A 121896-nucleotide genomic window follows, 5' to 3' on the forward strand; every position below is an offset into this window, starting at 1 on the left:
GAGTAATAGGAACATGCAAAACAAACAGACATAGATTTACCTGATGCAGGTGCTTGCTTTTGGATGTGATGTTAAACAAATGCCATGTCTACTCACTTAAGCGGCTTTAACCGATCCACAGCAATGGTCGAGGATGTCCGTGAAGGAGAATTCTTCTGTGTCTCTTGGTCAATGTTTATTCTTCAGTAAAATGTTATCTGGTTATTGTCACATTAATAGAAGGACCTTAATGTTATCTATTACCTTATTTTTTTATTTTTGACTTATTCTATGTAGGTAATGCTTAACCTTTTAAACTTAGTTACAAAGTAGTGAAAGAATCAAAGTCATTTTGCACTTGGGTACCTTTTTACCTGAGATGGCTTCATGTGTGTCATCATTATACACTCCGGTTCTTCTGTATTTGAGTACACTTGGCAATAAAATCTAAATCTAATATTTATGGGAGCTTGCTAGGCAGCTGCCTATGTTATAAGAAGTGTATGTCAAATGTATCCTAAGGCTTGATATCATGAAGGTTGCTATAGAAATGTAAGACTTCCTTTACTGTCTGTTCAAATGAAAAACAAAACACATGTATCTGTACAGACCTGGTATTGCCTGGACAGAAGTAGACTTCCAGATGCCTGGCTGTCAAAACCCATCAAATCACAGCAGCTAAGTGCGAAAGTTACTTGATGATTTGATATTATGAAAACTGACAGCAGCTCCAAGCAGTGTTCTTGCCACTCCCTGGGGTGTAGATGCTCGGTTGAACTACAGTGAAGGAGCTCGGAGACAGCTCTTGTATGGCCAAACAGCTCCTTGGCATCCGTGGCAAATCCACAGCTCAGGGGTGCTGCAGGAATGTTAACAAACAGGAAAGGAAAATCAGGGTCAAGAGATGGACTGCTTGTGAAGTAGCATGGAGTCTACAGCATGGAATCAGGCCCTTCGGCCCAACTTGTCCAAGCATCCAAGTTTTCTTTATTGAACTAGACCAATTTGTTTGTGTTTTGATCATATCCCTCCATACCTATCCCATCCATATACCTGCCCAAATGTTTCTTAAATGACAAAATTGTACTCCCCTCCGACACTACCTCTGGCAGCCTGTTCCAGACACTCTGTGTGAAAAGAATTGCCCTCTGGACCCTTTTCTATCTCAACCCGTTTACCTTAAACCTATTCCCCCTAGTTTTAGACTCCCCTCCTATGGGGAAAAGTTGGGTATCTACCTGATCTATGCCCCTCATGATTTTAGAGACCTCTATAGGTCACTCCTCAGTCTCCTACGCTCCAGGGAGAAAAGCCCCAGCCCTTCCAGCCACTCTTTATAACTCAAACCTCCCAGCCCAGGTGGCATCCTAGTAAATCTTTTCTGCACTCTTTTTAGTTTAAAAATATCCTTTCTATTGTAGGGCAACCAGAATTGCATACAGTATTCCAAATGTGACCTCACCAACATCTTGTACAGCTGCACCAAGACCTCCCAACTCCTGTATTCAATGCTCTGACCAATGAAGTTAAAAATCACACAACACCAAGTTATAGTCCAACAGATTTATTGGGAAGCAGTAGCTTTTGGAGTGCTGCTCCTTCGTCAGGTAGCTATGGGGCAGGATCATAGGACACAGATTTTATAGTAAAAGATCAAAGTGTCATACAACTGATGCAATTGAACAAACGCAGGTTGCTGTTGAGTCTTATTTGCTTAGAATGGGTTGCAAGTTTCAATTTATTAATGTGTAAACCCTAGGACTTATTTCAAGTTGCATGCCCAAGATAACTTAAGGTTGTATTTAAAAAAAGTATCACCTCAGCTTAGACAATGCCGTAAAGGTGTTAGGTTAGGATCTGTCTGTATTCCAACCTTGAGTCAGATTGGTTTACTCTCTCGGCGGAGCAGATAAGGGCTGTTTGGCAGTGTCTCATTGTAGACGCGGTTACGTTTTTAACGGTTTAAATTTAAAAGTTTTTTTTTAAAAAAAGCATAGAGCGGACCCGGAAGCTGGTGTAGCACAAGCTTACCTGGGTAGGTTTTTCCTATAAAAGCGCGCAGAGAGGAATCCTGAGGGACAGGATGTACATGTATTTGGAAAGGCAAGGACTGATTAGGGATAGTCAACATGGGTTTGTGCGTGGGAATTCATGTCTCACAAACTTGATTGAGTTTTTTGAAGAAGTAACAAAGAGGATTGATGAGAGCAGAGCAGTAAATGTGATCTATATGGACTTCTATAAGGCATTCGACAAGGTTCCTCTTGGGAGACTGGTTAGCAAGGTTAGATCTCATGGAATACAGGGAGAACTAGCCATTTGGCTACAGAACTGGCTCAAAGGTAGAAGACAGAGGGTGGTGGTGGAGGGTTGTTTTTCAGACGGGAGGCCTGTGACCAGTGGAGTGCCACAAGGATCGGTGCTGGGTCCTCTACTTTTTGTCATTTACATAAATGATTTGGATGCGAGCATAAGAGGTACAGTTAGTAAGTTTACAGATGACACCAAAATTGAAGGTGTGGTGGACAATGAAGAGAGTTATCTCCGATTACAACAGGATCTTGACTAGATGGGCCAATGGGCTGAGAAGTGGCAGATGGAGTTTAATTCAGATAAATGCGAGGTGCTGCATTTTGAGAAAGCAAATCTTAGCAGGACTTATACAGTTAATGGTAAGGTCCAAGGGAGTGTTGCTGAACAAAGAGACCTTGGAGTGCAGGTTCATAGCTCATTGAAAGTGGAGTTTCAGGTAGATAGGAAAGTGAAGAAGGCGTTTGGTATGCTTACCTTTATTGGTCAGAGTATTGAGTACAGGAGTTGGGAGGTCATGTTGCGGCTGTCCAGGACATTGGTTAGGCCACTGTTGGAATATTGCGTGCAATTCTGGTCTCCTTCCTATCGGAAAGATGTTGGGAAACTTGAAAGGGTTCAGAAAAGATTTACAAGGATGTTGCCAGTGTTGAAGGATTTGAGCTATAGGGAGAGATTGAACAGGCTGGGGCTATTTTCCCTGGAGCATCGGAGGCTGAGGGGTGACCTTACAGAGGTTTACAAAATTATGAGGGGCATGGATAGGATAAATAGGCAAAGTCTTTTCCCTGGGGTCGGGGAGTCCGGAACTAGAGGAGATAGGTTTAGGGTGAGAGGGGAAAGATATAAAAGAGACCTAAGGGGCAACTTTTTCACACAGAGGATGGTACGTGTATGGAATGAGCTGCCAGAGGAAGTGGTGGAGACTGGTACAATTGCAACATTTAAGAGGCATTTGGATGGGTATATGAATAGGAAGGGTTTGGAGGGTTATAGGCTGGGTGCTGGCAGGTGGGACTAGATTGGGTTGGGATATCTGGTCGGCATGGATGGGTTGAGTCGAAGGTTCAGTGCACTCATCCCAATTGCCAGCACTTGTCTCATAGCTTTCAAGACATTTTTCAGTGAGGCATTTAAACAAGGGTCCAACAAACATAAAAGATCACAAAATGTAATGCATTATCTCATAAAAACTGCTTCTGGAGTAGGACTTCAACTCTAGATATTTGACTTAGTTGAGAATGACTCAGCCACATCTGAGATTAAATGAATATTCCATGGAGAGATACCCAGCATTCAAGTCCATGGTTTAAGGTTAGAAGTGGGAAGGTGCATCAGTAATTTTGATTTGGCAGAGTGAATTTAAGCCATAATATCAAAATTCTCAGAGAAACAGCAGAGACAAGCAAGGATGGGACATCAGGAGGAAGTCACACCAGCTTGAGCACAGGAAGATGGTTCACATGGGAAAAAAGTCAAGGGAACCAGACAGTGGGCAAATATAAAATATTCAGGTGACTCCCTGGTTGAAGCTGTTAACTATATTTACTGGACCTTGAGGGTCATTTTTGTTCTCATAAATATTCCCAAGTTCCTAGTTCACGAGACAACCATCTGGTAGTCTCTTACCCAAGGTTCAGTGCTTGCCTCTAAAATGCAAGATTGTAGGTTCAAGTAAGTCTTGAACACAAATAATTGAGGCTGATGTTCTAATGTAGTACTAGCGAGTAGCGGCTTGTGACTGCTCAAGTGTAATAAAAATCATTAATAGGGGAGGCTAGATATAGAGGCACAGCAACTAAAATAAACAGTGAGTCAAAATTGGCCTAAAAGCAAAGTATGCTGGGAATGCCTGAGTCAAGACAGACAAGAGATAATTATGCCTCGGGACAAGTCCATGCAAAATCTAAGCTCAAATAACTGAAACCAGAGAGGGACCAAAACACGTGAGGAAATGTGAAAGGGCAATTCAACCCTTACTGACAAACAAACAGCACTAGATGCATGGGGAAACATGCCTCAGTAAAACAAATGACCAGGTGTATATCCTGGAATAGAACGAGCAGCTCAGTCCAGTCAGAGAGGAACAGACTCAACAAATCATCAGACCAGGTCCCAAGAGCAGACACCTCAAAGGGGTCACTGTTAAGCAAGTCATTGAGAACCAATAGCAGCAGTTCAAGGTGATAAAGCCAATTATTTCAATACCTCTGTTTAGTCAAGTGCTTGGTAACTTCCCAGGGCTAGCCAGGAAGCTATAAGAACTCAGGAGAAAATGAGGACTGCAGATGCTGGAGAGTCAGGAGTCAAAAAGTGTGGCATTGGAAAAGCACAACAGATATGGCAGCATATCCCGAGGAGCAGGAGAGATAATGTTTCGGACATTAGGCCTTCATCAGGGTTAAGAACCCAGCCTAGCAGAATTCTGGGTACCCCTATTCTCCAGCCTACCTACATTGGGATTAGAGTGACTAGAGCAGCTTACCCAGACAGAGGGGAACAGACTCAACAATTCATCAGGCCAGCAAAAGTTACAAATATCTGGGAAGTATTTTAAGTTTCTAAAAGAGTCAAATAGCTAGAAATAGAGTTGTTAAAAGTGTAACGTTTAACTCTTTATCATTGTTGTTTTCGAATAAGGTCGCAACTTGTTCACGAACTGCAGATTCATGTCATTGCTGCTAAGGTACCTGGGCAAGTTAATATTGTGTGTACTGGCTAAGGAGTCTGCAGAGTGTTAGATAGACTCTTCTCCAGACAGCAGAGGAATGCACAGTTGGAGATCATCTACCTTCTCTGTTGGAGATACCATCTTACACCTGCATTCTCAAATAAGTGGATACGAAAATCCTACAGCACTGCATTGGAGCAGAGTTCATCCATTTTGATCCCTCAATCCAAATCATACAAGCAGTTTACTTGGTCATTATTGCATTGTTGTTTATGGAAACTTGCTGTGTACAAATTAGTTCCTGCATTTTTTATATTATAATTGTGACTACACTTCAAAAAGTAGCTTAACTGGCAATGGGATGTCTCATGGTGGTGAAAAATGCAATATAAATACAAGATATTTTGTTTCCCTCTATGAGCAACCAAATGAGTTTTTACAATTTAACAAGCGAGTAAGCAGACGCGTGAAATCCTTTCAGCTATGCTTGACGTTCCACAAGCATTAGGGTAGATCTTCTGTTCAGGAAACAAGTTAATGAAGATTTGAACACTAGCATTGCCAGATGCAGTACCAAAGAGGGCGATGTGAAGGTGGCAGGCTCAGAAAGCAGAAGGTATACAGTTTCCCTGTCCTTATAAACAGAGGCAATGAATCTAAACTCAAGAAGGTAATGATGAAAATCTTTAAAATTCTGGCTGAGCGTCAACTGGAGTTGTGTCCAATCCTGAAGACTACATTTTAGAATTGATTTGATTTGATTTGATTTGATTTGATCAATTACACACAACAGAAAGCCAGAAAAATAAAACCACACTGATCATGTTGTAGTCTTATTTCAATGGGTTTAAAATCACACAACACTAGGTTATAGTCCAACAGGTTTATTTGGAAGCACTAGCTTTCGGAGCGCTGCTCCTTCATCAGGTGGTCAGGTGGTCTTTGTTACAGCTCCCACCTCTAGCTGGGGTTTGGGTCTGAATTCAGGCTCATGGTGCATTGAGTCCCTGCTGTAAGAACGACCATACTGCTGCACATGTGCATCGCCACACCACGGCCAATGGAACAGAGAGCTGCCACTCTCTCACACTATCTCACCTCCACTAACACCAGCATCACCATGAGTATGCACTGGGCTGATCTCGCCAATGTAGCCGGTACCACAGGGCCTGTATGGGCACCAAACCCGCTGCCATCGCTGCCTTCCCCGTCAGGCACTCAGGCCTAGCCGTAATGTGAAGGGCTTAAGAGAAGCCTTGGGTGTGAGTTGCCTGTTTCATTGAGAGATGGGAGAAGCTGGGGTTGTGTTCAGAGGAGAGGATTGTTCAAAAGGGTTAAGTCGATCAGGAAAAAGTCCTTACATTGGTAAAAGCACTGAGAACCAGAGGACCCTGATTGAAGGCGAGTGGCAACACAACAAAAGAAAATTACATGATGAGGTGAGTGGGCAGCATCTGGAAGATACACCTCAAGAGAATGTTGCAGGTATGAAAACTTTCAAAAAGAAATTGCCTCATTATCTAAATGTAAAGGAGTTGTCAGGAAGGATGAGACAGTTGAGTTTCCGATGCCTGTCCCTGTGGGGTCACGTGTATGTATATAGGAGCTTGTACATATTTACAACTTCACAGAGTATCTTACAGCCAATGAAGTGTTTTTAAAGTGTGATCATTGTGGTAAGTACAGAACAATTCTGTTCTGCTTGGGGCACCCTGATGTGCAAGTCATGTTAGCCAGATAATTTGCTTTATCTGAGAGGTTAATATGTGCCAGAGAAACAAACACCTTCTGTGTTAAAAAAAGAACTCACCCAATGTCTCTTTGAAATATTTCTCCTCTCACCCTAAAAGTATGACCCCAGCATTGAAGTGCCCCACCCGAGGGAAAAGAAACCTGCCATTCACTTTGTCTATACCTTCATGATTTTATATACCTCCTACACTCCAGTGACAAGAGCCTCAGCCTATCCAGCCTTTCCTTATAACTCAAGCCCTCCATTCCTGGCAACATCTTGGTAAATCTCTTCCGAACCCTCTCCAGGTTAATAGTATTGTTCAGATACCAGGGGAGAGCAAAACTGCATTGCAGAAGAGGCCTCACCAGTGTCGTGTACAACCTCAACATGATATCCCAGCTTTTATACTTCAAGGTCTAAGCAATGAAGGCAAGTATGTTAAATACCTTCTTAACCAACTTATCTATATGTGATATAAACCTCAAAGAATTATGTACCTGAATTCCTAGGTCTCTCTGTTCTACAACACTACCCAAGTCCCTTCTTTTAATCCTATAAATCCTTCTTTTGTTTATTTTACTAAAATGCAATCCCTCATATTTATCCAAATTAACTGCAACTGCCACTCTTCTGCCCATTGACCCAATTGTAATCTTAGGTAATCTTCTGTAATCTTAGATAACCTTCTTCACTGTCCACTATATAAAGGAGAAAGTGAGGACCACAGATGCTGGAGAATCAGAATCGAAAAGTGTGGTGCTGGAAATAGCACAGCAGGTCAGGCAGCGTCCGAGGAGCAGGGGAGTCAATGATTTGAGTATAAGTCCTGATGAAAGGCTGTGCTTTTTCCAGCGTCACACATTTCGACACTGTACACTATACCCCCACTCTTGGAAACATAAGGATAAAGAAACAGTTACTTAAGAGTTAAAGAGTCATCATCATAAAGATGCGTAGCACGGAAACACACCCTTCAGTCCAACGTCCATCCGGACCAGATATTCTAAATTAATCTAGTCCCATTTGCCAGCACATGGCCTATATCCCTCTAAACCCTTCCTATTCAAATACCCATCCAGATGCCTTTAAAATGCTGTAGTTATACTGGTCTCCACCACTTCCTCTGACAGCTCATTCCATACACACACCAACCCCTGTGTGAAAAAGTTGCCACTTAGGTCCCTTTTAAATCTTTCCCCTCTAACCCTAAACCTATGCCCTCTAGTTCTGGATTCCCCCACCCCAGGGAAAAGACTTTGTCTATTTACCCCATCCAAGCCCCTCATGACTTTATAAACCTTTATAAGGACACCTTTCAGCCTCTGAATAATAGGGTTGTTATGGCAGGGGATTTTAACTTTCCAAATGTAGACTGGGACTGCCATAGTGTTAAGGGTTTAGATGGGGAGGAATCTGTTAAATGTGTACAAGAATATATTCTGATTCGGTCTGTGGATGTACCTACTGGAGAAGGTGCAAAACTTGGCCTACTCTTGAGAAATAAGGCAGGGCACATGAGTGAGGTATCAGTAGGGGAGCACTTTTGGGGCCAGCAACCATAATTCAATTAGTTTTAAAATATTGATGGAAAAAAGATAGACTGGATCTAAAAGCTAAAGTTCTAAAATTGAGGAAGGCCAATTTTGATGGTATTAGGCAAGAACTTTCAAAAGTTGATTGGGCAGTGGGAAATCATGTCTCACAAAATTTCTTGAAGAAGTAATGAAGAGGACTGATGAAGACAGATCAGTGCACATGATCTTTCTGGATTTCAGTACAGCGTTCAATAAGTTTTCTCATGGTAGACTGGTTAACAATGTTAGATCACATGGGACAGAGGGAAAACTAGCCATTTGGATACAAAACTGGCTCAAAGTTCGAAGAACGCAGGGTGGTGGTGGAGGGTAACTTTTCAGACTGGAGGCCTGTGACCAACAATGTACCACAAGGACCGGTGCTGGGTCCACTGCTTTTCATCATTTATATAAACGATTTGGATGTGAACGTATGAGATATAGTTAGTAAGTTTGCAGATGACACCAAAATTTAATTTAGATAAATGTGAGGTGCTGCATTTTGAAAAGGGAAATCAGGAATGGTAAGGTCCTAGGGAGTGTTGCTGAACAAAGTGACCTTGGAGTGCAGATTCATAGTTCCTTGAAAGTGGAGTCGCACGTAGATAGGATAGTGAAGAAGGCGTTTGGTATGCTTTCCTTTATTGGTCAGAGTATTGAGTACAGGAGTTGGGTGGTCATGTTGTGGCTGTACAGGACATTGGTTAGGTCACTGTTGGAGTTTTGCGTGCAATTCTGCTCTCCCTGCTAGAGGAAGGATGTTGTGAAATTTGAAAGGGTTCAGAAAAGATTTACAAGGGTGTTGCCAGGGTTGGAGGATTTGGAGTATAGGGAGAGTTTTGAGTAGACTGGGGCTGTTTTCCCTACTCAAAGGTAGTAGCTGTGCTGATTCACTGCTGTGTCTGACAGCAATATGGGTTTCTTTCTTGTTTAATTCATGAGGCCACTGCCTTTGTCACTCTCCTTCATTTTAAAATGCCATTGTCTTGATGTTTCTTCCCCAAAGTTCCAAACAAAGCATCAGCTTACAAAAGAGGAATTACTGCTCCTGGAATTCAAAAAAATCAACTCCAACACTTAAAATACCTCAAAAAAGGAGCACCACTTACAGCCACAGTTTTTTCCTGTCCACCATTTTGGATTACTTAATACACATAAAAAGTCACTTTGTTAGTTTAGCTACAAGGAAGTATTGGTTATTCCTCTTTATTAATAGAAAAGAATGCCTCATGTTCGTTCAAACATTATAAATTGCTTCTTCTGTTGAGATCATAAGGAATAGTCCCTTCAGTCCATTGAGCCTGTTCTGTCACAGTCATGGCTGGTCAGATTGTGGCTCCAACTCCATTTTCCCACCCTCCTTCCACTCAGCATCTGATTCAGTGCTATGGCCCTCAACTCCTTGCATATCACAAATTTGTTGACATCTGCTTTGAATAAATTTAATGACAGAACCCTCTGGGACAGAGAACTACAAACATTAATGGGTTGGATGATCATCATTTATCTGGGAACAACACAACCTTCTGAACCAAAAGGTTCCAGGTGGCAGGATGGTTTACAATGGAGGAAACCATTTCAGGAGCCCTAAGACTAATATTTAAATTTGGAGATATTTCCAAATCCCATCCAGTCCTGGGCCAAGTAGACATTTCCAATGATCTAGGCAAAAGTGAGGACTGCAGATGCTGCAAATCAGAGTCTAGATTAGAGTGGCGCTGGAAAAGCATCTGAGGAGCAGGAAAATCGATGTTTTGGGCAAAAGCCCATCATCAGGACTGAAGGCAGAGAGCCTCCAGGGTGGAGGGATAAATGTGAGGAGGGTGGGAGTGGGGAGGAGGTAGCAAAGAGTACATTGGGCGGGATGAAGGTGATAGGTCAGAGTGGAGGGTGAAGCGAATAGGTGGGAAGGAAGATTGGCAGGTAGGACAAGTCATGAAGGTGGTGCTGAGCTGGAAGGTTGGAACTGGGGTAAGGTGGGGGGAGGGGAAATGAGGAAACTGGTGAAGTCCACATTGATGCCCTGGGGTTGAAGTGTTCCGAGGCGGAAGATGAGGCGTTCTTCCTCCAGGCATTGGGTGGTGAGGGAGCGATGGTGGAGGAGGCCCAGGACCTGCACGTCCTTGGCAAAGGGGGAAGGGGAGTTGAAACGTTGGGCAACGGGGCGGTGGGGTTGATTGGTGCGGGTGTCCCGGAGATGTTCCCTAAAGCGCTCTGCGAAAAGGCGTCCAGTCTCCCCAATGTAGAGGAGACCACATCAGGAGCAACGGATACAATAAATGATATTAGTGGATGTGCAGGTAAAACTTTGATGGATGTGGAAGGCTCCTTTAGGGCCTTGGATGGAGGTGAGAGAGGAGGTATGGGCACAGATTTTGTAATTCCTGCTGTAGCAGGGGAAGGTGCCAGGTGGGGATGGTGGGTTGTTGGGGGGCGTGGACCTGACCAGGTAGTCACGGAGGGAACGGTCTTTGTGGAAGGTGCAAGAGATGGGGAGGGAAATATATCCCTGGTGGTGGGGTCCGTTTGGAGGTGGCGGAAATGTCGGCAGATGACGCGGTTTATGCAAAGGTTGGTAGGGTGGAAGGTGAGCACGGGGGGTTCTGTCCTTGTTATAGTTGGGGGAGTGGAGTCTGAGGGCGGAGGTGCGGGACTTGGATGAGATGCGTTAGAGGGCATCTTTATCCATCTGGGAAGGAAAATTGCGGTCTCTAAAGAAGGAGGCCATCTGGTGTGTTCTGTAGTGGAACTAGTCCTCCTAGGAGCAGATACAATGGAGACTAAGGAATTGGGAATACAGGATAGTATTTTTGCAGGAGGTAGGGTGGGAAAAGGTATAATCCAGATAGCTGTGGGAGTCGGTGGGTTTGTAAAACATATCAGTGTCAAGTCGGTTGTCTTTGATGGAGATGGAGAGGTCCAGGAAGGGGAGAGAGGTGTCAGAGATGGTCCATGTAAATTTAAGATCGGGATGGAATGTGGTGGTGAAGTTGATGAACTGCTCAACCTCTTCGCAGGAGGTCCTATCCGCCCTAATCCAGGAACTCCCCACATACATTCGAGACACCATCCACACCCTCCACCTCCTCCAACACTTCCGTTTCCCTGGCCTCCAACGCCTCATCTTCACCACAGACATCCAATCCCTCTACACCTCCATCTGCCATGACCAGGGCCTCCAAGCCCTCCATTTCTTCCTCTCCCGACGTCCCCGACAGTACCCTTCCACCGACACTCTCATTCATTTGGCTGAACTGGTCCTCACCCTTAACAATTTCTCCTTTGAATCCTCCCACTTCCTCCAGACCAAAGGGGTAGCCATGGGCACCCATATGGGCCCCAGCTATGCCTGTCTTTTTGTCGGCTACATAGATCAGCACATCTTCCGTAGTTACACTGGCACCACTTCCCACCTCTTCCTCCGCTACATTGATGACTGCATTGGCGCCACCTCGTGCTCCTGCGAAGAGGTTGAACAGTTCATCAGTTGTAAATTTTTTACTCACTCATGTAAAGTAATAAAGCTAATTCTAATTGTAATTCTGATATTTATCTGCAAAGCAATAAACTTCACGTATATCAAAATGTCCAGCAATGGTAAGGGATTACATAAGCAGAACTTTTGAGTTGTGCATTTAATTGAGATTATGAACTTTTATGAAGAAGAGGGGGAAAGAATGACAATTGGTAAGGCTTTTTTGGATCAGAGGTTCGGCCCGAGTTGGGGTTTTGCAGCTAATTCTGTGTACCCCCACCCCCCCACCCCCCCGGAGAATTCTTCAAGAATAAGATGTGAGAAGCCCAAGGTCCTCCAAGCCTGATTCATTTCCCCATGCGAGAGCTGCTCAGTTTGAACAGTAACAATGACTCACGCTGCACAAAACAACCCCACCTTTCAGCTTGTGGGAAGTTGTGAGAAACACAAACTTCTCAATTTGAAAACAGTTTACACATCTATTAGGTGAAGCCACAAGGAAACTGTAACAAATAACAACTGTAAGAGACATCATCCAGAGTGGCCCCATACTCACTCATTCATTAATCGCAAAAACAAGCAACATTCCAAGTAATTGCAAATATGATTCTTTGGAACCACCCAAACTACTGAATCTGGCAGCATGCTTTGCAGAGAATGACCTGATCAGCACTTTGCTGCTGAAGTATGAGGAGATTTTCACTGGTGTACTGATTCTATTCCCTGCTGTAATGGTCATCTCTGTGAGTGGGTGAATGAGAGCTAATGCAATTCTTTACCCTTCACAACAATATAATTTAAATGATTGAGACAATTGCTCCAATTCCTATCTTACAAACACACTGCACGGTGACTCAGCGTGATAAACAGATCAGCCACAGTTAAAAGGCAGGTTTAGGTGAAATCTTCCATTCATAACAGCCTCCTGGCTGCTAAGACATGGATAGATTGCTAACTTGGCCTAGCGCAAGGGAGCTGAAAATGTGTTGCTGGTTAAAGCACAGCAGGTTAGGCAGCATCCAAGGAACAGGAAATTTGACGTTTTGGGCCAGAGCCCTTCATCAGGAATGCCCGAAACGTCGAATTTCCTGTTCCTTGGATGCTGCCTAACCTGCTGTGCTTTAACCAGCAACACATTTTCAGCTCTGATCTTCAGCATCTGCAGACCTCACTTTTTACTAGTGCAAGGGATGCTGGATACATTGGCCAAGTAAAACTCTGAAGTTACAAAACCCACACGCCAGACACGGTGCAAACACAGTAGCCAGGTGCTAATGACATGAGGATAATTAAAAGGGAACAGTTATCCTGGACAGACAACACCCCCAACAACTTTTCCAACAAACAATGGCGAGCACAGACAGGAAGGCACTGGGTCCTGCAACACAAAGAAACTGGCAGTAACAAGCCAACCAAATGATTGACACTGTTTCAAAGTATTAAGCGAGTCTCCCTGATTGGCCAGAACTGCAGAAAATTCCAGAAAACCACCCACCAAAGGAATAAAAACAGGGTCGACCTGCATACCTCTCTCTTGAATCTTCTGGAAGCTTTCTGAGGAGACTGGCATGGAAAGAGGTAGCGACGACAGAGAGAGAGAGAGAGAGAGAGAGAGAGAGAGAACAGACCACAGACCACAGACCTAGAGACAGAGAGTGAATGCATAAATCTACAAGAGATTCAGGAATTATTGTAAGCTTAAAGGATCAAATAAGATTAAAAATAATATATTTAGTATAAGAAATTATTGTAACTTATTTCCTAATAAATTTGGGACAGGTTTGTATTGGTACCAGCTTGTGTTTATAATGACTTGACTGTTTCCATACCGTGGGACATCTGGACAAATTCATTCATAACATTCTGGCTGGAGTGTCTAAATTGTTTTAAGGAGGAACTAGACCACACATGAACCATAAATGTTAGAGTAGGGGCTACAATGAAGGTTGAAGACTGCTGCCGCCAATTGGTAATGGAAGGGACAGAGACCATGATGAATGGCATTGTTCAGAGCTTTGTACAGTCATACAGGACACACAGCCTGTGTCAGCTGTTTAACAAATCCATTACATAAGACCAATCCTCTGCCTCTACACCCACTTCACATTTACCCCACAGTTCTGCAATGTTCCTTTCCTCTTCTCAAAAGGGAATGATATACAGTACAACCTCGATTATCCAAATGAGACAGGCGGGGAGTATTTTGTTCAGATAACTGATTATTCAGTTAACTGATCTGATTGTAAACAAGCGGTAATTTACCAGGGGGAAAGTGAAGTCTGCAGATGCTGGAGATCAGAGCTGAAAATGTGTTGCTGGAAAAGCGCAGCAGGTCAGGCAGCATCCAAGGAACAGGAAATTCGACATTTCGGGCATAAGCCCTTCATCAGGTAATTTACCAGTGCCAGTTATTGAACATGCTTCAGTTATCTGGCAATGCATGCCATACTGCTATTTAACTGATCACTGAATTTGTACGGGATTAGGCAACTCCAATCTTGTTTGGATAATCCAAAATTCGGATAATTGATGTTCGGATAACTGAGGTTGCACTGTATATGAAATTATGTATATGAACTTATCTTTGAGGTTACTTGCACTATCCTTTTAGGTAGAGATTTTCAGATTGTGATGAGTAATCTATATAAACAGCAGCTTCACTGCAGATTCTCTAAGATCAACATTGTCTAGTGTCAATCCAGAAGTATTTACTCCGCACTTCTCCACATCTGTCAGAAATGTCTTAACTCATTTTCAACAGACTACACTGCTGATAAAAGTTTTCTCCATTACCTCCCAGGCTCACATTCACAGTGGAAACTGCCTATATAAAAAAAGTCACACAAATTAAAACTCTCCGCACATTGGTAGTTCAGCACTTTCACTTTCAGTGGGAACAATCTAACATTTTATATTGTGCAACAGTTTCCCATGTGAAGGGTGAACAAAGACGTTTATAATGGTAACAATTAAAAGGAAGTGTGCACAGATAGGTGGGGCAGAATTTCCAAAGGGACTCATCTTCTCACAATCTTCTGCTTGATTTCATTTGTGCTCGTGTCATTACGATTCCAATCACTACAGGTTTATAACTCGATAGACTCCAGAACGTTTCACTCTCTACACAATACTCAAGAAGCTTGACACCACCCAGGAGAAAGCACCCTGTTTGATTCACACTTCATTCACCATCATCTTCAATGGGAACACAAAGTGGCATGTGTGTAACGTTACAGGATTACTGCATTTACTCACTGAGGCTCTTCCAACAACACCTTCCAAACTTGTGACCCCTAGGACAGGGTTGGCAGATGCATAGGAACACCACCACCTGCAAAACCCTTTCAAGCCATATACATCCAGACTTGAAATTGTATTTTCTAGGAGAAAGTGAGGACTGCAGATGCTGAAGATCAGAGCTGAAAATGTGTTGCTGGAAAAGTGCAGCAGGTCAGGCAGCATCCAAGGAGCATTTCCTAAGAAGGGCTTATGCCCGGAACGTCAATTCTCCTGCTCCTTGGATGCTGCCTGACCTGCTGCGCTTTTCCAGCAACACATTTTCAGATTTGAAATTGTATTTCCACTGTTGGGTCAAAACACAGAACTTCCTTCAGCCTACACCCCCAAAGACTGCAACAGTTCAAAGAAGCAGGTTACCAGCACCTTCTCAAGAGCAACTAGGAATGGTCAATAAATTCTGGCCTAGCCATGGGCGGACACATCCCATGAATAAATAACAAATATTATACTCAACAGGATGCTTGACATAGAGTCATGGGGTTATACACCATGGAAACAGACCGTTCAGTCTAACCCAACCATGATGATCAGATATCCTTTTCTGATCTAGTCCCACTTGCCAGCACTTGGCCCATATCCCTCTAAACCCTTCATATTCATATATCCATCCAGATGCCTTTTCAATGTTGTCATTGTACCAGCCTCCACCACTTCCTCTGACAGTTCGTTCCATACACGCGTGTGAGAAAGTTACCTCTCATGTCCCTTTTTAAATCTTTCTCCCTTAACATGGTTCTATTGCTGCTCCACAAGGAGAGCTTGTTCATAAAACATTCCTTGCCCACAAAACAAACAGCCTCAGACTGTAGTGAATTTCCTGGTTGTATATCACACAGTGGGGCAGCCTGTGGTCTGACTCTTGCTTTGGGCACGTGGCAATCTGGAACCCTCCACAATTGAAACCCACCAACATGATAAGAAATGATACAGGGTGTAATACTTCTCTCGGGGTTGAGATTTTCTTTTCCTTTTTTTTTCTTTTTGTGTTTTCATTTCCTTCTTTTTTCTTACTTTCCATCCTTAAGCCTCGAGGGAAGTTATCACATGCTCCCAGCCTCATCCCAGGCTCCCAGCCTCATCACGGTCTCCCAGCATCATCACAGACTCCCACCCTCATCACGGACTCTTGTTCTAGCACGGTCTCCCAGCCTCAGCATGGACACCCGGTTTTGAGGTGAATCCAGTGCAGTTTGCAGTCAAGTTGCCAGTGTTGATTGAGTTGGTAGGGCTGTTATTCTGAACTTTGTATTTCTAATATATTCCGATGATTTTGTACTTTTTCACGTAAGATGGTGTGAAGATCTGTAATGCAGGACATTTTATTCCTTTATTTTTCTAATCTTTACTAAGGAATCTATACCAAGGTATCTTTGTACCTAAGATGGCACCATAAGTAGTGACTTGTAAACTCTTCCCTGTACTCCTGTGAGCACATATGACAATAAAGCTAATTCTAGTTCGAAATTGGCATGCCCTTCCCAATGATGGAATTTCAGATCATAAATAGACAACAGGCTGCAGTCCTCCTGAGGAATGGCCACCCCTTCTGAGAAGGTTTCTCAGCTGTGATTGGAAACATTCCTTCAGATTTCATCATACGGTCTTATGCCAGTCACCTGACTTGGAAAACATCCATCATTGGCCAGTAAATACAGTCACCCTCGCCATGTTTCTGACTCTGACATAAACACACAACTTTCCACTCTCTAATACTTTTAGAATTAATAAATACAAGTATACAAAGTATATAAAAGCAGCATGCAGATCACTTCTTGGCCTTTGGCCCAAGATCAGGCGTACGTTCTGAGTTGTGAGTCATCAGAGGATTTCGGGATTGTCGCCAGATTGTGATTGGACATCACAGGTTGAGCTGCTTTTTTATTGCAAAATCATACTTTATTCATAAAAAATCTTTATGTACATACACAGTCACTGAAGCAGTTCAGTTCTGTACAGAACAAATAAACATTGGAGTCTGACTCTCTCTGTAGTTGTAACAAACCCAAGGCATTGTTTACATAGAACATTACAGCGCAGTACAGGCCCTTCAGCCCTCGATGTTGCATCGACCTGTGAAACCAATCTGAAGCCCATCTAACCAACACTATTCCATTTTCATCTATATGTCTATCCAATGACCATTTAAATGCTCTTAAAGTTGGCGAGTCTACTCCTGTTTCAGGCAGACTGTTCCACACCCCCACTACACTCTGAATCAAGAAACCACCTCTGACATCTGTCCTATATCTATCACCCCTCTAATTAAAGATATGTCTCCCCATGCTAGCCAACACCATCCAAGGAATAAAGGCTCTCACTGTCCACCCTATCTAACCCTCTGATTATCTTATATGTCTCAATTAAGTTACCTCTCAACTTTCTTCTCTCTAAGAAAACAGCCTCAAGTCCCTCAGCCTTTCCTCGTAAGACCTTCCCTTCATACCAGGCAACATCCTAGTAAATCTTCTCTGAACCCTTTCCAAATCTTCCACATCCTTCCTACAATGCGGTGACCAGAACTGTACACAATACTCCAAGTGCGGCCACACCAGAGTTTTGTGGCAACTTTCAGGGATATGGGAGTTATATATATTTGAGGCATTGGTAGGGTCAAATAACTGAATGGACCCCCATTGTACGTTGACAAAAAGACCTTAGATGATGGTCTTTCCCCACTGTGCCTTGGCAGTAACTGCCCCAAGCTTTAGTGATTCTCTCAACACATAGTCCTGGAGCTTGGAATGCGCCACTCTGTGACACTCAGTCAGGTCAACTCTTTGCTCTGGAAGACCAACAAGTTACAGGGACGCCAAAGAACATCTTTCACAGAGTTGATAGTCCCCTAGTGCCATCAATGTTTGTTGACATGCGCCTCAGGGAACAGACCATAGAGAAGAGCCCCCGTGAATGGAGCTGCTTGGTTCATACCGCGACACAAACCATTGCATCTGCTCCAGATGTACACTGCAAAGGCATAGTCCAAAAGGAGATGTGTGACAGTCTCAGCTCCCCCCACTGCAGCCACTTTGAGGGCAGCATGTGCCAGCACTGACTGACCGGGCGTACATGAAGGATCTCACAGGAAATGCCTTTCTCACCACCAGCCAAGCAATGTCTTGGTGCTTGTTGGAAAGTTCCAGCGATGAGGCATTTCTGCCAAATGACTTTGACGGTCTGCTCAGGGAACCATGTGACAGGATCCACCCTGTCCTTTTCCCTCAGGGTCTCGGGGATGCTGAGTGCTGACTACTTCCTGAAGGACTGATGGTCAAAGGTGTTTCTCTTTGCAAATTTCTCAATGAAGGATAGGTGATACTGAACAGTCCAACTACCCGGAGTGTTCTGCAGCAGTGAGACCAGACTCATCCTCCGTAATTCCAGAGACAGATAGACCCTCAGTACATAGTGGCACTTGGAGTTTGCATACCGAGGGTCTAAGCACAGCTTGATGCAGCCACACACAAAGGTGTGACGTTGGGTATGTTCCCCCACCCCACTTTTCCGGAGTTTTGTACATGGAGATCCTGCAGACTCCGGCTATCTTAGGCTTCCAGATGAAATAGAAGATGCCTTGGGGAGTGGGCCAGACCTGCACCATGTACAACAACAGAGACAGTGTCTTATGCCTGGTGACCAAGTTTTTACCTGCAATGGAGAAGGAGCTCTGCTTCAGTTTGGTGATGTGTGCCACCCAAGATTTTGCCCATGCCCTGGCCCCTCCGATCCACATTCCCAGCACCTTCAGGTAAGCTGTCCTGATGGTGAAGGGAATGAAGGATTGGTTGGACCAGCTCCCAAAGAACACGGCCTCACTCTTACCTCGATTTCCCTTGGCTCCCGAGGCCAGTTTGAACTAGTCGGAGATGCTCATGAGTCTGGGCACTGACAGGATCTGAGCAGAAAACTGCGATGTCAACCATGCACAGGGAGGCTTTGACCCACAGGCCCCCGCTGCCTGGAATAGTCACCCCTCTCAGGCTCACATCCTTCCTGATAGATTCCGGCAAAGGGCTCTACACAACACATACAGACAATGCAGGAGAGAGTGGGCAGCCCTGCCTGACTCCAGATCTGATCAGGAAGTTTTCTGATTCCCACCCGTTGACTGAGACTGTACTAACATGTTGGTGTAGAGCAGTCAGATCCAGTTGAGAAAAAAATGAAAGAACTGTGGGTGCTGGAATTCAGGAACAAAACAGAAATTGCTGGAAAATCTCAGCAGATCTGGCAGAATCTGTGAAGAGAAATCGGAGTCAGTTTTTCAGGTCCAGTGACCCTTCCTCAGAAAGTTCGAAGGAAAGAGATTGGTCAGTGAGGATATTGCAAGCACTGAGAAGTGAGACATCAATCGGGGGTACGTGAGAGACTGGGCAAATATTGATGAGGGGGCGGTTCAGAAAGATTGATGGAACATCCCTGGGTAGAGGGAGAATGAAGGAGGAGTAGACCATTGATTGAGGGAGGGGCCAATGATTCTGATGGGTCCTGTCAAAGAGGTTGGGGATAGAATCCCACAGAGGACTCAGTGCAGGAGGCACAGAGGGAGAAACTACTGCAGGAGGTTGCTAGATTGCATGGCAGTGGAAGTGAGCTCGGAATGTGTACACTCCTGTTCCTCTTGACTCACAAGCCGGGTGGTAGAGGCAGTCACCACTTTCAGGGAGCAGTTCTCACCTGTCTCTCACTGTGAGCCTGCAAGAATTTACCAGGGTTAATACTGGAACAGAGAAAAGAAATCCAATTCAGCCTTAAAACAAAATTAAGTGAGGATCCTGGGATTGGGTGATCACTCAGTTGCTGCCTCATCTCCCTTAAAGGCACAGATGGCTGGGTTCAAGACATACTGCAATTAGGTCTGAGATTTTTTGCATTTTCATGTTGTGACCGATTCTGATGCATCTGTTAAATCTTCCCCCAAACCTTTGCTTATGTTGCTATCTGATATTCAATGGATGTTTTACTCAAGAGTCTCTTTCTGTCAGAAGCACTTCATTAGCAGACAGTACCTTAATCCAGATTTAATAAAATGTTTTGTCTGCCAATCTCCAGATTGCATTAGGGAGTAACCAGATTATGACTGATCCAATCTCAGGCTCCAGGAGGTTGCAACACGACTGGTTGCTTTGTCAGAGCTTGATCAGTATTCAGAGCGAGTGCTCCACACACCAGCCTCCCAGAAATAATTTAGAGACCATGTCAGTTCTCAGAAACAAGGACATCCGCAGGCAGCAGAGGTCAGAGTCATTCAATAACAGATTAAATAAGAGAAAGAAGTACACAAGAAGCTGAATTGGCTCCACAGGGACAGCATAAACAACAGGCATATCTTTCTTATTAATCATAATTTGTAGTCACGATACTTTTTTAAAAAATTCATTCACAAAATAAAGGTGTCGCTGGCTCGGCCGGAGTTTATAGGGCAATTAGGAGTCAACCACATTAGATTAGATTACTTACAATGTGGAAACAGGCCCTTCGGCCCAACAAGTCCACACCGACCCGCCACCCACCCATTCCCCTCTTTACCTAACACTATGGGCAATTTAGCATGGCCAACTCACCTGACCTGCACATCTTTGGACTGTGGGAGGAAACCGGAGCACACCCACGCAGACACAGGGAGAATGTGCAAACTCCACACAGTCAGTCACCTGAGTCAGGAACTGAACCCAGGTCTCTGGCGCTGTGAGGCAGCAGTGCTAACCACTGTGCCACCGTGTCACCCCATTACTATGGGTCTGGAGTCACATGTACGCCAGACCAGGTAAAGATAGCAGCTTCCCTCCTTAAAAGACTTTAGTGAACCAGATGGGTTTTTCCTGACAATTGACAATGGATTCATGGACATCATGAGACACATAACTCCAGTCTTCTTATTGGCAGAATTTGAGCTAATGTCCCCAGGACATTAATAAACCAGTGATAATACCACTAGACCATTATCTCCTCTTAATCACTGCTTAAACAAGTGTAAGAAAAGCCTGTGATCACTATCACAATGTCCTTGAGCCATCAACATAAAGGGGAAGGTTACCATCAACCACATGTGCATTTTGGAATGGTATGGTAGCTAGCACTGTTGGCTCACAGCGCCAGGGACCAGGGTTTGATTCCACCCCTGAGTGACTGACTGTGTGGCGTTTGCATGTTTTCCCCTTGTCTGCATGGGTTTCCATCCAAAGATTTGATTGGCCATGCTAAACTGCCCCATAGAGTCCAGGGATGTACATGGGAAATGCAGGGTTATAATGACAGGGTTGGGGGGCAGGATCTGGGTGGAATGCTGTTTGATGGGTCAGTGTGGACTCGGTGGGAGAATGGCCTGCTCCCACATTGTAGGGATTCTGGGATTCTTGGTACATTGGAGGTCATCAGTAAGGTACAGCTCCCACACGGTGCTTGGTAATAATGAACATCCTCCACCAGCGTCAGTCTGATTGTTGACCTGCAGATCTTTGGACACACTCTCCAGCTGGCCTCAGGCCTCACTCAGCACATCAGGAAACCTTGGACACATCATCGGTGTCAGCTCAGGGAACAAACTGCCTTTCTAAAAATACTGGGGGGAATGAAAAGCCTCCAATGTGTTGGCAGCACAAAAGAACAGAAAAACTCAGCACATCATCCTGACATGAAATAAAATTGCTCTCAATGTTAATTTCATAGGACAAACATCATGTTATTGTTAAATGGTTGTGCATTATTAGGCTCTGCCGCCACCTGCAGTTCATTAGCTGGGACTGCACGTTTGTGCTCACTGCATCACCACTAACAAATGTAGAGATGGAAAATCTGTAAACAAAACAGTTGAAGACGTAACTGGTCCGAGCTGATGTTCAGTGGTCACCTTTGGCTTCAACTGCAAATGACCAATTTGATTGGTAATGCTGCTGGACTCGAGATCCAGTCAGATTCCCAAGTGTACCTATAATGTTCAGCGCAGATTCAACTGGGGCCATTTAACTCATTGCCAATTTGAAAATCATTTTTTTTTTAACTCTCTCCCCACCCCACACTGTTGCTCCTCTCTTCCTCAGTCTCTACACCCCCATCCTCAGTCTCTACACCCCCACCCTCAGTTTCTACACTCCCACCCTCAGTCTAACCTCCCACCACTAACACTATAACCAAATCAGGACACAACACCCCACTGTTTCACAAGGTTTCATCTTTACTTTCTTGTTTTGGTGTTTCTATTACTCTATTTATATAGTCCCAGCTCCCTTATGTCTTAATGTCTTCAATCTGCTCTGCCACCTTCAACAATGTGTACGTATTTCTGTCCAGCTCTGCCTCTAGTCCATACCCTTTATTTCATATTTTCTCTACATGCGATTCCAGTGTCCCCTTGATGAAAATCCGTTTGAGAACATTGTTCATTGTCTCTGTTTTTTTTTCAGAAACAGAACCACAAAAATGGCATTACAACAGTAGAGATGCGTACATGGTGAAATGTAAACCTGGTCTTGCCTCCTGAGAATTAAGCTCCGTATTTGTGTGAAGTAATACATTAGCAAAATTCAAGATGATAAAGACTATAAAAAGATTTCACAATCTCAATCATAGACTTCGCTATTCATTTTCATTCCACTATGACTATTCAAGTTTAAATCTGTCCTTGCACCTTTTAGACAATTTGTAAGCTCTATGAGGTTGGAGTCTAAACTCTTGGTGGTGGCCATACCCAGAGCAGTGACTCCAGTAGGCCCAGAGTGGTGACTCCTGATTGCAGTAGGCCCGGAACAGGGACTCCTGACTGCAGTAGGCCCGGAACAGGGACTCTTGACTGCAGTAGGCCCGGAACAGGGACTCCTGACTGCAGTAGGCCCGGAACAGGGACTCTTGACTGCAGTAGGCCCGGAACAGGCACTCCTGATCACAGTAGGCCCAGAACAGGGACTCCTGACTGCAGTAGGCCCGGAACAGGGACTCCTGACTGCAGTAGGCCCGGAACAGGGACTCCTGACTGCAGTAGGCCCGGAACAGGGACTCCTGACTGCAGTAGGCCCGGAACAGGGACTCCTGACTGCAATAGGCCTGGAACAGGGACTCCTGATTGCAGTAGGCCCAGAACAGGGACTCCTGGCTGTGATTGGCCTGGAGCAGGACTCCTGGCAGCGGTAGGCTCGGAGTGGGGAGTCCTGGCTGTGATAGGCACTGATCAGGACTTCTGGCTGTGGTTGGCCTGGAGCAAGACTCCTGGCAGTGATAGGCCTGGAATGGAGATTCCTGGCTGCAGTAGGTCTGGAGTGGAGTCTCCTGGCTGTGGTAGGCCCAGAGTGGAAATTCTTGGCAGTGTTGACAAGACAGCAGCAGCAATGATGCCAGGATCTCCTGGGGCAATAGTGTCAACATTACTGTACCCAGAACAGAGACTCCTTGAGGCCTGGAACACCTTGCAGAAACCCTGGAGCTGTGCTTGAGGATGAACTCTATTTAAGTAATTTATTTTTATTCTTTTTGTAACACAAAATTGCTCCAGACTGTCGCAAAAAAACACTTTTCTGTGTTTCTTCCTAAATATATGTAACAATAAGATCTTTCATTCACTCAATCATGGGTTGTGCACCTGAATAACCCAGTTCACATATTTCTTGTCTACGAGTGAACACCACAAGGAAGAGCAACGAATTTGTGAGCAAGTTAAAACCCAGTTTCTAACAGTTCCAGTGAACACAGGTCTGAATCAGAGCTACAACACTGGGAAAGTCATTTTGTCACTAACCTCCATTTTCACACAATCGGCCAATGATCCTCCAGCGTTGAATAAATGTTTGCAGAAACCGGTACTTCTGGGTCCTAGTGTGAGAAAGAGTCTTCTATCAACAACTCTAAGAGGACAGTGAACATGTACTATTAAGGTATATTGTTTTTAATAAATGTGCTGATCGGCAAAATGAAACAAGATAATTATTACTTTGCCGAGCTGCAGTGCGGCATACAAAAATGCATCCCAGTCAGGTGGGGTTGGTGGATTATATACCATTGATGAAGAGATCTAACACCAGACCAAGGCCCAGCCAGCTCAGCTGGCACCAAACTACTACAGTGCGCACTCAATGCCTAAAAACACAGGCGACTTTTTCACACAGGGGATCGTGTGTGTATGGAATGAGCTGCCAGAGGAAGTAGTAGAGGCTGGTACAATTACAGTATTTGAAAAACATTGTTGTGATTGGAACCTGGTGGACCCCATTGACTACGAGATGCTTGACTGGGGTTGTTAACCCGCGCCAGTCAGGAGGAACTGATTGACCAATATTAACAGGGGATGTAAGGGTGGACTGAGAGCTAGAAAGGGCATGGAGCGAACCAAGAGCCGGAAGTGGGGGGTGCCACCTTAGAGTGGGAGCCAGAAGGTGGGAGGGGCGGGTGGTTTTCTGGGTTGCCAGGAGTGTCTCTGACATATGCACCGTTTTAATGTTTGGTTTATTGGACTGTCTGTATGTGATTGCGTTTACTGTTTCCTTCTTGATTGATGTAAGGTGGGATTTGGGGTTTGCCTTCTTTTCCCTGTGAACTAGTTGTACGGTGGAGTTTGAGGGTCTGGCTTTGCTGCCCCTTTCCCCTGTTAATTGCTGTTTCTTGTTTCATGGTTAACTGTTTGTCGATAATTTGTACTGGTTAATAAAATATTTACAGCGGATTTAGAATTTTCTCCATTCAAGCACTTTTGGTAGAATTCAGCATTGGGCCCTTATTCTCAGCGTACACAAGTTAGACCACCGTCCAAGAAGCCAAGTGGCTAATGCAGATGCCCTGAGCTGCCTCCCACTTACAGATACTCCACCGATGGTGCCCTCCCTTGGAAGAGTCCGTTCTGGTTTTAAACTTCCTGGACTCCCATCAGTTCCCCACTGACAATATCCGACTATGGACACAATAAGATCCCATCCTAGTGAAACTAAAACAGTGGGTGGTGATGGGGGAAACAGGAGCAATATCGCAACTAGGATTGAAACTTTTCTACGAGAAAGTGAGGACTGCAGATGCTGGAGTCCTGAAGAAGGGCTCATGCCTGAAACGTCGATTCTCCTGCTCCTTGGATGCTGCCTGACCTGCTGCGCTTTTCCAGCAACACATTTTCAGTGCTTGAAACTTTTCTACACCCAGCAAGACCAGATCACCCAATAGGATGGCATATTACTGTGAGGAGCAAGAGGGATTGTCCTGAGTAAAGCTCGCTGACAGATACTGGACAAACACAACCATGATCATCCAGGGGTTTCCAAAGTGAAGATGCTGGCAACAAGTTATGGTGACAGGGTTGGATGCTGAAAGATTTGAAAGGGACCAAAGGGGCAACTTTTTAACACAGAAGGTGGTACATGTATAGAATGAGTTGCGAGAGGAAATAGTGGAGGCTGGTACAATTACAACATTTAAAAGGCATCTGGATGGGTATGTGAATAGAAAGGGTTGAGACAGATGTGGGCCACGAGCTGGCAAATGGGAATGATTAGGTTGGAAGATCTGGTCAGCATGGACAGGTTGGACTGAAGAGTCTGTTTCAGTGCTGTACAGTTCTAATACTGTTAATAGAGGATGACACTGAGGATTTACCTTCTGGAACTTCACCTTACTATCCTGCAATTGAGTGTCCAACAAAGACGTATCGTGGTGGTATGCAAGCTGAGCTTGGCAATCATTTTTGTTCTTGACTGTGTGTACTTTCTACTTCTAGAGAGTTAATTTCGGGAATGAAAGCTTCGCTATGTAATTCCAGATGAGTTTGAGACTTGGTCATTCCTGATGAAGGGTTTATGCCCGAGATGTCAATTCGCCTGCCCCTTGTATACTGCCTATGCTTTTCCCCATCTCAATGAAGTTTGAGACTTGGCCTGTTTTCTTCTCCGATGCAGAATCATGCAATTAGTCAACTTCAGCCATAATGGATTTATCTGTCAACGAGCAAAATTAATACAAACCTCTCCTTGGAACATCGCACTGTTGACATTAATGACCAGGAGGAGCTTGCTACCAAATGTTCAAAACAATAAAAACCCGTCCATCAAACTGCATCACAATTTGAGTGCAAACACCTTAAAGATGAGTCGAACGGGGACAGAAAAATAAAGAAATGGAAATAAATTACACACTCTAGATCCCATTGCCTCATGGGATATCCTGTCCTATGTATCCAGAGATCAGCACATCAAGAATTAGATTACTCAGTATCGCATCTGCACCATTCAGTATGAGATAGGCTCTTTTCAAATTGATGAGCTGATAAAAAGACTCTGGGGTCGAAGTCTCCTTGATAAAGTTCAGATGTTTGAGAACACCTTCCCTGTCTTTTGGCCAGATGCTGTTTCATGGGGAATGCTAATTAAATTTCTTTCAATTCTGAGGAGTTTATTCTTATCAAAGTGAAATCTAGTTCAGAAAATGGGAAAGGCAAGTTCAAGAAGCAGTTTAATTGCATCTAAGACCATTGTGATGGATGCCAGCAGCCTATCCTTATGACTGAATTTAAGCTTCCATTGAAATTAATTCAACAGCAAACTTGTAAATTTATTTCCTTTCCTTATTACAAGGACTTCTTTTAGCAGATCATTCTTATACCAGATAGTTGCAGTGCAGGTGAAAACCTCTATGTAGTATGCAACTATCTGGGCAACATAAATCCGCCAAAAAGCATCCCACCCAAACCCACCCAAACCCACCCCCCATGTAATCCATAGCTAACCCACATAGCCTGCCCATCCCTGCATGCTGCGGAGCAATTTCACATGGCCAATCCACCTATCCTGCACATCCCTGGACGCTACAGACAATTTAGCATGGCCAGTCCACCTATCCTGCACATCCCTGGACGCTACAGACAATTTAGCATGGCCAGTCCACCTATCCTGCACATCCCTGGATGCTACAGACAATTTAGCATGGCCAGTCCACCTATCCTGCACATCCCTGGACGCTACAGACAATTTAGCATGGCCAGTCCACCTATCCTGCACATCCCTGGATGCTACAGACAATTTAGCATGGCCAGTCCACCTATCCTGCACATCCCTGGACGCTACAGACAATTTAGCATGGCCAGTCCACCTATCCTGCACATCCCTGGACGCTACAGACAATTTAGCATGGCCAGTCCACCTATCCTGCACATCCCTGGACGCTACAGACAATTTAGCATGGCCAGTCCACCTATCCTGCACATCCCTGGACGCTACAAACAATTTAGCACAGCCAATCCACCTGTCCTGCACACCTTTGGACTGTGGAAGGAAACCCCCGCAGACACAGGGAGAATGTGCAAACTCCACGCAGTCACCTAAGGGTGGAATCGAACCCAGGTCCCTGGTGCTATGAGGCAGCATTGCTAACCACTGGGCCACTATGCACTGTCCTTGTTCCAAATCTGAAGCTTTTTTGTTAAAGGCACATTTGAAAAAAAACATCAAAACCATGAGGCAGAGCTGGATCAAGACACCCAGGTCCAGTGGTTTCATCACCAATGATTATAAAAGAATATCCATGTAGACCACAGGTATCTTGGATTCAACCAGTAAAACCCAAAGAATATCTATGACCCCTTCTTTCCATTTATTTCACACCACTCTCAACTCCACAAAACCAATGGAGTAACTGGAAATTGATCAGGAAATTTTACTTCAGAGAAAGTCATGTGTTTTATTTACAAAATAAGCAATTGGAAGTCAGAGTATCAGAACTCAAAAGCAAGAAGTTACAAAAACATCTGTTTGTAAGATCGGCCTGTTCAAATCAACAAAGTTATAAAAGCAATGTCTCCCTCTGTATAGCTTTTGTTCAAATGAATGAACGTACATACTAAAAGTTAGACATACAAGGGATATTTTCTTAGATATTTTCTAATCAACCTGTTCAGCGATATTATTACACACCTCTGGAGCAGGTGGGATTTGCGTGACACTGAACAGAATCAGCCAAGTTTGAACAACATATCTCAATGGGCAAGATCAGGTTTTTACATGGGCATGCCAAAGGCAACACCACCCAAGTGAAGTGAAACATGGGACTATTTGCATGCCAAACATTGCAAGCAGCATGTGGCAGACAGGGCTAAGCAATCCCATCACTAACAGATCACATCTAAGCTCTGCAGACCTGGCACATCCAGGTACAAAGGGCAATGGTCAGTTCAACAACTAACAGGAGGAAGATGCTCCACAAATCTCTTCATCCTCAATGATCAGGGAGCCCAGTGCATCAGTAGAAATGCCCATAAGACCATAAGACACATAGGAGTGGAAGGAAGGCCATTCGGCCCATTGGATACACTCTGTGATTTAATCATGGCTGATGGGCGTTTCAATTGCACTTACCTGCACTCTCCCCGTAGCCCAGTCAATACTGAAGCATTTGTATCCATCTTCAGCCAAAAGTGTCAATTGGATAAGTCATTTCACCTTCCTCCTGAGGTCCCCAGGCTCTCAGAGTTCAGTCTTTGGCCAGTTCCATACACTCCAGGTAATAGCATTGAATGGCTGAAGACTCCACTAATGTTAAGTGCCTAGACAATGTTCCAGTGAGTTTTGAATTAGTTGCTCCCGCTAGCCTGTTTCATTACTGCTGCAATACTGGCAGCTACCTGGCATTGTGGAAAATTGAGTATAAGGCCAAATCCAATCTGGTCAGCTAGTGCCATCCAGCCTCAGCTCAGCAATAAGCTGCTCACTGACATTTAATTTGTGTTCTCTCAGGGTCCCTCAGCTCCTGACTTAATTTTAGCCATGGTCCGATGTTGCGACCAGCTAAGATAGGTGAATTGGCTCCCTTTTTAAATTTGAAAAGTGTGGCACTGGAAAAGTACAGAAGGTCTGGCAGCATTCAAGAGCATAAGCCCTTCATCAGGAATATTTGGCTCTGACTCTCCAACATCTGCATTCCTCACTTTTTCCCTTTTTAAATCGGACGTTTCAAGATAAGATTGGCTGCTATAAATTAAGGTTTGTATTTTCTTTAACACTCAATGAAGACTGTACCTGTCAAAACTACAAGCTGATTACAAAGAACGACAAAGCTGAATTTTATTGCACTATAACACTGAGAAAAATGATAAAAATTGACATCAAACATATGCACAAACGTAAGTAAAGATTTTAAAAGGTTCAGAGTCCTAGTACAAAAGGAAGATCGAGTGTAAGTAATTTACAAAGCTCTTAGAATTCTTGGTGTTGGGTTTTAACCTGAGACCATGGCTGTTTAATTCATTTCTGATATCCTCAGGTAAAATTTGTAGACATCCCTCTCCATAAATAGATGTTCCTGCAATTTGCTTTGTCAACAGGTATTGTATTTTTGAGAGATTGGGTGGAGAGAGAAAAACCTTTATTTCTGCTAATATGAATCTATCAGTCATCTCTCTCCTCTCCATGTCTCTAAAGCTGTTACCTGAACAACAGATCTCATCTACATTCCTATGACTGGCTTAAGCTCTACTCAAGCTGTATGAGCTGCAGGTGACATTTACCTCAATACGTGAAGCTTCCAAAAGTAAATCACAGAGAAGTTACACAATTGAATTATTCATAGAACCATGAGCTTGACTCAGCTTGGTCACAGTTGAAAAAATGTGGTGCTGGAAAAACACAACAGGCCAGGCAGCATCCGAGGAGCAGGAGAATCGCGTTTCGGGCATAAGGCCTTCTTCAGGAATGAGGCTGGTATGCCAAGAGGGCTGAGATAAAAGGTAGGGGGGAGGGAATTTGGGGGAGGGGCGCTGGGAATATGATAGGTGGAAGGAGGTGAGGAGGTGACCTGGGGTGTGCAGTGAGAGAAGGAATCACTGAGATCCTTGTAGAGGGAGGAGGAGAGCTTCTTCAAGGTAGGCATCCTTGAAAGAGGATTCGCAGTAGGTTAAGATCGACTAGGAGAAAGTGAGGACTGCAGATGCTGGAGACCAGAGTTGAAAAGTGTGGTGCTGGGAAAACACAGCAGGCCAGGCAGCATCCGAGGAGCAGGAGAATCGACGTTTCAGGCATAAGCCCTTCTTCAGGAATGAGGCTGGTGTGCCAAGTGGGCTGAGATAAAGGGTAGGAGGGAGGGAGTTTGGGGGAGGGGCGCTGGGAAGACAATAGGTGGAAGGAGGTGAGGAGGTGACCTGTGGGGTGCAATGAGACAGGGACTCACTGAGATCCTTATAGAGGGAGGAGGAGAGCTTCTTCAAGGTAGGCATCCTTGAAAGAGACAATAGACAATAGGTGCAGGAGTAGGCCATTCTGCCCTTCGAGCCTGCACCACCATTCAATATGATCATGGCTGATCATCCTTAATCAGTATCCTGTTCCTGCCTTATCCCCATAACCTTTGATTCCACTATTCTTGAGAGCTCTATCCAACTCTTTCTTAAATGAATCTAGAGACTGGGCCTCCACTGCCCTCTGGGGCAGAGCATTCCACACAGCCACCACTCTCTGGGTGAAGAAGTTTCTCCTCATCTCTGTACTAAATGGTCTACCCTGTATTTTTAAGCTGTGTCCTCTGGTTCGGCACTCACCCATCAGCGGAAACATGTTCCCTGCCTCCAGAGTGTCCAATCCTTTAATAATCTTATATGTCTCAATCAGATCCCCTCTCAGTCTTCTAAACTCAAGGGTATACAAGCCCAGTCGCTTCAGTCTTACAGTGTAAGGTAATACCGCCATTCCAGGAATTGACCTCGTGAACCTACGCTGCACTCCCTCAATAGCCAGAATGTCTTTCCTCAAATTTGGAGACCAGAACTGCACACAATACTCCAGGTGTGGTCTCACCAGGGTTCTGTACAGCTGCAGAAGAACCTCTTTGCTTCTATACTCAATCCCTCTTGTTATGAAGGCCAGCATGCTATTAGCCTTCTTCACTAGCTGCTGTACCTGCATGCTTACCTTCATTGACTGGTGTACAAGATCTCTTTGTACTGCCCCTTTACCTAAATTGATTCCGTTTAGGTAGTAATCTGCCTTCCTGTTCTTGCCACCAAAGTGGATAACCATACATTTATCCACATTACACTGCATCTGCCATGCATCTGACCACTCACCTAACCTGTCCAGGTCACCCTGTAGTCTCCTAACATCCTCCTCACATTTCACCCTGCCACCCAGCTTAGTATCATCAGCAAATTTGCTAATGTTATTACTAATACCATCTTCTATATCATTAATATATATTGTAAAAAGCTGCGGTCCCAGCACTGATCCCTGCGGTACCCCACTGGTCACTGCCTGCCATTCTGAAATGGAGCCATTTATTTATTTCCTATCAGCCAACCAACTTTCAGTCCAAGTTAGTACTTTGCCCACAATACCATGCGCCCTAAGTTTACTCACTAACCTCCTATGTGGAACTTTATCAAAACTTTCTGAAAGTCCAGGTACACTACATCTACTGGATCTCCCTCGTCCATCTTCAGAGTTACATCCTCAAAAAATTCCAGAAGATTAGTCAAGCACGATTTCCCCCTTCATAAATCCATGCTGACTCTGACCTATCCTGTTACTACTATCCAGATGTGTCGTAATTTCATCCTTTATAATAGACTCCAGCATCTTTCCCATCACTGAGGTCAGACTAACTGGTCTATAATTTCCTGCTTTCTCTCTCCCACCTTTCTTAAAAAGTGGTACAACATTAGCCACCCTCCAATCCACAAGAACTGATCCTGAATCTATCGAACTCTGGAAAATAATCACCAACGCATCCACGATTTCTCGAGCCACCTCCTTCAGTACATTGGGATGTAGACCATCAGGCCCCGGGGACTTATCAACTTTCAGACGAAGGATCTCAGTGAGTCCCTCTCTCACTGCACCCACCAGGTCATCTCCTCACCTCCTTCCACCTATCGTATTCCCAGCACCCCTCCCCCAAATTCCCTCCCCTCTACCCTTTATCTCAGCCCGGTTGGCATACCAGCTTCATTCCTGAAGAAGGGCTTATGCCCGAAACATCGATTCTCCTGCTCTTCGGATGCTGCCTGGCCTGCTGTATTTTTCCAGCACCACATTTTTCAACTCAGCTTGGTCACAGCCATTTTGAGTCAGAGTTTATCCTTTCAAAATGAAATTTAGTCCATATAATATTCTAGATGTTAAAATCTGATGGTGGAAAATGATAGTCTACTTTTAGCAGCATCATAACAGCATCAGGCTAGATGTGGAAAGAACGTTCCTGTTGTTGGGGAAGTCCAGAGCTAGGATCACCGTCTAAAAATAAGGGCTAAGCCATTCAGGACTGAGATGAGTAAGAATTTCTTCACTCAGAGAGTCATGAATTCTCTCCACAGGAAGTTGTTGGGGCCAGTTCATTAGGTAGATTCAAGAGGGAGCTGGATGTGGTCCTTGCAGCTAAAGGGATCAAGGGGGCATGGAGAGAAAGTGGGAACGGGTACTGAGAGTGCATGATCAGCCATGATCACCATGGTGGTACCTATTTTCCATTTTCCACCCACTGCTAAACTCAAAAGGTAATAAGAATGGCTCCCTTTACATCAAAGCATCATTTCACACAACAAAGCATCAAGGAGCCCTTGGAAAATGAAAATTAATGTTAATCATGAGGAAGAATTCTACTTTGGTTGTTGTCATGTGTAGCACATTGAAAGATGGTTGGGAATGTGATCCCTGGATACCACAGTGGGAGTTCCTTACAATACTGTCTTAGGCTAACCCTGCTTCAGCTACATTCTCAATTACTTTCCTTCTATTATAATATCAGACATTATAACATCAGATATTAGTGAATCTGCAAGGGTTAGCACAATTTATGACTCCTCAGAACTGGAAAATTCTTTATGAACAGCTATAAGATTTGGACCAAGAACAAAAATTGTTGGTGACACTCAGCAGGTCTGGCAGCATCTGTGGAGAGATAACAGAGTTAACATTTCGGGTTATGGTGATCCTTTTACAGACTTGATCATTGGTCTGAAAAACATTAACTCTGCATTCTTCCCACAGATGCTGAGAGGCCTACTGAATTTCTCCAGCAATTTCTATTTTGGTTTTCCAGCATCTGCAGTTCTTCTTAGCAAGACCTGGACAACAGGCTTGTGGATGACAAACAGTAAATAATATTCATGTAACACAAGATGAAAGCAAATTACTGCGGATGCTGGAATCTGAAACCAAAAGAGAAAATGCTGGAAAATCTCAGCAGGTCTGGCAGCATCTGTAATGAGAGAAAAGAGTTGACGTTACGAGTCTAACCGACCTTTTGTCAAAGCTAAAAGAAGGGAGAATTAGGGAGGTATTTATACGAGGCTGGGAGAAGGGGAGTCATGGCTCCAGAAGCAAAGGTAGCAATAAAGAGGTGATAATGAGAGTGCATAGAGAGTTATAGGGAGATTAGACGCTGTGAATGACCAAGGCTGAAGCCAGTGTTATGTGACAAAATATGTGGGGGATGGGTGGAGCAGAGGCAAATGGAAAACAGGGGAGAAGGGTAGCAAAGGGGGAAGAGGAGAGGAAAAAGGTGATGAGAGAGTAGGGAGCGAGAGAACGAGAGACAATCAAGAAATAAGATATACAGAACAGTGAAAAAACATTTTAAAAAGTAAATTAAATAAATGAAATAAAATTATGGAACAGAATGAAAACAGAGGGGTTGAGATGGGATAATCATCTGAAGTTGTTGATAATCATCTATCATGGCCTGCTCCAAACATCATCAACTTTGTAGATGACAGTCTTCAGCTAATTTGATTTGATTTGATTTGATTGACTTCTTGTCATGGGAACCTGAGTGCAGTGAAGAGCTTTGTTTGTGAGCAGTACAAGTGACCTTCATAAGCAAAGACGTACAGATCGTAAGGTAAACAAACACTAGACACTATCGTACAAGTTACACGACTCGGCAAAATCAACATTACCAAGATCCACATTATTTGAAGTTAGAGTCCATTCATCAGTCTAATAACGGAAGAAAGTGTTCCTGAACCTGCTGGTACATGTGTTCAAGCTTCTGTATGTTCTGCCTGACAGAAGAGGTTATAGAAGAGCATTGTTGGGGTATGATGGTAATGATGTTGGCAGCCTTTCCACTGCAATGAGCCGTGTAAGTGAAGTCCATAGATGGAAGGCTGTCTTCCAAGATAGTCTGGGTTGTGCACACAGCCTTCTGTAATTTCTTATGGTCCTGGGCAGAGCAGTTGCCATACCAGATCTTTATGCACCCAGGCAGTGTGCTTTCAATGGTGCATCTGTAAAGGTCGGCGAGGGAATTTGTGGACATGTCAAATTTCCTGAGCCGCTTGAGGAAGAAGAGGCATTGTTGTGCCGTCTTGTCCGTCGCATCTACATGGGAAGTCCAGGACAAGTTGTTGGCTATCGTTCCACACTCTCCTGTTATATCAATAAATGGTTTGACTGGATATTGTAACGGCTATGGACCCCTTCAACATTCTGGCAATAGTACTGAAATATTGTTGTTCAAAACCTGCCATGCTCCTAGCCCAGCTGCTCCAGTCCTAATACATCACTGGCACCTACCTGACGATGGCAAGTTGCCCGTATATGACTGTACATCGAAAGTGTGATAAAAGTACTTCAACTAATTACCATCCAATCAACTTTCTTTTAATCATCAGTAAAGTGATGGAAGGTACCATTAACAGTGCTCTGAAGCAACTCTTCCTTTCCAATAACTTGCTCATTGGTCATTGTGGGTACCAGGTGGATGTGAGTACTGCAGATGCTGGAGATTAGAGTGGTGTTGGAAAAGCACAGCAGGTCAGGCAGCATCCGAGGAGCAGGAAAATTGATGTTTCGGACAAAAGCCCTTCATCAGGCTTTTCAACGAAATGTTGATTTTCCTGCTCCTCGGAAGCTGCCTGACCTGCTGTGCTTTTCCAGCACCGCTCTAATCTTGACTCATTGTGAGTACTGCCAATCTCATTCAGATTCTGACCTTGTTACAGCCTTGGTCCACATTCCTGATGAAGAGCTGAAACATTGACTCTGCTGCTCCTCGGATGCTGCCTGACCTGCTGTGCTTTCCCAGCACCAAACTTTTTGACTCTGGCTTTCCAGCATCTATAGACCTCATTTTCTCCCCCTTGGTCCAAATATGGATGAACGAGCTGATCTATTCACTTGTACTTCCCTTCTAGGTCATCTCTGACCAACTGTTGCAACAAGGAGCCCTAGCAAAGCTGGAGTCAAAGAGAATCAGGGGGATACTCTCCACTGGTTGGAGGCAAACCTGGCAGAAAGGGAGTTGTGGTTGTTGAAGGTCAGTCATCTGAACCACAGGATTAGTGCAGGAGTTCCTCAAGGTAGTGTACAAGACTTAACCATCTTCAACTGATTCATCAATCATCTGCCCACCATCATAAGTACAGAAATGAGGATGTTGACTGATGTTTGTACAAAATTCAGCAAGATTCAACAGACTCCTGAAATACTGATGTTGCCCCTGTCCAAATGCATAAAACCTGGATAGTTTCTAGGCTTGAGCAGGCAAATGGCAAGTTACATTTATGTCACATAAGCCCCAGGCAATGGTCATCTTCAACAAGAGAGAATCTAATCATCACCCATGGCATTCAATGGCATTACCATCACTGAATCCCTCGATATCAGCATTCTGGGGTGTATATGATCAGAAACTAAACTGAACTAGCCATGTAAGTGTCATGGCTACAATAGCAGGTCAGAGGCTAGGAATCCTGCATTGAGTAACAAATTTCCTAATTCCCAAAAGTCTATCCATCATCTACAAGGCACAAGTCAGGAGTGTGATTGAATATTCCCCACTAGCCTGGATGAGTACAACTCCAACAACACGCAAGAAGCTCAACACCATCCAGGACAAAGTATCTCCCAAGTCCCTTTGTTTTGCAGCTTTCTGCAGCTTTTTCCATTCCAATAGTTCTGTTATCTCTTCCTAAATGAACAACTTCCCATTTTTCCACATTATAGTCCATTTACCAACATTTTGCCCATTTACTGCACATGTCAAGATCTCTCTGTAAACTGTTGGTATCCCTCTTGAATCTTGCCTTTCCACCTGTTTTCATGTCATCTGCAAATTTAACTACAGTATGGCCCACTTGATTGGCGTCACATCCACAAGCAGCCACCTCCTCCACCACAGATGCTCAGTGGCAAGAGTGTGTACAGTCTACAAGATGCACTGCTGAAGTTCTCCAAACCCCTTAGTTAACACCTTTGAAATGCAGAAACACTACTGTCTGGAAGGACATGGGCAGCACACACATGGGAACATCACTATTTCAGGTTAGTGACCTGTAACCAATGGGGTTCCAGAGGGACCAGTGCTGGGACTGGAACTGTTTATAATATATACTAGTGAGATGGTGGAAGGAAGGGAACATACTGTAGGCAAATTTGCAAATGACATGAAAACAGGTGGAAAGGCAAGATTCAAGAGGGATACAAACAGTTTACAGAGAGATCTGGACATGTGCAGTAAATGGGCAAAATGTTGGTAAATGGACTATAATGTGGAAAAATGGGAAGTTGTTCATTTAGGAAGAGATAACAGAACTATTGGAATGGAAAAAGCTGCAGAAAGCTGCAAAACAAAGGGACTTGGGAGATACTTGTACAGGACACACAGAAAGCTAGCACACAGGGGCAGCAGGGAATCAGGAAGGCCAATGGAATATAGAGCCTTACTTTCAAGGGGATTGGACTATAAGAGTAGGGAAGTCTCACTGTAACTGTACTAGTTGTTGATGAGACCATATCTGCAGCATTGTGAGCAGCTTTGGTTCCCTTAGCTTCGGAAAGATATCACTTCAATGGAGACAGTTCAGAGAAGGTTCACTTGGATCATCCCTGGATGGAGGAGGGGTCTTATGAGCAAAGGTTCAATAAGTTGAAACACCACTTATTGGAATTTAGAAGAATGAGATGGTCTCATCGAAACACATAAGAAGTGGTCCTTGCCGGGCACTTGTGTGATGAAAATGTAACTTGCCACTTGTCCTACTCCAGGTCTTGTTGCATTTGGACATTATTGCAAATGGTGCTGAACATTGTTCAACAATCAGTGAACATCCCCACTTCTGACCTTCTGATGTCAGGAAGGTTGGTGTTGAACCAGGACACTACTCTGAGGAACTCCTCCAGAAATCACCTGGAGCTGAAATAACTGATCTCCAACAACCAAAACCATCATCCTTTGTGCTATTAATTACTCCAACCAGGTTGCGTCCAGATTCTGATTGGCTCCAGTTTTGCTTGGACTTACTTGTTGTTTGGCAAACAAATAATTCTGTGTTGTAGCGTCATCAGGTTGATATCTCATTTTTAGGTGTGCCTAGTGCTGCTCCTGCACTCTTCATTGAACCAAGGTTGATCCCTTGGCTTGATGGTAATGGTAGAGAGGGGAATATGCCAAGCCATGAGGTTGCAGATTTTGGGAATACAACTTTGCTGCTGCTAGTGACCCACAATCCCTCATGGATGCCCGGTCTTGAGTTGTTAGATCCTTTTGAAGACAATTCTGTTTAGCACTGTAATACGCATACACAACATAATGGAGGGTGTTCTCAATGTGAAGGTGGGGCTTTGACTCCACAAAGACTGATCATCACACTCACTGATACTGTCATCTGCAGCTGGCAGGCTGGGGAGGATGAGATCAAGTATATTTTTCCATCTTGGTGGTTCGCTCACCATCTGCTGTAGATCCAGTCTAGCGGCTATGTCCTTCAGGTCTTGACTAGTTCAATCAATAGTGTTGGCAAGCCAATCCTGGTGGTGGACAGTGAAGTTCCCACTTAGAGTACATTCTGTGACCTTTCCGCCCTCAATAGTTCCTCCAAGTGTTGTTCACATGGAGAAGTACAGGTCCATCAGTTGATGTTGGGTTGGGGGTCACAGTACGTTGCAATTAGCAAGGGGATTCCTTGCCAGTGTTTGACAAGATGCCATGAGACATAACCTTAACCTATGGTTACCCTCCTAACAGTAAATCACTATGCCACCAACTCTGCTGAGTCTGTCCTGCTGGTGGGATAGGACATACCAGTGATGGGGCTTTCTAGAATGTTGTGTACAAAGTATGATTCCATGTATCATCACTATGTCAGTCTGTTACTTGACTAGCCTATGGAACAGCTCTCCCAATTTTGCCTCTAGCCCTGGAAGATAATAGAATAGATGTAAAGTGAGTCGAACCTGGACCATAAAGCTGAATAAAAGGTATTTGGAGCAATTCAGGCTTCACAATGAATAGATACACTTACAAGTGTCCATTTTAAAATTTCCTTCCATTAAACACACCTGAATTCCAGAAATCCTCGTTTATACCTACCTCTTCCAAAAGAAGACTACATCTTGTTCTTCTACTGACGTAGATTGGAATGGGCAGGTTTCACATATTCATCCTAAAGATGAAGTTTCCCATTGCTGTAACAAACCACCCTAAAGTGACCTCTTATGGCATACTTGTATAGACTTTGCAGTGTTGAGTTTTTTACACCACCTCAGTGTCTATTTTAAATGTGTGCTTCTCTGTGTTACTTTTGATTTCACAATCCAACTTTGTTCAAACATCTCTTCTCAAGAGTTTTATCAGGAAAAATGGACCACATATAACCTTGAATTCAAAATCATATTTAATAATATAAAGCACCTTTATTAACATCCACATCACTTTGCTCCAGAAAGGGATTATGATTTATTTCATTATTCTGCTGATACCGATTCTGTCTATTGGAACTGAATGTGTTAGTGGATTAAATAGCCTTACTTACAAATGAATTAAAAACTGTTGGTTGATTGACAACCAGCTTTTGTGAGCCTTTGTTGAACTTGTAATGTATCCAGCCTGGAAACAGTTAACTGGTCCCAGTAGGTGAACTGAACTGCATTGCCCAGTTGACAACTGGCTCCATTACCAGTTCAACTGGCAGCCATTTAAACATTCCAACGGGTTGGTAAGATTTACAGGGTAACTATTATTGTGACTGATTCCAGTCTCCATGCGATATGAATTTGATTCTTCATCTTGGGAACAGCCGTGCTGAGGAGTAGTGTTGTGTGAGGAAAAGGGCTGAAGCTTTGTGTTGAGAGACTTGGGTGAGAGGGTTCAATGGTGAAGCTCAGGTAAGGCTTTCTTTCCCTCTTTTTTTTAAAGCAGTTGCACGCTCCTCTTGTGGGATGTGGGAGGTCAGGGATCTGGATGAACTCTGGATCATCGGGGAGGCTGAGGTGGAGGGGCAAATAGGAGTTAGAGAAAGGTAGTCACACCTAGGTTACAAGATGAAGGTAGAGAGTGTAGATTAGAGTGGTGCTGGAAAAGCACAGCAGGTCAGGCAGCATCTGAGGAGCAGGAAAATCGACGTTTCAGGCAAAAGCCTTTCACAAGATGAAGGTAGCTAGGTGACTGTCAGGAGAAGGAAAGGAAAGAGGCAGTCAGTGCAGGGATCCCCTGTGGCCGTTCCACTCAATAACAAGTATACCGGTTTGGTAGAGTTGAGGGAGCCACAGGGGAAAGCCACAGCAGCCAGGCCTCTGACACTGAGTCTGGCTCTGTAAATCAGAAGGGAAGGGGGGAGAAGAGGAGACCAACAGGGGATTCATTGGTTAGGGGAACAGACAGGAGATTCTGTGGATGAGAATGAGTGTCCCAGATGGTATGTTACCTCGCAGGTGCCAGGGTCAGGGGTGTCTCAGATCAAGTCTACAGCATTCTTAAAGGGTTGGGCGAACAGCCAGAAGTCATGGTACACATTGGTACCAATGACATGGAAAAGGGATGAGGTCATGAAAAGGGAATTTATGGAGTTAGGAAGGAAGCTAAAAAGAAGGGTCTCAAAGGCAGTAATCTCTGGGTTGCTGCCTGTGCCACACACTAGTGAGGGCAAGGACAAGAAGATATGGTAGACAAAAGCGTGGCTGAAGAGTTGGTGCAGGAGGCAGAATTTTGGATTTGTGAATCATTGAATTCTCTTCTGGGGACAGTATGACCTGTACAAAAGGGATGGGTTACACCGGAACTCGAAGAGTATCAATATCCTTGCGGACAGATCTGGCCCTGTGTCATGGGAAAGGTAAAATGAATGATCTCGTAATTATGGATCCTCTCGGAAACAGTGATCACAGTATGATCAATTTTCAGAAACAAATGGAGGGTGTAATAGTATCATCTAAAACCAGGGTGTTATGCTTAAACAAGGGAAATAATAATGGGATGAGGAAGGAATTGGCTGAATTAGACTGGGAACACAAATTACATGGTGGAACAGTGGAAGACTTTGAAAGAGATTTTTCACAGTGCTCAAGAAAAGTATTTTCCAATCAAAAACAAGGATATAAGGGAAGGAAGAGCCAACCTTGGAAAACCAAGGAAATAAAGGAAGACATCCAATTAAAAGCTCAGGTTTACAAAATAGCCAAGAGTAATAGAAAATAGGAAGATTGCGAAAACTTTAAAAAGCAACAAAGAATCATGAAGCAAGCACTAAAGAAAGGAAAGATAGATTATGAATGCAAACCAGCACAGAATATAAAAGCAGGTAGGACAATTTGGTTTCAGATGTTTCATCACCAGACTAGGTAACATCATCAGTGAGCTTCTGGATGAAGCACAGTGGTATGACCTGTTTTTTATTTAAGTGTTTAGGTTTCCTTGGGTTAATGATGTCATTTCCTGTCATGATGTCATTTCCTGTTCTTTTTCTCAGGAGGTGGTAAATGGGATCCAAGTCAATGTGTTTATTGATCGAGTTCCAGTTGGAATGCCATGCTCCTAGGAATTCTTGTGCATGTCTCTGTTTGGCTTGTCCTAGGATGGATGTGTTGTCCCATCAAAGTGGTGTCCTTCCTCATCTGTATGTAAGGATACTAATGAGAGTGGGTCATGTCTTTCTGTGTCTAGTTGATGTTTATGTATCCTGGAGGCTAGTTTTCTGTCTGTTTGTCCAATGTAGTGTTTGTTATAGCTCTTGCAAGGTATTTTGTAAATGACATTTTTGCTTATTGTCTGTATAGGGTCCTTCAAGTTCACTAGCTGCTGTTTTAGTGTGTTGGTGGGTTTGTGGGCTACCATGATGCCAAGAGGCCTGAGTAGTCTGGCAGTCTTTTCTGGGATGTCTTTGATGTAGGGGAGAGTGGCTAGGGTTTCTGGATGTGTTTGGTCTGCTCCTGCTTCTATTACTATGAAACTATGAAACTATGAATTAAGTTTCACTTCAAAGACAGAGTGAATGCCATTTGTCAAAACAGTTTGATACATTGTTTTATGTCATAGCAATGAAATGCAGACACAAAGTCATGTTTTAAACATAAAGTGTTGGAATAGATTGGAACTGTGAATCAAATTGTCCTTCACTATTATCCAAATCTTGAAATTTTTTGGCTATCTATCCATCTTTTTAAAGATGAAACCAACTAAGAAAAAAACACACACATTTATTGAAGCTTTTCATCTTGTCATTTACGCTGCCAGTCAATTTAAGATTGTCTGTCAGGACTGTGGTGTGGCACGTTTGTACATATTGGACACTACATATCTAGACAGAAAGAATAGTTTCACTGATTGCACCTGTTTCAATCCAGCAAAGCAGGGATCAGCCATTCTCTGGTCCATGAGTAAGTAGCATTAACCTGTCTAGTTTAAATTAAAACAAAGGTTTTCCATTAACCGTCAGTGACCAGCTAACTGATGAGGGCTTATGCCCGAAACGCCGAATTTCCTATTCCTTGGATGCTGCCTAACCTGCTGTACTTTAACCAGCAACACATTTTCAGCTGTGATCTCCAGCATCTGCAGACCTCATTTTTTACCCAGCTAACTGGTAATGCCAGTCCAATTGCCAATCATTCAGCATCCACTTTTCATACAATATAATAATGTGGTTCCGCTTTTGGCATTCTTGCAAATTGTCTTGAATAGTACAAGATGTAAAGTTTCAACAAGATGTCTTTTTCTGACAATCTTCCAGTTTTGTACCACCGAGCAACTATTGCTTGACAGAAGTAGAACAAAGCATGCTTGTATTCCCTCGGATCGGGAATATTAAAGAGTGATCTAACTAAGATGTTTAAAATGATTTCTTTAAAAAGGTTTGGTAGGGTAGATAAACTTTTTTTTCTCTGGCGAGGAAATCAGGGAAAAGGAACTGACCTTAACATTGGAGCTAGATTCAATAATGGTGCGGAAATCAGTAAACACTTAGTCACACAGAAATTCTCAAAAATCTGCAAAACTCTCGCCATGAAGGCTGTGGTGTTTTCAAAACTGTGTCTGGTTGATTGTTATTAGATCATGAATATTAAGGGATGTGAAACTATTAATAAGGTCAGGGTGCAGATTAACCATAATCTAATTAAAGGGGGAAGCAGAATTGAGCAGCTCAGCATCTTTAAATGGTCTTGTATAGAGCAGGGATTTACTGACAGTTAATTATACCGGCTTAGGCCTGGTTTTCCCAAACAAAGCCAACCTGGAGTCAATATTGGGTCAGCATTTGGAGTTATATAAGGTGTAATCATTTGACATGTAATTTCAGAACCACATCACACACAGAGGCTGGATAGGCTGGGACTTTTTCACTGGAGCATCGGAGATTAAGAGGTGACCTGGTCAAAGTTTACAAAATAATGAGGGGTATAGATAGAGTTAATGGACATTGTCTTTTAGTAAAAAATGAGGTCTGCAGATGCTGGAGATCACAGCTGAAAATGTGTTGCTGGTCAAAGCACAGCAGGCCAGGCAGCATCTCAGGAATAGAGAATTCGACGTTTCGAGCATAAGCCCTTCATCCTAGAATAGAAGATTTCAAGACTAGGGAACACATTTTTAAGGTGAGAGGAGAGAGATTTAAAAAAGACTTTGGGGCAAACGTTTTACAGAAAGGGTGGTTTGCATGTGGCATGAACTTCCTGTGGAAGTGGTGGATGTGGGTACTATTGCAACATGTAAAAGACATTTGGATAAGTCCATGAATAGGAAAGGTTTGGAAGGACATGGGCCAGGAACAGGCAGGTGAGACTCATTTAGTTGTGATTATGTTCAGAATGGATTGGTTGGACCAAAGGGCCTGTTTCCATACTGTATGACTCTATAAAAGAGCATATGCATAGGTTTTATTGATCTAAATCTCCTATGCATCTGAGCAGTCATCTTTCAGTCTGTATTGATTTTATCGCAGAGAATGAAAACATTTTTGAGTTTCTCTAACTGCATTATAAGCTAAACATGAGTGCATCATTTAATATAATGTTGTCTTGATGTTTATTTCAGTTAGATGACGGAACCTCTATGACCAATTGACAAACTGTCACTTTGTGCAAGACAAAATTTTTGAATGTGAAGCAGGAATTAACAATGTTTACATATTCATTCCCATTCCAATGTGCTGGCTGTGAGGCAGAGGTGATGTTGATGCAATCAAAACTCTTAACATGGATGGTGAGCCCTGATCTCAATAAGATGTTCACTGAGTAAATGGTCAAGTAATTTTTCAACCTCTGCATTGTCCCTCTCCAGAATCTTGTTGTCCCTGATGTATGAGAAGACAAAAATGGCCTCATTGACCCCTCATCTTCGTTGTAACTGCACCTCCCATCTCTTCTCACTCACAAAATTGATCAATCACCTGAAGAATATATTTTTTATTTCTGAAACAGAGGTTGCTGCATGTAGTTACATGTTTTTTCTGACTCAAATATAATGTGTCACTTTCTTTTCCCAAATCATTTCTGAAACATTCCTGACAAACAACCATAGATACCTTGGAGATTTGTTCAAAGAGGAAATGGGTTCACTGAACGGACAAAATGTTGTCTCCCATCTTTAAATGATCTTGTCTCAAGCAAGAATTTACTGTTAAGTCTTGAGTCTGTTTGTCTGCCTTGGTAGGTGAACATTCCAGAACTTATGAACACAAAACTTATGGGCGGCACAGTGGCACAGTGGTTAGCACTGCTGCCTCACAGCGCCAGGGACCTGGGTTCAATTCCCACCTCAGGCGACTGACTGTGTGGAGTTTGCATGTTCTCCCCGTGTCTGCGTGGGTTTCCTCCAGGTGCTCCGGTTTCCTCCCACAGTCCAAAGATGTGCGGGTCAGGTGAATTGGCCATGCTAAATTGCCCGTAGTGTTAGGTAAGGGGTATATGTAGGGGTATGGGTGGGTTGTCGCTTCGGCGGGTCGGTGTGGACTTGTTGGGCCGAAGGGCCTGTTTCCACACTGTAAGTAATCTAATCTAAAAAAAAACCCACCTGGAGACAATATTCAGGATAGCATTTGGAGTTATGTAAGGTATAATCATTCGGTATATAATTTCAGAAGCACATCACACACAAAGGGTCATATAAGCAGATTTTATTGATCTAAATCTCATTCATTTGTGGAGGAGTGTAACAAAGTTTATTTTATATAAATATCCATTTATAGTACGTTTCCTCTATAATTGGAATGTAGGAAGCGAGGTTTAATTAATGTTTTCAGATCTGTTTAATAAACAATAGAAACTGTTGCAGGCTCAAGTAGTAATTCTTAGAGCTGTAGCAAATGTTAAAATATGTTATATATGTAACAGAATAACTGGAAGAAAATAAAGTACAAAAAAATCAGTATTCAAGGCACTGAGGATGGTAGAAATTACATTTCCAGTAAATGACAGGAGTGGAGAAAATTTGTCAAAGGCTTGGGTCCTGCTTTGAGGCTGTGTCCATCAAGATTGTGAACCTGGAATTGCTGACAGTGTTCCCCTCTGCCCTCCCACACCCCATTGCTCACTTCGATGAATGGGCTATTCTCAGGAAGGGTGCTCATTCTCACCAGTGATTGCAATGACATATAAAATTGGCACAATGATCCCTGTGAGGAATGACTTGAGACTTGCTCTATTTGCATGTAGAAGGCAGAATTAGATGTAGGTGGTAGGGGTCTGGACAGTGAAAGCTTCATATCGCCTCCTATGGGGAAGACAAATTGTATTAAAGGGACAATCTAGCATTTAAGTGGCTATCAATGGATCAAGTAGCTGTGGGGAGACAGGAATCTCATCTGCCCCTCTGAATGCTGCCAGCCAACAGCTCTCCATTGAAAGCAGTGTCACCAGGAGCAATAGTGGAAATAATTAACTCAGCTGAGGCCAAGAATCAATGAGGGGCCCAGCCCTTAGTTGAGTCAGGGTGGGGTCATGAAGAAGAAAGTATTGGTTGAGCTGTAGAGGATCAGTGGGAAGGCCAGGGACATGGCTCTGAAAGGGCACCACCTTCCCGATTGCTGGTCCATGCATATGTGCCAACGATGACCCATCTCCCTTGGAAGCCAGCAAACAAACACACATCATGGTTGAATACCAGTGATACTGGGAATGAGGGCCATAAATGGTCATGCACTGGCCATCTAAGGACCTCAAGTGGCATCGAGGTGCTTCACAGCACCAGGGACCCAGGTTCAAATCCAGCCTTGAGTGACTATCATTTGCACATGCTCCCAGTGGCTGCGTGGGTTTCCTCCCACAGTCGAAAGGTGTGCAGGTTAGGTGGATTGGCTGTGGGAAATTCAAGGTTACACAGCTAGGGTGACATGCTCTTTGGAGGTTGGTGTGGGCTGAATGGGCCAAATGGCTTTTCCTGACCTGAATGTACAGTGGGATCCTAACCCCCACCCTCTTGCCCAATTAAAAATCCTCCACCTCCAAACCTGTCTAAAATCCACCCAATGTGCGTATGGGCTGCCTCACGAGCACTCCTTCGATTAACAGTGCGGGCTCCATAAGTAAAATAGCCAGACAGAACAAAGAGCACTGTCACAAATCAAGGACAGCACTGAGGAATACACAGCGAGTTTCAGACATTATACAGAGGACTCAAAACCATGTCTCTCTCTCTCCACAGATACTGCCAGACCTGTTGAGTTTGCCCAGCATTCTGTGTCTGTTTCAGATTTCCATCATCCCCAGGATTTTGCTTTTGCTCGAAGGAGTACACTGAGTCAGGCCTCAGCAGACTTCGCATCAGTCCTGGATGTGTGTCTCACTGGCAAGGCCAGGATTTACCACCCAGCCCTTATTGCCTGTGTTAGCTTCTGCAACCATGGCAGCTCATCTGGCTTAGGCAGCTCAAATGATTCACATCAAAAACTTCAAGTTACAGTGAGCTTGGCTGCTGGGGCTGGCATGGCGGCTCAGTGGTTAGCACTGCTGCCTCACAGCACCAAGTACCCAGGTTTGATACCACCCTCAGGTGACTGTGTAGAGTTGGCATGTCCTCCCGGTGTCTGCGTGGGTTTCCTTTGGGTGCGTCAGTTTTCTCCCACAGTCTAAAGATGTGCAGGTTAGATGTAATGGCCATGGGAAATTCAGGGTTACACAGGCCTGGGTGGTATGCATTTTGGAGGGTTGGTGTCGGTTCAATGGGCCAAGTGGCCTTCTTTTGCACTGTAGGGATTCTATCACTCTAATGCAAGACTCATAATGGGAAGATCTATTAAGTATTGAAGCACTCTCGACCACAGCTCAAGAATCATTCCTTAATGTGAGGTTGATCAGACTGGGAACCAGCTCCTCCTAGCTGCATAGTAACCTCTTGTTAAGGTGAATGTCTGTTTTTATTGGCTGTTACCAGGTTTGGTGCGATACCATCCATGGTGAAATAGCCAAGCAGCATTTGATAGGAGAAAGTGAGGACTGCAGATGCTGGGGATCAGAGCTTAAAAATGTGTTGCTGGAAAAGCGCAGCAGGTCAAGCAGCATCAAAGGAGAAGGGAATCATTCCTGAAGAAGGACTTATGCCTGAAACGTCGATTCTCCTTCTCCTTTGATGCTGCCTGACCTGCTACGCTTTTCCAGCAATACATTTTTAAGCAGCATTTGATGCCCAGGCACACGTGCATGCACACACACTCAACACACACTACACTACACACACAAAATGACCATTTTTGAGTTGAGCTGATGCCTTCAGAACACATGTACAAGGACACAGCTGAAAAACAATTGCAGCATTAAGAAATTCCAATCTGCCCCTTGCTACCTGAGCTGCCAAGTACTTAGAAATGAGTCTGACCCAGACAGGCAAAATGCACACCACGGTGAGTTTTAAAGACAGCTCCAGATTCATAGTGCACATCACTCTGTAAATTGACACGGTGCCACCTGATTAAACCCCAGTCCCGTTATATACCTAATAAGGTAACTTAGATTCCATCGAAGTCTGCCAGATGGGCAGTAAAGCACACAGCAACTCACTCACCCGGCCACTGGGAGGAAAGTGGGTGGGTGGGATTGATGACCGAACACCAGGACGTGTTTCAACCCCCACCCAAAACTTTCCTCCTCAAGGAATGGATATTCTTGTGGCTTTTCTGGTTTACACAGTTGTAAGTCCCAGGTCAGCACAGGCAACGTGGAGGCTTGTGAAAAGGCAATCCTTGCAGTAAAATGGTGACAGCTGTTTAAACTGGTCAGCAACTCTCCAACTTCAGCAGCTGCTCGGGTCTGTGCCATGGCCCTGGTTAGTTTTATTTTCTGGAACAAGTGGGAGTTTTCAGTTAATCCCTTTGGATCAAAAATCAGCTTCGCGGCATCTAAAAGACAGAAATATTACAGCATTTTAGTTGAGCCTTGTTTTTATTATTATTGTTAGAAATTACTTCAGTATTTCTGAAAAAAAAACTTTATAACAAAATTATGCCACTTTTATGGGAAAAATAACATTAGGTTTTTTTTCTTTTTTTGGCAGAAATAATGCACTCCACTCTCCTGGTTATATTTTTTTTCTTTTTCTATACAGTGAAGGGGGAATCTTCTGTTTATTATTTTTTTTCCCCTTTTTTTTCCTCTTTTCTTCTTTAACCCCCACACTCCCGCCTAACTGCGGTAGTGCTTATTTTTCCCCAGCACCCATGCTGTGTGTGTGCAGGTGTGAGACACAGTGAGAGACACAAAGTGCACAAATCTTTATTAAATTTCCACCACCAGGAAGAAAGGAAACAAAAATAACATTATTACTGTATAAGAGGAGAGTGGTGATTGCCATGGAGTAGGCTGATGATGATTGACAGTTAACTGTCAGGGTTTGTTGACTGTGTTTGGTCAAGGCAATGTCCTGAGAAATTGACCAGTCACCTGTCAGTAGCCATGGGCACCCGTATGGGGCCCAGCTATGACTGTCTCTTTGTTGGCTACGTAGAACAGTTAATCTTCTGTAGTTCCACATCCATTAAAGTTTGTACTTCCACAAATGTCATTTATTGTATCCGTTGCTCCTGATGTGGTCTCCTCTACATTGGGGAGACTGGACGCCTCCTCGCAGAGTGCTTTAGGGAACATCTCCGGGACACCCGCACCAATCAACCCCACCAACCAGCCTAACATTTTAACTCCTCCCTCCCACTCTGCCGAGAACACGCAGGTCCACCGCCGCTCCCTCACCACCCAACGCCTGGAAGAAGAATGCATCTTCTGCCTCTGAACACTAACCCCAGGACATCAATGTGGATTTCACCAGTTTCCTCATTTCCTCTCCCCCCACCTCACCCCAGCTCCAGCCTTCCAGCTCAGCACTGCCATCATGACCTGTCCTATCTTCCTTTCCACCTATCCACTCCACCCTCCTCTCTGACCTTTCACCTCTATCCCATCCCCTTTCACCTATGCTACTTTCTCCCCACCCCCACCCCCCTCTCATTTATCTCTCCACTCTGCAGGCACTCTGCCTCTATTCCTGATGAAGGGCTTTTGCCTGAAACATCGACTTTCCTGCTCCTCGAATACTGCCTGACCTGCTGTGCTTTTCCAGCACCACTCTAATCTAGACACCTGTCAATTTCTGTCAGGTCACCTAATTTGTAACAGGCACATCTTAAAGTGTCCTGAGTTTGCCAAGAATTTAACAGACAACAATTGAGGATGGTCATCCAGACACAATACGGCACACTTGTGTCTGCTGAAAGTTGCATACATAATATTATACACGGCGCTGTTCACACAATAAGAATATGCACACACATGGACTCCCCAAAATGCTGCAAAAAAACTGGGAGAGACAGTTGTCCAAAAATGATGAGGAACAGACTCTGTAAAGAGATGTCATTAAAGTCAGGAGTAATCCTTAGAAAACTTGAGGCAATTGAATTTTCTGTGTGACTTGCACAATAAGTGCAGCTCAGTTGATGATATGGTTCAGTGCAAATTCGATACAAAGGACAGTCAGTGCCTCTCAGTCATCTTTCTGCCTGCCTGCCACCTGTTCTGCTTCAATCGCTCTTTATCATCTTCTTTGCTATTCTTTTTCTTGTTTTCTTCCATTTTCCTTCGAGGGGGGCTTTTGGACTATGTCCCATGATGTTCATAACGGACTGTGTAAGAGTGTGTGTGTTGTAACACAGCATTTGCAAGGAAACTTGCTTAGATTTTCTGCTTCTGATGTGAGAGGCATTCACATCTCGACTGTTCCTCGCTCCTATCAACTACCGCACACTCTTGAATTCCCCCTCCCCTTCTCACCATCCATTGCCTTTGCCATATTGTCCTTTTCATACTATCCCTGACCCCCATATATTCCTCCCTCCTGATCCCCTCTTTTCTCCCCTCTCCTTTATCACTCCCTCCCTACTCTTTTAAGCGAGGGGTAAACAGAGTGGTCAAGTCCCCTGCACATGTGTTGCTGGTCAAAGCACAGCAGGTTAGGCAGCATCTCAGGAATAGAGAATTCGACGTTTCGAGCATAAGCCTTCATCTGCAGACCTCATTTTTTACTCGAAGTCCCCTGCACACTGACCCATCAGATAATCCTGGGACAGAGATGGCACCTGGTTATATCCAGAATAAAGCTCACTCTATTCCTTTTAAGCAGAACAGTAAAGTCTCCATGACTCGTTAGAACTTAAAGGTCCCTCGAATCCTTTGAACTCAAAACAAATTTCCTTCAATTCTTTTGAAATAAAGATGACATACCCTCTACTCTAACCATCAAACATTCCTGAGATAACAACAATTGTTCCCTCCTTATTCTATCCCTATGACTGGTCAAAAGTTTCCTTTTCCATCCCTCAAAACCATAATTCCCCATCTATCTCCATCACACTAGAAAACGATTGAAGATAAAAGGCAACAGGTTGGTCAAGAACAGGTGACAGGGTGTGAGCTCCATTGGTCAAGGCCTTGAGCAGATGGGATCAAGACAACCAGAAACCCATGATACCTTGCACCAGAGAGAACACAGCGGGAGAAATAATAAACCCAAAGCTTCACTGATGACACATTATTGAAAAGAGAATTATTCAATCGCATTTTTAATAAATTGCCTGAAAGCAATGTGTAGAAAGAAATAAACAGAAATGATAGTTACCTGCAGTGCCTCTTGGAGGAACCAACCCGGGAGATGTTCCGTGGAGGACTAACAGCACCATCCAACGATGCTGGAACTGAAAGGTAAATTTAAACAGCAGTGAGATTGTCAGTATAACTGGCTTTAGGGGGCAATCTAAAGCAATATCTAGCTATCACATAATCATACCGCAGCCTGGGAGATCTTTGTGACAACAGCAAGTGTACGCTGGCACACTGGAGAGACTCTACATGGACAGGGGTACCTTTAATGAAACAGGCAGAATTTCCCCAAACATTGCTGGCGTTTCCATGAGATCCTGATCAGTACAAAGTCGAGGGCCTATTCCATAACATAATGACAGAAACATCTCAAAGCGAAGGACAGATTCCAGGTCTGGAGAAGTGCACTCCTTTATTTCCATCAGTGTAAGCTTGTTGTGGCCTTCAGAAGGGTCATCAACAATTATGGGTTTTCATAGAATCCCTACAATATGGAAGTAAGCCATTTGGCCCATCAGGTCTACACTGGCCTTCTGGAGAGCAATCCACCCCTCCTCCCTATCCCTGTAACCCTGCATTTCCCATGGCTAATCCACCTAGTCTGCACATCCCAGAACACTATGGACAATTTAGCATGACCAATCCACCTGACCTGCACATCTTTGGACTATGGGAGGAAACTGGAGCACCCGGAGGAAACCCACGCAGACATGGAGAATGTGCAAACTCCACACAGTCGCCTGAGGGTGGAATCAAACCTGGGTCTCTGGTGCTGTGGGGCAGCAGTGCTAACCACTGAGCCACTGTGCTACCATTTTTCTTTGACTTAAGGATCTCACAAAGATCCCTTAGATCAGAGACTAGGCAATTAGAAATGTGGAGGGTGGGGTAGAGGTAACTTTGTCTTTAGGGTGGAGGTATGGAGGATTAGGATAAAGTGTGGTCTCCAGCATCTGCAGTCCTGAGTTGAAAATCGCAGTGCTGGAAAAACACAGCAGACCAGGCAGCATCCGAGGAGCAGGAGAATCGACGTTTCGGGCATAAGCCTTTCTTCAGGATGGAGGATTGTCAATCAGATTCAATGTAGACAGATGCTGGTAAAAGGTTTGTGCAGTCGTGTATCCCATGAAATTCCTCCCACTGCCTCTAGCGAGCTGAGTATGGCCTAGCAGGAGAGGGAGGGCAATGTATTTCTTACTTTTTAACATATCGCTGCAAGATCTGTTGTGAGTTGGAGCCCACAGTATTTAATATTTGGCTGTAAGGATGACCAGGACATGTTTAACTGATCTGAATCATTTGAAAATCATAGCTAATCATTTGAAAGCTTACCTTTTTCCCACTAATAGTGTGGTTAGTGGACCCCAATGTATAAGAGCTGGTGAACTGGTTCATGTCAAGACAATAGCTTTCAACAGCAATGCAGGATGGGGCATGTGAAGAGAACAAACCTCTCAGAGGTAAGGAGCCACTGTGAAGCAAGCCATTTTTGCAAGAAGTTTTACGAAATGATTGATCGATTGATTGTACTTTGGTACACGTGACAATAAACAGTGAAAAGCTTTGTTCAGCAGCACAGGCAGCTCATAGTAAGCAAAAGACTTAGACAGAAACATACAGCTTACATTGCACAGGCTATGCAACGAGGTGAGATCAATGTTAACAAGATCAGCATTATTGGAGGTGAGAGAATCCAGTCATCAGTCTATTAACAGTTGGGAAGAAGCTATTCCTGAACCTGCTGGTGCATGTGTGCAAGCTTCTGTACCTTCTGCCTGTCGGGAGAGGTTGTAGGAGAGCATTACCAGGTGGGACGGTTCTTTGATGATGTTGGCAGCCTCTCCGCGCCAGTGAGCCATGTAAATGGAGTCCATGGATGGGAGGTTGGCTTCCATGATGGTCTGGGCTGTGCACACCACCTTCTGTAATTTCTTATGGTCCTGGGCAGAGCAGTTGCCATACCACACCATTATGCACCCAGACAGTACGCTTTCAATAGTGCAGCTGTAGAAGTTGGTGAGGGTCCTTATGGACATGCCGAATTTCCTGAGCCTCTTCAGGGAATTATATTATTGTGGCTTCACATCTACGTGGGAAGATCAGCACATGTCGTCGGTTAACATCACCCTGAGGAACTTTTCACCCTCTCCACCTCGGCCCCATCCACATCAACGGAGCTATGTTTTCCGCATTTCTTTCTGAATTCAATGGCCAGATCTTTAGTTTTGCCGACATTGAGAGAGAGAGATATTCACGTTATGGAAAATTCTGATCCTTGATATAATGGACATTGATGAAATCTATCCTTTATAACGGAGAGTTGATCAGCATACAGAAGAATATGTATGCAGGAGATCACATGGGAGAAATCATTTAAAAGGTCTGTGAACCAAGATGCTTCCTAGGTATGGGGGATTTTAGCTCTGACGAAAGGTTGGATACACTGGGTTTGTTTTCACTAGAATCCAGTAGGTTGAGGGATGGCCTGATAGAAGTTGATAAGATTGTGAATGGTGTGGATAGAGTGGAAAGTATGGGACTTTTTCCCAGGATGGAAGGGTCAACTACCAGGGGACACAGGTTCAAGGTGTGAGGCAATGTTTAAATTAGATATGCAAGGCAGGTTTTCCCTGAAAGGGTGGTGAATGCCTGGAACGCACTGCCAGAGGAGATGGCGGAAAAACCTGGACAAATACATGAACAGGAAGCATACGGAGTGATATGGATCCTGTAAGTGAAGACAGATTTAGTTTGGGAGGGCAAAATGTATTGGCGCAGCCTTGGAGGGACAAAGGGCCTATTCCTGTGCTGTATTGTTCTTTGAATAAATCAATTTTTTTATTACATAACCCTTTTTAAAATGTTTCTTGGCAAGCATGTCCTACAAGTCGATCCAATATTTGCAGACGTAAGTCACTTTTACCTGAAGGAAATGCTCACGCTTATGGGTTAGAAGATTGTGGGTGCCTGTTTCCAGAGAGTCTTTCATTCAAAATCTCAGTTGATGTTCCAAGTCCCGCTGAAGGAGTGCCGCACTGTTGGAGGTGCCAATTCTGAATGAAACGTTAACACTCGACTCCCTCAGATAGGGTGTAAAATAAGCCCTTGCTGCTATTCAAAGGAGAGAAGGGAGCCTCTAGCCTGGTGCCCTGGCAAATTACTGTGCCTCAAGTGAACATCACCTGAAACAGATTGGTTATTTACCACACTGTTGGTTATAGGAACTTGCTGTGTACAAAATGGCTACTGCAATCTCTCCATTACAGCTGTCACTCCATTTTAAAGATGGTTGTAAAGCACTTTAGAGTGTTGAGACTTCCTGAAGACATGGCAGAAATTCAAGTCCTTCAATTTTTGAAATTTATTTGTATTTATTGTATTCAAAGTGGGGTGGGTGTCTTGCAGTATTTTACAAGGTGTTCCAAGCAGCCATTTAGGAGTGGAGTCAGACTGAAGGTAAAATGGATACATGGTCGAACCATTCCATCATACTCTGAATAGCACACTGAACATTCTTACATTTATTTACTCTATTATATATAACTTCTTGGTCTACATAAAAATGTTTAAGCCTGAATTTATAAAGCCTAGCGAGATTGTGAATAATATTTTGCTGACAGTAGGAGGTACCTGAGGAATTGAATGTTCACTGTGCTATTCGGAATCAGATGGACTGGATATCCCCCTGGCTGACCTCATTATAATCCCTAGAGCCGCAAAGGCTTTTGGGATGCCCTGAAGTTGTGCAAAATGCCACAGAAATTCAAATTCATGTATCTTCCCCAATCAGGATACCAAAAAAAACTTTCAATTAGCTGATCAGGAACTTAAATATCTGGCCCATTAACAGGAAAAGGTTTCAGAGAGATTGCCATGATCTGGGTCTATCTCCTAAAGGAGGTGCACGAGCTCTCTGATTGGTTCAAGCTGTAAGAGGTACTCACATTGTCGAAGTCCTTTCCGAACCTTGGCCTCTGGAGGGTGCTGAGAGGTTTGTGGAGACACATCTGATAATTCAGCAGTTTTCTCATGGCCTGTACATGACGAAAGGGATAGAAGAGTGGAGTTTATTTGTGTATTGGGGATCCTTAATTCAGGGCCTGGGGCAGCTTTTTGTCTTGTTCAAGCTTCAATCCACAATCGTGAACAGAGCTGGCACTCCCAGTAATGGGGTAGTACTCAACTCTGTAGGACACTGGGTAAACCTGCCCTCTCCAGTGGAAATATAAGATTGCATAGAGATGTGTAAGAACGGGAGTGTTCTCTTGTTATAGAGTCATAGAGTCCTACAGCCCAAACTGGTCCACGCCGACCAAAATGTCCATCCACGCTAACCCCGTTTCCCTGCACTTGGTCCATATCCTTCTAAACCTTTCCTATCCATGTATTTGTCCAAATGACTTTTAAATTTTGCTAATGTACCCGCTTCAACCACATCCACTGGCAGCTCATTCCATACACATACCACTCTCTGCTTAAAAAAATTGCTATTCTTTCCCCTCTAACCTTAAACTGATGCCCTCTCATCCTAGATTCCCCAACCCTGGGAAAAACACTGAGTGCATTCACCCTATCCATGTCTCTCATCATCTTGTAGGGGTGTATAAGATCACCCCTCAGTCTCCCACACAAATTAAAATGTCCTAGCTTGTCCAATCTCTCCCTATAAATCAGACCCTTGAGTCTGGACAACATGCTTTTAATTTTTTTCTGCACTCTTTCCAGTTTAGTAACATCCTTCTTATAGCAAGGTGACAAAAACTGAACACAATATTCCAATAAGGCCTCACCAACATCCTGTACAACTGCAATATAATTTCCCAACTTCTATACTCAATGACCTGACTGTGTACCAAAAGCCTTCATCCCTGCCCTGTCTACCTGTGACTCCACTTTCAGTGAACCGTGCACCTGAACTCCTTGGTCCCTCTGTTCCACTACACTCCTCAAGGCCCTACCATTCACCATGAAACTCTTACCTTGATTTGACTTTCCAAAATGCAAGCCCTCACACTTATCTATATGAAACTCCATTTGCCATTTCTTGGCCCAGCTGATCAAGGTCCTGCTGTAATTCCTGAAGAAGGGCTTATGCCCGAAACATCGATTCTCCTGCTCCTTGGATGCTGCCTGACCTGCTGCGCTTTTCCAGCAACACATTTTTCAGCTATAATTTCTGATAACGTTCCTCACTGTCCACGATATCAGCTATTTTAGTGTCAACTGTTGTCATTCTGGGGCTCACCAGAAAAATCACCAACGATAACCTTCTGCAACGTAGTGCAGTAGATTCTCCTGGAAATAAAATTTGAGGCACTGTTACAGGCAAGGGAAAATGTTGTTGGGGGCAACTAAAAAATTGAGAATTTTTTTTAAATTCTCTTTGAAGACTACCGTATTCTGTGTTAATTTATAAACAAGAGGCATTATAATTTTTTGATTATTCATTCACAGGATAAATGTTGTTAATGTACCTGCTTCAACCACATCCACTTGGTCAGCATTTACTACCCAACCTAATTGCCCAGAGGGTTAAGGGTCAATCACACTGCTGTAGGCCAGACCAGGTTGGATGGCAATTTCCTTCCCTAAAGGACATTAGTGAACTAGATGAACTTTCCTATAAACAATGGATTCATGATCATTATTAGACTCTTAATCCCTTGTTTTTGAGCTGAATTCAAATTCCACCGTTCACCATTTGAACCCAGGTCCCAGAACATTCCTGAGTCTCTGGATTAACAGTCCAGTGATAAATACTACCAGGCCATCACCTCACCTATGACAATCTTGTAACAAAGTTTCTGCTCACCCGTTGCCATGAGACAGAATTTCCCACAAGGCTGATCATGTAAGGTGGGACAGTGGTGGAAGCATTGGGCTAGGGCAGATGGAGACAAGAGGTCATGTGACGACACCCCAGAATGTACCAAAGTTGACAACTTCCTGTTTTGAGGCCAAGACTGCCTGTTGATTCACTTCCTTCTCAGAATATGTGTGCTCCCACTATTTTGTATCTGTAAATCAGTGTCATCGAATTTCAAAATCTACATTTTACCAGCATTTTATTGGTTGTGACATTCCCAGGTCATTAAAGGTAATTGAGCAAGTCTAAGTAGGCTCTGTCTGTACAGCTATTTCTGTTTCTCACTTTCTTTTTCAACTAAAGCTGCAAAGTGAAGGATATTAAGCATTACTTCCTCCATTTAAATGTGTCCCAGGAATCATGATGTGACAAGGAGGAGGAGAACAGTCAAGAGGGGTGTTCCCTCCAACTCTTAATGGATTGATTTGAGGAAAGGCTGAAGTAGCTGGAACACTTCATCCTTGAAAGGGGGTAAGACGGGGCAGAGTTCATAGAAGTGGACAAGGCTGTAAGCAGGATGGTAAGGTTAATTAATTAATACACAGCAGAATTGGAGCAAGGAGAAATTGCCAGAAACTGCTTACTTGTAATTACTGCCTGGAAAAACCCAAGATCTGGATGGTTTTAAAACAAGCAGAAGGAGGATTTCTAACTATGATTGGTTCATTTTGGGGGGTGTCATCACATCACACCAGTGGCTGGTGGGCAATGTTGTCCCATGGCAATGGGTGAGCAGAAACGTTGTTAAAGTGAATCCTGGACAGGGATCCCCCACACAAAAGAAAGGAGCTACATCAAATAATCACGTCCCAGAGTAAACTCCTGGTCCAGCCTCAGTTGGCAAGATAAGGTTCAAAGAGGAATTCCTCAGCTTGCTTTTACCTCAAATAGGCCTTGTTTTTTAAAAAGGTGTTTCGTCCCTTCCAGAAATTACATGTTCTTGGAGTGTGATGTATCTTATGATAAAGTTAAAAGATCACACAACACCAGGTTATAGTCCAATAGGTTTATTTGGAAGTACTAACTTTCAGAGTACTGCTCCTTCATCAGCTACCTGATGAACAAACAGTGCTCTGAAAACTATTGCTTCCAAATAAACCTGTTGGACTATGACCTGGTGTTGTGTGATCTTTAACTTGTACACACCAGTCCAACACCAGCACCTCCACATCATATCTTATGATGAGCAAGGGGCAGAATGATTGCTATCTTTCATTATGTCATTGTTGGCTCTTCCGTACCTACCTTCTGAACGTAACCAACACCTCCCGCCCTCCAAGCATTTCTGAACTGGGAGCATGGAGGAAAGCGGGGGGGGGGGGGGAGGGGAGGAGTGGTGGGTAGATTCCGTTCTCCAAACGGACCTGTTCCGAGATTCACTGACCTCTGACCTCTGTGCTCTTCAGTTTGCGTTTCATAGCTCGACGAAGACACTCCTTCACCTGGGCGGAAAGTTCAGTGGCAGCTTCACTGGCACGTGCCAGTTTGGAACCCAGATCAGTCTTTAACTTCGGGACCTCAGAGACCTGAGAGGATGAACTGAAACAAAGGGATTCCTGAGGGGAAAACATAGAACCAGACGGATGAAGAAGTTGCATTCATACAGCACCTTTTACAACCGCAGAACATCCCAAAGGGTCTTATCGTCAATGAAGTATTTTTGAAGTGCCAGAAAAGCAGCAGCCAATTTGTGTCCGGCAATCCCACAAACAGCAACATGGACCAATAATCAATTTATGAAATTGGTGGAGGGATAAATATTGGCCAGGTCATCACACAGAATTCTCCTGCTCTTAAATTACTTTTTTGTTTTATCAATTCGTGGGATATCAGCTTCACAAGCAGGGCCAGCATTCATTGCCCATCCTGGAAATCCTGCTGCTGAGCTTTCTTGAACTACCGCGGTCTGTGTGCACCCACAATGCCATTAGGCATTTTGACCTAGCGACAGTGAAGGAATGGTGGTATATTTCCAAATCAGGATGGCGTCAAGCTTTGTGATGACAGACTATGTATTATATTGCTGGTTACATTGTTAAATTGAATAAAAGGGCTTTAAAATATGTTTGAAACTCTTGTGAGTGAACTAAATGTGTAACCATTGTGCTGCACATGGGTGAATGGTGATGAATGAGTTTACCTGCACAAATCTGAAACTGTCATGCTTATTGGCTAGAATCTCCAACTGCAGCTTCCTCTCACGGAGTTCACGACACCTCTGCTCCAGCTGAGCCCTGATGCAGTTACCCTGGTTCAGGAGAGTCTGCCGTTCCCGCTCAATTAAACCAATCACCACCTTCAGGGCCTCCTCGATGGCTTCAGTCATGACAGAAAATTTGTTGGTGATTTCCAATTCCACTTGCTGTGCTGTTGTCTGGGATGAGATCAGAACGAGTTTTAAACCAACTCCTTGCCGGAGTGCACCAAGCAACAATTCCTCCAATCCCCCAGCCTCACCCAGCGACACCCAATCCCCCAGCCTCACCCAGCGATACCCAATCCCCCCAGCGATACCCAATCCCCCCAGCGACACCCAATCCCCCTGGCCTCACCCAGCGACACCCAATCCCCCGGCGTGACCCAGCAACACCCAAGCCCCCGGCCTCACCCAGCGACACCCAAGCCCCCGGCCTCACCCAGCGACACCCAAGCCCCCGGCCTCACCCAGCGACACCCAATCCCCCAGCGTGACCCAGCGACACCCAATCCCCCCGACCTCACCCGGCGACACCCAATCCCCCCGGCCTCACCCGGCGACACCCAATCCCCCCGGCCTCACCCGGCGACACCCAATCAGCCTCGGCCTCACCCAATCCAAACTCCCAGTGCCACCAATTCCCAGCTCTCAACTTGAGAAAGGGGTCTGAGTAGAGGACTTTAAAAAGATCTAAGATTTTGATAGCGCAAAGAAGTTGCAGGAACACAGATACAGGAAGAGAACTATACAACTAGGAACACACAACACAGACCAGAGAACACATATGCTACCAGGAACATAAATGACTTTTCTATCAACATTATGCAGTTTCTCTGGTGAACACAGGGTCAAGTAACTCCTACTTACTCACTTCTGTCTGATAGAAATTCAAATAAAACATCTCAAAGCCAAGTTGACTGGGAGTAAGTCAACATTACGTCTTGGTCATAGGGGCTCCTGATCTGTTACAAGGGCTGACCATTTAATTAAGTTGTCCCAATGAACTGCAACAGGTGGAATTGTATAGGGCCTGAATGATGTGCGAAATGGGGCAGAATCCCATGGGAAGTCCAGCAAAGCCTAGCCTGACATTGGGAATAACTCGCAATGTGCTCTTAGTAAATCCCAGCGTTGAGGTCTTATACCTGCTCAGTAACAGTGAGCTGCCTATTCAGGGCATTTATTACTTGATGCAACTATAAAATGGCACATCTCACCTCATTCATACAAGTCTTACTGTACTCACAGAGCAAACCAGGGGCGGAGAATTCTCCAGGTCAAAGTCAGAGCAGTTTCTGGACACTTTCAGCTCACCACTCCCTCCGAAGGTCTCCATGGTGGGCATCGAGCACTAACTCCTCAGGACTCGATACATGGGAAACGGCCACACCATATCCCACATTCAAGGGCATTGGCATGTGCCAGCCTCCAGTAAGGGACAGCACGGTGGCTCAGTGGTTAGCACTGCTGCCTCACAGCGCCAGGGACCCAGGTTTAATTCCAGCCTCGGGTGACTGCCTGTATGGAGTTTGCACATTCTCGCTGTGTCTGCGTGGGGGTGCTCCAGACGTTCTGGTTTCCTTCCACAATCCAAAGATGTGCAGGTCCAGTGAATTGGCCGTGGAAAATGCAGGGTTACAGAGATAGGGTTGTTTTGGTTGGGATGCTCTTCGGCGGTGGAGTTGCGGGGGGCGCGGGGAATTAGTATGGACTTAATGGGTTGAATCACCTGCTTCCACACTGTTGGGATTCTAAGACTCGAACTCTCATGGTACATCTCAGGATCCTTCAATGCTGCACTTCAAGGCGTAAGGTCACTTTATGAAGCTACAGCAAGGATACTGTGAGCTCAGGAACATGCTCTTAGCTCCTAGAATGGACCAGGCTCCTGTACCAAGCTCTTCACTCACTGTCTTTGCACTCCCACACTCACTTTGAGTCTCGCTGGATGCTCATAACATCCCAACCTTGCCTTGCCTTTCTGTGCCTTGCCCCTCAGGCAGGAACACTAGGCTCACTGTTTGGTACAGACACAATGCCAGGGATTGCCAGCAGTCCTCAGGCAACTCAAAGGGAATGCCTTCAGCCAAGAGCAGAGTAAGATAAGAATAGCCTCTGAGGTTAGTCCAGAGACTATTTTCCAGTCAGTCAGCCAGCCACTCAGGGTGGTCAGTCATGGTGCTCCCCACAAACTCTCAGGAGCTGAATGTCAGGGTTACCCCCCTCTCTGGCTGAATATCAGGGAGCACTCCCCCAGCTTGACTCTTTCTGCCTCATTTGGGGGCTACTTTCCTCCTGGAATGAGAAAGGTGTTAAGCAGGATGACAGGAGGTGGCACAGCCTTTATCTTTGGTGCAGGTGGAGAGCTGTCCCATGTGAGTGAGTGAGCAGTGCACAGGGCATGCATGGGTTAGTGGCGTCAGGGGTCAGGATTGGGTGAGATGGAGTGGGAAAGATGCTGCAGGCAATGGAGAGAGTGGTCGATCTTTAGTGGGAGTGGCTTTTTAAAATCAAAGATAGTCCGAGTATGAGGTCTGAGAGAGAAGATGGTGGCACTTTGGTTGGTGGAGTGGACAGGGTCATTGACCTTCTTCCCAGATTACACCAGACTGCACTGACCAGGATGGCAACCTCAGACCAGAGCTGGCACAGTCTGGTGTTGTAACCTCCACTCTGGGGTGGGGGGTGTCCACCCCGCCCCCCCCCCCCTCAACCAACAGGAACTCTATGTCCCTGACCAATTTTCCATCTGGGCAAGAAGCCAGGAACTGTGCAGGGCAGCTCTGCGGACAATTCTCACCTCAGGGCGTAATGCTGTTTTAGAGATGGCACCAGCACCCAGGATGCCAGCCACTCCCAGGAATCCCAGCAGTAGCAAAATGTTCTGGGAACATCATGTGGTAGGACAGGGCTAGAATTGAGTGACAAAAGCATCACTGGGGTGGGGGTAGGGAGTTAATGAGTCCAGTTTGGTAAGATGTAGTTTGATAAGAGAACATTAGTTAGGCCACTTTTGGAATATTCCGTTCAATTCTGGTGTCCCTGCTATAGGAAAAATGTTATGAATCTTGAAAGGGTTCAGAAAAGCTTTACAAGGAGATTGATGGGTTTGGAGGGTTTGAGCTACAGGGAGAGGCTAAATAGGCTGGGGCTGTTTTCCCTGGAGCATCTGAGGCTGAGGGGTGACCTTACAGAGGTTTATAAAATCATGAGGGGCATGGATAGGATAAAGGGCCAAGGTCTTTTCCCCAGGGTAGGGGAGTCCAGAACTAGACAGCATAGGTTAAAGGTGAGAGGGGAAAGATAAAAGAGATCTGAGGAGCAACTTATTCACGCAGAGGGTGGTACGTGTATGGAATGAGCTGCCAGAGGAAGTTGTGGAGGCTGGTACAATTACAACATTTAAAAGGCATCTGGATGGGTAGATGAACAGGAAGGGTTTGGAGGGATATGGGCTAAATGCTGGCAAACGGACTAAATTAGGTTGGGATATCTGGTTGGCATGGGCAAGTTGGACCGAAGGGTCTGTTTCTGTGCTGTACATCTCTATGACTCTCTGTGGTTAGAAAGCTCGCTAATCTACCAAAACTGACCCTTTTCCAAAAATACTTGAGACTCAGTGTGATTGGAGAATGAAAGGCCGATTTCAGAAGATTGGGAAAAACTGAGATTCTTGAATCCTCCATACAGATTAACAGGGGGACACCTCCAGTCCCTCAATACCTGCACCATCGTTCAATTCAATGACCTATATCTTAACTCCATTCACATCCCTTAGCTTCCTATCACTCGGTAACCTCGTCTAACAAAGCTCTAGCAATCTCTACTCTGAGAGCTCCAATTAACCCGCAGCATTCATGGAAAAGCGAAATGTATTTCCACCACCTTCTACCTGAAAAAGATGCTTTGATAAGGCTGTCTGACACAGTCACAGAGATTGCATATTAGTGATAGAAGCTCACAACTTGTTACAACAAAGCTGGACAACTGGAGCATCGTTTGGTGCAATCCTCTGATTGGCAATCATATGGAGGAGTGTGGTGCTGGAACAGCACAGCCGGTCAGGCAGCATCCGAGGAGCAGGAGAGTCAGCATTTCAAGCATAGGATCTTCATCAGAATTTCTGATGAAAAGCCTATGCTCGAAACGTCGACTGTCCTGCTTCTCTGATGGTGCCTGACCTGCTGTACTTTTCTAGCACCACACTTTTTGATTCTGATCTCCAGCATCTGCAGTCCTCACTTTCTCCTAATCACTTGGAGGGATTGAAAAATTCCAACACGCTGTGACTCTGAGGAGGTTATAGAGTTATATAGCAAGGAAACAGGCCCTTTGGCCCAAATCATTCAGGGCAAATGGATGTCCGAAACTGAACTCATCCCATTTGCCTGCATTTGGCCCATATCCCCCAAGCCTTTCCTATCCACATACCTGTCCACATTTCATAGAATCCCTGCAGTTTGGAAACAGGCCATTTGGCCCAACAAGTCCACAACAACTCTCCGAAGAATAACCCACCCAAACCCATTTCCCTACTACCCTATACTTACCCCTGACTACTGCAACTAACCTACACATTCCTGAACACTATGGGCAATTTAGCACAGCCAATTCACCTAACCTGCACATCTTTAGATTGCTTTTAAAGGTTGTAAGTGTACTTGTTGAGATTGTAATTTTATAGTTATATATTTATATATGGTACTAACATTCCCAAATATATCCAGGTGTTGGTGTGGGCGGGGGTAGGGTGCTCACTATTAACTCTAGCTTTGTATTATATTTGAATTCTCCTCATTTTATTGAGGAGCACCTGGGTCAAGGGTGGGGCATTGGTTGAGAGAGGATAAGATGGACTTTTGGAGAGGAAGTGACGCTCCCTGGGAACAAGGGGGAAAATCTCCATTTAGGTACGTTTTATATTTTTTTTATTTAGAAATAGTTTTTTATTATATTGTTGTGAGTGTAATAGAGAGCCTTTATTTTTGTAAATTTTATATGCTCCATGCTCGGGATGTTCCAGATAGGGTTTCCCCTCCCAAGGGGTCTCGGATCTGCCCAGATGATTATGGTTGATCAGTCGGTTAAGTGGTGCACCTGGAATGTCAAGGGGAGTAATTCTCCAGTCAAAAAGGAAGAAAATATTATCAAATCTTAAGAAAGAAAGAGTTGACATAGCTCTCCTACAGGAGACACACCTGTCAGATAAAGAACATTTAAAATTACGGCAGGGTGGATTTGATCAGGCCTTTTTCTCTTCTTTTAGCTCAAAAAGCAGGGGAGTTGTTATTCTTGTTTGGAAGAATTTCCCTTTCAAAATTCTAAATCAGATAAAAGACGAATTTGGACGATATATTTTGATTAAAGCCCTCGTAAATGGAGAGGAATATGGGATTCTAAATTTGTACTGCCCCCCGGCACACCCCTTTAAATTTATAACGGAAGCTTTTTCAAAATTGATGGCCTTTGGTGCCCGTCATACAATTATAGGGGGAGACTTTAATTGTATTATGGATCCGGAAATAGATAGGATCCCCAAGAGTGTTGCTGGAGTATCTCCCAGATCTAGACAATTGGCGGATCTGAATAAAGAATTAGGATTGGTACATGTATGGAGATGTCTTCATCCACAGGGTAGAGATTTTTCTTTCTACTCTAATCCACATAAATGTCATACAAGAATTGATATGTTTTTTGCCCCATCGATTTTTTTAAATTCTATATTATCCTGTAAAATAGGTACTATAGCGATTTCCGACCACGCCGCTGTATATATGGAAACTAAGGCAAGGAACAATGGGACATCCGCTCGGCATTGGCGTATGGACCCCTTCCTGATAAAAGATAGTAAATTTGTAAAGTACTTCTCCCAAGAATTTAAAACTTTTTTAGAAATTAATTCAGGTACGGCTAGCAACCCATCAATGATGTGGGAGACCATCAAAGCTTATGCACGAGGTTTGATCATCTCCTACTCAGCGACCCAGAAGAAACTGAAAGGAGAGCAACAGCGTCTGCTCGAAGCACGCTTAAAAGCAGCTGAAACAGCATACGCTGATAGACCTTCTATTATAAAATTGCAAAGGATTACGGCTCTTAGGACAGCTCTAAACACTACGCTTACTCAAACGGCTAAGAGGGAAATATTATTTGCAAAACAAAGGTTATATGAATATGGCGACAAACCGGGTAGATACTTAGCATTTCTTGCAAAGAAAAAGAAGGCCCCTCAGACTATTACGACTATCAAGGAAAGTACAGGTACCTTGACTCATGATCATAAAAAGATTAATGCGAGCTTTAGAGAATTTTATTCTGAGTTATATAAATCGCAGGATTGTGAAGATAGGACTAGGAGGATGCAGTCATTTTTTAAAAATTTGACCTTTCCGGGCTTGACTCCGGAACAGGTATCGGCCCTAAATACCCCTTTAACAGTCCAAGAAATACTTGACGCAATTAGGCAACTCCAGAGCGGAAAGGCACCGGGCCCAGATGGTTTTCAAGCTGAATTCTATAAAGAATTTACAGAATTATTGGCTGATCCACTTATGGACATGTACAACTTTGCATATAGTCAGGTCTGTCTCCCGCCTTCACTGAAAGAGGCAAATATCTCTCTTATCCTCAAAAAAGGAAAAGATCCAGAAGACTGTACATCTTATAGACCAATATCCTTGCTAAATGTAGATTTTAAAATCCTCTCTAAAATGTTAGCACTGAGACTAGAAAGGGTACTGCCATATATTATAAAGGAGGATCAGACGGGATTTATTAAAGGCCGTAGATCATCCAATAATATTAGAAGGGTCTTGAATATGATCCAAGCCTGCCATCAGGGAAAGATACCAGGAGTAGTAGTTTCATTAGACGCGGAAAAGGCATTCGATAGGGTTGAATGGTCATATTTGTTTTACACATTGGAAAGGTTTGGCGTTGGACAGGTGTTTACCAAATGGGTCTCAACATTGTATAGTGATCCCAAAGCAGCTGTTATTACCAATGGATTAAGATCGGATAGCTTCAGTGTGGGTAGGGGCTGCCGTCAAGGATGTCCTCTCTCGCCATTGTTATTTACGTTAATAATTGAACCACTAGCAGAAGCTATATGGACTGATCCTAATATAACGGCCCCGAGGATTGGTACAGGTAAACACAAAATTACCCTTTATGCAGATGATGTTCTTTTATTCCTCAGTAATCCTCTGATGTCAGTACCTCATCTAATTCAAGTTATTAATACATTTAGTGCATTCTCAGGCTATAAAATAAATTTTTCAAAATCGGAGGCTATGCCAATGGGTGGCCTGGTTATGACACCCCACTTAGTGGACGGATCCCTTTTTCCCTTTCGTTGGTCCCTGGAGGGCTGCTTATATTTAGGTATTTTTATTACTCCAGTATTTGGTCAGTTGTATAGGGCTAATTTTGTGCAATTACTGGAAAGGATAAGGCAGGACCTCCAGCGATGGGGAGACCTTCCAATTTCCTGGTTGGGTAGAATAGCACTAATTAAAATGAATGTTCTGCCCCGTCTCTTATATCCTATGAGAACGCTCCCGGTGATGCTGCCAAGGATAGCCCTACGTAAATTATATGGCTGACTGGGTTCCTTTATTTGGAATCATAGACGGCCCCTTATTAAGCTGAAGAAGCTACAGCTTCCACAGGCAAGGGGAGGACTGGATTTCCCAGACTTTAGAAAATATCAGTTAAGTTCCCTATTAAGTTACACAGCTGATTGGGTCTTGTCTGATCCACAATCAATCTGGCTGGACATCGAGGCCTCTCAAGTAAAATACCCACTTATTAACCTCTTATTTTCAGACAAGAGGAAGATCATTACAGATCACTGTAAAAATCCCATAATACTAAACACAATTAAGGCCTGGAATATAATGCGGCAAAATGAGGGTAATTTACATAAAACATCCCCCCATGCACCGATTGTAGGAGCATGGGGATTCCAACCGGGGTTTACAGATGCCACTTTTAAACTCTGGAGATCCAGGGGTATCTCATGTTTAGGGGACCTATTTAAAGATGGGGTCCTGATGTCCTTTGAACAGCTGCGTCAGAAATTCGGATTACCCAATGGAGACCTCTTTCGATACTTCCAAATTCGAGATTATATACAGAAGAAGATTACGTTAATAGATAGTCTTTATAAATCAGATAGAGAATGTAATGCCCTACGACCAGTGGGGGTATCCTCCGTTAGTACTATTTATCATTTACTACATGATGAAGTGTCGGGAGATGTGGACAATCTGCTTAAAACATGGGATCAGGATTTGGGACTAGAAATCTCTATAGAAACGTGGAATGATATTTGGGAAAATGCTAGAAGAATTACTATCTGTAACAGAACCCAGGCTATCCAGCTGAAGATACTTCATAGGGCCCATATAGCACCGGCTCGATTGGCAAAATTTAAGGCAGGAGCATCTCCAATGTGTCCCAAATGCAAAATAGAGGTGGGCACTCTGGTACATTGCCTATGGACTTGTCATAAGATCCGTAGATATTGGACTAAAGTAGCAAGTACCCTGACAGATATTTTAGGAACGGAAATTAGAGTGGACCCTGTATCTCTTCTTTTGGGCTTTTCGAACGTTTCCTGGATATGCACGGGAAGAGACTATTTTCTATTCTCTCTTTCTGTGCAAGGAAAAATATTTTGATGAACTGGGTGGCTGAGGGCCCCCCTGGACTTTCAAATTGGCACAGATTAATTATGGAATATATTCCCCTTGACTTCCTTACAAATATGGTGCACCGAAAGACTGAATTATTTTATAAAATATGGCAGCCCTTTTTGAATTACATAAATGCAGATATTTCGACCATCCTAACAAGGGTCTTTATTTAGTGAGGATTACAAACCTGGCTGCTCCGGGCCCCTTGGGAGAGGAATCCCACACGAATACGGGTTTTATTACATTTGATGTTAATACATTCCAAGCATGTAAGAGACTTAAGTATACACTCTGGTTAGTTATAGGTTAGATTAGTAGAAAGTTGAGTTTTGGGTTTTTTTATTTTATTTTTGTTTTTGTTTTTTTTTCTTTGTTAAATTTTGACTATTGTATATTTGATTTAATTGTACATCAATGTTTGTATTTGAGAGTTTTGTTTATTTTTATAAACTTGCAAAAATGTTAAATTTCTAATAAAAATATTTATTAAAAAAAGGTTGTAAGTGTACCCACCTCACCCCCTTCATCTCACAGCTGAACCTAAGCATAGTTACAATGTTGTGGTAGACAGTATGAACTGTTGATAAATCACAGACAACAATCGCATCCTTTAGTGCCCAATGGAGCTCTACCAGAAGTACACTGGAAACAAAAAGCATAAACCACACTTTCACTCAACAATCAATCAATCAGTCAGTGTATTGGCTTCAGCAATATTCCTACACCTAACTGGCGACTCCTAGCATGTGTGAATGGAAAACTTGTTGAAGTCCTGGACGGGTGAAGAAGCTATTTGGCACGTTTGCCTTCATTGGTCAGAGCACTGAGTAAAGTAATCAACTGACCGTGATCGAGTCGATGCTTTCCTGCAGCGTTCCGATCTCCTGCAGTGTTCCCTGCAGCTGTTTCTCTGTCTCGAGATCCATGAGGTAAAGCTCTTTCTGAGAAAAAAAAGTGACCAAATGGTGTGAGAGACAATCACAGATATAACTGTCACAGTTTCACCAGGAGGGAGTATGCAAGCAGAAATCTATTCCCTGCTTCTCTGGATTATATTTTAGTGGCATTCCCCAATACTGTACAGAAAACAGAGTTAACTTTTCTTGTGCGTGACCTTCCATTACAAAGGCCTGAAATGTTAATTCTGTTTCTCTCTCCACAGATGCTGACAGATTCAGTGCACCTTTTTTTGAAAATAAACTTTAGATTTCTGGCATTTGCGCTACTGTTAATTTTCAAATGAATCGAAGCTATGTTCACAATTGAAAACTTACAAACCACAGAGTCACATAATGGTTACTATGCAAAAGGAGGGCCATTTGGTCTGATATCTCTACGCCAACTCTCTGAAGGGGCAGTTCACCATGTGACACTTCCTGACTTCACCCCTTAACCCTGCACTATTTTTCTATTATTATGAAAGTTTCAGAGTTGTATTACAGCAAGAGGAGGCATTGTCACTGTCATTTAACAAAGCAACATTCCAATACAGCTTTGTACCACAATCATAACCCCACAATCCAAAGATGTGCAGGTCAGAGTGAATTGGCCATATTAAATTGCCCATAGTGTTCAGGGATGTGCAGGCTAGGTGGGTTAGCCATGGGAAATACAGGGCTCAGGAAGGGAATGGGGTCTTGGTGAGATAGTCTGAGGAGGGTCAGTGTGTGGACTTTATGGGCTGAATGGCCTGCAGGGATTCTGTTTAGATCAGAGTGGTGCTGGAAAAGCACAGCAGGTCAGGCAGCATCCGAGGAGCAGGAAAATCAACATTTCAGGCAAAAGCCCTTCATCAGGAATAGAGGCAGGTTGGAGAGATAAATTTGGGGGGGGGGGGGGGTGGATTGCTGCTGCGGCTGCAGCTGGGGAGAAGGTAGCAAACACTACAATAGATGAGTGGGGGTGTGGATGGAAGAGGCCCAGAACCCACATGTCCTCAGCAGAGTGAGAGGGGGTGTTGAAATGTTGGGTCACAGGGCGGTGACGTTGATTGGTACGGGTATCCCGGAGATGTTCCCTGAAGCACTCTGCGAGAAGGTTTCCAATCTCCCCAGTGTAGACTGCCTGGTCAGGTTCACGCCCACCAACAACCCACCCTCCCATCCTGGCACTTTCCCCTGCCACCGCAGGAATTGCAAAACCTGCGCCCATACCTCCTCCCTCACCTCTATCCAAGGCCCTAAAGGAGCCTTCCACATCCAAAGTTCTACCTGCACATCCACCAATATCATTTATTGCATCCGATGCGGTCTCCTCTACATTGGGGAGACTGGGCGTCTCCTAACAGAGCGCTTTAGGGAACATCTCCGGGACACCCGCACCAATCAACCACACCGCCCCGTGGCCCAACAGTTCAACTCCCCTTCCCACTCTGCCGAGGACATGGAGGTCCTGGGCCTCCTTCACCGCCGCTCCCTCACCAGCTGACGCCTGGAGGAAGAACACCTCATCTTCTGCCTCGGAACACTTCAACCCCAGGGCATCAATGTGGACTTCAACAGTTTCCTCATTTCCCCTTCACCCCCCCCCCCCCTTTACCCCAGCTCCAACCTTCCAGCTCAGCACTGTCCTCATGATCTGTCCCACCTGTCAATCTCCCTTCCCACCTTCCCACTCCACCCACCTCTCTGACCTATCACCTCCATCCCCACCCCCATTCACCTATTGCACTTTGCTACCTTCTCCCCCCCCCCCCCCCCAACCCCACCCCACTTATCTCTCCACCCTGGAGGCTCCCTGCCTCTATTCCTGATGCAGGACCTTTGCCCCGAAACGTCGATTTTCCTGCTCCTCGGATACTGCCTGACCTGCTGTGCTTTTCCAGCACCACTCTAATCTTGACTCTGGTTTCCAGCATCTGCAGGACCCACTTTCGCAGGGATTGTGTGATGAGACCTGGCCTTTCAGATCCCAGCCCACAATGGGACACAATCAAGGCGTGTGTGTGTGTATGTGTGTCGGGGGTGGTGGTTGTACCTTCCTGCTGTGTACCTCCTCTTCTAGTGGGACCACCTGGTGAGTGCGGTGCCCGCTGGTGGTACACACGCAGCAGATGAAAGCCTTGTCGCTCCTGCAGAAGAGCTCCAGGTGTTTCCTGTGGACTTTACATTTGCGTTCCTGGATATCCCGAGCCGGCTCGGTCAAGGGGTGGTCCTGGAAGGCTGGGCTCTCCCGGTGTGGCTTCAGGTGGTCCTCACAATACGATGCCAGGCACACCAGGCACGACTTGGCAGCGCGGAGCTGGGCACCGCTACAGAAGTCACAGGGCACATCCCCTGGGGCCAGCAGAGGCCGGGGTTCAGCAGCACTGTGAGCCCCACACCTGAGAAACTCATCCACGATGTCACAGACCATGATGTTCTTGTGGAGGCTGGGCCTGGGGCTGAAACTCTCCCTGCACTGGGGGCAGCTGGAGGCTCTCCCGTGGAACTGCTGGTCCCAGGTCCGCTCGATGCAGCCCAGGCAGAAACTGTGACCGCACGGGATGGTCACCGGGCTCTTGAACAGGTCCAGGCAGATGGCACAGACCAGCTTGTCCCTGGAGAGTTGTACATTGGGCAGCGCCATACTGCAGTATTCCACTTCCAGCTGCCTAGGACTCTCTCCCCACCCACACACTCTCTCTCTCTCTCTGGCAGCATTTAATACCCGGTTCCTGGCTCCTCTAACACTCACTCAATTGGGAGGGCGAGCAAAAAAATTAAACCTCTCCTTTGGTGAGATTTAACAGCCCATCTCGTTGATTACAGCCGGTTGGAGATTATTAGTGGTTCGAGCAGAGAGACGCTGCAGTGGTGAGTGGAGAAGGGGAAGTCAGTGCAGGATAATCCTCAACACATAGGGAACAGGGATACACGCTCAAACCCATCCAACATGAGACATTCCTGCTGGATATTCCCTTCTCACACAGCACGCAGGCAGCTCTCGCTACACACACAATTTATTAGCCTCCAGCCGATTCAGGGAGGGGCACCAAGTCTAACCTCGCTGGAAGTTTATTAAAGGGACGGTTCCTTCATACCGTGACTGAGAGGGCAACTCCTCCCCATTTAAATTAAAATGGGGAAAAGGAAGACTTGAATTTGGGTGCTGCCTATCCCAACCTCAAGACATCCCGCTGTGTTTTACAGGAATGAAATGGTTAGGCATTATTGTCGCTATCTGAATGCAGGAGGAACATGTTGACCAATTTAACAAACTCTATCAGGAGCTTGTGTGGTAATGACCAGGCAACCCGGTTTAAACTCATGCTGACTATATTAAGGCAGGATTAGATTCTTGTCCCGTTCTCTCGTGAGTAGAGAGAAACGTTTACAAGTTCCCAATATACAGCACCATCTCTAAAGGCACCTAGATACAGATTCTTCAGTAAAAATTAAGAAAAATAAAAGAAAGAAAAAGCCCAATATTACTGACCTTCATGCCATCTTAGATTAGTATGAAATCGTAGGAATTCTTCAGAAAAATAAAGTTCAGAATAACTGTCCCTCCAACTGCCACCTCACATCAAGGGTCTCAATACCAGGAGATCTCACTGTCACCGGGAGATCACACTGAGACCAGGAGATCACACTGAGACTAGGAGATCACACTGAGACCAGGAGATCACACTGAGACCAGGAGATCACACTGAGACTAGGAGATGGCACTGACACCGGGAGATCGCCATGGCTTGACTTGACACTCAAGGTCTGGAGGTGAGGTGAAAGATTAGATTACATTTCCTACAGTGTGGAAACAGGTCCTTCGGCCCAACCAGTCCACACCGACCCTCTGAACAGTAACTCACTCAGACCCATTTCCCCCTGACTAATGCACCTAACACAACGGGCAATTTAACATGGCCAATTTAACTAACCTGCACATCTTTGGACTGTGGGAGGAAACCCACACAGACACAGAGAGAATGTGCAAACTCCACACGGACAGTTACCCAAGGTGGAATCGAATTTGGGACCCTGCTGCTGTGAGGCAGCAGAGCTAACCACTGAGCCACCGTGTTGCCCCTAGCAAAGGAGGAAAGAAATCTCAAAAAGAGAAATAAATCACTGCATCAGAAGTCAGATCAGTTTTCCTTTGTGTGAATCCAAGGAAAGCAATGGGACCAGACGGAGTACCAGGCCGTGCACTCAGAGTAAGCACAGATCAACTGGCAGAGGTCTTCTCTGACATCTTCAACCTCTCTCTGCAGCAGGCCACTGTCCCTGCCTGTTTCAAGAGGCCAACATCATCCCTGTGCCTAAGAAGGCTCATGCAGCATGTCTCAATGCCTCCCGCCCAGTGGCCCTAACGTCAGTGGTCATGAAGTGCTTTGAAAGGCTGGTCATGGCATTAATCACCTCCAGCCTCCCCACTACTCTTCACCCACTCCAATTTTCCTATCGGACCAACTGATCCATGTCAGATGCCCATATCACTTGCCCTTCACTCCTCCCTCGAACGTCTTGACACCAAGAACAGTGATGTAAGAATCCTACTCATTGATCACAGTTCAGCCTTCAACATTATTATCCCCTCGAGACTGATTACTAAACTTAGTGATCTTGGACTAAGCCCCACTCTCTGCAACTGGATCCTCAGTTTCCTGACCCACAGGCCACAATCAGTGAAGATTGGGGACAATATTTCATCCTCACTAACACTCAACACTGGAGCCCCCAAGGGGTGTGTACTCAGCCCCCTACTGTACTCACTGTATACCCATGACTGCGTCACCAAATACCAGATTAATGCCATTTACAAATTCACTGATGACACCACCATAGTCAGTCGAATCTCAGATGGCGATGAAACAGACCACAGACAGGAGGTGGAAGACCTGGGAAAATGGTGCATTGAGAACAACCTAGCTCTCAATGCCAGCAAAACCAAGGAAATCATTATTGACTTTTGGCGGGATGTTACTCATGCCCCCCCTCCCTACACATTAACATCACAGAGGTGGAATGAGTGGAGAGTACCAAGTTCCTGGGAGTGGTCATCCACAACAAACTTTCTTGGACTCTTCATGTGGACGCACTGGTTACAAAGGTCCAACAACATCTCTTCTTCCTCAGGCAGCTGAGGAAATTTGGCATGACGGTGAATACCCTCGCCAACTTTTATAGGTGTGCCATTGAGAACATTCTATCTGGGTGTATCACTACCTGGTATGGCAGCTGTACCATTCACGATCAGAGACGTTTACAGAGCATGGTAAACTCGGTCCGGACAATCACAAAGGCCAATCTCCCATCTATAGAATCCATCTCCCAGTCCCACTGTCAGGGAAAGGCCGCCAGCATTCTCAAAGATCCATCCCACGGCAATGTTTTTTTACAACCTCTACCATCGGGGAGAAGGTACAGAAGCCTGAACACACGCACCAGCCAGTTTCAAAATAGTTTCTACCTGACTGTTGTTAGAATGGACTCACAAACTCTTAACATCCGCCTGTCCCTGTGTTTCTGTTTTTGCCGCTTTGTTTACCTATTATTTACTATCTATCCTACTTAACTCTGTGATCTGTCTGTATTGCTCGCAAGACAAAGCTTTTCACTGTGCCTCGGTACATGTAACAATAAATTCAATTCAAGGAGTCACAGGTAGCTAGGAGAGTGAAGAAGGCCTTTGGTATGCTTTCCTTTATTGGTCAGCGTATATTGAGTACAGGAGTTGGGAGGTTATGTTGTGACTGTACAGGACATTGGTTAGGCCACTGTTGGAATATTGCGTGCAATTCTGGTCTCCTTCCTATCGGAAAGGTGTTGTGAAACTTGAAAGGGTTCAGAAAAGATTTACAAGGATGTTGCCAGGGTTGGAGGATCTGAGCTACAGGGAGAGACTGAACAGGCTGGGGCTGCTTTCCCTGGAGTGTCAGAGGCTGAGGGGTGACCTTATAGAGGTTTACAAAATTATGAGGGGCATGGATAGGGTAAATAGGCAAAGTCTTTTCCCTGAGGTCTGGGAGTTCAGAACTAGAGGGCATAGGTTTAAGGTGAGAGGGGAAAGATATAAAAGAGACCTAAGAGGCAACTTTTCCACGCAGAGGGTGGTACGTGTATAGAATGAGGAAGTGGTGGAGGCTGGTACAATTGCAACATTTAAGAGTCATTTGGATGGGTATATGAATAGGAAGGGTTTGGAGGGATATGGGCCGGGTGCTGGCAGGTGGGACTAGATTGGGTTGGGATATCAGGTCAGCATGGACGGGTTGGACCAAAGGGTCTGTTTCCATGCTGTACATCTCTATGACTCTATAATTCAAAAAGAACCTGATGAAGCTGCAGTGAAGTGTCCTACTTCACTGCCATGTTGGATGTTAAGGAGTGACATAATGAGGGAAAGCGAGAGGGAAAGCTTTAGGGGCAGAGTTCCAGAGTCCCACACCCAGGCAGCTGAAAGTAGCAACATCAACGGTGGGGCGCATGGGCCCACTGCAGGATTAACCCAGCCCAGGAATCTCAGAGGAGCAGACAGTTTCAGAGTTATGTGCTGTGGACAGACCTGGGCACCATCGGCAGCCACAGGAGGGGGCCAAGGCAAGTGTCAGCTGCTGCCTGTGTCAGCATCACACACGACCATCACTGCGTTTAAAATATGACTGTGGTCAGCAATATGATTATAGAAACACAGAAAATACTAACACGGATAAACCATAGACCCACTCCAGCATGATCATGATCTTTTGTCTCAACATCACACTCCCACTCTCTCGCCAGGCCCCTCGATGCCTTTTGCCTCTACAAATGTTTCTTTAATATACTCAGTGACCTGGCCTCGACAGCCCTTCATGTTACACAATACCACCCTCCAAGTGAACAATAAGGTGATATTATTGTTTCTGTAATGTTGATTGAGGGGTAGGTATTGATTTAGACAGCAGTTAAGATCTCGTCTGCTCTTCAGAACACTGCCATAGAATCTTTTAACATTCACCCGAAGCAGCTTTGACCTTTCATCCGAGTTTTAGATGAAAATCTGCAAAGAGTTGTGGGGTTTTTTGTGCTGCTTTGACTCACTGTCTGAAATGGGAACAAAATGGAAGGAAACGGAAGGAAATGGTTCAGAAATTGCCCTTACTGCTTGGAAAAGCAGGCCGGGTGTGGTTGTGCTAATACTGTACACAAATCAGAATTTGTGGTGAGCACTGCCACCTGCAGTGGAAATAGGATATTGCAGGTCAAGGAGAGCAAATGGTGTTGGAAGTTAAATTGGAGAGGCAGCCCCATGACTTGGAGATGATGGTGTTGGACTGAGGTGTACAAAGTTAAAAATCACACAACACCAGGTCATAGTCCAACAGGTTTAATTGGAAGCACTAGCTTTCCAAGCCCTGCTCCTTCATCAGGAACATGGTGTTGTGTGATTTTTAACTTTATAAGCCCCATGACCTTGAGCTTTTATTGCACTCCAACTGCCTACAACCTAAGGTCTTGAACTAAATCTGCAGACATCTTTTTCCTTGCTCTCCAACTCTAGGACTCTCTTTAAAACCTACTCCTTTGATGGCACTTATCCAAATACCTCATGGATTCCTGATAAGATGGAAGCAGGCCATTCAGCCTTTGAGTTCACACCAACTCTCTGAAGGGCATCCTACCCAAATCCACCCAATTCCTGTAACACTGCATTTCCTATGGCTAACCCAACTAGTCTGCACATCTTTGGATTGTGGGCAGAAGCCCACACAGACACAGGGAGAATGTGCAAACTTCACACAGACAGAGGTAAAAACAATACTGCAGATGCTGGAAACCAGATTCTGGATCAGTGGTGCTGGAAGAGCACAGCAGTTCAGGCAGCATCCGAGGAGCAGTGAAATCAACGTTTCGGGCAAAAGCCCTTCATCAGGAATAAAGGCAGAGAGCCTGAAGCGTGGAGAGATAAGCTAGAGGAGGGTGGGGTGGGGAGAAAGTAGCATAGAGTACAGTAGGTGAGTGGGGGAGGCGATGGAGGTGATAGATCAGGGAGGAGAAGGTGGGGTGGATAGGTGGAAAAGGAGATAGGCAGGTAGGACAAGTCCGGACAAGTCATGGGGACAGTGCTGAGCTGGAAGTTAGGAACTATGGTGAGGTGGGGGAAGGGGAGATGAGGAAACTGTTGAAGTCCACATTGATGCCCTGGGGTTGAAGTGTTCCGAGGCGGAAGATGAGGCATTCTTCCTCCAGGCGTCTGGTGGTGAGGGAGCGGCGGTGAAGGAGGCCCAGGACCTCCATGTCCTCAGCAGAGTGGGAGGGGGAGTTGAAATGTTGGGCCACAGGGCGGTATGGTTGATTGGTGCGGGTGTCTCGGAGATGTTCCCTAAAGTGCTCTGCTAGGAGGCGCCCAGTCTCCCCAATGTAGAGGAGACCGCATTGGGAGCAACTGATACAATAAATGATATTAGTGGATGTGCAGGTAAAACTTTGATGGATGTGGAAGGCTCCTTTAGGGCCTTGGATAGAGGTGAGGGAGGAGGTGTGGGCACAGGTTTTACAGTTCCTGCGGTGGCAGGGGAAAGTGCCAGGATGGGAGGGTGGGTTGTAGGGGGGCGTGGACATGACCAGGTAGTCACGGAGGGAACGGTCTTTGCAGAAGGCGGAAAGGGGTGGGGAGGGAAATATATCCCTGGTGGTGGGGTCTTTTTGGAGGTGGCGGAAATGTCGGCAGATGATTTGGTTTATGCGAAGGTTGGTAGGGTGGAAGGTGAGCACCAGGGGCGTTCTGTCCTTGTTACGGTTGGAGGGGTGTGGTCTGAGGGCAGAGGTGCAGGATGTGGACGAGATGCATTGGAGAGCATCTTTAACCACGTGGGAAGGGAAATTATGGTCTCTAAAGAAGGAGGCCATCTGGTGTGTTCTATGGTGGAACTGGTCCTCCTGGGAGTAGATGCAGCGGAGGCAGAGGAATTGGGAATATGGGATGGCATTTTTGCAAGAGGTAGGGTGGGAAGAGTGTAATCCAGGTAGCTGTGGGAGTCAGTGGGTTTGTAAAAAATGTCAGTGTCAAGTCGGTTGTCATTAATGGAGATGGAGAGGTCCAGGAAGGAGAGGGAGGTGTCAGAGATGGTCCAGGTAAATTTAAGGTCAGGGTGGAATGTGAGACAGTCTCCTGAAGGTGGAATTGAACCCAGGCCCCTAGTGCCACCATGCCACCCATCCTTTGCCTCAGTGTCATTATGATCCCATTGAAAGGTTTTGAGCTATTTTGGTCTGTTCCTCGCACTATATAAATGCAAGTTTATTTTTGTTGTTGTTGGTCTGTCTCTGACTAATAATCTTGATAATCTGATGTCAGATTTCAGCAAGGGTGTTTTTAAAACTTCATAAAAATATGGGAATAAACGTCGGTCCTGAATACAGTTATCACCAAGCTGTGGTGAGAATCCAGCGGGCTTGATGGAAGGAACGTTTGTTATCCTTATCTGGCCTGGTGTCTAGTGAACCACAAAAACCCTTCGAAGTTGTACTGACACTTTCTCAGGATTGACAGGGATCACTAATCATAAAAATAAACTTTTAAAAAAATGTACAGAGCAGATGTCAGGATGACAGTATCTGCCTCTAAAGTCACAGACCATCTCACAAGTCCTTTTACCAGCTTTTCTCTCTGGGCTCTTCTCCTTCATGGAACATGGGAATCATTGCCCATTCCCAGTTGCCCATCAGAAAGTGCCAGTGAGATGCTTTCTTGAACTGCAGCCTAGGAGAGATAGATAGACCCACAATGCCATTCAGATTTTGACTCAGTGAAGGAATGGCTTTATGTTTCCAAGTCAGGAGGGTGGCTTGGAGGGGAACTCACAAGTGGTAGCCTTCCCGTGTGTCTGCTGCCCTTCTCCTTCCAGGTTGTGGTTTAGAAAGTGCTGTCTAAGGAGCCTTGGTGAATATCTGCAGTGCATCTTGTAGATGGTGCACACTGCTGCTACTGAGCACTGGTGTTGGAGGTGAATGCTTGCACATTATGATACGAAGATTGGTGGAGTTGTGGAGGAGGGCTGTTGTCGGCTGCAAAGGCACTTAGATATGATGCAGAGCTGGGCTGAAGAGTGGCAGATGGAGTTCAACCCTGTCAAGTGTGAGGTTGTCCATTTTGGAAGAACAAATAAGAATGCGGAATACAGGGTTAACGGTAGGGTTCTTAGTCAGGTGGAGGAACAGAGGGATCTTGGGGTCTATGTACATAGATCTTTGAAAGTTGCCACTCAGGTGGATAGAGCTTGTAAGAAGGCCTATGGTGTATTAGCGTTCATTAGCAGAGGGATTGAATTCAAGAGTCGTGAAGTAATGTTGCAGCTGTACAGGACTTTGGTTAGGCCACATTTGGAGTACTGTGTGCAGTTCTGGTCGCCTCACTTTAGGAAAGATGTGGAAGCTTTGGAGAGGGTGCAGAGAAGATTTACCAGGATGTTGCCTGGAATGGAGAATAGGTCGTACAAGGATAGGTTGAGAGTTCTCGGCCTTTTCTCGTTGGAACGGCGAAGGATGAGGGGTGACTTGATAGAGGTTTATAAGATGATCAGAGGAATAGATAGAGTAGACAGTCAGAAACTTTTTCCCCGGGTACAACAGAGTGTTACAAGGGGACATAAATTTAAGGTGAAGGGTGGAAGGTATAGGGGAGATGTCAGGGGTGGGTTCTTTACCCAGAGAGTGGTGGGGGCATGGAATGCGCTGCCCGTGGGAGTGGTAGAGTCAGAATCATTGGCGACCTTTAAGCGGCAATTGGATAGGTACATGGATGGGTGCTTAATCTAGGATAGATGTTCGGTACAACATCGTGGGCCGAAGGGCCTGTTCTGTGCTGTATTGTTCTATGTTCTATGTTCTATGTGGTGCCAATCAAGCAGGCTGCTTTGTCCTGGATGGCGTCAAGCTCCCTGAGTGTTGTTAGAGCTGTCCCCATCCAGGCAAGTGCCTTGTAGATGATGGACAGGCTTTGGGATCAGGAGGTCAGTTACTTACTGCACTATTCCTCACCTCTGATCTGCTCAATTACCCACAGTATTTTTACGGCTGGTCCAGTTCCATTTCTGGTCAATGGTAACCCCCAGGATTAATAGTGGAACATTGAATGACTGTGATGTCAATGATGACTATCGTTGGTCATTGGTTAACGTTTTTCACGTTGAAGGTGGTCATAGCCTGGTATTTGTGTGATGCAAATGTTACTTGCCACTTGTCAGCCCAAGCCTGGATATTTTTCAACTCTGACCTCCAGCATCTGCAGTCCTTGCTTTTTCTCAGGCCTGGATATTGTCCAGATCCTGTTGCACCTTAATACAGATGGCTTCAGTGTCTGAGGAGTTGCGAATGGTGCTGAGCGTTTTGCTATCATCGGCGAACACCCCCACTTCTGACCTTATGATGGAGGGAAGGTCATTGATGGAGCACCAGAAGATGGTTGGGCCTGGGCTGGATTGGCCATGCTAAATTGCCCGTAGTGTTCTGGGATGTGTAGACGGGATGGGTTAAGCCCATGGGAAATGCAGGGAGGACTGTCCACCTATGACCTTCAATCTCAAAGACTTCTCAGGCTGAGGATTTGGGCCATTAGAAATATACTTGTTGCGATAGCTGAGGGTCTACGTGCAGAAAGACGGTGTGATTTTGGGGGTGATATTTTTAAATCCCGGTATAAATCGGTGTGAGGGATTGCAGTTTAATTTAATATGAGGGCCTCAGGACATATTACTCACCCCTGCTATGAGAATGTTAACCTGCTTTTTTTATTAATAAATTACTCACATTACTTTCTGTTTCTTCCTGTGGGAAATAATGAAGTGCTAGGAGGATTCCCTGTCCTTTGAACCACATCGCAAACATTCTTTCTGTCGTTCACAAAGTTGGGCACGGAATTTGTGCTCAGAGCCTCTGGCCCAGTGGTCGGGACATTACTCTACGCCATTGGACCTCGTTCATTCACGTGATAGTAACGTGTCGCCAAAACGTATGTTATGGTTGACATTAAAAGGTCAACCAGAGACTTTTGTTATTGCAAGGAAGGAGTGTTGAGCAAATGGACTTTTTGATCAGAGCGGTGTTGGGTCAGGATGACGAGAATGGACACTTTCTCCTGCCTGGACCCATTCTTGCTATTTTCCTGCGAGTCTCTTTCTCTCTAAGAGTGTCAGCCTTTACTGGGACACCCAGCATCTCAGTAAATTTTGATTATGAGCCAGGATCTTATCCACACGGGAGCTGTACCAGTCTGACTCACTCCGTTCCAATCAGGAGCACAGACCCCAAACAGAGCTCCCTGCTCCACACACACACACACACATTCACACACACACTCACACACACACACACACTCACACACACACACACTCACACACACACACACACTCACACACACACACACTCACACACACAAGCATAAACCAGGTCAGCTGAACCCAACAGACATCAGCTACAGAGCAGATATTAGATCAACGAGGTGAGGGGATACCACTGCAGCAATAAAACAGAAGTTGCTGGAAAAGCTCAACAGGTCTGGCAGCATCTGTGGAGAGAAAGCAGAGTTAACGTTTCGGGTTGAGTGCCCCTTCCTCAGAACTTGATGGCAGATGGAAAATGTTGGTTTTTATGGAGATGTTAGGGTGGAGGAGTGAGGGGGTCAGAGGTCAGCCATTGGATAGGGATAGAGCCCATACTGAGACAAGGACAATTTGACAAACAAAAGAGTTGATAATGATCTGGCTGGGAGGGTGAATAATGGGGACTGTTAATGGCTAACAAGGGGTATAATGTGACAAAAAGGCCTGGTGTGTGGGGTTTGGGGTAAGGACATGGAAGGAAGTGCCTTAAGACATAAAAGTGTTGAGCTCAATATTGAGTCCAGAAGACCGGGGGGTCCCCAAGTGGAAAATGAGGCTCTGATCTTCTAGCTTGTGCTGAGCTTCTCTGGAGCACTGCAGCAAGGCTGAGACAGAGATACTAGCCAGGGAACAGGGTGGGCTGTTGATGTGGCAGGAAACAGGAAGGTCAGGGTCTCAGTCTTAATAGGAAACCTGTCCTGTTGTGGTTCACTTAGTAGCTGCAAGGATTCATCTTACTAAATATCCTTCATTGTCACATCCATTTTACAGAAAATACAGTGAAAAGTGTATACCATTGCTCATACATAAGCGCCATTTACAGAATAAAACAAGATAATTTAAAGGGAGTCCAACATTTTCCTTCTCAGTTGCTACAGTACACCGCAGGCAAAATCCCACTCCATGCTACACCAACCCATGCCATCCCCCCGTGAGAATGTCCCGCTCTGGACTACACCAACCCATGCCATCCCCCCATGAGAATGTCCCGCTCTGGGCTATACCAGCCCACACCATGCCCCAGAGAGAGTGTCCCGCTCTGGGCTACACCAACCCACACTATGGCTGTTGCAGGTTCCAGGGTTTAAATGTTTTAGTAGGGTCAGAGATGGGGGTAAAAGAAGGGAAGGTGTGGCATTGCTTGTCAAAGATAGTATTACAGCGGTGGAAAGGACAATGGATGAAGACTCGCCATCTGAGGTAGATTGGGCTGAGGTTAGAAATAGGAAAGGTGAGGTCACCCTGTTAGGAGTTTTCTACAAGCCTCCTAATAGTCCTAGAGACGTAGAAGAAAGGATTGCGAGGATGATTCAGGAGAAGAGTGAAAGTAATAGGGTGGTTATTATGACGGACTTTAACTTTCCAATATTGACTGGGAAAGCTGTAGCTCGAGTACGTTAGATGGGTCGGTGTTTGTCCAATGTGTGCAGGAGGGTTTCCTGACACAATATGTAGACAGGCCAACAAGAGGTGAGGCCATACTGGATTTGGTTCTGGGTAATGAACCAGGCCAGGTTTTAGAACTGGAGGTAGGTGAGCACTTTGGGGACAGTGACCACAATTCGGTGACTTTTACTCTAGTGATGGAGAGGGATAAGTGTGTACTGCAGGGCAAGAGTTATAGCTGGGGGCAGGGAAATTATGATGCGGTGAGGCATGACTTAGGATGGGTGGCTTGGAAAAGTAGGCTTCAAGGGAAGGGCACAATCGATATGTGGAGCTTGTTCAAGGAGCAACTATTGAGTGTCCTTGATAAGTATGTACCTGTCAGGCAGGGAGGAAAGGGTCGTGTGAGGGAGCCGTGGTTTAATAAGGAATTGGAATCCCTTGGTAAAGGGAAGAGGGCGGCCTATGTAAAGATGAGGCGTGAAGGTTCACTTGGGGCGATTGAGAGTTATAAGGTAGCCAGGAAGGATCTAAAGAGAGAGCTAAGAGCAGCAAGGAAGGGACATGAAAAGTCCTTAGTTGGTAGGATTAGGGAAAACCCAAAGGCTTTCTATACGTATGTCAGGAATAAAAGAATGACTAGGGTAGGAATAGGTCCAGTCAAGGATAGTAGTGGGAAGTTGTGTGTGGAGGCTGAAGAGATTGGGGAGACACTGAATGAATACTTTTCGTCAGTATTCACTCAGGAACAGGACATTGTTGCCAATGTGAATATTGAGTCACAATTAATTAGAATGGATGACTTTGAGGTATGTAGGGAAAAGGTGTTGGAAATTCTGGAAAGGGTGAAAATAGATAAGTCCCCTGGGCCTGATGGCATTTATCCTAGGATTCTCTGGGAAGCAAGGGAGGAGATTGCAGAGCCATTGGCCTTGATTTTTATGTCCTCGTTGTCTACAGGAATAGTGCCAGAAGACTGGAGGATAGCAAATGTGGTTCCCTTGTTCAAGAAGGGGAGTAGGGATAATCCTAGTAACTATAGGCCAGTGAGTCTCACTTCTGTTGTGGGCAAAGTCTTAGAGAGAATTGTAAGGGATAGGATTTATGAACATCTGGATAGGAATAATGTGATCAAGGATAGCCAGCATGGTTTTGTGAAGGGCAGGTCGTGCCTCACAAACCTTATTGAATTCTTTAAGAAGGTGACTAAGGAGGTGGACGAGGGTAAAGCAGTAAATGTGGTGTATATGGATTTTAGTAAGGCTTTTGTTAAGGTTCCCCATGGTAGGCTACTGCAAAAAATACGGAGGTATGGCATTGAGGTTTGGATTAGGAATTGGCTGGCTGGAAGAAGACAGAGGGTAGTAGTTGATGGTAAAGGTTCATCTTGGAGTGCAGTTACTAGCGGTGTTCCACAAGGATCTGTTTTGGGACCATTGCTGTTTGTCATTTTTATAAATGACCTGGAGGAGGGGCCAGAAGGTTGGGTGAGCAAGTTTGCACATGATACGAAAGTCGGTGGAGTTGTTGACAGTGAGGAAGGATGTGGCAGGTTACAGTGAGATATAGATAAGCTGCAGAGCTGGGCAGAAAGGTGGCAAATGGAGTTCAATGTAGGTAAGTGTGAAGTGATTCACTTTGGTAAGAGTAACAAGAAGATGGGGTACTGGGCTAATGGTCGGATACTTGGTAGTGTGGATGAGCAAATGGATCTTGGTGTCCATGTATACAGATCTCTGAAAGTTGCCACCCAGGTAAATAGTGCTGTGAAGAAGGCATATGGCGTACTGGCTTTTATTGGTAGAGGAATTGAGATCCGGAGTCCTGAGTGCAGTTGTATAAGACTCTGGTGCGGCCGCATCTGGAGTATTGTGTGCAGTTTTGGTCGCCATACTATAGGAAGGATGTGGAGGCACTGGAACAGGTGCAGAGGAGGTTTACCAGGATGTTGCCTGGTATGGTAGGAAGATTGTATGAGGAAAGGCTGAGGCACTTGGGGCTGTTTTCATTGGAGAAAAGAAGTTTTGGGGTGACTTGATAGAGGTGTACAAGATGATTAGGGGTTTAAATAGGGTTGACAATGAGAACCTTTTTCCACGTATGGAGTCAGCTGTTACGAGGGGGTGGTAGCTTTAAATTAAGGGGTGGTAGGTATAGGACAGATGTTAGGGGTAGATTCTTTACTCAGCGAGTCGTGAGTCCACGGAATGCCCTGCCAGTAACAGTGGTGGACTCTCCCTCTTTATGGGCATTTAAACAGGCATTGGATAGGCATATGGAGGTTAGTGGGCTAGTGTAGGTTAGGTGGGCTTGGATCGGCGCAACATCGAGTGCCAAAGGGCCTGTACTGAGCTATATTTTTCTATGTTCTATGTCCCAGAGAGAGTGTCCCACTCCTGGCTACACCAGCCCACACTATGCCACCGCCAGAGTGAGAGTGAGAGCCCCACTCCTTGCGTCACAGGCTGACCGACCGACTGACTCTGCAGCCACACTGCCTCTGAAAACACGCAGCCACTCCAGAGCTCATCCAAGTCAACTCTTGCTGAAGAACCATCTTTATCAGGTTGGTTTTGAGAGAAAAAGAAGGGGTAGAAGGAAAAAGAATAAAAGAAAAATACAGATGAGGAGGACAAGCCCAGGCACTGGAGATCGTACACTGCCTATTCTCCCACTCCAGGACTCAAGGCTTACTACAGGACTGAGGGAGTACAGCACTGCCGAAGGTGCGGATGTTCAGATTGTAAAATGAACTGAAGCCTTGGCTTAGCTGTAGTGAATCGTAGACACAGTAATTAATACCCGCCAACTTTATTGAAAAAACAAGGATTACTTTGTAACAGTTTAATTCAAAGTGCAGTGTATTTCAAACCAATTAAACATGGAACAGGATTCCTTAAAAGATGCTTAATGTTTGAAATATCATGGATATAAATATACCTGAAGTTAAATAAAATTCGATATGTTCATTATAAAATGATTCTAAAATTCAAGTTTGAGAATGCTGTGAATTGATCTTGAAGATTGACTCATCCCATCTGGTGACATCAACAATGTGTTCAATGGTTCCATGGTGCAGTCGAGCAGGAACTGGTCAAGTCCAGTTGTTTATGCTATTATAGGAAACCTTTATAGACACACGACATTTTATTTTCTTGTCGAGTGTGTTCTCAGACCTTCTCTATGAGGGAGTTGTTGAGTTTTGTGTCTGTGGGGGTGTGGATGATGCCATGGTGGGATAGGGAGAGAATTGAAGCTAAGCAGGAGGACATGGTACATTGTACGACCCTGGGACAGGAGGTTCAGATACGCCGGCTAATGTTCTGGGGACATGGGTTCACATTTCGCCACGTCTGCTTAATTCAGCGCGATAAAATAATTTGAAATCAATGGTACCATGTGGTCACTGCCTTTTGTTGTAAACATCCACCCAGCTCACTGAAGCCTTTGTGGTTAAAGGGGGTAAATCCCTTTGCTTAGTGAGGGAAATCTGCTATCTTTACCCAGCCTGACCCCAAGCCTCTCTCCTACACTCTGAGTTGTAGAAGGAAACCACAAAGTTCAAGGGCAGTTAGGAATGGCTTTGCCAGTGATGCGCACATCCCATGAATAAATACAGAGAGACACAATTCCAGGATATTAATCCAGGAAAATATGAACATGAGTAAACCACTTATCCTGCTCCACCATTCAATATGACCCTGGCTGATCATCTAATTCAATATCCTCTTCCTGCTCTCTCCCCTTTTGGTACCTTTAGCCCTAAGAACTAAATCTAACTCCTTTCTGAAAACATTCAATGTTTTGGCCTCAACTATTTTTGATGGCAGATAGTTCCACACACTCCTCCCCCTCCCCCTTTCTGGGTGAAAACACTTATCTCCATTTCAGTCCCAAATGGCCAACCCCACTTCCTCAACCCTGGTTCTGGATCCCCTGGCCATGAGGAACATGCTCCCTGTGTTTACCCGGTCTATCCTGTTAGATTGTTGGGGGCTGATGAAGGATTAGTGATAAAGGGCCACATTAGACTGAGAGGGTTCCCATGACCATGATGTTCCAGTCTTCCTAACGCAATGATGCTACTGGAAGGTGAGGTCAGGATGAGCTGGGGTGAATTGTACCTCAGCCTCCTGTCGCTCAAACACACTGTTGCTGGGCAGATACTGAGAGCAATGGCAACAGACATCACTCCTCCCTGAGATCTTGGGGTGGGGAGTCCAGAACTAGAGGAGATAGGTTCAGCATGAGATGGGAAAGATAGTAAAGGGACCTAAGGGGCGACTTTTTCACACAGAGGGTGATACGTGTAAGGAATGAGCTGCCAGAGGATGTGGTGGAGGCTGGTACAATTGCAACGTTTAAAAGGCATTTGGATGGGTATATGAATAGGAAGGGTTTGGAGGGATATGGGCCGGGTGCTGGCAGGTGGGACTAGATTGGGTTGGACAGAAGGGTCTGTTTCTGTGCTGTACATCTCTATGACTCTATGACTCTATAAATGAGACTAGATTAGGTGAGGATATCTGGTAGGCATGGATGAGTTGGAGCGAAGGGGCTGTTGTACATCTGTATGACTCTCTAATGAGTTGTTCTCTGACTCCTTGACAAAGTGCAAAGTGTAATCATCAATGTTTCCTCTCTGACCACTGGCTCACTACCCCCTCTCAGTTGGCTGAGTTCAAGGCCAAAAATAGAATTGTAGAATTTTACATTGCAGAAGGAGGCCATTTGACCCATTGTATTTGTACCAGCTCCTGAAAGAGCTAGTCCCATTGTCCTGCCCTATCCCTGCACCCTCCAACGTCATCCATTTCAAATACCTATTCCGGTCTCTTTTGAAACCCCCAGTAGAATCCACCTTCACCACTCCCCAGGCAGAGCATTCCAAATCCTAACAACTCTAGGTGGCACGGTGGTGCAGTTGTTAGCATTGCGGCCTCACAGCGCCAGGGACCCGGGTTCGATCCCAGCTTCCGGCGACTGTCTGTGTGGAGTTTGCACATTCTCCTCGTTTCCTCTGGGTGCTCCAGTTCCCTCCCACATTCCCAAGATGTGCAGGTTAGATGTATTGGCCATGCTAAATTGCCCATAGTGTTCAGGGATGTGTAGGTTAGGTGATTTAGTCAGGGTGATAATAGGGTAGGGGAATGGGTCTGGGTGTGTTACGCTTCGGATGGTGGGTGAGGACTTGCTGAATGGCCTGTTTCCACACTGTAGGGTTTCTGTGATGTTTCTGTATAACAGCTATTGAAGAGCTTGGAGCTGCAGCCTGGTCCTCTCCATGACATTCTCTGCAAAGGGTCGGTGCAGACTTGATGGGCCCAATGGTCTCATTCCACAGTGGAGATATTCTATGAGCTGGGTGTGTGCCCCTGAGCACACTAGCATGCTTGCTGTAGCATTACAATGCGAGTTACCAGAGTTGCCTGAGGTGTAGCGTTGAAGAGCAGAAGTGTCCCATCAGTGGATTGGAGATGTTCAAGAGGCTGGCATATGTCAGATGCCATGGACATGGTTGCATGTGGCCAGTGCCTGTGGAGCACCCCTTGAGATTTTAGTGCCCAGTGTCCAGCATCTCTTTCTGAACAAGCAGAGAGTTGAACCCACCTGGAACCCACTCTGGTCTCCTGATGACTAGTTTGTTAGTGAGCTTGAGAAAATGGCAAGTTACGCTGTTAGCAAGGCTTTTAACAAATTGACAGTGGGCACCTGTTGGGAACTTGCTAGTGAGTACCTTGCCACACTATATGCTACACCAGATGATGCAAGGTGATCCCGACATCAAGGTGGGATTTGCTAAACATCTCACGCAGTTCTGCCACTCAGGGACTGATGCTAACCCTTAGTCTCCCACTGGCTGGCCTGCTGAGATATTACAGCAGTTTATTTAGTTGAATGTATCAGTTACTCGCCTCATCCACTCCAATGTGACAGCATGTGTTCCACAGTTAATCCAGGCTCTCTGATCACTGCCTCTGTGCACCACGTGTGATCCCATCTCTGACAGTGCAGGCTAGAAGACACTTGGGAAGTAGAAATTAGCACGCTCCTAATCCAGCCAGCATATCCGGAGAGATGTTCCCAGAAAAACCCAAAAAGCAGGGTACACAGGCTCGGTGAACTCTGTCTTGAACCTGTGGATCAAACTCATCGTGTTGTCAATCCCATAAAAATCCAGCGTGCCCTCGGGGTAGTCCAGGTAGATGCCAATTCTCTGGTACCTCCCGGACTGCAGACTGACCTCCTGCTTGTTGTGAAGAGCTGAGTACTTGCTGTTGCTGTACAGGAGGCACCAGGACAAACTGTTCCGCCCAATAAGGCTGCACATATTCGACCCTTTCCTTTTGATCCCCCTGTAGGTGACCCCCATTCCCGCCCAATGTCCACTGATCTCCACCTCCCAGTAGCAGCGGCCTCCCGAAAGGCTCTCGGCACACAGCACCTGGGGGAAGTTGCTGAACCTGTCGGGGTGCTCGGGGTAAGGGACGCTTTCGGGGTCAACATCTGTCACTGTGCAGTTGTCGTCCGACAGAAGGAGGTGCTTGTGCGCCGTGTTGAGATCAAACGTCAGCCGGAGAGCGTCTGGAGACACAACAGAGAGTGATTAATGCAGCACTCCTTCTGGAGTGATCAGTCAGGATTCAATCGATAAGGTAGAAGCAGGGAGAAAAAAATAGAAGCCCCTGGAAAAGCTCAGCAGGTCTGGCAGCATCTGTGGAGAGAAATCAGCGTTAACATTCTTTAGAAACGATCATTCGTCCTGAAACATACACTCTGATTTCTCTCCACAGATGTTGCCAGACTTGCTGAGCTTTTCCAGCAAGTTCTATTTCTGTCTCTGATTTACAGCATCCACAGTTCTTTCCACTTTTACTTAGAGGTTGTTTCCTCTGGCCGGTGACACTAAGTCTAGGGGGCATAGCCTCAAAGTAAAGGGGAACTGATTTAGGAGGAACCTCTTCACCCAAAGGGTTGTGAATCTGTGGAACTCTCTGCCTAGTTAAGCAGCTGAGGCTACCTCATTGAATGTTGTTAAGATAAAAGTTTTTCAACAGTAAGGGAATTCCTTACTGTTATGGTTATGGTGAGCGGGCGGGTAAGTGGAACTGTGGCCATGAAAATATCTGCCTTGATCTTATTGAATGGTGGAACAGGCTCGATGGGCCAAATGGCCTACTCCTGCTCCTGGTTCTTATGTTCCTATAAAGTCAGTATTCCAACCATGCACAACACGGCCCACCTCTCCGTTCTTCCTTTACTGTTGAGATACACTTCTATTACAGCTCTCAATCTTTGACACAATTGACTGTTGCTGCCAGAGATTAGCAGAGGGACTAAAGACTGAGGAAGGAAAGGCCTGAGGTAGAATTCCAAAGGCTTTTCAGCTCAGAGTGGCCTGTATCTGAGACCTGAGAGTCAGAGCACAGCCTTCTGGGCTAATCTGCAGTAGGCCCCAATCCAGTAACTATGGTGATACTCACGCTGGGATTCATAGAACACCAGCAGTCAACAAGCTAGCTTAAAATGTCCATGGATGGTGTGGGAAGGTTTCATACAGTTTTATAAGGACAAGGCCATATATCCAACCTCAATTAGCTGGTTAATGAACACAGAGAGGATGCACTGAGTCCCCACGTGAGCAGGGAAACCATTGATTAGTAATAGCAGGGAGCACAAAATGGGAGAGGCAGGTAGCATTCGTGTAGCGAATAATAAGTTAATAGTAAGGGAATAAGGAAGTTAATAGTAACTTGGAGTAAGGGAGAGTGTAATGAAATCTCAACTAGGATTACACTGTATGTATGTTAATGCACAGCGTGTAGATTGGGGAGTGTCAGTCACAGATTTCCAGGCCAGATTGTGATGTTGTGATAGCAAAAACCTGGCTCAAGCAAGGACAGGCCTGCGTGTTAGAAGATGTTCAGAAAATATTGCAGAGAGAAAAACGGAGGGGAGGGGATTTTGACTGAGCAGCTTTGCAGTGCTAGAGAAAGAGGGTGTCTCAGAGGGTTTGAAATTGGTTTGGTTTGAGCTAAGGAATAAGAAGGTCTTCCCCTGCACCATGACAATTATGTGTTCTGCTGGGGGAGACACTGAGCTGCAGGGGAGACAGAGGTCCACTGGATGCTCTGAAACATGGAGGCAAAGGAAAGTGTCCTGTATTGTGCATCAAGATGGAGCAGTCTCCTCTGCACACAAGTAGAATCCTTCCCAATGTGTGTGTGTGTGTGTGTGTGTGTGTGTACACAAAACAGTACTTCAGCTGAGATTAACCAGTATCCGATTCCTTCAACATAACCCCCCTGCTCTTACAATCTACTGATGAAGCCTAGAACACTGCAGTTTCTACCTGTCCTGCCACTTTTAATGACTTCTGCAGGTATACAGCCAGGTCAGTCTGTGTCTGTAGAATAACACCCTTTAGTTTTAGACTGTCTTTCTATGTTTTATTACCAAAATGTATTCTCTCACAATTCTCCATATTGAAATTCTGAGGGGTGACGTTATAGAGGTTTATGAGGGGTATAGAAGAGCAAAGTTCTTTTTCCTCAAGTAGGAGAGTTCAAAACCACAGGGTATAGGTTTAAGGTGAGGGAGGAGCAAATGTAAAAAGATAAAGAGTCATAGAGCTGTAGCACATAAAAACAGACCCTTTGGTCCAACTCATCCATGCCAACCAGATATCCTAAATTAATCTAGTCCCATTTGCCAGCACTTGGCCAATATCCCTCTAAACTCTTTCTATTCATATACCCATGTTGTGGGTGTTTTAAATGTTGCAATTGTACCAGCCTCCACCACTTCCTCTGGCAGCTCATTCCATTCACGCACCACCCTCTGTGTGAAAAAGATCTCCCTAGGTCCCTTTAAATATTTCCCCTCTCACCCTAAATTGGTGGCATGGTGGCTCAGTGGTTAGCACTGCTGCCTGACAGCGCCAGGGACCTGGGTTCAATTCCAGCCTCAGAAGACTGTGTCTTTAAACATTCTCCCTGTATCTGTGTGGTTTCCTCCCACAGTCCAAAGATGTGCAGCTTAGGTGAATTGGCCATGCTAAATTTCCCATAGTGTTAGGTATATTGGTCAGGGGCAAATGTAGGGTAGGGGAATGGGTCTAGGTGGGTTACTCTTCGGAGGGTTGGTGTAGACTTGTTAGGTCAAAGGGCCTGTTTCTGTACTGTAGGGAATCTAATCTACGCCCTGTACTTCTGAACTTGCCCCCACCCTGCAGAAAAGACCTTGGCTATTTCTCTCTATTCATGTCCCTCATGATTTTATAATCCTCTGTAAGGTCATCTCTCAGGGAAAACAGCCCCAGCCTCTCCCTCTAGCTCAAACCCTTCAACCCTGGCAACATCCTTGTAAATCTTTTCGAAACTCTTTCAAGTTTTATGACATCTATCCCATAGCAGAGACCAGAATTGCATGCAGCGTTCCAGCAGTGGCCTTACATCAGGGGCAATGTTTTCACACAGAGGGTGGTCAGTGTGTGGAATGAACTGCCAGAGGAAGTGATGGATGCAGCTGCAGTTGCAACATTTAAGAGACATTTCGACAGGTACATGAATTGGAAGGGTTTAGAGGGATATGGGCCAAATGCAGGCAAGTGGGACTAGTTTAGATTGGGGACATTTTTTTTTAGATTCCCTACAGTGTGAAAACAGGCCCTTCGGCCCAACCAGTCCACACCAACCCTCCGAAGAGTAACCCATCCAGACCCATTTCCCCCTGACTAATGCCTCTAACTCTATGGGCAATTTAGCATGGCCAATTCACCTGACCTGCACATCTTTGGACTGTGGGAGGAAACCGGAGCACCGAGAGGAAATCCACACAGACACGGGGAGAATGTGCAAACTCCAAACAGACAGTCACCCAAAGCTGGGATCGAACCCGGGACCTGGTGCTGTGAGGCAGCAGTCGACTTGGATTGGTTTGACCAAAAGGGTCTGTATCTGTATCTATGACTCTATGACTATGACTCTATGACTGATTAAGGCAGGATCATTGCTGCTCTGTAAAGTTAACTTCAAATGTGATTTAGGTCCTAAGATTCTGTACTTCCTCAGACCTACAGATATTAGACACATACTTACGTTGTACATAATCTGCTTTCTGCTTACTGTCGAGATCAGCCTTTGTTTCCATGGGACATACAATCGCTGGGCTGGTGTAGATCTCTTTCTCATTATCTGTGAATAGGACAGAAATCAGAGTCAAAAGGCATTCAACTTGTGTGTCCTCCATCTAATGTTTTACTTTGTCTTCATTCACTTATGGGCTGTGGGCGTCGCTGGCTGGGCCCAGCATTTGTTCACCACCTCTAGTTGCCCTTGAGAAGGTGAGGTTGAGCTGCCTTCTCGAATCACTGCAGTCCACCTGCTGTGGGTTGACGCACAATGCCCTGAGGGAGGGAATTCCAGGATTTTGGCTCAGCGACAGTGAAGGAACAGCGATTTAATTCCAAGTGCTTTGGAATAACGGAACACATTCCCCATCAAACACTCCCAAGGACAGCAAGGGGTTAGATACAGCATAACGTTTCCTCTACACTGTCCCCATCAAATACTCCCAGGGACAGCATGGGGTTAGATACAGCATAACGTTTCCTCTACACTGTCCCCATCAAATACTCCCAGGACAGGGACAGCATGGAGTTATTAGAATAATGAAACACATTTCCCATTAAACATCCTGGGACAAATATAGCACGGCGTTAGGATACAGAATAAACCTTCCTCTACACTGTCCCCATCAAACACTCCTGGGACAGGGACAGCATGGGCTTAGATACAGAATAAACCTTCCTCTACACTATCCCCATCAAATAATCCCAGGATAGGGACAGCATGGGGTTAGATGCAGAATAAACCTTCCTCTACTCTGTCCCCATCAAAAACTCCCAGGACAGGGAGAGGATGAGGGTAGTTACAGTATAAAACTCCCCCTACACTGTCCCCATCAAACATTGTCAGGATAGGGACAGTATGGAGTTAGATACAGAGTAAAGCTCAATCTTTCCTATCCCCAACAAATACTCCCAGGACAGGGACAGCACAAGGTTAGATTCAATGTAAAGCTCTGTTTATGGTTCCAAGATGAAGTTAAATTGTTTTTATTCACTTACAGCATCTGCATGTCGCTGGCTAGGCCAGCATTCATTGTCTATTATTAATTAACTGCCCAGAGAAGGTGATGATTAGCCAACCTACTGCAGTTCTTGGTGTGGATGGACCCCCACTTGCCCTTAGGGAGGGAGTTCCAGAATTTTGACCCAGGAACAGTGAAGGAACAGCGATATATTTCCCAGTCAGAATGGTGAGTGGCTTGAAAGGGAACACACAGTTGCTGGTGTTTCCACATAGCTGCTGCGTTTGTCCTACTGGATGGTACAGTTTGTGGGTTTGGAAGATGCTCTCTGAGAATCTTTGGAGAATTGCTGCAATGCATCTTATAGATGGTACTGAACGTTGGTGGTAGAATTCGTTGATATGAAGTCATGAGATGTGATGTCTGATGGTCATCAGCTATCTCAGCTGCAAATGTGTTGCTGGTCAAAGCACAGCAGGCCAGGCAGCATCTCAGGAATAGAGAATTCGACGTTTCGAGCATAAGCCCTTCATCAGGAATAAGAGAGAGAGAGCCAAGCAGGCTAAGATAAAAGGTAGGGAGGAGGGACTAGGGGGAGGGGCGATGGAGGTGGGATAGGTGGAAGGAGGTCAAGGTGAGGGTGATAGGCCGGAGTGGGGTGGGGGCGGAGAGGTCAGGAAGAGGATTGCAGGTTAGAAGGGCGGTGCTGAGTTGAGGGAACCGACTGAGACAAGGTGGGGGGAGGGGAAATGAGGAAGCTGGAGAAATCTGAATTCATACCTTGTGGTTGGAGGGTTCCCAGGCGGAAGATGAGGCGCTCCTCCTCCAGCCGTCGTGTAGTTGTGTTCTGCCGGTGGAGGAGTCCAAGGACCTGCATGTCCTCGGTGGAGTGGGAGGGGGAGTTAAAGTGTTGAGCCACGGGGTGATTGGGTAGGTTGGTTCGGGCGGCCCAGAGGTGTTCTCTGAAGCGTTCCGCAAGTAAGCGGCCTGTCTCACCAATATAGAGGAGCCCACATCGGGTGCAGCGGATGCAATAGATGATGTGTGTGGAGGTACAGGTGAACTTGTGGCGGATATGGAAGGATCCCTTGGGGCCTTGGAGGGAAGTGAGTGTGGAGGTGTGGGCGCAAGTTTTACATTTCCTGCGGTTGCAGGGGAAGGTGCCGGGGGTGGAGGTTGGGTTGGTGGGGGGTGTGGATCTGACAAGGGAGTCACGAAGGGAGTGGTCCTTGCGGATACACATCAGCTATCTCACTCTGGTACTTGCTTCAGTGCCTGTCACATCAGGACAGGACATGGATCACACAGTCATGAAGAATTCTATGAACATTTATGACATCTCCTGGTATTTACATACTTACATTCCGCTAATAGGCACTTGATATGAGAAAAAACTTATTCCACACATCAAGTGGTCAGGGAATAGCGTGCAGTCTCTGGAAATATAGTGGAGGCAGGTTCAATTGAAGCATTCAAGAGGGCATTGATTTTTTTTTTGGATAGCAATTGTATGCATGGAAATGGGGAAAAGAAGGGAGATTAGGGGAAATAGAGCAGAAATGGATAATAGATCTGGTGTGGCATGATGGACGAGATGACCTCCTTCTACACCATAAAAATTCTTTGATTAAAAGCAACTCAGAAGGCTCTGGAGACTATTTCAAGACTAGTTCATTGACATCTAGATCAACAAATACCAAATATCTTGTGCCGACAGAAACCCTGAGTGCCTGTTGATGACTTGAGGTAAGGTATTGCAGCGGAGGGTAAGAGTGTGATTCCTCCTCCAAACGTCTGACAGAGACACTCATCAAATTGGCCTCTGCTCCAGTGAAAGTTGAATTTACAGTGTATGTCTCTGTATAACTGTGATTTTTGTTTTGGAGGAAAGGGATTATTGGGTTATGCCTCAGACCAAGCAAGCGCTATGTGTTTAAGAGATGTGTTCATGATTCATCACTGTATCGTGGCACATGGCCTGATTACATAACGGTCTCGGATTCCATTTCAACTCAGGCCACTTGCAGCATGAAGGAAGTGTGCTTCTGTTTGCGACCACATTATGCAGCAGTACAGCTGACACAGCAGTGCCTGTGATTGTAATATCCTTTAATATGAGGAACTGTAATAAACATTGAAAGAACCTTTCAGTGTTACTTTACCCACATTGCAGGAGCTAACATTAGTATCACCTCATCAGGAACAAATGCCCTGTTGAAGGTTAAAAGTCCATCAGTGCATCGACAGCAGATTGTGAGGGCATGACTGAACAGACATTGAGCCATTGACCCTATCTCTGAGGTCATAGAAACCAAAGAGGAGGAAAAGGCTCACATTTTTGGAGTATTTGTCATAACTTTAGGAAGTCTGAAATGTTTTTTGTTTGTGGAGTATCGAAGCACTTTAATAGAGACCAGTGACAATTTTGGGAGTCTATCTGTGCACAGAAACACCTTGTGAATAGGAATAAAATAAATGACAGCATCATCCTGACTGGAGGTAGACGTTCAGGGCACATGACACAAGAGAGACGGACAGCTTGTTCCACAATCCATAACCCCGTGGACACCGCCCTGCCATCCTATCTTTAATGTGAGGGAAGTAGGTCAGGAGCAGGAGCAGGAGGAGAAAGCTGACCGTGTGTGATGAGATTATTTTAAAAACGTATTACCGTAAATATAACAGATAGTACTGCAGATCATGGAAACCCCTCTATCCCCAACCCCCATTGTCACTGATATTTAGGAATTCTAAGTATGAGGTCTGGGCTCTGACATTACTGAGGTCACCTTGCTTACATCCCTCTCTCCTCTCTCTCAAGGGACATAATCTTCAGATTATTTCCTAACACCATTTTCCTCCTATATCTTTCTTTTACCCGACCAAAGCCGAGCAGGCTGGGCCCGGATCACTGGAAGTGCAGACTTTGGCCACTGAGACATAGGAGTGATCACCTGGCCAGACATCCCAGTCTATTTCTTGTCTGGTCTGATCCTTCATCTCTCCCCACTGACAGTTCACTGACCTCCCCTGTCCCTCCGGGCCTACCTGAGGGTCCTAGATGGAGTGAGGTGTAGAGGGTTGGTGGGAGAGACAATTGGTTGGCAAGGAGAAAGGATCCCACCTCCCCTCACTCTGGTGTCCACTGACCTTTGGAGACTTCTCCTTCCAGATGTGGGTTGAAGCAGCTATGCAGCTGTCCTGCGATGTGATTGGACAGCTCAGTCATGGCATTTTCCACGGTGCTAAAGTTGACATCAGCTTCGCAATGCGAGATGGGAACAGGGCGCACGGGTTTGTTCAACCTCCAATGTTCCTGGAACCATAACAGTTATCACATCAGATGGGTAAATAATCTCAGTGAGCCTGTAACTTATATCAATGTGTGCAAATCCCAACATTAGAAGCAAGTGAATAAAAAGAAACGTCAATATCATTTTATTGCGTGTTACCTATCTGACACATTTCACATATGTCAGGTTGTATTGAACACGGTTCTGAATGTTGACAGTGCCATATCTACCACCCACCATAGCAATGACACAAAGTTGTGGTCACAGACAGCTCAGGATTGCGAAGGTGTGTCATCTAAAATCTAATCCTCCTCAAAAGCTTGGTAACAGTTTATCAAGTCAGTAACAAGTAACCAGCTGTTATCATGTAATAAATAGACCTGACTCTCCTAGTTAGATCAGGAAGAGCTTTCCCTTGACTGTGTTAGGCCAAGTAGGCCCTGGATTTTCATACACTCAGACGTTGGTGAGAGAGACCATGAGCAGCAGCTCATACACAGTGCTGAGCCAGCATGCCATTATGATGGAATGGATTTTAAAGGTGCTGGTGGTGGTTTAGTTCCTTGAGTCTGAATGCAGCTTATAGAGCCAGTCAGAAGCCAGTGGCTCATCAGCACCACCAGCAGCACCAGCAGTGGTGCCCATTGCTGGTACTGCAGGAGGCCTAGGACACAAATGCCAGGAGAGGAAGTGGGGTGTACTTGCCTGAGCCCACTGTGCAGGCTAGGCTGGGTTGAAAGGGCAGGGGCATGTTTTTCCCTGCCACCATTCAGCCCTTCATTAGGCATTCAAACAGGATGGACCTAACCCCCATTCCCATCACAGACTGGCAGAGAGTACATCAGCTTGTCCACACGGTGGTGGCTCTTTCACACCAGCTGCAGTGCCCTCATGTGCAGTACCAGGTGTAGTGAGCTGAACCCCTCGTGTGGTCATTGATTAGCCTCTGGACATGCAGGATATCCCAACCCCTGGGTTTAATAAGAGAGAGACAGCAAGTTTGCCCATTTTGTGCATTCCCACTCCTTCCTCCAAACCCACTCCCAGGAAGACATCAAATCCATCCCGTAAATCAGTCAATGCAGTCTCTGTTGTACAGGCAAGCATGGCAGCCATTTTACTCAAATCAAATTCCATATAGCCAGTTAATGTGTCGCACTGTGCTCCCCTTTATGTCGGCGACACCAAACACTGACTGGGTGACTGCTTTGTGAGTCATTGCACCTGACCCTGAGCTTGCAGTTGCTGGCCATTCCAATGAGCCACCTTGCTTTAGTGTAACATTTCTGGACTGGGCCTTGTGCAGTGTTCCAATGAAGCTCAACCCAAGCCAGAGGAACACCACTTTCTTTTCTGTTTGGGTGTTGTGTATTTGTATTAAGTTTATAAATGTACCACATCAATGAGTTCTAGCTAGTTACAACTTCCAAAATGAATTTCTTCCTGTCATTTTCAACTCTGTATCACAGACCCAAAATTGTGTTCCTTTCCACCTCAGTTTACAGCAATTCTTGCTGCATGTGAGACATGAATTAATTAATTAATTAATGTCTACTCTCCATTTCTCTTACATTCCCCCACACACCAGCACCCCTCCCCCACCCCTCCACTACTTCTGGATCTGGGATTTACATAATAAGGAACCGAAACCTGCAACCCATTCTAAAAGATGAAAGGCTTAATAACAATCTCGGTTTGTTCAATATATCATTTCAGTTGCGTAACACTGTAATATTTTGTATAAATTCTGTGTCTTATGGTCCTGCTCCACAACTATCTGAGGAAGGAGCAGTGCTCTGAAAACTATTGCTTCCAAATAAACCTGATGTTGTGTGAATTTTAACTCTGTCACCACATACATTGCCAGTCCTGCTGAATTTCTCCAGCGTTTTCAATTAATATGTTTCTTGGTAAAGGTGGAATGTTGGGCACAGCATACCCAAAATTAATGCCAGTAATCCATAGCGGCCAATGAGAAGACTGAATGAGATAGGGTGGAAGAATCAATAGAATCCTCTTCACTCTCGTTACCTCAGCAGCGGGTATGATGTAGTTAATTGGCTGCTCATGGTAAAAGTTGCCTGATTGCTCGTCCAGTTACTGCCCAAACAGTGGCATTGGAAATGTGTTGTAAATATCCATTGTGAAACACTCCCCCATGTTATCTAGACACAGTTCTGTGCAGCCAAAGTTGAATTGAAGAGAATGAACTCAATGATCTTTCTTTTGAAAAGCTTAGAGTTAGCTTTCTTGAACTTTGCCCTGGAGGGAGCAAAGGTCAAAAAGAAAGAGACAGAAGCTGTTTTTCCAGATAGGCATGGATAGCCAAAGTCTTTTCCCCGAGGTAGGGAGTCCACAACAAGAGGGTGTGAGGGGAAAGATTTAAAAGGGACCTGAGAGGTGGTGCGTGAATGGAAGGAGCTGCTAGACGAAGTGATGGAGGCTGGCATAATTACAGCATCTGGAAGGGTACATTAATAGGAAGGATTTAGAGGGATATGGGCCAAGATACAAAAGCTAAAACACAAGTACCAATGTGTCCAAGAACAACTCCTCCTCCAGTGTTAACAGGCTTCTGAATGGATGTCTCAAACTTCAAATCTAATATTGATCTTGCTTTTTGCACAGCTTCTTTGCAGCTGTAACTCTGTACACCTCCCTCTGTTCTATCACTCTGTGATCCTTATATGGTACAATCTGCTTGTACTGCACACAAAACAAAACCTTTCACTGCACCTGCGTACATGTGACAATAATAAATGAAATCAAATCACAATGCTGGCAAAGTGGGACTAGGTCAGATCTGGACACTCCCACTCTCACAGTCACCCAGTTCACCCTGTCTCACCATCAAATGTTACATCAAGCTGGGCTCTGGTGCTGGAGTTTGGACTACAGCATTGTACAAATGCTTAGCACCAAGATGAGACAGCGATACCTTACTTTATTATATTTATTACACTCAATTCCTGCTTGTAACTCACTGGATGGGGGCATTTCATTTATTCTCTATGTACAGGAGTGTTCTGCACTCAGGCAGCACATGTCAAAACGTGCAGAAAACATGAAAACAAGAGTTTGGCAAAATGTGAGAGGACTGTAGGTGGTTTCAGGATGTCACGGACGGGTTAGGGGAATGAGCAGGGAGGTTGCTGGATGCAGTTTCGGTAAGTTGTGTGGCTGTTCATACTGTGAGGCAAAAACCAGGATAGAGGGCCCACATCAACTTCCAAACAGAAGCACATGCAATGTAATGTCAAAGGGACCTGGGAAAATCATCAAGAGGATCTATCAAAAGCACCTGCCCTTCTGTATCTTTGAAAGATATCTCTGGAGTGTTTGAAGAAAACGTTACTTGCTGTTTTAGCCTGTCTGCTAACAAAGCCTAATGGTTCGAATTACTTCTGTGTGACTGATCTCACAAACATTCATGATCACAGTTGCTATTTCTGCCTTTTCACAGTTTGACTGATGGGTGCAAGTGGTTACAGACTCTTTGATGTGGGACTACTAATTCCAGTGCTTTTTGCTTCAAGGAATTGTCCATTAAATGAACTGTTCATTGTCATAAGGAATGTATATGTAGTGGGTGGTAATCACTATTTTTTCAATTTATTGAGGCCTGCGAATTTTATTTTATGGAACTTTATTTAATGGGCCTAAGGTGTGCCCATGGTGGATATAAGGTGAGTTGACAAGTGTAAGCACAAAGGGAGATAGATGGGAGGCAGGAACTGGCACTGTCATTAAAACAAGGGGCATGGATACGGGGCAGGGACATTGGGTGGCATGGGTGGTATGGCATTTGGTTGGGAGGGCATATCATGACCTGGGCATACTTGAGAAAGGCTATGGGTTGGGCACAGTGAATGTGAGAGTCAGAGGGATGTTTTGTGATTTATTCTTTACTTCTAAACTTAGGGCATAGCGTAGGAACCCAAGATTAGCCTGTTGCCTAGTCTGCCTCTATACCCAACCTGGGAGTGAATATCCAGGCCTAGGTTTGGTCTAACCCAGGCCTGAATACAGGGTTTCATACAAGCTCCCTAACTTTTCAACTCTGTGGAAATGAAACCTAGCTCTTGGTGTTATAAGCGTGTGACTCAATGTGAAGATTTGGTGTGTTGGATACTCTCTGGCGATTGAACACACATTAGGACGCTGGTTGCACATACGATGCCTATTCCACCGGCCCGTGAGGTCATTACCTGTAATACAAACAAGCTGTCATCACTTTCCAGGGCAGTCTGGAGTTGCTGTTTACTGTCCTGTAGCCCAGCAAGAGTAATCCGCAGTAGCTTCATGGATTCTTCCACCCGGCTCAATACAGCTTCCTCCTCACCATCGAGATATCGTAGAACGTCCTTCTGTGCACGCTCAATAGTTTTCACTAACTCAGTACACTTGGTCCTGGTGTGATGTTTGACCTGCAGCACCATACCCTAAGATTAAAAGCAATGTCACGGTTATGTAACTCTGTGTGTTCACAGAACTACCAGCTTTCTGTTTAAACTCAGCACTTCCCCTTACTTTAATGGAGTCAGCTTTCTGCTGCAGCTTTCCAATCTCCTCCGTAGTCTCCAGCAGCTGTTTGTCCACCTCAGTCTGTTGCTCATTGAGTTCTTTCTGGAAAATCAAAGAATTCTGATCAGTGAGGCCCATTGTTGAACAGATGGTGAGGGTCTGTCCAGTACTATGTCATAGAGTCATAGAGATGTAAAGCATGGAAACGGACCCTTCGGTCCAACTCGTCCACGCCGACCAGATATCCCAACCCAATCCAGTCCCACCTGCCAGCACCCAGCCCATATCCCTCCAAACCCTTCGTATTCATACAACCATCCAGATGCTTTTTAAATGTTGCAATTGCATCAACCTCCACCACATCCTTTGGCAGCTCATTCCATACACGTACCACCCACTGCGTAAAAAAGTTGCCGCTTAGGTCTCTTTTATGTCTTTCCCCTCTCACCTTAAACCTATGCCCTCTAGTTCTGGACTCCTCCACCCCAGTGAAAAGATTTTATTGATTTACCCGATCCATGTCCCTCATGATATTGTAAATCTCTATTAGGTCACCCCTCAGCCTCCAATGCTCCAGAGGAAACTGTCCCAGCCTGTTCAGCCTCTCCCTATAGCTCAAATCCTCCAAACCTGGCAACATCCTTGTAAAAAGTGAGGTCTGCAGATGCTGGAGATCAGAGCTGAAAATGTGTTGCTGGTTAAAGCGCAGCAGGTTAGGCAGCATCCAAGGAACAGGAAATTGGACATTTCGGGCAAAAGCTCTTCATCAGGAATGAGGAAAGTGTGTCCAGCAGGCTAAGATAAAAGGTAGGGAGGAGGGACTTGGGGGAGGGACGATGGCGATGTGATAGGTGGAAGGAGGTCAAGGTGAGGGTGATAGGCCGGAGTGGGGTGGGGGCGGAGAGGTCAGGAAGAAAATTGCGGGTTAGGGGGGTGGTGCTGAGTTCGAGGGAATCGCCTGAGACAAGGTGGGGGGAGGGGAAATGAGGAAACTGGAGAAATCTGAGTTCATCCCTTGTGGTTGGAGGGTTCCCAGGCGGAAGATGAGGCGCTCTTCCTCCAACCGTCGTGTTGTTATGTTCTGGCGATGGAGGAGTCCAAGGACTTACATGTCCTTGGTGGAGTGGGAGGGAGAGTTAAAGTGTTGAGCCACGGGGTGGTTGGGTTGGTTGGTCCGGGCGTCCCAGGGGTGTTCCCTGAAGGGTTCCGCAAATAAGCTGCCCGTCTCCCCAATATAGAAGAGGCCACATCGGGTGCAGCGGATGCAATAGATGATGTGTGTGGAGGTGCAGGTGAATTTGTGGCGGATATGGAAGGATCCCTTGGGGCCTTGGAGAGAGGTAAGGGAGGAGGTGTGGGTGCAAGTTTTGCATTTCCTGCGGTTGCAGGGGAAGGTGCCGGGGGTGGAGGTTGGGTTGGTGGGGGGTGTGGACCTGACGAGGGAGTCACGAAGGGAGTTGTCTTTGCGGAACGCTGATAGGGGAGGGGAGGGAAATATATCCCTGGTGGTGGGGTCCGTTTGGAGGTGGCGGAAATGATGGCGGATGATACGCTGTATACGGAGGTTGGTTCCAGCAGGCTAAGATGAAAGGTAGAGAGGAGGGACTTGGAGGAGGGGCGATGGAGATGTGATAGGTGGAAGGAGGTCAAGGTGAGGTTGATAGGCCGGAGTGGGGTGGAGGCGGAGAGGTCAGGAAGAAAATTGCAGGTTGGGGGGGCGGTGCTGAGTTCGAGGGAATCGCCAGCAGGCTAAGATAAAACGTGGGGGGAGGGACTTGGGGGAGGGGCGATCCCATATTCCCAATTCCTTCGTCCATCCCATATTCCCAATTCCTTCGTCTCCGCCGCATCTGCTCCCAGGAGGACCAGTTCCAATACCGTACAGCCCAGATGGCCTCCTTCTTCAAAGACCGCAGATTCCCCCCAGACGTGATCGACGATGCCCTCCACTGCATCTCCTCCACTTCCCCCTCCTCCGCCCTTGAGCCCCGCCCCTCCAACCGCCACCAGGACAGAACCCCACTGGTTCTCACCTACCACCCCACCAACCTCCATATACAGCGTATCATCCGCCATCATTTCCGCCACCTCCAAACGGACCCCACCACCAGGGATATATTTCCCTCCCCTCCCCTATCAGCATTCCGCAAAGACCACTCCCTTCGTGACTCCCTCGTCAGGTCCACACCCCCCACCAACCCAACCTCCACTCCCGGCACCTTCCCCTGCAACCGCAGGAAATGCAAAACTTGCACCCACACCTCCTCCCTTACCTCTCTCATCTTCCGCCTGGGAACCCTCCAACCACAAGGGATGAACTCAGATTTTTCCAGTTTCCTCATTTCCCCTCCCCCCACCTTGTCTCAGGCGATTCCCTCGAACTCAGCACCGTCCCCCTAACCCGCAATTTTCTTCCTGACCTCTCCGCCCCCACCCCACTCCGGCCTATCACCCTCACCTTGACCTCCTTCCACCTATCACATTGCCACCGCCCCTCCCCCAAGTCCCTCCTCCCTACCTTTTATCTTAGCCTGCTGGACACACTTTTCTCATTCCTGATGAAGAGCTTTTGCCTGAAACGTTGAATTTCCTGTTCCTTGGATGCTGCCTGACCTGATGTGCTTTAACCAGCAACACATTTTCAACATCTTTGTAAATCCTTTCTGAACTCTTTCAAGTTACACAACATCTTTCTGATAGGAAGGAGACCAGAATTGCACGTAATATTCCAACAGTGGCCTAACCAATGTCCTGTACAGCTGCAACATGACCTCCCAACTCCTGTACTCAATACTCTGACCAATAAAGGAAAGCATACCAAACATCTTCTTCACTATCCTATCTAACTGCGACTCCAATTTCAAGGAGCAATGAACCTGCACTCCAAGGTCTCTTTATTAAGCAACACTTCCCTAGGACCTTACCATTAAGTGTATAAGTCCTGCTAAGATATGCTTTCCCAAAATGCAGCATCTTGCATTTATCTAAATTAAACTCCATCTGCCACTTCTCAGACTATTGGCCCATCTGGTCAAGATCCTGTTATAATCTGAGATAATCTTATAATCTTCGCTATCCACTACACCTCCAATTTTGGTTTCATCTGCAAACTTACTAACTGTACCTCTTATGCTCGATTCAATATGGATCACAGTTTCTCTCACACTCTCTGTTTCCCAGGCCTCAGTACCTCCATAGTCTCCCTAAACACGCACCATCACCACCCCCCACACCTCCCCCCCCCCCACCCCCACGTCTTGCGTTGGATTGGAACACAGCCACAATGGGCCCAGGTCAGTGGGGGCATACATGGGGATCCATTCATCAAGGTTCCGGTTTCCAGAGACCTCGCTGTGCTCAGATTGGGGAGGGGGAGCCAGGGTGGGGACGTTGCTGTGGTCAGGGGGTGCGGACACTGGACCTGGGTCAGACTCAGGAGGGTGGGGGCGAGGAGACTGTGCTGAGGTTGGGGGTGCGGACACAGAGCTCAGGTCAGGGCCTGGGGACAACGTACCTGGTCAGTAGGTAGGAGGTGGGGACACTGTGACGGGTCGGGGGAGAGGGTGAGAACAAGATGCCTGGGTCAGGGGAGAGGGTGAGGACACTGTGCTCGGGTCAGGGGAGGACAAGGTGCCTGGGTCAGGGGAGAGGGTGAGGACACTGTGTCCAGGTCAAGGGTAGGTGTTGAAGACAATGTGCCCGGGTCAGGGGCTGGGGACACTGTGGCCTGGGTTGGGGGAGAGAGTGAGGACACTGTGCCTTGGTCAGGGGATGGGCACAATGTGCCAGGTCAGGGGTTAGGGATGGAGACACTGTGCCTGGGTCGGGAGAGAGGGTGAAGACAATGTGCCCAGTTCAGGGGTTGGAGGGATGAGGACAATGTGCCCGGGTCGGGGGATGGGGTTGGGGGCACTGTGCCTGGGTCGAGGGTAGGGGCTGGGGGCACAGTGCCAGGGCCAGGAGATGGGGTGGGGACAATATGCCTGGGTCGGTGGTAGCGGGTGGGGACACTGTGCCCGGGTCAGGGGTAAGGGGTGAGGACAGTGTGCCTGGATCAGGGTAGGGGGTGAGGACACTGTACCTGGGTCAGGGCGATAGGGGTGGGGCATGGGGACACTGTGATGGGGTCAGCAGGGTGTGGGTGTGTGTCTAAGGGCTTACTCCAGGAACGCCGTCAGAGCTTAATCTCTCACCCTCCAGCCACATTCATGCTGCAAGATCCCCACAGATCATCACCGCATGGATTTTGGGAGAAGGTGTGGGAGAAAATGGAACCCGGCAACACTGTTTGGAAATAAAAGGTCTCGTTTTAACGCGGATGTGAAAAGAGTTTTATTTTTCACTGAAGGTTTTAAACCTGTGGAGTTCAACATCACCAGTATTAATTACCTGTCTCGCATCTCCCAATGTAAAATAAATATTCATCCATAAAATAACATGACCATCAAAACCAATGAATCACAATGCTGCAAAACTGAGCTGTTTCCCAAAGCTATAATAGTCACATCATTTTCCCTCACTCAAATGGCCTCAATATAATCTGCTGCAGTTTATCTTTATGTCTTTTTTCGATGATGAGACGTGGGGTGCCACTGAGTAAGACAGCACTTATTGATCATATCCAATTACCCAGGGGACAATGAAGGGTCAGCCCCACATTGTTGCAGGTCTATAGTCACATGTGGGTCAGACAAGGGTTTATAGAGTCATAGAGATGTACAGTACAGAAACAGACCCTTGACACTGATATTCTAATTAAGTCTAGTCCCACTTGCCAGCATTTGGCACATTTCCCTCTAAACCCTTCCTATTCAGATACCCATCCAGGTGCCTTTTAAAAGTTGCAATTGTACCAGCCTCCACCACTTCCTCCGGCAGCTCATTCTATACATGTAATAAAGTGCGTGATAAAGTTGCCCCTTAGGTCCCTTTTATATCTTTCCTCACTCATCCTAAACCTCTAGTTCTGGACTCGCCCACCCCAGGGAAAAGACTTTCTCCATTTATCATATCCATGTTCCTCATGATTTAATAAACTTCTATTAGGTCACCCCTCAGCCTCCGATGCTCCAAAGAAAACAGACCCAGCCTATTCAACCTCTCCCTATAGCTCAAAACCTCCAAATCTCGCAACATCCTTGTAAATCTTTTCTGAACCCTTTCAAGTTTCACAACATCCTCCTTATAGGATGGAGACCAGAATTACAAGCAATATTTCAGGACAGCTTTTCATTCCGGTATTTTACAGATTCAAACCTTTCACAATTTACCATGGTGGGATTTGAGCCTATATCCTGAGAACATTAGCCTGACATTCAAGATTACTTGGAGAAAGTGAGGACTGCAGATGCTGGAGATCAGAGTCAAGAGTGTCACTGGACTAGTAATCTAGAATCGAGACTGTGGTGCCTGGAAAGCACAGCAGGTCAGACAGCATCCAAGGAGCAGGAGAGTCGATGTTTTGGGTATAAGCTGATTCCTGATGAAGGGCTAATGCCAGATACGTCGATTTTCCTGCTCTTTGGACGCTACCTGAGCTGCTGTGCTTTCCCAGCAACACAGTCTTGATTCTAGATTACTAGTCCAGTGACATTATCACTATAGACTCATCTATTTAAACACACTCTTGGCCAGCCTCTCACCTTGCACCCTTTGTAACCTAAAACCCTATTTCTCAGTTCTTCCTGTTAGTCAACCACTCTGTGGGTCATGATACACTGGATCAAGGTTCCTCCACCATTTCCAAATTAAATTTGGCACTTCCAACTTAAATCCTTTGTTTTTTGGGTTTAAATCTCTTCATAACGTCTTCCTTTCCAACCCTCTCTCTGTAACTGTCTCCCAATCTGCAATCACTTTAGAATTCTTTGGAGATTCCCGGACTCTGGTCCCTTCCCCCATTTCTTCAGCCGTCTATTGGAACCATGTCTTCAGCTCTTTCCATATGATGCACTGGAGCAGCCTCCAAACCTTACAGCCTCTTTACCTTCCTCCCTCATCCTTTTTAAACCATACAGCCTCTTTACCTTCCTCCCTCACCCTTTTTAAACTATACAGCCTCTTAAGCTTCCTCCCTTGCCCTTTTTAAACCAGACAGCATCTTTACCTTCCTCCCTCATCCTTTTTAAGAACCAAAGTATACAAACATGGATCTGAACGTGGGGTTGTGTAGCCATTCAGTTCACCCCGCCATTCAATAAGTCCATGGTTGGTCTGTTTGTGTTTCGCACTCCACATTCCCATCTACCCCCAATAACCCTTCAACCCCCTTGTTTAAAGGAGTTACAAATGCCTTACAAATGCTCAATAACACAGTCTCCACTGCTCTCTGGGACGATACTTCCAAATTTAAATTCTATTGGAGAAGACAATTCTCCTTATCACCGTCTTAAATCGGAGATTCCTGATTTCAAAACTGTTCCCCACGGATCTGGAGTCCCCAAAGAGAATAAACATCCTCCCGAGCATCAATCCTGTCAAGCTCTCTCAAAATCTTGGGGATCACAGCGGGTCAGGCAACATTCGTGAAGAGACAGAAAGCTATTGGTTCAAGTCTAGATGTCTCTTCATCAGCATTGATGAAAAATCATCTAAACTCAAAACATTAGCTTGCTGTCTCTTCACGGAGGCTGCCTGACCCGCTGTGATCTCCAGCATTTGTTGATTTCAGTCCAGATTCCAGCAGATGTAGTAATTTGCTCCGCTCTCAAAATCGTATTTAGTTTTGTGACATTTCCTGTCACTCTTCTAAATTTCAATGAGTGAAGACCCAAGCTGCTCATACTTTCTCCATCAGACAAACCTTCTACCCCAGGAGCCTTGTAAACCTTCTCTGAGCAGGTTCCAATGTAAACATGTTCTTCCTTACATAAGGAGAGCAAAATTGTGCACAATTCTCCAGATGTGGTATCATGAAGACCCATTACAGTTGGAACAAGACTACTTTTGTATTCCGTACCCCTTACAATAAAGATCAGCATTCCCTTTGAATTCCTAATTACATTTGTAAAAGGTTCTTTAAATGCAGGAATGAGTATTAAGGGTGTTGGTTTTATCACTGCCTGTGCTTTTCCCATTACCTGACACGTGTCATATGTTCAGCAAAATTCAACCACATCCTTATGCAATCGAGGCCAATAAAAATGTTTTTGTATTTTGGCTTGAGTTTTCCTTACTCCCAAATGATCTCCTTCTGGTAGTTTATGTGCTACCCATAACACTCCCTTTCCATAACCCACCAGTAATACAACGTGATGAACTTCTGCCCATTTCTCATTTGCCTGAATATGTGATGGTCTGCATTTCCTCATCAAGATGTCACGTTTAAGTTAATAACATATTGGGATGCACTCAGATTCGTCTTCTGTGTTCGCTTTTTGATACAACTACTTTATCTTTCCATATTTACACTGTATTTCAGCAAACATCTCTGAACTAAAAATATCCACTTTGTCCTCCAACTGTTCACAATTTTTGTTCTCAACCATTTGATCAAACATGGTCTCTGATAATAACTTCCTTATCCTTTCTCCTTGATTCCTCCTTCTGTTTCAAGTGTGGCTTTGTGACCTTGTCACCACACAGTCAGGAAAAACCCCAGGATATGCTTCCTATATCACCTCAGTTGTCTGATTTTCCACTGGCTTGTCAACCACAATCACTCCCATCTGTGATCCAGCTATATCATGATTGAGGATAAACTGTATTTCTCCTCACACCACTTCACTATTTTTTACCAGACTCTCCAACCTCACTTTATGTACTAGAGCACTGTCTTGTCAGCATGAATTCCATAGATTACTGCCTCTTCTGGCAATACCCCATCTGAATGACACATTCCTCATCTCTCACCATCACTTGCTCCCATACCTCTCTTTACCTGCTCCCCCTGGCACACACGAGTAAACCTTACCCACACAAGTAAATTCTTCAAAGATGTCTGGCATTTTATTACCAACCAAACCACTGACCAGACTGTACATTCTTTTCTAGCTCTTTTCCTTCGACAGTGCTTTCCTTTACCATTTTAACAAAATCCACTGACTTACCCTTTTCTCCCACAGCGCTCCTCGCAGTGCTCCCTCTAAGCCTGTGACTTCATGTTTCTTACTTTATTACAGTGAAAATACCTCAGGTTTTGAACTGCTCTTCCTCCTTCATGGGTTTCCTTTTAACCTGTCTTCACTATCATCATTGAGCTCTCCCTTTCCTTTACTGCCTGAGGATTTATCTTTTCCACAATTTCTCTCCCTTACAGAATGAAACTGAAGTCAGATGTCAAATTGTGATTTATGAACCAACTCATTATCATTGGCCATCTCTGCTGCTAATTTTACAGTTTCAACTCTCTGCTCTTCCAAATGCGTTCTCACTAATATGGAACTCACTAATTCAGGAAATGAAGTTTTGTACTCCTCCAAAATAACAGTCCCTCCAAGAGCACCATATGTTTGATCAATTTTCATAGTTAGAGTTTGAGAATCTGAAATGATCCACTTAACATGCTCTCTGTTTCCTGTTAGTTTGCATTTCCTCTATTCATGGTAACATTATTATTTGATACTTATCAAAAAATTATTTTTAACAATTTATCCCTTCATGGAATGTGGACATTAGAATATTTTTCTTTTCTTCAACATGAATGTATACAAGAATTGGTGAAATAATGGTATTGATTCTTTACTTGAAAGTCAAATGATAGTCTAAGTGTTTAATTTTAAGACTTACAAAACTTCTCAATTTTAATTTTTGTTTGCGAATCCATAAAAGTGACTAAGGTGGGGGCATTTTTTTCTTATGTTCATACTATGATCCGTCTCTTGATTGATGTTTAATGTTAAGGATTGGTATTACATTTTTCCAGAGCAGTATTTTTGAGCTGTAAGACTGTGCCAATACAGCATTTTTGAGCAAAGTGTTTTGTGTTTGTTTTAAGATAATTTTTGGGTCTGTAGATTGTTAAAGGGACAGAAATTGCTTTTAGTTTGGTGATGTCCACTTCTTGTCAGAAGTGGGAGATCAGGCAGAATTGGAAAGTCCCTGGAGACCATGTCTGCATGTTTGGTTGTGCATCCTATGGGACTGCATGGATTGGTTGGAGTGGGAGTTACAGGCAATCAGGGGTTTACAGGAACTATGGGGTGTGATTGATGGCAATTTCAAGAAGGTGGAGACACCTCATATACAGTTAAGTAGATGGTTGACAGCTTGGATTGGCTATCCCTGTCTCACACAGGTATATCATTTTGGAAACTGTAGGAGGGGGAAATGGCCTCTCAGGGGAGGACAGCACTGACAGCCAGGTTTCTGGTCCCGTGACTGGCTCTACTGTTATGAGAGATTAGATTACTTACAGTGGAAACAGGCCCTTCGGCCCAACATGTCCACACCAACCCTCCGAAGAGCAACCCACCCAGACCATTCGCCTACATTTACCCCTTCACCTAACACTACAGCAATTTAACATGGCCAGTTCACCTAACCTGCACATTTTTGGACTGTGAGAGGAAACTGAAGCACCTAGAGGAAACCCACACAGGCACGGGGAGAATGTGCAAACTCCACATAGACAGTTGCCCGAGGTGGGAATGGAACTAGGGTCTCTGGTGCTGTGAGGCAGCAGTGCTAACCACTGTGCCACCGTGCACAGGTTCCAAGCGACCAATTGTAATAGGGGACATTCTAGTCTGAGGCATGAACAGACATTTCTGCAGCCATCAGTGAGACATCAGGGTGGTGTGCTGCCTCCCTGGTGTCAGGGTCAAGAACATCTCGGAGAGGGTACAGGATATTCTGAAATAGTAGAGGGACTAGCAGGAGGTCATTGTGCATGTTGTTTCAAACAACATAGGTAGGGAAAGGGATGAGATTCTGCAGACAGAATAAAGGAATTTAGGCAGGAAGTTAAATGGCGGGTCTTCGGGGTAGTCATATCTGGATTACTTCAGGTGCCATGTGCTGAGGTGGATAGGAATAACAGGATAGAGCAGATAAATAAGTGGTTGAGGAGCTGGTGCAAGGGGCAAGTATTAACATTTAAACCAGTAGTATGGAGCGGGGGAGGGGGCGGTTGGAGTCCCAAACCAATAGTGAGAAAAGAGATAAGTCTGAGGCTGGTATAGTAGATAAGGGGAACAAGTCAAATAGTCAAGGCAGACAAGAGCTAAGAAGGGAACTAGGTAAGATTGATCAATTAAACTGTACTTACTTCAATGCAAGAGGCTTAACAGGTAAAGCTGATGAACCTGGGCCATGGTTGAGAAGATGGGATTGGGATGTCATAGCAATTACCAAGACATGGCTCAGGGATGGACAGAACTGGCAGCTTAATATTTCAGGTTTTAGATGCTATTGGAAAGATAGAAAGGGGGACAAGAGAGGAGGGGGAGTGGCATCATTGGATTGAGGTCAGTGAAGTGGATCTTATGGAATATGAGTTCTCTGATTGGCATTGTTAACCTGGTCTGATCAGGGAGCCCTGGCTGACAGATATAAACAGGAGGGTCGGGGGTTCTGTTTACTCTGAGAGCTGGCTCAGTGTCAAGGATTCTCCATGTATAAATAAAGGGTGACTTGGTTACAGGATACTAGCCTTTCTGAAGTTACTTAAGTGGTAACAAGGGAAAAACACACTCCTGAAGAAATCCACTAGCAACAGTCATCTTTGAGTTGGGGGTAAGCATTTCTGGCATCATGCCGTTATTTGGAAAGTTTGACTCATTTAACCTTGCTGTTGAGGACTGGGCCCAGTATATGGAAAGGATGTGATATTTTGTTCAGGCAAACGACATTTGAGGCAGGTGAAAAATACCAAGTAATTCTGCCCACAGTTGTGAACCTGCAGCCTTTTCACTTATCAGGAGGCTAACATTTTCTGAGGTACCAGATACTAGAATCTTTCAAGAGCTGATGGATTTAGTTAAGGAATATTATGACTCCAAGTCTCCTGTAATTCTGAGACACTGTTGGTTTTACAGTACTTGGCAATTCAAGAACCAGGGAATCCATATTGGGATTTTTGATTAGGTTAAGATGACTGACAGAGAGGCCTGTGACTTTGTTTTAATTCATAATGAGATGCTGAGAGACTGTTAGGCATATTGGACTAATGATAGAACCATGCAAAAGCGCCTTCTAGCTAAAACCCAACAGGACTTCAAACAGGCCCTACAACTCGTGTTATAATTGGAAAATGTGGCAATTGGAGCATATGAGTTGCAGGATATTCCGATTGAAGCAGACACCCTCACCAGTCTGACTGAGCTTGGGTGAAGACAATTGCATGGCCTCACTCAGGACATATTCAGCACAAAAGGACTCTCGGTCAGCCCACAGCAAAAGCCCACAACAAAGCCAAGCCTCGGCCAAACAGTTCACATTTTCTTCAGGATCCGGGCCAGTAAGATGTTGTGGTTGCTGCTGGTATGCAGGCTTAAGACAGCAAAAGAGTATCACAAGACCTGAATGGAGTAAGAGAACTCAGGGCCAGTCTCCAGGAGAGTGCACACCCTGGAAAGTCCACCTAATCTGGTTTGGAATAGTTCAATTGCTTAGCAAAATCCAGATCAGAACTAATCAAAATAAATGTCTGGTTAGATGGTCACCAAATTCTAATGGAGGTCAATACTGGCACAGCTGTATCAGTGATTATGGAGCTAGTCTTTAACAAGACTTGTTCTGGACTCCAACCCTTATGTTTGAGCAAGATCTCAGCTAGACTGAAAACCCATACTGGGGAACCTTTAGAGGTTAAGGATACAACTTTGGTTCCGGTCTCTTATGAGAAGGAGCTGGTTCAGTTACCACTGATTGTAATAAAGGGCTTGGGTCAAAGCCTAATGGGGCGAAATTGTTTGAGAAAGATTCACCTTGATTGACTCAACATTTTTCAATTAGAAAATGGCCGCCTGAGTGAAATCCTAATTAAATACCTAGAAGCTTTTCAGGAAGGTCTACTGACTATCGAAGAGCCAAGACCACCTTGTAGGTCGACAAGGAAGCAGTTCCATGATTCTGCAGGACCTGCCAATGCCCTTTGCATTATGGGCAAATGTAGAGGCAGAGGCCAGAAGGGTGGAATGTGAAGGAATCATCAAAGCAGTCCAGTTTGTGGAATGGGCAGCATCGGGCATCCGATCGTGAACCCCAGCAGGTCGGTTTGCCTTTGTGGGGATTTTAAACAAACAAGCATCGCTTGGACAGATACGCAATCCCTCACACAGAGGACTTATATACAAAGCTGGCAGGGTGGCCGTCCATCACAAAACTGGGCATGAGCCATGTGTACTGGCAACTGCAGTTAGATGAGCATTCCCAGAGTATGCTACAATTAATACCCATGAAGGTTTGCACCAATATACGAGACTGTCATTTGGGGTATTGTCAACCTGTGCAACTTTTCAGCGGACGATTGAGAACATTTTACAAGATCTACCCAGGTCGCCATTTATCCAGATAATGCGCTAATAACAGGGAAGACCAATAAGGAGCACTTAGACAATTTGGACATGGCCCTTAGACACTTCTCCCAGGCGGGTGTATCCTTAGAAGGAAAACGTGTGTATTCCAGGCACCCCAAGTGACCTAGTTGAGCTACGGAGTTGACAAGACCAGGTTACAACCATTGAAAGATAAAGTGAGGGTGATCAAAAGTGCCCTAGCCTCCATGTCTGTACTAAAGCTTACGTCTTTCCTTGGATTGGTGAATTATTACATAAAGTTCATCCATAACCTGGTCTCCATGCTAGCACCTTTGCAACAACTCTGACAAAAACAGTCAGCTTTGGAAATGGTTGTACAGGCAAGCCATAGCTATCAGGGAAGTGAAGAAACAGCTATCTTCCTCTCAGGTGTTGGCAAATTATGTTCCCAGGCAAGATATGATATCGACATGTAATTCCTCACCATATGGCAATTGGCTCATAGGTGACCTAATGGAGAGGAACGCCCAATATTATATACATCCAGAACCTTGGTTAATACAGAGTGTAAATACATCCAGATAGAGAAGGAAGGTTTGGTGGTCATATTTGGAGCTAGGAAGTTCCACCAGTACCTTTATGGACGTAAATTTATAATAATAATGGGTTACAAGCCTCTACTTAAAGATGACAAGGCAGTGCTGCCCATAGCTTCAGGCCAAATTCAACAGTGGGCTCTAATACTAAGTGCATATAATTACAAGTTGGAACACTGTCTGGGAGGCCAAGTAGCAAATGTGGATGCATTGAGCTGCCTCCCATGGGCAGATACACCGCTGGCGGTACTGCCACTGGAAGAGTCCATAATGGTTTTAAATTTTCTGGACACACTTCCAGTCACAGCTGACAATATCAGACAATGGAAGCAGAAAGATCCAGTCTTGGTGATGGAGGAAACCAAAGGGCGGTCACAACCAGAACTGAAACCTTTGTGGACCCGGAGAGACCAGATCACCATAGAGGATGGCATATTATTATGGAGAGCAAGAGTGATTGTCCCGAGCAAAGGTCACTGCCAGATACTGGCTGTACACCACCAGGGTCATCCAGGGATTTCAAAGTCAAGATATTGGTGACAGGCTATGTCTGGTGGCCAGGATTGGATGCAGACATAGACGCATCGGTGGGGCTGAGCTCAGAGTGCCAGTAAGGTCAAAAAGTACCACCAACAGTTCCCCCACATTCAAAGGTTTGGTCAAGTAAACCCTGGACTCGGTTACACATCATGTTGGGCGGCACGATGGCACAGTGGTTAGCACTGCTGCCTCACAGCGCCAGGGACCTGGGTTCAATTCCCGCCTCAGGCGACTGACTGTGTGGAGTTTGCACGTTCTCCCCGTGTCTGCGTGGGTTTCCTCCGGGTGCTCCGGTTTCCTCCCACAGTCCAAAGATGTGCGGGTCAGGTGAATTGGCCATGCTAAATTGCCCGTAGTGTTAGGTAAGGGGTAAATGTAGGGGTATAGGTGGGTTGCACTTCGGCGTGTCGGTGTGGACTTGTTGGGCCGAAGGGCCTGTTTCCACACTGTAAGTAATCTAATCTAAAAAAACTGTGCAGGTCCCTTCGTTGGCTCAATGTTCTTAATCATTGTGGGACACCCAATGCTGAGAGTTCATTTGTCAAATGAGGGGATGACAGTAGAAAAGCAGCACCAATCTTTTGCAATACATGGTGTTATGAAGTTGAAGGCATATACTATACCTTTAAGAGAGAGTGAAAGCTGATTTGCACTAAGAGCTTGCAGATACTTGTCATGTGACTGACTAGCAGTTTCAGAATGTACTGGAGAACTGAAAATATGTAACAGTTGGCTGTAAACTCAATTGTTCTGACCACTATTCAAATCTAACCAATCAGTTTAAATTATGCCCCAGGATACTAAAACCCAATCAACTTTGAATTTATTGTTTTTGATAATATCTAATCAATGAGACGATCTGATGTTTGGGGTATAAAGCAGCCAGCATTTTGAGATGACAGCTGCTGTAGGGTTTTGAGAATTAAAATAATGTAATTTTAATAGGGACGTGCATTGTTATAGAGTTGGAGGCAGATAACAAACATTTAAGAGAAAAAAGGATTAGAGTTGTTAATATTTGCTGTTTAATGGCCACTTGTATAATTAAAGAATGATTTTTCTTTCTTTAAATAGTGGAAGTTGGGAGCTCTCTGACACTCCTATTTTAACAGATTATGAGATGAGGTGAGCTTTTCTGGCCACTTGGTTTAATTAGCTGAGGGGTTCATCTCCGTGTCGTAACAATGGATTCCTGGAAATGTTGGATTCCAGAAAACAGGCCATTGTTTACCAGCAGAGAACTTGAGTGCATCCTAAAGTCGAATGGCATTTGTCACGTAAGGACAGCTCCATACCATACATCATCCAATGGTCTGGCAGAAAGAGCAATCCATAGAATATGAGTTCCCTGATTGGGGTTGTTACTCTAATCCAGTCAGGAAGCCCTGGCTGACAGATAAAAACAAGTGTGTTAGACATCCTGTTCACTCTGAGCGCTGGCCCTGAGGGAGCTGCATTGGTGTCAAGGTCGGTTTTAGTTCACAGCTCGGCGCAACATCAAGGGCTGAAGGGCCTGTTCTGCGTTATATTGTACTATGTTCTAAGGACTCTCCACGTGGAAATAAAGGCTGATTGGTGATGGAACACTGGCTTCTGCAGAGGTATTTCAGGGAGTAGTGTTTTTTGGTTGGGGAGAACATTACTTGGTTATAGACAAAAAAACCCTGCAGATTCTGGAATCCAAAATAGACAGGCGGGAGGTTGGAAGAACACAACAAGCCAGGCATTTTTTTCACTCCAGGCTGTAGCCTGCCCAGGCGGAAGATGAGGCGTTGTTCCTCCAGTTTGTGGTTTGGTTCATTTTGGCAGTGGAGGAGGCCAAGGATGGCCATGTCCTGAAGAAGGGTTACACCCAAAATGTCGACTTCACCACCTCCTGATGCTGTCTGGCTTGCTGTGTTCTTTCAGCCTCCTGCCTGTCTACTGGTGAGAGCCTTATGGTTGTACTTAGGGAGGATATTCCTCAGAGATCATCCACTGAGGTTATGTGGGTGGAATTTAAAAATGAGAAACAGATGATCACCTTATTGGTATTGTACTACGTGCACCTCAATAGTCAGCATGAAATTGAGAAGCAAATTTGTAAGGAGATCTCAGATATCTGTAAGAATAATAGGGTTGTATTGGTAGGGATTTTAACTTTCCATACATAGACTGGGACTGCCATAGCTTTAAAGGCTTGGATGGAGAGGAATTTGTTACATTTGTACAAGGAAACTTCCTTATTCAATATGTGGATGTACCTACTAGCGAAGGTGTAAAACTTGACCCACTCTTGGGAAATAAGGGAGAGCAGGTGACTGAAGTGTCAGTGGGGCCAGCGATCATAATTCTATTAGTTTTCAAATAGTAATGGGAAAGGATAGAACTGATCAAAAAGTTAAAGTTCTATATTGGAGGAAGGGGGCTAATTTTGATGGTATTAGGCAAGAACCTTCAAAACTTGATTGGGGAAGGCCATTCGCAGGTAAAGGGATGGTTGGGAAGTGGGAGGCCTTCAAGGATGAGATAACGAGAGTTCAGTGAAGGGGAAGCTGATAGGTGTAGGGAATGCTGGATGACTGAAGAAATTGATGCTCTGCTCAAGATGAAGAAGGAAGCATATTTCAGATATAGACAGCTGGAATTGAATGGAACCCTAGAAGAGTATAAGGGCAGTAGGAATATAACTTAGAGGGAAATCAGGAGGGCAAAAAGGGGACATGAAATAGCTTTGGTAAATAGGGTTAAGGAGAATCCAAAACTACAGTAAGGAGAAAAGAGTAACTAGGAAGAGAATACGGCTCCTTAAAGATCAAACTGGCCAATCATGTGTGGACCCAAATAAAATGAGAGAAATACTAAATGAATATTTTGTGTCAGTATTTACCGTGGAGAAGGACATGGAAGCTAGAGAACTTGGGGAAATAAATAGTGGTGTTTTGAAAAGAGTTCATATTACAGAAGGAGGTACTGACATCTTAAAATGCCTAAAGGTAGATAAACCCATGAGACCTGATCAGATGTTTTCGAGCTCTTTATGAGAAGCTAGGGATGAGATTGCTGGCCCCCTTGCGAGATATTTGTAACATCAATAGTCACAGGTGAGAAGACTAGAGGTTGGCTAATGTTTAAGAAAAGCCATTAGGGGAAAGCCAGGAAATTATAAACCATTGAGCCTGACATCAGTGATGGGCAAGTTGTTGGAGGGGATTCTGAGGGAGAAGATTTACATGTATTTGGGAAGATAAGTTCTGATTGTGGATAGTCAACATGGCTTTGTGCATGGGAAATCATATCACGCTAACTTGATTGAGTATTTTGAAGAGGTGACAAAGACGATCGATGAAGACAGAGTAGTAGACATTGTTTACATGGCCTTCAGCAAAGTATTGAACAAGAGTCCGCATGGTAGGCTGGCTAGTAAGCCTACATCACACGGGATCTGGGAGAGCTAGTAAATTGGATACAAAATTGTCTTGAAGGTAGGAGGTAGACGGTAATGATGGAGGGTTGCCTTTCAGACTGGAGGCCTGTGACCAGTGGTGTGTCACAAGATTATTACTGGGTCCACTGCTTTTTGTTATTTATATAAATAATTCTGATGTGAATATAGAACATAGAACATAGCACAGTACAGCACAGAACAGGCCCTTCAGCCCACGATGTTGGGCTGACCATTGATCCTCATGTATGCACCCTCACATTTCTGTGACCATAGGAGATCTAGTTAGTTGCAATTGACACCATAATTGGAGGTGTAGTGGACACTGAAGAAGATTATCGCAGAGTACAATAGGATCTTGACCTGATGGGCTAATGGGCTGAGGATTGGCAGATGGAGGTCAATTTAGATAAATGAGACATGTTGCATTTTAGAAAGGCAAACCAGGGCAGGACTTATTCAGTTAATGGTAGGGCCCTAGGGAGTGTTGTTGAACAAAGAGACCTGGGGGTGAAGGCACATATTTCCTTTAAAATGGAGTTGCAGGTAGACAGGGTGGTGAAGAATGTGTTTGCATGCTTGCCTTCATTTGTCATAGCATAGAGTGTAGGAGTTGGGACGTCATTTGCGGCTGTACAAGACATTGGTGAGACCATTTTGGAATACTGCATGTAATTCTGGTCACCCTTCTAATAGGAAGGATGCTGAGAAACTTGAAAAGGGTCAGAAAAGATTTGCAAGGTTGTTGCCAGGGTTGGAGGGTTTGAGCTATAGGGATAGGCTGAATAGGTTGGGACTTTTCTCCCTGGAGCGTTGGAGGCTGAGGGGTGACCTTATAGAGTTTGTAAAATCATGAGGGGCCTGGATAATGTGAATGGCCAAGATCTTTTTCCCAGGGTGGTGAGTCCAAAACTAGAGGGCATAGGTTTAAGGTGCGGGGAAAGATTTACAAGGACCTGATGGGTAATTGGTGTGTGTACGGAAGGAGACAGCAGAGGAAGTGGTGGAGGCTGGTACATTTACAACAATTAAAAGGCATCTGGATGGGTATATGAATAGGAAGGGTTTAGAGGGATATGGGCCAAATACTGGCAAATTGGGCAGCACAGTGGCTCAGTGGTTAGCCCTGCTGCCTCACAGTGCCAGCAACCTGGGTTTGTTTCCCAGCCTTGAGTGACTGTCTGCGTGGAGTTTGCACATTCGCCCTGTGTCTGTGTGGGTTTCCTCTGGGTTTCTTCCCACAATCCAAAGATGTGCAGGTTATTGTGCTGGCTAGATGGATTAGCCACGGGAAATGCAGGGATGGGGTGGGGGTGGGTCTGGGTGTGATGTTGTTTGGAGGGTCAGTGTGGACTCGATGGGCCAAATGACCTGCCCCTTATTGTATGAAGTCTGAATGGGACTAGGTCAGATTGAGATGTCTGGTCAGTATGGATGCGTTGGATCCCAGGGTCGGTTTCTGCGCTATATGATTGTATCTCCGGCCTCTGCTGCATTTTGCTTTTACATCTCAATAGTGGATCTCTTTGACAGTCATGTTAAGAGGATGTTATGTGTAATAGTGTGCATGACAATCCCTTTCCTTATTTCTGAGGTTATTGGCTGACAGGGGCCTGATCGTTCATGGTCTTCTAAACTGCGTGTTCTAAAATGAGCCATTTCCCATTGACGTGCTGCCCCAGAAATCTGACTAAATGCTGATTCATACGATAACATGGCCAAAACTCTGCGACTGCTACAGTAAGCAGATTGAAGGGCAAATGCCTTGTTAATTATCAACATGAGCCATGTTAACAGCACATAAAGAGTAAAGATTGTTCTATTTAAGAGTTAGGTTGACCTTTGTCATGTATGAATCTGATCCTTTATCTATTTCAGACTAGCTGACAAACTCCCAGAGTAATGTACTTTCCTGATTTCTCAGCTGATTCGAGGATAACTTAAGGTATGGTGTCACTGCAACCAGATGTTCTGTTATTCTGTAATAAACCAACTGTCTCCTTGATTAGGTTCTATCCTGCAATCGCTCCCAGCTCTCTGGTATCCTATATATAAACTCATTGAACCTCTCAATTACGTTTGATTGGAATCCACTCTCTGTCATCTATTAGTCTCTATATAAACTCACTGTACCCTTGATTTGATGCTAATCTATAACTCATCCCTGGGTGTGTGTTATTCTATCAAAGCTGTATATTCTACATATCCTTTATCAAATTCCAGTCAAAAAGTGTGGCGCTGGGAAAGCACAGCCGAGGACATTCCTCATGAAGGGCTTACGCCTGAAACGTTGACTCTCCTGCTCCTCGGATGCTGCCTGGCCGGCTGTGATTTTCCAGCGCCACACTCTTTGACTCTGATCTCCAGCATCCACAGTCCTCACTTTCTCCCTTTATCAGATTCCAGTCTGTTACTCACTATCGGGGTATCTCTGATAGTATATATAAACCATCCAAATCCCTTGATCACTTTCCAGTCTGTAATTGCTCCTGGATGTCTATTATTCTATATATAAGCCCCTGTAGCCCCTGAATAGATTTCAGCCTGAGTATTCCTTACTCTGTACACAGCTCAGCTGCCACACATGCCTGGTGAAGCTGAAAAAGCTGTGGTATCGAATGACAAAGATGAAGCCAGAGTTTTGGGAGCTGTGGAAACTGGAAATCCAGGCTTGAGTCTGTTGAGGAATCGTTTGAAAACATATGGATTGAAATGGGATGCCAATCAGGAAAAACATGGAAACAAAGAGCCTTTCTACAAGGGGGAAAAAAAAATCACATATGCTTAAAATTTGGAATCCAAACCGCAGGGGCTAGAAATACACAGACGGTCAGTCAGCAAATGATAGAAAGCAGGCAAAAGGAAACTCAGCTGGGGATACTTTGGGTATAATTCGCCCAGCTTGCTCCTAATGACAAACAGATTTGTGTCAGATTCCTTTCTCAGTGGAGTTTAACTCCTTCACATGCAACAGAGGCACATTAAAAGTATTCAAAAAAGAATGGTTTCGACTCAGTAAACAAACGTTACCCTGGCTTCTTTCTTTCAAGTCAGTACCTGTCATGCTGCATGTTTACACCCAAGAACATTTTTTTTAGCAAATATGATTGAATTGAATTATTGTCAAACCAAGGCACAGTGAAAAACTTTGTCTTGCGAGCAATGCAGACAGTTCACAGAGTTAAGTAGCATAGATAAGTAAATAATAGGTAAACAAAGCGGCAAAAACAGAAACACAGGTACAGGCGGATGTTAAGAGTTTGTTGTACCTTCAGTTCGCCCACTTGCTCTTCCACAGACACGGTCTCATGTTGCCTGTGTTCATTGATGGCGCATAAGCAGCAGACACATTTCTGATCAGTCCTGCAGAATACCTCCAGGGGTTTCCGATGGCTGGGACACTTCCTCCTCTCGATGTCCCTGACCGGATCGATGAGTCGGTGGTCGCTGAACACTGGGTTGTTGCTGTGGGGCTGCAGGTGGACCTCACAGTACGAAGCCATGCAGACCACGCATGACTTAACGGCTTCGAGCTTCTCATCGGTGCAGAAGTCACACAGAACACCCTGGGAGGTGACTGCCTCCTTGGAGGCACAGGCTGGGTCGGCGTGGGAGAAGTCCTCCACAATCTCACACAGGATAGTGTTCTTGGAGAGGGAGGGCCTGGAGCTGAATGTTTCTCGGCACTGAGGGCACCTGAAGGTCTCGGACCCCCCTTCCTGATGCCAGCATCTCCCAATGCACTCCATGCAGAAGTTGTGCCCACAGGGAATGGTCGCGGGGGACTTCAGGAGATCCAGACAGATGGCACAGGCTAACTTGGCTTCAGAGATGGAGACTTTCGACACCGCCATTCCTCAGGGAACGAGAGAGAGAGAGAGAGAGAGAGCCCAACCCTCACCAAGTCAGGACAAGCAGCGAACTGAAAGGGAAACTTGGAACCAGTCCTGAAAGTTAATGATTGACGAATTTACATCTCAGAGTTGAATAACTCGAGACATTTCTCAACAACTATATAGCTCCTCTTTTATTTAACTGCCTTAAAACCTTACTTCAGAGAAAAAAAATAAAATTCCCATTTCAGCATAACTGGGAGCTCCACCCATACTTAACCTCCAGTTTCACAAGCCAGCTACCAACATTCCTGTAGGTTTTTATTGGAATGACATCTGTGTCTGTCTGTTAGCTGTACAGTAAAGGCTTAAAGGGGCACTGATTTCATCTCCTGTTTCCTAAGCTTTAACGATCTGCCAGCCCTACAGGATTCCACGACCTTCGAGAAAGATACCGTAATTTTATGA

The 121896-nt window shown here is 45.1% G+C and overlaps 2 protein-coding genes across 2 annotated transcripts; both read right to left on the reverse strand.

Moving 5' to 3' along the window:
- Positions 1-44323: 44323 nt before the first annotated feature.
- LOC132827684 (E3 ubiquitin/ISG15 ligase TRIM25-like) lies at positions 44324-70943 on the reverse strand. The gene is made up of 7 exons (XM_060844342.1): positions 70017-70943; positions 67886-67981; positions 58285-58518; positions 57529-57700; positions 54223-54312; positions 50298-50373; positions 44324-47532 (listed from the first exon to the last, which is right to left on the reverse strand). The coding sequence occupies exons 1-7, from the start codon at positions 70605-70607 to the stop codon at positions 47511-47513; spliced, it is 1281 nt and encodes a 426-aa protein (XP_060700325.1). The 5' UTR covers positions 70608-70943; the 3' UTR covers positions 44324-47510.
- Positions 70944-84567: 13624 nt separating this feature from the next.
- Positions 84568-121637, reverse strand: LOC132827685 (tripartite motif-containing protein 16-like). The gene is made up of 6 exons (XM_060844343.1): positions 120865-121637; positions 100623-100718; positions 100301-100534; positions 95950-96115; positions 91806-91901; positions 84568-88290 (listed from the first exon to the last, which is right to left on the reverse strand). The coding sequence occupies exons 1-6, from the start codon at positions 121447-121449 to the stop codon at positions 87758-87760; spliced, it is 1710 nt and encodes a 569-aa protein (XP_060700326.1). The 5' UTR covers positions 121450-121637; the 3' UTR covers positions 84568-87757.
- Positions 121638-121896: the final 259 nt, after the last annotated feature.

The sequence above is a fragment of the Hemiscyllium ocellatum genome, chromosome 25 (genome assembly GCF_020745735.1).
Source record: "Hemiscyllium ocellatum isolate sHemOce1 chromosome 25, sHemOce1.pat.X.cur, whole genome shotgun sequence".
NCBI lineage: Eukaryota > Metazoa > Chordata > Chondrichthyes > Orectolobiformes > Hemiscylliidae > Hemiscyllium > Hemiscyllium ocellatum.

Coding starts and splice junctions, on each gene's coding strand:
- LOC132827684 (XM_060844342.1), bottom strand. CDS start 70,607: ATGGCGCTGCCCAATGTACAACTCTCCAGGGACAAGCTGGTCTGTGCC. Junction 67,982..70,016: donor AGGAGGTACACAGCAGGAAG/GTACAACCACCA, acceptor TTTTTTTCTCAG/AAAGAGCTTTACCTCATGGA. Junction 54,313..57,528: donor GAAGAGCACAGAGGTCAGAG/GTCAGTGAATCT, acceptor CGTCATGTACAG/GCCATGAGAAAACTGCTGAA.
- LOC132827685 (XM_060844343.1), bottom strand. CDS start 121,449: ATGGCGGTGTCGAAAGTCTCCATCTCTGAAGCCAAGTTAGCCTGTGCC. Junction 100,719..120,864: donor AGCAAGTGGGCGAACTGAAG/GTACAACAAACT, acceptor TTGATTTTCCAG/AAAGAACTCAATGAGCAACA. Junction 91,902..95,949: donor GGAAGGAGAAGTCTCCAAAG/GTCAGTGGACAC, acceptor TCCTATTCACAG/ATAATGAGAAAGAGATCTAC.